Source organism: Cebidichthys violaceus, unplaced genomic scaffold, assembly GCF_023349555.1.
Source record: "Cebidichthys violaceus isolate CVI_PGR_0920_01 unplaced genomic scaffold, fCebVio1.0.p SCAF_5, whole genome shotgun sequence".
Classification (NCBI taxonomy): Eukaryota; Metazoa; Chordata; class Actinopteri; order Perciformes; family Stichaeidae; genus Cebidichthys; species Cebidichthys violaceus.
Genome location: NW_027176705.1, coordinates 1,685,342 through 1,807,237, shown reverse-complemented (window position 1 = coordinate 1,807,237; position 121,896 = coordinate 1,685,342). Strand labels below are relative to the sequence as shown.

General features: G+C 41.9%; 3 protein-coding genes across 11 annotated transcripts; all 3 read left to right on the top strand.

The window, feature by feature from the left end:
* The first annotated feature begins 205 nt into the window (after positions 1 to 205).
* aktip (akt interacting protein) lies at positions 206 to 7,088 on the top strand. Of its 2 annotated transcripts, none has more exons than XM_068730883.1 (10): positions 206 to 349; positions 1,104 to 1,228; positions 2,408 to 2,616; positions 2,780 to 2,844; positions 3,015 to 3,115; positions 3,450 to 3,538; positions 4,005 to 4,103; positions 5,099 to 5,206; positions 5,293 to 5,353; positions 5,515 to 7,088. In XM_068730883.1, the coding sequence occupies exons 2-10, from the start codon at positions 1,181 to 1,183 to the stop codon at positions 5,620 to 5,622; spliced, it is 888 nt and encodes a 295-aa protein (XP_068586984.1). In that variant the 5' UTR covers positions 206 to 349; positions 1,104 to 1,180; the 3' UTR covers positions 5,623 to 7,088. The 2 variants fall into 2 exon arrangements, with proteins under 2 accessions (XP_068586984.1, XP_068586983.1); XM_068730882.1 differs by having other exon boundaries at positions 2,405 to 2,616.
* An 899-nt stretch (positions 7,089 to 7,987) lies between these two features.
* Positions 7,988 to 74,665, top strand: chd9 (chromodomain helicase DNA binding protein 9). 7 transcript variants are annotated; one of them, XM_068730545.1, is made up of 39 exons: positions 7,988 to 8,073; positions 12,227 to 13,892; positions 32,467 to 32,873; positions 43,351 to 43,453; positions 45,714 to 45,860; positions 46,798 to 46,866; positions 47,071 to 47,126; positions 47,896 to 48,013; positions 48,344 to 48,430; positions 48,704 to 48,841; positions 49,681 to 49,802; positions 51,533 to 51,776; positions 54,425 to 54,601; positions 54,826 to 54,969; positions 56,434 to 56,689; positions 56,891 to 57,101; positions 58,773 to 58,968; positions 59,294 to 59,476; positions 60,529 to 60,717; positions 60,919 to 61,029; positions 61,218 to 61,417; positions 61,717 to 61,916; positions 62,059 to 62,218; positions 65,132 to 65,221; positions 65,828 to 65,931; positions 66,259 to 66,376; positions 66,479 to 66,536; positions 66,709 to 66,757; positions 66,987 to 67,242; positions 67,370 to 67,575; positions 68,269 to 69,141; positions 69,414 to 69,583; positions 69,849 to 70,028; positions 70,934 to 71,108; positions 71,486 to 71,634; positions 71,820 to 72,050; positions 72,302 to 72,451; positions 72,779 to 72,883; positions 73,309 to 74,665. In XM_068730545.1, the coding sequence occupies exons 2-39, from the start codon at positions 12,330 to 12,332 to the stop codon at positions 74,287 to 74,289; spliced, it is 8,976 nt and encodes a 2,991-aa protein (XP_068586646.1). In that variant the 5' UTR covers positions 7,988 to 8,073; positions 12,227 to 12,329; the 3' UTR covers positions 74,290 to 74,665. The 7 variants fall into 7 exon arrangements, with proteins under 7 accessions (XP_068586646.1, XP_068586645.1, XP_068586643.1 ...); XM_068730544.1 differs by having other exon boundaries at positions 70,931 to 71,108; XM_068730542.1 differs by having other exon boundaries at positions 69,849 to 70,079.
* A 3,502-nt stretch (positions 74,666 to 78,167) lies between these two features.
* LOC137887825 (retinoblastoma-like protein 2) lies at positions 78,168 to 90,880 on the top strand. Of its 2 annotated transcripts, none has more exons than XM_068731052.1 (14): positions 78,168 to 78,323; positions 85,453 to 85,577; positions 85,993 to 86,099; positions 86,496 to 86,599; positions 86,794 to 86,931; positions 87,260 to 87,424; positions 87,635 to 87,704; positions 87,844 to 87,893; positions 88,124 to 88,300; positions 88,582 to 88,653; positions 88,744 to 88,801; positions 89,124 to 89,284; positions 89,435 to 89,599; positions 89,766 to 90,880. In XM_068731052.1, exons 2-14 carry the CDS (start codon positions 85,453 to 85,455, stop codon positions 90,018 to 90,020), a joined length of 1,647 nt encoding a protein of 548 aa, XP_068587153.1. In that variant the 5' UTR covers positions 78,168 to 78,323; the 3' UTR covers positions 90,021 to 90,880. The 2 variants fall into 2 exon arrangements, with proteins under 2 accessions (XP_068587153.1, XP_068587152.1); XM_068731051.1 differs by having other exon boundaries at positions 87,814 to 87,893.
* Positions 90,881 to 121,896: the final 31,016 nt, after the last annotated feature.

Sequence of the window (121,896 nt, the reverse complement as noted above, 5' to 3'; positions counted from 1 at the left end):
AAAGACAAAATAGAGCAACTGCGCTTACGTTTTGATTGACAGCAAACCGTGGTTCCATCGGGTAGTTTTCCCCTGTCACGTGATGGAAGAACCAGCGAATCAAATATGAGACGTTTATTCTGTAGACCAATAAGAATCCGTAGCCGTGCACCGAAACGCCCCCTTACTATGTTAGATTGAACTCTGGTTTCTGTGTCTGTCAAATTATTTAGCTAGCCGATGTTAGCCAGTTAGCCGGTATGACACTTAAAGTAATGACGAGCAGCTGAGCAGTTTCAGCGAAAATTACGCCGGGACACACGTTAACATCTCTGTTAAAAGGGTCTTTTACAGCTCTCTGGCAAATACGGTGAGTTACATCACTACGCTTTTTTCTCGCAAGGGTTAAAATTTAAGGAATAACGTTAGTCAATTTGTTGGCAACGCTAAAGGTAGCATTGCAAGCTAATGCTATATATATATATATATTGTTAACCTCAAATGAGTTCAGGAAACGGGAGTGACAACGTCAGTGTGTGGATATTAACTCGTCGTAGGCTTTGTACGAGTATTTAGTTAGATTTTAAGCTGTAAATTGACGCTAAGTTAGTTAGTTTTACGTCAACCATCTAATGTAGGTGTATTGGGTTTGCTAACGTAACGTTAGCACTGTTATGGCGAATGATACGATAACTCGATATCCTGTCAGAAATGCCACGATATTAATAGCATATTTCATTGCAGTTTTAACACGGGTCTCTTGTGTTGCCACCCTACGACAACCGACATCAGTTAGCCAGCTACACAACCGACTTTTCAATCGTCGATGGTAGTAAAACTGCTAGCATACTTCATGAAACAGCCAAGTTAGCACAAAGCTAAGCTATCTCAAACAAGACTCACATCTTCACTGAGTCAACGTTATTCATATATATGATAGTTGTTGACCCTTCTCATATTTTACTCCATCAGCACTTATAAATATTGCTTTAGTGTTGGCTAGATGACATGAGATCAGTATGAAGTACTAGATTGTGTGTTTACAAGTTGTTTGTGTGCATTCGACCTGATCTACAACAGCAGTCACTTGTTTCAAGTGTCTTTTTTTTCTCCCCCCATCACAGTAGCGGATGGCCCGGACAGCACTTGTCGTGGGACCGACATAGAGAGAGGGACACCATTCTGAACCTCTGAATGAGTAATGAACTTAAACCCCTTCTGGAGCATGTCTGCCAATACGAGTCGAAAGGTGAAGTTAAACACATTGAACTATAATGTGTTACATCATGTTAATATGACGGGCTAGACATTGAACTTATTTTACATTTTTATAAACATGGTAGCTATGAAAGTATGCATCATACTTTCACTATCCAAATAAAACCCAGTTTATTTTATATTGATAAATATGTATTGATCATATGCTGACAATGTTGTTGTCCCCGAGAACACATCAACATGGACTACCGGAGCCAGGGGATCGAACCGCCAGTCCTCTGATGGAAGGACGACTCTGCTCTACCACTATATATATATCAGTGTCAACAACACTCTGCACATATGAAGATTTCTAGACAACAATCATTTGATATTTGAGAGAGCTGGTTCATTTTCAGTTTACTTTATTTAGTTAATAGTGTTTCTTTTGAGCAACCTTGTATTTGTTAGATGTCTTCGTCTGCGCCTGTTTCCCCTTGTATTTAATTGGCTGCTTTCTTCAAATCAAATATAAATGAGTGAAAACTGTATTTTGTTGACTAGAACCAGCTCTCTCTCAGATTACCAGGACGCATTACTTGCGTCAGTGGTTTAGTACAGTAAGCTAGTGCCAGACTGAAGGTACCTTTTTTTTTTTTTAGCATGCTGGTGAAACCCGGGTGAGGAATGGAGGAGGTGTGACGTGACTTCTTTTTTTTCCTGCCTAGTCAAAGGAACATTTCAAACATGACGTCTGACATGGTCACATCTCACTTCAATGAATGTAGAGGCTAAATCTGTTGCATCAGCACACTATTCACTGCAAACATTCCTGGCATACTGGTTGTAATCATCATCATCATCAGCGTTTTTTGTGGCTTCCTGATGCTGTTGGCTCGACGTGAACGGTGACACTGTACTGTAACTACTCGTATCATTCTGAACAGCATCAGTAAGAGACAGTGATAGCTCTACTTTGAAGTGCTTGCTCTCGTTTAGACATTGCTTCCTGATGAGCTGCAAACTAGACCAGATGGTCAGTGTGACCTGAGATGCTGGTCACAGCACATGGTTAACTGGTCCACTGCCTAATGGCTCAAACGATATCCTTCCCTAATCTGCCTCTAAAGATTTTCATTCTGCCTGCTTTTTCACATAGTGGGATTTTTTTATTTATTTTTTTACAGCTGATGTGTTAACATTTTATTATATTTCTCACACAAAACAGCAGAGACCTGACGGAGAGGAACAGAGTGGGCACGGTGAGCAGAGATCCAGCCCAGCCCGACTGCCCTTTGGCAAAAAGCAGCTTCCACCCATTCCTAAGAATGCAGCCCCCATTACCAAGCCTGCGTCAATGGGCACCCCAGCCCAGTCAGCCAATGGCACACACGCGTCATATGGTCCCTTTTACCTGGAGTACTCTCTGCTGGCTGAGTTGTAAGTATTGGACCACAGCACTTGCTTTTAGGACACATGGGCAAAGTCTGTATTAAATTGGGTTCAAAAGATCTCTTCAGTTTGATACCCAAGAAGAAAATAAATTCCATGCATGTTTCTCTTGCTTTTGTATTGATCTGACTTCTTGTCATGTGACCTGCAGCACACTAGTGATTAAGCAGAAACTCCCTGGAATTTATGTCCAGCCATCCTACAAGTCGGCACTAAGTAAGGACCTTCTTTTTGAAGTTCATGCCTTTTTTCATATTTCCACTAATAATATGTGGCTCATTTAAAACTAAGCGTTCTGTTTATTGACAGTGGTTGTTTCTGCATGATTGATGCCTGTGTTGATGGCAGTAAAGATTCTGAAATACCATGTGTCTCCCACTGTTTAGTGTGGTTTGGGGTCATATTCATCAGACATGGCTTGTACCAGGATGGAGTCTTCAAGTTCACGGTGTATATTCCAGATAACTATCCAGATGGAGAGTGTCCTGTAAGTGTATTGTACTTATTCTTTGTTGTTTACAAAAATATATATATTTTCTAGCAGGAAAGGGGTTATTTTGTGCATCCAATCATATAGTGTTTGTGTGAATGGTGATGATTTTTTTCAGGTCGGCAAAAGTTTAGAAAAACAAAACTTTTCATTTGTCATTTGGAAATGTATTCAGTCATACTAAAACTGTTAAACTAATAAAACTAGAGCTCTTGACGGTCATAACAAGTGACAGTTGACCAGTGATATTGGAAACAACGCTTCGTGTTCCAGAACATTCATTAATAATTGTCCATCCAATCCACCATCTGTTCCTCCTGCTTGGTTTCAGAAACTAGTCTTTGACATCCCAGTCTTCCATCCTCTTGTTGACCCTGTGTCTGGAGAGCTTGATGTCAGAAGAGCTTTCACCAAATGGAGGTATGCTCTCTGCTTTTACACATTTGCAATTAACTCCAGTTTTTTTTTTTTTTCTTCAAACATGAATATTTCAGTGAAAACTAAATTATTAGTTTTGTGTACTAAATGCCAACTCGCCACTTCCTCCCCGCTGAGCCAGTCCAGCTTGGTCAGTGCTTCTCTTAAATAGTTTACTCAGCTGGACATCGTCTGCAAAGTCTTCTATTTTTTTAATTTTTTTTTTTTTAAGTAGAACAAAATTGTAGAAACAAATTTAGGATGATGTTCAAATGGGTGTCAGAACAGATCTTGAAATATTCCCTTATTTCATATTTTAACACGAGGTTATGAATGTAACTACAATTCTATGATAGTAGGGTGTTTACTTTTATTGGAGCATATCTTTTCTCACATCAAAAAGGGTATCAAGTGATGTCATGCACCCATATTAATGATGATGTCAACTCCTTGTATTGTGTTCTTGTAGACGGAACCACAACCACATTTGGCAAGTCTTGATGTACGCACGTACAATCTTCTACAAGATCAACACCACGGAACCACTCAACCCAGAAGCGGCTGTGCTGTGAGTGTCCGAGCCTCCTTTCACTTGTTTTTATCCTAATGTAAGAAATTAACTTTTAAAAAGCAGCATGCTTAATCTCTAATGCCGCTTGATGTAGCCGAAGAATATTTAATATTTTTTAATATTTTCATGTTTTTCTGAAATGGCATTTTAAAAGCCATTTTACAATCGGAACACAAAAATGAATTAACAAGCCTTTAATGAACTGACCAGAAGTTATTTAACGGTTGACTAAAATAAAGCAGAATTGTATGCAATGAAGTTCTGACTAGAGAGCTTTATTGCATTATATTGCAAGTATTACATTGAAGCAAGTTGTTAATCACAACATGGAGCATAGCTATGAACTTGTTTTGCTTTCCTGCTTCCTCTCAAGACCTTTTGACTTGTCGTAGCCGGTTAAGAACAGGTGAATCAAATTGTATTGATGATGGCTCATCATGGCTAATCAAGTGTCCCCAGTGAGCCATGCCAACACCAGGACCTTCAAACTAGCTCACCTAAATGGGGTGCTGTCGTTGCTATTGTTCTAAACAAAACGTCTTCTGTGAAATAAACTAACATGCCAGTTTATTAGCTACACCTAGCTTAAATGAATGCAGTCTAATACAATAGATCATACCTCCATGAAGGTTATAATCATCAAACTGTTTTAGAGAAGTTGTGATTCAACTGTACAGCCCTGTACAGTGTGATGCTGTTGCATTGTAGTATATAGAGTTTTTTCTGTTATTTAGCCATTGATTAACCAGATATTTTGAATATTGTGTACAGGCATTTAGCATGACATTCTAAAAATATAATCTCTAATAACAAGGGATCTCCAGTCTTCATTTGTCTGCTGCAGCTTTGCACGTGTCGCTCTGTCTTTTCTTGGCAGTTCATATTGCAGAGCCACATGGCAACAAATATGTTTGGATTTGCTTTTGGCTTTAGTTATAACCCATGTGTCATAAAGCATTCCCTTTTTTTTTTTTTTTTTTCTTAAATTTCAGATATGAGAAGGATGTGCAGTTGTTCAAAAGCAAAGTGGTAGATAGTGTGAAATTATGCAACAGTCATCTTTTTGACCAGCCCAAGATGGATGATCCGTACGCAATAAGGTTGGTAAACAGTCTCCATTTTTAACATTCTGCAACAAGAAACTCACCCTGTAAAGCTCACGCTGTGGCTCTTATCCATTTGACAGTTTTTCTCCATGGAACCCAGCTGTTCACGAGGAAGCAAAAGAGCGGATGTTCACATACAAAGTAGGTTTAAAAAAAGATCTAGAGTGAACTGTCTCCGATTGTATATGAGCAAGACTTAAAACCCAAAGGTTTTGGGTTAAGCTACAGTATGAGCTACAAGTCTTTTGATTGGTTAGAGCTGTTCCAGTTGTGTAACTGCTAATTTGCCTTTGTTGCTCCAGAGACGGCCTGAGGACCCCCACAAGGGAACACAGGTGTCCGGGCTGTCTTGGGTGAAGCCTGGATCGACGCAGCCCTTCAGCAAAGACGACGGTCCTCCCCAGAGCTGAGCCTGCACCGTCCATGCAGCCGCCACTAGAGGGAGGCCCACACTGCGGCTACATCGGCTCGCCTCAGCTGGTCATGTGAACTGGATCCTTGAAACAGTCGGGAGAACGTCACATTAAATCTCCACATTATTGCTTGGCTTTAAAAGCTTTGTAGATATCTCCTCGAACAGCTTTAGAATAAGGAATCAAAGTTTTGTATTCTATGTAAAGCGACGATGACAAATGGATGTCCCAGCAACCTCATTTTAGGCTGTGATGCAATCAAAGAGCTTTGTCAATTAGATTTTCAGAACCGTGCACATCCTGGGGCTAGGTGATCCAACATACTGTCCCAAAAAGGAGCTGAAAAGTATGAGCGAAGCATTCATACGGTAAGTATAGTGGACTACATGATCTCTACCACTTATTGAAATTGGCTCAGGACTGTTTTATTTGTCAGACTTGGAATGTTGTAAGTCACAGATGTGTGAATGAAACCTCATGAGCACCCCCTCCCCCCCCCCTCATTTACCAATTCAATTGAAATGTTTTATATTTGTTTCCTATTTGATAATGATTTATTCTTAATCCCACTATAAACTAGTCTTACATAGTTCCTTTTTTAATATATATATATATATATATATATATATATATATATATATATATATATATATATATATATATATATATATATATATTAAAAAAGCAGAACGGGCAGAGTGGTTTTAAATGACGCTAAATATCTAAACTCATGCATTTTATTTTGTCTGGTTTTAAATGATTTTGAATGTTTTCTGTACCTTTTGGCTGTTGGTTATTAAAGGTCTGGGTTGTAAATAATGGATGCTGTGCTAAGCTTTGACTTTAAGACAACTGTGTGCGTTGATGCTTGGATTTTCTAAGTTGATTTCTTTGGTTTGCAAATGTTACTTAAGCTTCCTTTATAGATCATTTTTGTCAAAAGTTAGTCATTGCAGAATTCCCACATAAGTCTGAAGGAAAATCAGAAATGTATTTTGATAAGGTTTAGTTATCAACTAGTTTTGTCCAGTTACAAGAATACACCTTTTCCATTGCGCCAGATAAATGTTGTGTTTTATGTAATGTCTTCATCTATAAAGGGCTCTGGCTTAATTGTTAGTAATAATGCCCAGACACATTCAATATGCAAATATTGTAAAACTAAGGGTGTGGGATGAGAATGGTATTTTATAAATGTGTGGGAACCCCAGAAGGAAATGACTGTATCAGAATAGCAGATATGGTGCTGAAACCCATTGAATCTATTTATAGCTGCTGTGAAAGGCAAGGACGTGAACGTTTCGCTGTACTTCACACACTGACATTTGGGCTTTCGACCTTCAAACGTGTGAGTTTCAGTGTGTTCCATACGGACCCATTCTCCTGCTCCGGTTTGTGAAAGGCGTTAATGACATGAGGTTTAAATGCATTTCTTTGAAATCAATAAACTGATTTAAAAATTGTTTTTGTGTGTGTGTGTGTGTGTGTGTGTGTGTGTGTGTGTGTGTGTGTGTGTGTGTGTGTGTGTGTGTGTGTGTGTGTGTGTGTGTGTGTGTGTGTGTGTGTGTGTGTGTGTGTGTGTGTGTGTGTGTGTGTGTGTGTGTGTGTGTGTGTGTGTAGGCACGGCACATTAGTACTTGATCTACATGAGTGATGTTTTCACTTGTAAACATTTGTACAATAGGAGGGGTCACTAGCGTCACATGTTCCAGTTGGGCTACCTATGACAACTGCACAAAGTACTGTTGAATGATAGGCACGAGAGGATATTCTGTTCTACTTTATGAATATTGAATTGATCTTGCGAAATTATTGGAGTCACTGGCAAAACCAGGACATTTCTATGAAATTAAAAATGTCACGAATTCTAGTAAGTCAATATGGGCGCACTACTTATTGAGGACCAGTAGCCTACAAGTCCAATATTCCAGATTGGAGAAGACTTCGGGCAGTTTTTAGCCCAGTCAGCCACCAGAGGTCAACATGTACCCACAGTGGAGAGCAGCGCTCCCACCCATGTCATCTGTGCGGTGTGGAGAGACTCCGGTGCATGTGCGAAAGTGAAACCTCTCCGGATTGGCTCTGGCTTGTGCGCGGCCATCTTATGCACTCTGTCAACATGGGGACTTTACGCACGAAACCACGATTTAATCAACCGCTTGCCGGAGCCGATTGAGTGCGGCACCGCACCAAAAGCACTTGCGCCTCGCGAACCGCTTCTTAATTTTGCGCGGAAAGGTGCAATTGAGCCAAATTGTCGGCGCTCCAATCAGAGAGGAGCTTACTAATATGCAAATGCGGCGTTATCACGGTCACGTCAGCAGCAGCAGTAGAGCCGCTGCGCCGTGGTCGCCAGCAGGAGTACAACTAACAACACAGTCACAAGTTCGCCCGAAAAACACTCTTTGTACATCGACGTCTGGAGTTAAACTTTGGCGTTCGTTTCAGGTAAGGAATCACACTTCTTCGTGTGGTTTTTTGAGAGGTGTTTCGGACTCGAGAGGTTCCGTTTCATTCAGTGCGAGGAGCTGTCAAAATCGCGTACGGTCAGTGGGGCTTGCCTCAGCTGTCTGATGACACACCGCCTCGCTGAGTGGGTATCTTTCACCGGTGGAAATAAGAACATGACCAGTCAAACTTGTCCGTAGCAGTTTTTCCGCGAGTTTGCAGTTGAAATGGCGAAAGTCGTAGTACTTTTGTCACAGTTTTGCAGGCTAAAATGAAAAATGCGCGTGGCTTCAAAGTAGCGTTCTTGGTCGCGGTGGTCCTGAACTGACAGCGACCAGCCCGGGCTTAGTCAGCACCGCACTTAATTAAATGTGGACCCGGTAACTGTTAGCGGGGGGAAATAAGTCGACAGTTTTATTAGAAATTAAAACAAAAAAAGTCCGTCGAGGGGTAACACACTAGTTGTATTATCACGGACACCATCACTGTCGACCTCTTCATCCATCTCCGGCCTCCTCCCCCCAACCCCCTCCTCCTCCGCGTTGAAGCGTCACGACACCTTTTTGAATCCTGTGGTTTTCCTAAAGTGGAGGTTTTTTGGGAGCACGTGTGACCGACTCAACGGGCCGCGGCTACCCAATTTGAATCCAGAATCAAATGCCCCTCCACGTGAATTAAATTTTCGCTTCCACTTAGCGAGGCAATTTGTGCTTTTTTTTTTTACACATTGTCGCCTCGCCGGCTTATCAAACAAACCGCGTTCACGAGAGCTGGAGCCATTGCTAGCGGGCTGAAGATGAAGAGGATGCTGGGACTTCAGAGGTGAGCCCCGCTGTCTGTTCTAATGAGAACACGACTTCTTAACAAACTTAGCGAAGCTTCGGGAACAAACGCGACGAACGCGTCGCCGACAGTCAACTTACCGTTACAGGCTGCACGTTAAAACATTCAACGTGCTTTGGAATTATATGCGCTTTCGGTCGCAGCAACATTTGAACGTTGCGCTACTTTGTTTCCAAACGCATTGCTCTCTTCGGGTAATATCGCCTCACTTTTGATGTTTTTGCAACAAGTTGTTGTTTTGATGTTGTTTGACTGAGGTGCGCAGAAATGGCCAGATTCAATGGCGACCTCGAGGAAGTTATGTACACGGAGTTCTTGTTGATATTAGGCATGGGTTGCACGTGCCTGGATGGTGCTTACGACGTCATGATTATGAAGGAAACAGCTGGAAGGCGATTTAGGTTTAGGGGATTGGGTTTCTGTCTCGTGGCCAGATTGGGGGGGGGGGTGTTTTAAAGGTTAGCAGTGGCTCGGCTAGCAGGCTCAGGAACATGCTGCATGGTACATGAGAAAGATGATATGAAGTGTATACTTTACAACAGATTACTGATGTGAAGCCATCTTGAATGGACTGCTTAATTTGCCTCAGCTTTCAACTTGGTTTTCACTGTCTCTGACTTACTTTGAATGTCTCCAACAAGATGATAGGCTGTGTTGGAAATCATTTAAAATAAAACACTAATTAGTAACATTTTCAACACATGTTTTTTTTCTGTGTTCATTAAATAAAAGGACACAAGCACACTTCTACTTCCACTACATTGTCTTGTGTTTGGCACAGACTCATTGGTGTCACCCCAAATGATTAATGCACATCTTAAATAAGTATCATTATTGTCAGAAACCCAAGTACACAGAGAAAGAAAATCATTTTGATACATTAAAACCTCTTTTAGAGGGTGAGAGATGGTGTAATTATCACTTCTTTTTCATCTTAAACTGCTGCAATGTGGCAATTAAGCACATTTTCTTCATTCACTATTGTCTTTCTTCTCAGACAGTAATTTCACATGCCTCGTGTTTCACTTGATGTGAGACGATGAGTATGTTGTATATTAAGAGTTACGCATCCAAAGATGCTTTCAAAAATATCCAAGATGCTTAAAAAAAACGAACCACTGGGAATGTCTCATATCGGGACATCACATGATTACCCAAATGAACAGGATGGTAAACCACAGGAGTGCAATTAAAGTTGGAGGCACAACCCAAATGGACAGGAATGGCCTAGTGCTTCTGTGAACAGATTTTTATTGGGACTTGTTGACGGTGGTCGGTGTGGGGAAAGTGATGATACAAGTGTCTGGTGGTACGACAGCGAGCCGTGTGACATTACACCTCAACAAAATCACCTTTTAACAACATAGCCTAAATATTGAAAGATTGCCAATTAGACTCACATTTATGTTAGACCTCAGGCTTGTGGCTTCGGTTTGTCAAGAGAATTCTGACAATATTTGTGTTTTCAAATGATCACCAGGCAATATTGTCTGTTGCCTGGTGATGTGCTTTGGGATTTAAGAAAGTTTAGCCCCTTTTTATTTATGAATTTGCGATTGTGAGCACGATGTCCACCATTGCAGTGTAATGTATACTCATTACTCGCTTTCAGACTATGTCACATTTAGTGATTTATTTGACCTTTTGATTACACATGTCATGTGTGGTATTTGAGCCTGTCACAGTTGGTTATGTCATAGTTAACGCCCAGTGTATTTAACAGAATGGTATACTGAAAACCCCACTTTCCCATATGGTTAACCACTTCTCAGCCCGACTGTCATTGGACATACATGTTGGCTAATTAAACGATAAGTATCTCCACAAGTTAGACAGAGACACTGGAGAAATGGCCACGCTTGTTTGTGCTTTTTGTGTGCCTGCCCGTGTGCTCAGCATATAATGACTGACCTGGGTAGGCTTCCGTCATCTTCCGCTGTTCTGTGGTTGCAAAACACTGACTCGCTCACACACACACACTCACACGCTCTAAGCACCTCATCTGCCTCTGTCCCTAGCTGTTGAAATTCTATCAGCTGTTTGCACCTCCCACACATTCTGCAGTAGCAGGGCAGGCGGCTTCGTTGGTTGTGGTGTGTGTGTGTGTGTGTGTGTGTGTGTGTGTGTGTGTGTGTGTGTGTGTGTGTGTGTGTGTGTGTGTGTGTGTGTGTGTGTGTGTGTGTGTGTGTGTGTGTGTGTGTGTGTGTGAGAGAGAGGGATAGGGGAGGGGGTCCGTGAAGAGGCACCTGCCGGTGGCTGCAGCAGCTGCTTTGCTACACACATGAAAGGCGTTTTACCCCAGACCCCTTTGACCGAGCCATTACCTGCCTTTTGAAAGCTTTTTTTTTTTTTTTTTTTTTTTTTTTTGACACTGAGTGGGCATTCATCCAATACTACTAGCCTATAAGCATGTATTACTGGTGATGAAATGGATGATAAAAGTAGATCAGGTGGGGAGTGTGTGTGTGTGTGGGGGGGGGGGTTCTACTGGATTATTGTAATGAGTATCTTGTAGTTTGCAATATGTGATCTGTTTATCTGGACCAGGGGTTTCCAACAAGTAGCTCGTAAGATACCAGTCGCTTGCTACCCGTTTCTGAGGGGCAAGTTCATAAATTTGATAGCACAAAGTCACTTTGTAAACCTGTTGAAATTGATATCCAATCAAATTCACAGACCTGACTCCTTCTGACACAAAATCATTGTTTGCCAATCAGTCAATTAAACAAGTTGCACTTCTTTCAAGTTTGGCTACATCAGTGACGTCGTATGGTGATGTTAGCAGACTAGCAAGCGCTCACCAGATTTTACAATGATATTGAAATATACTATTTTCATGAAGTAATTTGTCACGAACGTGAACTTTTTATGGGACTTCATGGCTGGTAGCGGTAATCTACGAGCAGAGAAAGTAAAAGAGCTGGAAAAAAAAGCCTTAAGACGACGGCCTCTGTTTACCAAACTGTTGAAGAAGTCCAAGGCAGCAACAGTGGCTTTAGTGGTGCTTACACACAAAGAAGCCCTTCGCCTCTGACAGGACTGTAATGGAGGTGATGACTGTGGAGTCTGAAACGTTAATTAAGGACCCAAAAAGTAAGACAGAAATTCTATCTGGTATTGGAAATGTACAACGAAGTGCGATGAGTAGCTCTCAGCCACTTTCATTATATCAAATTACCTCTGAGAGGAAAATAGGCTGGAGACCCCTGATCTAGACCATATATTAACTGAGCAAACACACACAGTCTTCATCTTCTCATACTAATGTTTCGTTTGATTTTTTTTTTTCCTCCCCTCTGTTTTTGGAAAGGGACACAATAAAATGGACATGCTGTAGCTCACAGTGAGGCTCATTGGGACCAGCTTGGATCCAGTGGAGTTCCAAAGGTTCCCGTTACCCTCTGGGCTCTGCCATGGACTTCTTTAATGACCCGAACCTCTTTGTTGGAGGACTGGATGGGCTGGACGAGGATGGCTTCGTGTCAGCACCATCGCTTGTGGATGAGCTAAACCTCACTGCTGATTTTGAGCCCCTCCAGGTGGAGCCTCTAGTCCCAGGGAAGCACCAAGACATGATGCCACCAGTTACTACTCAACAAGCCATGCCTTCTTACAGTCAGCAGATGGGTCACTACATTGGCATCAAGGCACAGACTCCTATGGGGCAGCCATTTTCTGGTCCTGGGGGCCCAGGTGGTGGAGGAGGAGGAGGAGGTGGCGGCATGATTGCAGACCAGCATGGCCAATACCATAATGCTGCAATGAGCCAAGTACCTCAATCCAATGGACTGTTCTGTGACAGTAGCAGTCCAATGTGGAGCAACCAAGACCAGAACGGGAACATGTACCACCCCTTATCTCAACAGCAGCTTTGTCATCAGCAACAGCAGCAGCAGCAACTGCACAACCAGCAACTTCATGTCAGACAACAACAAACACAGCAGCAACAACACCACCCGTGTCACCAACAACAACAACAGGAGCAGCAGCACAGAATGCAGCAGCAACAGCAGCTGCAACAACAGCAACGACATCAGCAACAGCTGTTAAACCAGCGCCAGCACCAACAAATGAACACACAGACTATGTCTCTGCAGCAGCAGCATCACAATTTCTCCTTTCCTCCTCAGAGCCAACAGCAAGTTCACCATACCCGGCAGCAGGTTCAGCTCCAACTAACTGTGGGAGGACCAAGGTTCCATTCTGGGGCTATGCCAAGTAAGTCTTATTTGGATAGTCAAAACGCTCCACTGAGTGGGACTTGCTTGCAGCCACAGCAGCAGCAAGCCAGCTACCAGTTGACAAGGGGAGGTCAAGCCTTCTCTGGATCCGGATCGGAAGACCCAAACCTGCCCTTCCCCATGCATTCTTCATCAATGGTTCACTCCCTGCCCACATGCTCTGTCGGCTCTGCCACCGCTTACCAAGCGGCTCAGTACCCTGCCTATCCCGGAGAGCCAGAAATACCCAGCCTCAGTCAGCAGTCCACAGCCTCAGTGTCTATGCCCAACACCACCACCGCACCCCTCACTTCTGCAGTGCCTGAGCTCTCAGGGACAGTATGTCAGTTTCCATCCACAGCAGTTATGAGGAACCCGGTGAGCCAGGCAGATGAATGTGCTTTCCGGGCCCTACGTTGCTCTGGAGAACCCCATGGAAACAAGTCATCTGAGATGTTTGGTGAGTCAATGAACTGCTTCCCCAGCCTGGCCAGCCAGCTGCCCTCTGAGCAGCCTCAGAGCTGCGGGGCCATGAACACTAATGGATACCAAGCATTGGGAGATCTCCTGCCATCAAAGGCTCAGGATGGAGACTTGGAGGGCCTGGAGCCTCCTGACCTCCTGCCTGACCTATTGCCCCAGCTGGAGGCTGCTCTCAGCCAGCAGGATGAATCCAACTGTTCCTGGGTCCATTCCAGCCAGGAGAGGGGACATGAGCACAGAAAACCACCACCTGTTGAGTACAAGCAAGAAAAGGTAATACAATGTTACAAACTTAAGTATTTGTTTCCTTTTTTTTCATTAATTTGTCTGTTTTTAAGCACATGAAAGGCGGTACATTTTAGCCATACTGTAGCAGAGCAACCCCCTGAATGTAATATGCTTTTTGTCCTTGTCTAATTTATATCCATACTATGTACTCCGTCCTGTACCCCAATTTATTGTCACTATAAATGAATGAGGGGTATTTGAGCAGGGTGTAGGTTGATAAGTTGAAATTAATTAGAAAACATACTAATGGAGAACATTTCATTGCTGACACAGTGAATTTATTCTTCCCAGTGTGGCATGGCTCAGAATCCAGCCACTCGTGTAATGTTTAACTAACTATCCCAGTTAGAACATGTGCCTGTCTAGAAACCTGCAATCAGTGGTGGAGAGGGGGAAGGTGGAGAGGCAGTACCCAGGGCCATCTGAAAGCCTTCTGAAAATGATAATGGTCTGTCCGGCATGGTCCGTCTATCTGCCCAGTGCGCCGACAGCAGGTCAGGCCTGATTAGGCTAAGAGTGGCAGGAGTGTCTTCAGGACTTAGCTGTAAGCATACTTAGGGCTATATCAAGATGTGGGTCAGGGCAAGTCACAGGCACTTGCACACTGCCTCCATGGAGTGTGGGGGAGGTTGCACACTGTTGTGTGTGTGTGTGTGTGTGTGTGTGTGTGTGTGTGTGTGTGTGTGTGTGTGTGTGTGTGTGTGTGTGTGTGTGTGTGTGTGTGTGTGTGCGCACATGTGATTGAGCGGGCGGCAAGAAAAAAAACGAGTGTGGCGGAGGAGAGTGGTTAGCACTTGAGGGGGGGAGGGGGGAGTTTGGGAGATGGAGAGAGCACTAGCTCATGGAAAAAGGAGAGCGTAGGAAAGAAAGGAAAGAGACAGAGAGGAAGAGCACAAGAGGGAGAGGAGAAGCAGAGGGGGAGGCTGGGAGAATGCATTAGCTGCCTGTAACAGGCTTCAGGCGGTTCCTGGACCTCAGTTGGTTAGTAACTTAGCAGCATCCCCACTGCCTCTTGGCCAACGAGTGACACATGACCAGCAGCAAAAGCAACAGCTGTTTCATAATGGTTTGCACACTAAAAAATGAACTTCAGCACATCCATGTATTCCTTTTTGATCATATTTTTATTACAAAAACATCTGTGGTACTAACAACTAAACAGATTTTGTTGAGTGCAACAGATTGTCTCAAAATAGCAACATGCACATGTGGAAAATTCACACGTTTTTAATAAGAGCACTTGTGTTTTCCATGGCCCACCGCTGACAGTGCTGAGTCTTTGTCATTGCCACTGATGACACAAAGAAATGTTGTTTAGCATTATCTTACAAACCCTAGCTTTTCTGTATCTGCACTTCCTTTAGTGTAGTAACCGCATGAATGATTACCGTTTTACAGTGGCAGTTTGAGTGAGTCATATAAATCTCTCTAAACAGTGTCCTGTTACTGACAGCAGACCCATTATGCACCCCCAGACTTCTGAAACCAAACCTATGCCTATGAGCCAAAACACGACCTGTGTGTTGAGTACTGCCTCTGCCATCCCCCAGCAGGCAGCAGGTGACAACAAACCGGGTGGCCTGTGTGTGAGTGAGCCCTGGTTAGGCAGACCGTTTGCCCATCTGCAGAGGTCCTTGATTGAAATGAGGCCATGAACCACAGCCTCTCCCTGTCTGTGTCAACATACAGCCCCGTGTCAATGCTTGCAGGCTGACTGTGCTATTCATGTGCACCGATGTGTGAAGAGCCTGCTGATAGTGTGTTTGCTGAACAGGCAAGGCATCAGGGGCTAGCTGCCCAGTCTTCACTCCCCCGCAGTGAAAGGGGCTAATTAGGTTTTCCAATGGTTGTAATGGTCAGCTGCAGCTGTGATTAGCACCTGGGATTCAAGATTGAATAGTTGTCCCATGTTGCCAAATTCTAAAGTTAAATTGAGTTTGCTTTATGCCCTGTTGCAATGGATCTAAATTGAAATGAACAGATGTGTGTAGCACTCTAGCCTGTCCCATGAATCATTTCAACATTATTTATGGACTGCAAGGGGCTTCGTCTGAGGAGGTACTTCAAGCTTAAGCCTCAGTTATACTTCCAAATAGATGTGGACACCACGAACGCGTAGTAGTTTATATTGTTCCCTTGGAGGACGAGGTCCACACATTCACAATAGATTGCTACACTACCACTTGTAGCATAGTGGTCCTGCAATCTTGCTTTGCCCGGTCACAACAAATTAGCAGTATGCGGACATCTGCAGAGAGCCTACATGTACACCTTTGTGATGACAACATTTAACTCACATGGACCCTAGTCGCCCCTTGCAGATGTGGAAAGTATAATTTCTGCTTTACAGCATTGTCACTCTAGTGAGACTCTTCTGAGCTGGATGCTGGTTTGCGATGCTTATGTGTACTCGTGTGAGTCAGCAGTCTTTATGCTGTATGTAGTCAGGACCTCAAGACTGCAACCTGTGAGCTCTCCGTCAGTGTGTATACTTGTAAATAATTGTGAGATGTAATATGTCTACGTTGAAATAGCAATGTCACAAATCAGTGTCTGGGACTGCTTTGTGGCGGTATTGGATGAACAGGGTTTTCACTATGTGGATGCAGCCCCATGCTTGTGATGTGCCCAGAGTGTAGGAAAATAACAACGTGCATGCCTAAAGCCTTTGGCAATGAAAGCAGATGACACAAATGTGATGTCATTTGGGGCTGATTGCCTGTTGCACCACTGCAATTTGATTGGCTATTTGCCATGAACTGTTGGCATCATTGGCTTGTAATTGCCATATTTTTTTAAGAAAATATCAACTGTGGCACAAATTTGAAAGCCTGTCTTTTGAAGAACAACTTGATATTTTGACAGTATTGGCAAGTACGCAGGTCTATACAGCGATCCAATATCTCGTTATCGTATAATTTATCAGCTCATTTACGCTACGCAGGAACTACCACACGGGTCACTCGCTACCTGATCTATACATCCTGCCCAATCGGTACTGCACATGTGCAAATAATACACACCTCGTGCACCCTCTTTTTTTCACAAATCTTTGTTGAAATCGCCAGGACGGGAGCTAGTTAATGTTAGCTGTTAGCGGCCTTTGGGCAGCACAGACCTGCTTGACTGGATAACAGAGCTTCCAGCTGTTATTTGGAGGTTCCATTGAGTTACATTATATGTTCGAGGTCCATTGAGTAAATGAGTTTTGGGCAACGGTCTTCAAATGTAATACTATACAATTGTGTTTATGGCAAGGAACTCAAATACAGTTGTACGAAAGAGATGTTTTCACAGTAAAGTAAAAAGGGTATTAAAGAGGGAATTATGACCTTTTTTATCACTATTACAACTGTCTCAGACACAACGTTTAACCATGACTTTGCTCACAAGCTACAAAACCAGCCTGAAATTGAAGAAAATCTGAGACACTTGCATGAGAGTGGATGGAGCACATCCGTAGAGTTTTCGGATTTACAGATTTAATGTATCGTACTAGAGTATTACATATCGCATTTTTCTTTCCATACCACCCTACCCTATCATTACTACCCTATCATTACTAACCTATCATCATTCAAGGATACACTTGTAAAATGTTGCACAGTAGTTGTTGGAGAGCTTGATCATTGTCTTGAATTTTGTACAAGTTAAATGTCTAATTTGTGCATTTCTTTTGGGGATTTTAACTTTGGACATTCAGTTGTGGTTGATTGTCTGAGATATCTGTGTCTTCCTTATTTAGTGTTCTTGATCACAATCCTAATGTCTTCATTTTTATTTGATAGAGCTATTTATAGGTACAAATTAAAATAATCCCCAAAGACAAAAAATAAACTGGTTTTAAAGATTTATGGGGCAACAGCAGCACATTGAAATCACCCCTTCCAGGCGTACTCAAACTGAACGAGGATGTTATCCACCCTGGTATCAGTCACGCTTTTTGGTACCTAAGGAGCTATCGTGTTAATTTAAACTGACATAGGACACTGTGGTTCTTGTGCACACAAGAAACCAGGTTCATAGGAGACATAAGTTAGCACAATAAACCGGAGAATGTTGACGTGAACTGCAACCTGGTTACTCTAAAATCAGTGTAATATGCAGCTGGCCTACAGTTAAATTGAATGACCATATTTTTGGAACACATGATATTGGCATATTTTAATTTAATTAATTTGATGCTGCAGATAAATAGAAAAAAACAGACTCGACCTGTAACAATTATGTTTTCAGTTATTACGTTTTCTACGTCATGTTATCACATAGCCAGGTACATTTGTACCACTATTCTCTTTTCATGATACACGTACTCTTAATGATTTGCCCTGCTATTACACAACTGTACGTTTTAATCAGACCCAAGGCTTCTGCTATAGGGGTACAAAGGGCTCCCTTGCTGAGATGGAAGTGGAGACTGATGGAGACTGATGGCCTGGGCTGCTGTAGCCACTACAGGCCCCCGGCAGTGACACCGAGCAGGTGTCTTCTCCCTGCCTGCCTGTATTGCTGATTTAGATTTATTATCTGACTGGGTATCGCTGCTCACCCCGCTCTACCCGGCCTACTGGTCCCTGAGCTGTATTGCGAGTAAGCAGCAACTTCAGATATCTGTGTGCGCTCGCAAGCAGGGTTAGCACGTTTATGTGTGCAACGCTAGCTTTGTTGCTTGCTGACATCTCTGAGGTTTATATAACTCCGAGCCAACCAGACTGGACAGCCAATGCCATAATCAGCCCTGAGACTTGACACCATGCGTCACCCCAGCCCTCACCCCACATGAGCCACACACACACACACACACACACACACACACACACACACACACACACACACACACACACACACACCACTGGGAAACCTGCTGCTTCTGGGACCACATGGTGATAGGCTGTGTCATTCACACACTTTCCCTGAACACCTCCCCCAACATCCATCCATACAGATCTCTCTCTCTTGCTCGCTCGCCTTCTCTCTCTTTCTTTCTTTCTTTCTTTCTTTCTTTCTTTCTTTCTTTCTTTCTTTCTTTCTTTCTCTCTCTCTCTCTCTCTCTCTCTCTCTCTCTCTCTCTCTCTCTCTCTCTCTCTCTCTCTCTCTCTCTCTCTCTCTCTCTCTCTCTCTCGCCTTCTCTCTCTCTCTCTCTCGCCTTCTCTCTCTCTCTCGCCTTCTCTCTCTCTCTCGCCTTCTCTCTCTCTCTCTCTCTCGCCTTCTCTCTCTCTCGCCTTCTCTCTCTCTCTCTCTCTCTCTCGCCTTCTCTCTCTCTCTCTCTCTCGCCTTCTCTCTCTCTCTCTCTCGCCTTCTCTCTCTCTCTCTCTTGCCTTCTCTCTCTCTCTCTCTCACCTCTCTCTCTCTCTCTCTCTCTCTCTCTCTCTCTCTCTCTCTCTCTCACCTTCTCTCTCTCTCTCTCGCTCGCTCGCTCGCCTTCTTTCTCTCTCGCTCGCCTTCTCTCTCTCTCTCTCGCTCGCCTTCTCTCTCTCTCTCTCGCCTGCTTTCTCTCTCTCTCTCTCTCTCTCGCCTGCTCTCTCTCTCTCTCACACCAGCATCCGGCCTCATCCGCCTGTCTGTTTGGAGGCCTGCCAGATAAGGGCGGGGGATAACTAGGGGTCAGAGGTAAAGAGGAAGTCAGGCGGTCTTTGCTGTGGGCAGGAAAGGGAGGGCTCAGTGGAGGAGGAGGTGGTGGCGGGGGAGGAGCTGGGAGAAGAGAGGGAGGAGGGAGTTGTACTTGGATTGAGTGTGTCAGCAGCATGTGGGAACGTTGCCAGCTCAAACTGTCAGTAGGTCTGAATTTAAAGTATAGTCTTTTTACTCTGCTTTTCTATCCTTCCTTCTCTCTTGCCTCTTTCTCTTGGGATTAAGTGGCTTTGAATATTTTTCTGTGGTGAAGGGTGGGTGAGCTATTGCTCAGGGTCAGATGTGGATTTTTTTTTACTAAAATGCAAGGCTTTTTTGTTGTGACATGAGACAATCTCCTTGTACTCGTGTTAACCTTCGACTAACAGAGAGGGGGAAGCTGGGTGGTTAGACTACCAGTGTCTCTAGGAATAAAGAGAACAAGACGGCATGAAACTCATTGAATCTCAGTGTAATGTGCAACACAGGAAATTAGAAAAGGCATGAAGCAGTAATGACCCCTTTGCCCTTGTGTTTACAACTGAAACAGTAGTTGATGTCTTGTGGTAGAAAGGAGGGATTGTTGGTATAAAACACGTAAAGTAAAGCTTGAATAAAGCCAGCTCAAGTAGAGCTAGTTGGAGTTGGTGTGCTGCAACACGTTTGTCCCGCTGCTCCACTCGATACGTGGTTTTCTTTACCACAATTTGACTTAATGCAAGTCACATTGTCCGCCGAGACGTCAGTTGGCTAACTGGTTACTGATTTGTAAGTTAAGCAAACAGGTTTGTGTCAGGAAGTCATTTGCTAGTTGCCATGGACGCCTATGTTGCAAGTCCAGTCTTTTGTTTATTGAGCGTTATGCGTGTATTTTACAACACTTTGAAAGAAAGTTCACTGTTGAAAGCGGTATGTCGTCTGTTGTGAGTCAAGCTACAGTACCATCATACTGGCAAAAAAGGTACATTTAAATGAACAAAGACGAAAAAACTGTAATGGTAGTTCATGAAGAGTGTTCTATTCATCTTTCTTCTTGTTTGCGTCATAGCACTTTGCTAAAAGTGTTTTTAATCATGAGAAATAAGCGTCATACAGCAGTCATGTGACAGTAAAGGCCTTCTTGGTATTCCTCATGTTACTCTGCAAGCTTCCTTGACTTAGAGGAGGAAATGTTGCTAGAGTCCTATACCCATAAGCATGTCTGTAGTTCTTATAGCCTTCACTTTGCTAAGTGGGAAATTATTCATAAAAATCAAAGAGTTGGATGTTTTTTTTGTAATGGCAGTTTCATATAGTTATTTTACATAGTACCCTCAGTGATGGAGTACTTATATTAGGTTTCAAAATTGAACGGCTTCAGATTTTTATTATTTGTCATCCTTTTTCAACCAATGTTTACCAAATTAATGAGTTGAACTAAGGGTGTACATATATATTGATCCCTGTTAGGAAACAAATACAAAATTATAATATAGAAATCCAACACAATAGATCCAAACCAAGCTATCTTCAAAATGTGCCCTGTGTAAAGGTGTTATCTGTTAAATGTCTGAAAAATGTGAGGAACTCTCAGACAAAATTAGTAACTGCCAGTAAAAATAACACTTATTTAATGTACAACTAAAATTTAGAAATGTTACTGTATCAAATCTGAGTTTATTTGAAATGGCATCAAATTGGATTTTTTTTGGTCTGTTCTGTTCGTTGTTTTGTTCTGTTCGTTTCTCTGTGAAACCTTTTTTTTATTTTTTTTTAAACCCTTTTTTGGCATGTATTTGGCGAGCATGTATTGTATGTGCACCCTTCTGTACAATCTCGGAGCTGCTCCATGATGTTCATATATCATTGTGTGACATATTTACTGATGTATAGATCTACTTATTACCTGGTTCTCCATTTCAAACTAAATGTAAACAGGAAACACAACATTCCTAAAACACAGTTTTAGCTATTTCTTCTTATTTCTTCTTCTATAACATTCTGCTCATGTAAATGGAGTAGAGGTGATCCTGTTCAGTATATTTGGTGGGATGAAGCCTGTGTGGCTGCTCTCTAACATTCCAGTGGAGATTCACTCCACGGACACCGGCCTCACGCTGAGCGAGAGGTAGAAATCAGAGCAGGAAAAAAATAAAACCCTTACTTCATCATATCCTGAAGGCTGCAGGTGGAACGCTTTTTGTGTGTGTGTGTGTGTGTGTGTGTGTGTGTGTGTGTGTGTGTGTGTGTGTGTGTGTGTGTGTGTGTGTGTGTGTGTGTGTGTGTGTGTGTGTGTGTGTGTGTGTGTGTGTGTGTGTGTGTTCCTTTTTGTGCAGGCAGTGGCCCTGCTCTGCCTTTGCACCGCTTCAATAATGAAGGAGTTGTAAAGGTCTGGCAGTAAGCCCCTTGCTGAATTTCCCCTCCACCTCTTTCCTCCCCTCGGTCTCTCTCGCTCTTTTTCTCTCTCTCGCTCCCTCTCTCTCTCTCTCTTTTTTCTCTCTCTCTCTCTCTCTCTCTCACATCCTAAGGGACCTCCTCTCAGCTCCACTCGTCAGTTTGCACCGATGTTCCCATTAATGAATGGCATCATCCGGCTTGCTTGTTTTGCACAGTTCAGCTTCACTTCACTGCCTGGTGTCTGACCTGCTGTGCCGTCTCTGATTCAGAGAGCACCACGCCATTACTCGGAACAACGACGGTTACAAAAACGGCCTTAAAGAAGACGCTTCCCAATTTAGTTGGTGACGCATCATGTAAAGTACACAAAAACCATGAAGTGTTCAATATGCAAAAGACATTTAAACTCTGCGGTAGATGAATCATATCGCATCTGCAAAATTGTCACTACTTTGGAGGGAACCTGTGCTGCTTTCAAGTCCATGTTACTGGTTACTGGGGGAAGATTGTCAATCAAATGCTGGTTAATAAGTAATCTTGTGATTAGTTTAGATAGAGGAGACCCCATATGTAGTTCAAAGCCTTATTTAGTTGTTTTTACAACATCAATCTTCTATCCATAGGGTTGACCATTGTTCTATTGGTTATGATAACATTGTTTGTAGCGGTACGGTCATTTTAGCAGACGCTTTTATCCAAAGCGACTTACAATTCAGTATCTATCTACACACTGTAGACGCAGCTACGGGAGACATTTTGGGGTTAAGTGTCTTGCTCAAGGACACATTGACATGAGACTAGCAGAGCAGGAGCCTGGAGAGCAGGAGCCTGGAATCGAACTGCCGACCCTCTGATTGAAAGGCTGCCCTGCTCTCCACTTAGCCACGGTCACCCCAGCAGTAGCCACCCCAGCAGTAGCCAAGTAATTGCTGAGATCTGGGAAGCAGGCGCCGTCCATCAGTTTATAGTCAGTTTATAGGCCTGACTTCCTGGTTCACCTTTGACCTGCTGTATGTGCTGTACTTTAGTACTGACAGTCTTCCTTCACAAGGACGGGCTATTAACTATTTAGGCTGAGGTCACTTTTGGTTTTACCTTTTTATATTAGGTGGTTTAGATAATCAAGCTGAAATGTTGGCTTTTTTTACAACCTGTTTGTAAAACACAATGTAACAAATGAATACATGGAAATAAATGTACTGAATCGTTCGTTATTAAAATAATGGTGTCTGTTACCAGATCGGCCCATTGTTGCTGATACCTGATCCATTTATTTGAGTCAGTATCTCTCTGATATCAGTATCGGTGCTTCTCTAGAATTAACCTTGTTTGCAAGACCTTTTCTAAAAGGCCGGAGCATATATTCCAATAAATCCTCTGTGGGAGGAAATGACACGCAACTACTGATGTTTTTTAGTAAATGTTTACTTTGCAAGGATAGTATGTGAAATAGAAGTGTGGAAATTTCTCGATTTATAAGCTGAATCGCGACGTGAACGACTGCTTCGATACAGTGCTGCTCTTGCCACCGATACTGGGTGGTTTGATTTAACGATGTTTGGCTGAAAAACATGTGCATGCAGGCTGAAATTCAACCATGTTGTTGTTAACCCTGTCGGGAGATGCAGTGACTAAACCAAGTAGGTATAGAAGAGCTACGAGTAAGGAAAAGCCTGCTAGCTGTCTGAGCTGATACATGAAAAGCTTATTTTCATAGATTACAACACATTTGTAATATGCTGCAAAAGGATTTATCTTTTGTTTTTGTAATGTTTATGCACTGAGGTGGGTCAAGACTGTTGTAGTCTTATTTTTGAAAGCACTTTCTAAATAAAAAGTGAGACGGGAGAATCGTAATCACGACGCCCGTGAAGATTCCCACCTCTAACAGGTTACCTTACCGCAGCCATAACTACCTGTAAAAGGTGTACTCGTGTTTTATTTAACACAAAAGAGACTTTCATTTAGAGTGGTGACCTAGGTTTAAACAGGAAAGGATCCACAAGGATGGCACTGCTGGCAAGTCGGCCACTAGTTGTGAAGGGTGTCCCTCGGTGGATGGATGGCTTCTTGCTTTCACTCTGGCTCATGCTCAGTAGCGTGTGCCCAAAGTGCTATCCCTTAAAATACCATCTTAAATCTTGCTGAGCGACTGAGCTCACACTTACAAGAGATACAAGAAGGGCTGATGCCCTAGTTGGAATCACTGCCTGCTCTTCTCAGTCATTGGGCCTGATGACACGAAGTCAAGCTTAGGCTGTACTCTGTGTTCTGCACTACTCTCAAACCCAAGTCAAAGCTGGGTCTTTTTTTCTGTTTTTCCTGGGATTAGTAAGAAAATGAGCAACACAAGAAGCCACAACTTGTTTTTTTTGTTTTTTTCACTTTTAAAACTTCCTGAGAGCTGATGGCAGACGTCTCCTCTCTTTGCCATTCATTCCTAACCCTTCTCCTTGCAGCCCCCCCCCCCCCCCCAGTGGTCAATTCTGCCCTAGCAAGATAACGAGGCACAACATGCTGCACTTGTTAACACTTCACATGGATCTGTCTGCACTCCTAAACGTCTTTATTAGCTATATAGGAATGGCTGCCTGTGCTGAACTTGATTAAATAAGGGAGTCAATTAGTGGACTGCATAATAGCTAGCTAATAGGTTGTCTTTGTTAAAGCCTGTTGGATTGGAGTTGATTGGGAGTGTAGCAGGGCTGTAGTTTTGAGACACGGCGCTGGATCGCTTGGTTAATTGTATCCAGTGCACTAATTGCTTTATTTGCACAGAATTAACTTGGTCTAAAGACTGTGTGTGTGTGTGTGTGTGTGTGTGTGTGTGTGTGTGTGTGTGTGTGTGTGAGAGTGAGAAAGGAACGAGGGAAAGAAACGGGGTGTTTGCATCACATCTGTTTGTCTAGGTACAAAATGCTGCCTAGGACCATGGTCTTTGTGATCATGGTCCTTTGAGCTTTACGTGTGTGTTTACTATAAATAAGTCAGACAGACACACTCTGCTGGCAGTGTTGTATCCTCTGAGGTTATTGCAGTTGTCAGACTTGAGCTTTGCTTACTTCTTCTTTTTACATTCTGGGCTTATTGCGTGGTTAACCCCGAGGATGCAGCAATCACAATATATCGTACTGTATTTTAACTCAAAATAAGCTGAGGAATCTTAAATGACGTCACGGATATTATGTAACTGTTAGGTGTTTCACACTCCTTCTCAAAACTAAATTTGGAAGTTTAAATTGAGCGTGTCTAGTTTGCAATCAATAACTAATTTGAATTGGTTATTGTAGCCAAGCAAGTACACGACAGCATCACCGGTATGTGTTCATGTCCCTTGATTGGTAAAGTGTGTGTAGGAAGGTGAATGAGGTACCTGCTTCAAAGCTTTGTTTCTGTAGGAATCTGAAGCCAGACGTTGCTTAAAAAAACAACACACATCCTCACACAACTGACAAAGATGAATACATTTAAAGAAGTATTATAATGTAGTTGTTTTTCTTACAATGATACTGCGACTGAAGTTTTTGTTTTGTGAGTTTATACTTTCTTGTTTCTCCCCAGGTAGTTCTTTTATCTGGCTCGTGAGGCTTTCTGGTCACAGTGGAGCAAACCAGACGGTAGTAATAACGCTCCGCTAGCCTTTCAGCAGCTTCTCTAGAGGGCACAACGCTCGGCCCAGCTACTGCTGCTCTTGGCCCCGAATAAAGGATCATTAATGCGTGGTGCTGTATTTAATTGGTTGAGGAAACATTGCTGTGCATCACGTCTCCTTTAATTTATCAACCCTGCCGCTGTCTCACACTTGAGCGTGGCCGCAAACTGGCCTTTAGCGGGGCCTAATCTTTTTTGCACCTAGACATAACAGTGCCATCTATTTATCATTAACGAAGCCAAAGGTATGAGATCTGGTGTTGGGTGAGACAAGGCATTCTTAGTAAACGGGCAACAGCAGTGAGAAACATACTCCTGAGGTGTGAAAAGTGAGGCAATCAGGCATTGTTTGTTTATGTTATCTATGATATTTTGTGGTAAAGGTGTAGAAGAGGGCACAGATTTTTAATGATTTGACATCCAACACCTGAGAGTCTGCTGCAACACAGCCTAGCATTCACTAATTAACAGCTCATTAGCAAAATCTGAAAAACTGTGCATGAACGCTGCATTCTGGGAGCCAAAAATATATACTATAAAAAAATAAAAAAATCACTATGAATACTATATACTCACACACACCTTTCAGGAGTCTGCACTCTTTTGTTATGAAGATTGATCAAAATGGCTCCCAGAATGCAGCATTCATGTGCAATCTTACAGATAAGAAAAATGTCTTGGCTAATCAGCCGTTACTTTGTGAATGCCACGCTGTGCTGCAGCTGACTCTCAAGTGCTGGATGTCAAACCACCACAGATGAGTTGTGAACCTGTGAGAGACGCTGTCTGATGGATGTGAGAGATCCGATCAATAGTGCGTCACTATTGTGTTGGCAAGGGCCGTTTCTATTTCAATTGTTGATTAATGGATTAATTAAATCAATCTGTGACAGTTTTGATGATCAATTATGAACATGTGGATTTTCATGCATCTCTTTAATATAATTTTAAATGAAAATGTTTTTGATTATTGGTCTTAGATCAAAGAAAGTAAGCAGACCTTGACTCTAACTTCTGGTTACCTTTTTTAAAATGTTTTGACATTTTGCACTTAATGGAAAATCAGAGGTGTTGGCTAAACAATTTGAGCTAAAATGTTATCGGCTTAAAAGAAAATGACAGTATGTGTGATTTTGTGTGGATTTGATGGCTTGCTCAAGGACACTACGGCAGGATTATTAGCCAGTGCAAGCAGCATTATGTAGCCCAAACCTACTTGTGTTTTAAAGCAGAAATAAGCAATAACCAGACATGTGAATTGTCGACAGCATAATAAGTGCATAATGGATCAAAAGGCCTGTTTTTTTTTTTTTTTGTCATTCAGTGCACCGTGGATAATGTTACTATTAACACTGAGTGACATTACATTCCAGTTGGCGATGGTTTTCCTCTCTGTGTGTGAGAGTATAGCAGCACGCTGTAGACTCTGAAGCACCGGTGGGTGCTAGCCATCTTGTCATTTTCACTTCATTGCTAGCTCTCAGCCCTCATTTCCCTAATGGTGAGTTAGGTTAGTGGAGACTCTCACGGTGGCACAGGCGAGAAATGAGCGCAGTGGCGGCGCACTAATACAGGCTCTTTGATGAGGAAGTAATGGAGTGTTCAGAGACAGACACCTGTGCCACTGCTCTCTCTCTCTCTCTCTCTCTCTCTCTCTCTCTCTCTCTCTCTCTCTCTCTCTCTCTCTCTCTCTCTCTCTCTCTCTCTCTCTCCACACACACTTTTTTTTTCCACTCGTTTCCTTTCAGCAGCTCCCCTCCCCTTCCTCTACTCCCCTCCCTCATCTGTACTAAAGGAAGCCACTCCCCCTCTCACGGAGCTGCCAGCCTTGTTTGCATATTAACTGTTTAGTGGCCGAGGAGCAGTGGCTTCACGCCATGTGACCGTTGAAGCGTGTGTTGACTGTTATTTCTCTTTTCGTCTCTCTTTGCTTTTCGTTTTTGACACCTGTACACAGGCAAACCTTTTCAGTTGACGACAAATGTTTTGTCACCACTAACAGCCACTTATTTCTGCGTTTTAGGTGAAATGTGATTCAGACTTCATGTCAGTTTTCCACCTTTTCAGTGGAAAAGCCATTCTGCTGTGTTGGAGGTGCAAGAGGTTGAATAGATGCGTAGGCAGTTGCTGTAATGCAAGACGCGGTTATGTCGTCCGTTCATGACAGTTTAGAGAGATTTTTATTATTATTTTCCATCTGTGCTCAGCGGTATTTGAGTTAACACCCATTGCACTGTTTGATGTGTTAGTAGTCAAAGCTAACCCCCCGGTGCTGTGCCCTGGGGGGCATTATCTGACAGTGGATTTGTTTAGCTTGGATAGGACACTATTGCTCAGCTTTCGGCAAGTGTGTGGTCTGATGTAAAGTCCAAACTCCAAGGCCTGGCATGGCAGCTGGATTTGATGGCTGCTGCTGCTGCTGCAAACACTTGGAAATGACAGCCATTTGTTTTTGCACACACAGCAGTCCCCTCCGTCTCTAAAGGAGATATAAAGCTGTAAAACCACAGAGATATAACAAGAGAACTTCCACTGTTATACCAGTGTGTCATCTCACCGATCTTATAGCCTCCCCCCTCTCTACACACACATTGACTCACACATACACATTTTGAATAAGGCTGTCCACACCATTCCAGTTGGTCAGTTGCATATAACTTTATTTAGGTTCAACATGCAATGTAAAGCCATATTGTGTTGCTTGCCCACATATTTCACACCATACTTTAATAAAATCACAACAAAGTAGTGTAGTTTGCTATCGGCTGAGGGGGATCAGAATGCAACAATATCAGAGTCAGAGAAAAATAATACAAAATATTTGTATTGGATAACTTGACTTGATGTCTTGAGTCAATAGCCTAGTAACCTTAACCTGTTTGGAGATTTGTAGATGGTGTTTCAAAGGCGTGATGTCAACAGGCAGACCTCTTCCTAGCTCCAGGTATGCCGGTAGTCCTGGTAGCACTGGGCAGCTCACATGTCTCAATGCGTGCAGCTGCATGGAGAAGGAACAGGGTGTTGGCCGGGACAGACGCCTGTTCAGCTGATTCCGCACAGTAAATAAAGATTTAAAAGCTGACAGGGTTATATGTCAGAAACTCAGGCCTGACCCAGTAGTGCTGTGTGCACTGTACCTGGCTTCGGGCCAGCCGTGTGTCTCTGCATAATTCCCAACACCATGTGCCTGCCGGTGCACATGGCCCCTGCATCACGCCGTCAGGAGTCCCCTGAAAGGCTGGCTTGCTCCTCCTAGATCTGCTCTGGCAGCTCAGGAAGAGCTGCATGTCTTGGACACTTCCCAGTTTCCCCTCTTGGAATTTTTTTTTCTTTTTTTTTTCTTTTTCTTTTTTTTTCTTTTTCTTCGAGTCATAGCAGGGTGACCAGGCCTTGACCTCACCAGTGCTTGACGTCACCACTGGAGACGCAGTGCAGTGTAGGCTGCTTGTTCCTGGTTTGGTTGGGGAGTATTATGTCTGCTTTATATTGTGTTAATTTCTTAATGGTTGCAATTGTGTGTGCAGTTTGTATTAAGAATGCATTTTCGTCCTCTGGGGGAATTTGTTCCTTCTGTTTGTTCATCTAGAGTTTCTGTGTGCTGTTCCATAAATAAATCAGCGTGTCATTGGCAGTAACCTACATGGGGACTAAAAAAGCCACAATGTTGACAATCTGTGGTGTGGGCGAAATCCAGTACTTTGGGGGTTAAGTTGTGAAAGTTAATGTAATAACTGCTAGCACCATCTGCTGGCCTACTTCCTTACAAAGAGAGAGAGAGGGAGCGTGTGAGTGAGCGAGCGCGAGAGAGAGCGAAAAACGAGTCTGGGTTTTAACGACATCTCTAATATTCATGCTGATGCATTTTGCTGCTTTGTGCTTTCATTTTCCGCCGCTCTGCCTGCCAGAGTCTCGAGCCCACCATACACGCCCCAGCCAGGGAGAGGTGAGGGCAGCGAGGGAGAACGAGGAAAAAGACAAGTGGGGGGGAAAGAAGGAGGAAGAAACAACCGGCCAAACAAGCAAGCAAGCTGACACAAAAGCCCTTTTGTGCGTAATAAAAGGAGTAACCTACCTTATCCTGGCCGGTGAAGGACACGAGAGGCGCAAAAAGGGAAACGGCAAAGCGGAAAGAGCAAGACACAACGAGAAATAAGAGGGACAAGGGCTCAGGGAGGCATAGAGAGCGCGTACGAAAGGCAGGCGGAAAGAGGAATCAATGAGAGGGGAGGAGAGAGGAGCCAGGGGAAGGCAACTCTGACACACACGCACGGTGAGAGAGTGTGAGGGAGACTTGGGTGAAGCCGGACGACGGCGAAGCAGCACGCAGCAGCAGAATGAGAGCTTCCTGGACTGCCACGCACCTCCTCTACCGCCCACAGCGCTGCTCCCTCATCACCCTGTGAAGAGACAAACGAGGGTGAGAGAGAGAGAGAGAGTGAGAGAGAGAGAGCTCCCATGCGCTCCTCTTGAGCCCTGCCCGCTGGGGGAGGAGGAGACGAACGGCTCCAGAGCTCTCGCACTGCCTGAGGAGAAGAAGAGCTGACCGGGGAGGAGGAGGGGAGGCAAACTAGGAGAGAGAGGGAGGGGAGGGGGGGACTCGCAGCTCAAGGAAGAGTGAGAGAGAGAAAAACGACTGTTGAAAGGGGAAGAGTGTGTGTTTGTGAGAGAAAGCGTGAGCGAGCAACGGAGAGAGTAAAAACCCGGCGAAAGGGCAAGGCTTTTGTCAGCCGGTTGGAGAGGGGGAGGAAAGAGGAAGAAAAAAACCCAACCATGTCTACAGTGAAGAGGCCAAGAGGAAGGGTAAGTGAGCTGCTCTGAGAGCTGGGAGGGAGGAGGGACGGGGGGGGGGGGGGGGAGGAGGAGGAGGAGGGGCCGGCAGGAACTGAACAACCTCCTCTGCTACTGGCTCATGCTGCACTGCCGCCATCTTGAACTCATTGCTGCTTTATTTTTCTCCCCTCCATGCTCATTTGCGTTACTGTGCCAGACCTTATCAAGGCACACTGGCTTTACAGTGCTGTCTGTTCCCCACCCCCACTTCCTATTCTATTCATTCCATACGTCTCTTTCCCACCGTCTCTCCGAGCTGCCCTGCGCTGTAGTTTGTGTACAGTGTGTGTGATGTGTGATGTGTGTGTGTGTGTGTGTGTGTGTGTGTGTGTGTGTGTGTGTGTGTGTGTGTGTGTGTGTGTGTGTGTGTGTGTGTGTGTGTGTGTGTGTGTGTATGCGTATGCGTGTCCTCCATAAGTTGAACCTGTCACTCACCAGAGAGCACACTACATGTGGAAGCAAGGGGGGGTGAGAGCGAGGGGGAAGCTGGCCGGCCTAAATGGAGCTTACTCTAGCTTTTTTCATGGGCTGTAATGGTCCCCGCCGATTTCATGGGACTACGTGCTGCTAGAGAGATTGAAATCACTGCAGTGCTGGCAGGCTGTAATTTCAGTTATTTATAGATGTATTACACAGCTGCAGTGCTCCCAGTTTTGGTGCATTTTTATCTTTTCTCTCTCTCTACGTCTCTCTCTCTCTGTCTCCGTCTCTCTGATGGAAGCCTGTTTTCCTATATTTTCTTCCTATTGCTGCTTCTTTCATGTGCCCTCATGTTCTTCCGCTCTTGAGTATTACTTTCAAGCCCTCCCCCCTCCTTTTTTTTTTTTTTTTTACCATTAACTTGAATGAGAACATTCCAGCATGATCCAGTAAATTTCTTCCTAATAGCCTCGGCAGCGTTGCACACGTGAAAATCATAATGCAGCTCTTGTGTGTGTGTGTGTGTGTGTGTGTGTGTGTGTTTTCTGCCCTTCCTTCCAAATGAAATGCTAGTTATTCAACTCCCTCCCCCCACTTTGTTGGCGAGGTTCAGGCTAATTCTCTTTATTTAGCTAGCAGTGAGAAGAAAAAAAAAAGCAGCCGCGCCTGGGCCATGTAGACATACGCACATTTTTAGATTAGGTCATCCATTTATGGGTTTCCTCCGCTGGGCTCAAGGCCTATCACAAGGCGCTTATGTAGGCATAACCGCGATCACACCATCCATTATTCACATATTATCAGTGTTTACGCTACCTTTCTGAATAGCATACTCCACCCAACTCAATTTCATTTGTATCGGGCTCGGAGAGTTTTCACCTCGCATGTTTTCTCCTCCACCTGATCTGACTGACTTCTTGGGAGAAGCACTGGCCCATCTCGTGCTGAAGGTGTGCTGGTAGAATTACATAGGAGGCTGGGAGTTGGAAGTGAGCATCATGTAGAGCGAGACGGGTCCAACCCCCCTACAACCAGCACATGAGATGGGGCCAGCAACGAGCTCTATGTCTGAGAGGTTCACACAGTTGTTTTTCTCAATGAGCGATAGTTGCACCACTTCCTGTAAAGCTTTGCTTGTATTACTCACCTATTAGCTGAGCTGTGTGACTCTATAATGGCCTCATTCATTCATACACATCGGCCATAAAGAGCAACCTCATTGTCCACGGCTTTTATTCTACTATCATTACTTGTTGTATGTTACAAAATATTAAGACATGTTTACTTTATGAGGCAAATATGTTATTTGTGATATTGGGCTATATAAACAATATTGACTTGACTTATTTGGTACCTCTATATGTGGAGAAATGGAAGAAAAAGGATTAGGTGGTTGAAGACTTGTACCTGCACATGAGTGAGTTTGGTCTTTTTTGTGAGAGACTTTGCTGAACCTTGTCTTTGTGCTACATCAGCTTCAGTCACTCAGCCGTGCTTCAGAGGTCAGGAGTCAACTTCATAGCTCTTTGTGCCACTCGTTCCTACTATAGCACATATAGCTCGGCATCTGAGTTTGTGTCGTCTACAATAGATGACATCATGTCTGTAATATTTACCTCAAAGATGATCATAATTCTAAAAACCTTTTTTAATTCTCTCCCTCTTTCCTCAGCCTCGGAAGAACGCTAATGGTCCCGGTAGCCAGGTACGGGTCCTCAGTCCCCCAGTGAAGAGCAGCTCATCGTCCTCCTCCTCTTCCTCATCGTCTTCATCCTCATCCAGCTCCTCATCGGAGAAGAGGACGCCACGGAGGACACACCATCAGATGGAGGCAGCTACACCGGACAAGCAGGAGAAGGCCAATAGGATAATATCGGAGGCTATTGCTAAGGCCCGGCAGCGCGGGGAAAAGAACATCCCCAGAGTGATGAGTCCGGAGAGTTTCCCCAGCTCTTCCTCGCAGCACAAGCACCGTAAACGCGAGCACAAAGGAAATGGCAAGGCACGGCTGAGAGAGAAGGCCTGTAGGAAGGCCTGTATTGTACCCTCCTCCAAGCCCAATAGGAAGGCAAAGATCGGGTATGTAGACACAGCCGTCAATACACTGAATGCACTGTCACTTATAAAAATAATCCTGTCAGTAGAGGGATGATCAGGTCCTACCCAAATTTGCATTTGTAGAATTTCCTTTTACACAGCCTAAACTACTGCAGCAATGGATGAGCCCGAATGAACACGTGACAAATTCCACAGCAGTAGGTAAACACAACGCTTGCTCTGATTTTAGGGGGAAATTACTAACAAAACAAATCCTGATTCTAAAGACCTGAGGGGACATAAGACGTTATGACGTTGGTCTTTTTAAATGTTTATCTTAAGACGCCAAATTTGCTGCTGTTCATTTATATCTGGCAAGCTGCTGGATTGCTAAGCCATCTCTCTCCACATCATCTATTGATGGCACCATAAATAACATTTGAACTACACTATTAATATAAAAATCAATGTCTTTCAGAGTACAAGTTGGACCCTGTTGGGGTTGAGCTGAGAATCTAAGCAATGCTACTTAGTAATTAAATCAGATTGTTAGGAGGTTGCTCATATTAAACAATGCATACATTTCACTATGTTTGGATTGATCACTCGCACCTGCTGCCTGTGCTGTTAGTGCCTATTCTTTTACTGATTCAACCTGCTTGTGTTCCGGCTGATTTTAGCTGGTACGTGGTTTTACTAGCGTGCTTTTTTTCTGCCTGTGTTTGCCAAGATGGAAGCTCAAAGTTCAACAGAATTTACAGCACGCCATAACAATAAACCAGGCTCAGTCATCAGCATAGGCATGGGAGGAGCAAACAAAGGCTGCATTTACATGTGAGACAGTGCTGCCGAGTATATTCAGAAAAGTAGCGCTGATGTATAGATACCGTGATCTGCCTCCCATCCCCCTGTTTAACTGCTATAAGCAGTGTGTAGCTACAAGCCACACCCAGCACAAGCTATTGAAATATCAGCTGGTGCAGATGTGAGGGGAAGGCAGCGAGCTGAAGGAAGAAGGGGGGAATGTTTGGACACGGTAATGTCAGATTGCGCTGCTGAAAGTGACTGACAATGGTCAACAATGATATCTGGCTGGCAGCTATGTTGATTAATAATTAGATGAGCTAGGCGGAGGGAGAAAAGCTGTTGCAGACAATGGATTTTGCGTGTGTGATAATAGGAAGTTGTGGCAGCGCTGATGTTTAAGAAGATGGTGAGATGATGGAGGAATCGCTTCTTGAAATTTCAGCTTCAGTTGGCTGTACATGCCGAGTGTTGCCGACTCTGACCTCTTAGCTATTTGTTGCTCTGGTGGCATCACTGAACACGCTCAGTTTTTATCATAAAGTAAAAGCTCTGTTTGATTATGTCATTTAACTTTGAGACAAAACACTGTCGAGTTCAGGTAGCTTAACTCATCCTAAATCCTAAATCCTAACCACCTTGCAGTCATGCAGACGAAGCTCAGCTTTTAATCAAATGCAGTCCAACACTTAGTCTTGAAGGGCAGCTGATCACCGCTTTCTGTCATTCAAATGTGTTACCTATAACGGCCCTTGTTGTTACAAGGTAACGAGCTGTGTAACCCATTTTTATTACGCGTGACCATACTCGGCCTACGTGCAGGAAAAGCATCAGATTAGGGTGCATGCAACATAACTGCTTATGAAGCCAAATATTGTCTCAACCTTTATACAGTGTTCATTACGTCATGCTTTTCAGCCATTTTGAAATGTCAAATTCCTATTCTTCTTATTTCTGGTCTGGTCAGATGACAGACTAGTTTATAATCTCACAGAATCGTTTACATACACATGACCTCATATACATGTCTGATAGCTTTGTTTTAATTTGTTAATTTTCTACAGTCAAATGTTCTCTGTCCTGTTGCAATTTATTATCCTCTTTTGAGCGTAATGAAATCGAAAGCATTCAAACATGCCATTTATGCTGTACTTTCAGTGTGTTGATTGTTATATGCTCACAGTTATAGATACTCCTCCTTGAAACAATATAGAATAGGTCTTGCATGTAGTGAAATTGGTTAAGACCACTTTACAAGGCTTTTAAAGCTACCTCCAGAAAACAGGGCAGGTATGCACATTATCTTGTCTGACCCCTTTTGACAAAATCAATAGGGACACATCTGAATGTGACCCTGTAGTTTGTCTGAATTCTGTGATGCTGTGACTTCACATTCAGTGGTTTCATATGTGTGAAGCGGAGTCTTTTCAAAGTCCTTTAAGATGTGGCTGCACTGATCGTTTACAGTTGTAGCAGCGACCCTGAGCCCCCCTCCCTTTGTTTTAATTGAGAAAAGTAGTTCAGACGTATGGGTCCTTGGTGCAAATGTGGCACTGACGTATAACTCTGTATATGAGAAGAGGCTTGTGGGAGTGTGTGAATATTTCGTCCGAGGTGTAAAGATTCATAGCTGGTAAATGCTCGTAGTAGAGCTTTTCTAAAGAGCAAAAAAAAATACACATACAGAACTGGAATGTCCTTTTCCTCTTCTTATTAGAAATGATCCGTTATACAAACATGAAGATGATGAACTTATCTTATCTCTATGAAAACGTAGCTACCAGGTGCCCGATCGTAAGCCAGCGTCCAAGATGAACCTTTCAAAAAATGCGGACACAGCGCAGTAACATAACGAGGTGAAACGCCAAGTGGACAAAGCTTGTTCCAAGAGTGAAGAGGGAATCCTGGGTTGGCTTTCAACCGCTGGCGAGCATCTCAACCCTCGTTGAGCCGGGGAGGAGGCGCCAACTTTGAAAGTTGTGTTCACAAGCTGCAACCGAGAATACTCATTCTGCCTTTAAAGGATAATAACGCATCCAGCCGAGACGTTTCGCTGAGGCAGGCAGGTCCGCTTGAATCATGAGAAGACGGAGAGTGATCAGTCACTGTAATGTAAACAAGAGAACTAAAACATAAAGACTTCCGTATTGGCCTGAACACCAGATGACTTGATTATACTTTGTTTCTACAACACTAACTTTTGGGCTTTAGTCGAACAAAGTAGGCAGATGTAAAGTTTGTAGCATCAATAAAATGTGTTGTGGCTTTTTAGACGCATAAAGAAAACCGATGTAAGACACGAGGCAGACGGGAGGAAGCTTGCGAGCCTAGCGGGACAATCAATCAGGCCGTAACATAACACTAGTGTTAACGGGTGTAACGAGTAACAGTGTTGCGGTAGATCACTCCAGTCTAAAATGGAACAGGTGCCGTGAATTTGTAAAGAATTTTACAAGAGTGGCTGTGAGTGTGCTGCAAAGGGTTATGTTTCAAACTCTACCTCGGACTTCTTGTTCTCTGTACCTGTCAAAGCCTTCTAACTTCAGCACTGAAGTCCGGGAGTGGAGACAAGTCGCTGATACTTTCAGTGCACATATTCTTTTGGGACTGCCTTGTACCCGTCTGTATTTGGTTTGAACCACCAAATTATAGTGAGGCCGGTGTTTGCTCATCTGCACAGGTGAGGTCGGGATGTGTGTCTATACACAGCGACATTGGAGGGTAGTTGTTTTGAGAGATTCATACTGGAGGAGAGTCCTGATCGTATGCATGCACCACCCAGGATCTCCCCATGAAATATGAATGCTTCATGGCTGCAGAACGTACTGGCCTCCTGCTAAAGTCATTACTTCAGCCTCTGCTCTGTGTTCAGAAAGCTTCAGGTAACGGAGTCGTGTGTGTGTAGTTGGTGTGCAGTGTGTATGAGACTCTTTAAGCAGGGAATGGGGACTGATAGTAGACCGTCACCCTAATTGTAAGAGCCTGTTTCTCTGAGACTGCTGTCATTACTACCTGAGTTTCTACTAGAATCCTCAATTCCATTTAATTGCTAGTAAGTGCCTTCTGGATCACTTTTCTAGTTTACTCTACCAGCCGCTTGGCAAGCAGGTTGGAGGGGGGGGGTCATATCATCACATGGAAAATAAGTCTGACTGATGAGAACCATAAATGAAAGCAGCTGATTGAAATATGGATGCACCAGCCGCTGTGGCAGGTGGACTATCAACATGACACATATCCAAGAGGAATGTGGCTTTTGAAGGGCTTTAACATCAAGTAGGGCTCCTGATCGGAGGCTGTTTGAGGAAAATACAAGTTTCCTTTACCAAAGTCTCAACGGATAACTAATAAAAGTCAGCTACTGTGGAATTGAAACTGCTCTAAATGGGATTTCTTTTTTGTTAATAACGTTCTCTCTCTCATTTAATCTGTGCTGGACCTTTTTTTTTTTAATCAAAGCTTCAACATAGACTGTAAGATCCCCAAATCCTTAAAACAAATCGGAACATATCAACATAGAAGCTCCTGTGCTTTGCTGTCGGATGGGGACAAAACCCTAGAGAATCACTAATCACCTAGTAAACAATTTGTTATTCATTCATTTACAGTATTTGTTTCAGAAGTGGTTATATTCTTTTATACATAAAAGACATTTTGACAACGCTCCCATTTTAAATTGAATGGCCTCTTTTTTTCATTGAAAGACTGAAATTCATCATGTTGCACATGTATCTATGGCACTAAAGAGTTATTGCAAATATCTCCTCAGCTTTTTGGGAAGGTGACCACAGGGCCTGCATCTCTGCATCTAACTCTCTTTCAGTAGAGATACTGCTGTACATTTTTATTTTTTAACATTTCAGCATTTTATTTAATTTTTTTAATTAAATAGATTTTAGATTTTGTCTCCTGTAACAGTTACATATGTGTATCAAACTATTTACTAAATCTACCCTTGGCCGAGGGTTATTTAACAGGCCAGGCTTGAATGATCACAGTGCTGTCCGTGCTGGAATTTGCTTCTCCAGGCAGCCTACCTGCTGAAAAATAAGCTCCTATAATCATCAGATGAAAGCACTTTGCCGCTCATTCCCCTTTTTTGTTTCTCCCTCCCCCCCTCCTCTTTCGCATTTTTTTTCTTCCTAATATAAATTTGGTTCTTCCAGCTTGCTCAAAGCCTTGCATACGTTTCCCGTGAGCGGGCATGTTCTAAATATGCTGATACAACAAAGCAGCTGGATAGCAGGGAAATATCAAACAAAATGGTGCTTGTGAGATCAATTACATGATAGAAAATGGAGGTTTAAGTGTAGCGTATATGCAGCAGCATATAGCCGTTCATATTTCACAGCTTGCCTGCTAGCCGTCTAATCTGTTTTCCCTTCACTTTTTCATTAGGAAGAGCTAAAGCTGTTTTTTTTAATTGAGTGTTTTCCTGGTTAATCCCTCACAGGGTGCATATGTGTGCATGTTCATGTGTGCTTGTGTGTGATATACAATGTCTGTGTTGTTAGTCCTTGAGTTGAACGTCGTTATGAGTATACACGTTCTTGTTGGTGTGTGTGTGTGTGTGTGTGTGTGTGTGTGTGTGTGTGTGTGTGTGTGTGTGTGTGTGTGTGTGTGTGTGTGTGTGTGTGTGTGTGTGTGTGTGTGTGTGTGTGTGTGTGTGTGTGTGTGTGTGTGTGTGTGTGTGTGTGTGCGTTGCGCATTTTTTATAATGTTTGCTGATTAAAGCAGAAATCCCCTGTGTGGCCATGTGCACTGTGCTGATACAGTATTTGTCTTTTGAGAGGCTTGATGGTGCTGTTACTACCGCTTCCAGTTGTGTGCTCTAACGCACTGAAATTATAGCCCTCCATTCATAAGAAGGGGGGATTTCCTGTTGAGGACCAGCACTACTGTCTCAATAAGCCCCTCAGGATGAGAAACACACACACACACACACACACACACACACACACACACACACACACACACACACACACACACACACACACACACACACACACACACACACACACAATCAGAATTTCTGAGGTAGACTCACTTAAAGGCGAGGAAGGTCTCTGAGATGCTGCCACGTTGTCTTCTTGGTCTGCATAGCACTATCATACTTTGATTTATATTAAAATTAAAATCCTCTCACACACACATACACACTCCCAGTGGCGGCATGCCAAGTAGGACAGGACAACACTGGGGGGACAAAGCATGGAGGTTATTTGGCACAATAGGAGGATGGGAGCCAAGCAAGCCCCCGACAGCAACTAGCCCATCACTCTGAGGAAGAAGCTAGCTGCAGCCTATCATCGGGGATCGCTCTGAAATGTCAGATCAGGGGCAGCTGTAGTCTAATTAGAGATGCAAGATTATGTCTGGAGGATGGCCTCTTTAAATCCTGGTGGGGAGGCAAATAAATCACTTTCCTCTCCACCAGTAAACAAATATTAAGGGCAGCCAGCACCATCCAGGTGGAAGTGCATGTTTATGAAACACGGTGGTGGTGAATAGGATGGACTAAAGACCCCCATGATTGACAGTGATTTGTGTCTGTGTCAGGACAATAATTCAAATAATGGCATGTAAAATATTGTACAGAAAATGAACATACAAATGGATTTCAAAGTGAAATGTTTGTTTCATTTTTGGTATCAATATATGAAACATAAATCAAGGGCAGCTTCCCACACATGCCGGAGTGCTGTCACCATCTCCTTGTGTCGTTTACTGTTTTAATTATAGAGAAGGAATGTCATTGCTTCCTAAAGTAATTATCACACAACAACTATAGACAGACTTTTTCATAAAGGTTTACATTTTGATTATCCAAATACTAAGCAAAAAAAAAAATCCAGATAACTAAACTGTATATTTCATACCTCTTTTTTTTCCCATTATAAATGAAGGTTTTTATACCATGTTTATTCTAACACCGTCTCTGCATTGCTTTCTCTAACAACAAATGCTCGGCCGGTGACAATTATATTCCTTTTGTATTGTTATTCTTTTACAAAAGCAAAGCTCCCTGCAAAATGCTTCTGCATTTACTAATGTGCCTTGATGTACCACAACCAGTTTTTAAAGCAAGGCTTGCATAAAATATCCAGCCTGTTGAGAAGACCGGGTTGAATATACTCCACACTCCAGAATCAGCCTTGGGTGTATACTGTACTTGGTATGTGAACATAGTTTTTAAACTGACAGTTACAGTTAGATAGTGTGAGAGTGAGGTTTCATGTGTTCATTTGGTTGACCACGAGTTCTGTCTTAACTGCATGTTTAGGACTGGTTCTCTATTACTTTGTCAGAGGGTTAGGACTGTAAGACTCAAGCTTGTTTGATTTCATTTTCAGTTTGTCATATCGGCAGCATTCTGCAATATATGAAATATATGAACTCTGGTTATTATGTCAAGTTCTCCATTGCATTTCTTAAGCTTGTTGGAGTGTTAGCCTTCTAACCGTCACTTAGCGATCCTTCTCTTATAATTCAAGGTAAGCTGGTAGGGCTTCTATGGAATTGTAACTGCCTGTGCAAAAGCTCTATAGCCAGTTCTTCACATCAAGGAGACTTGACTCTGACCCCGAAGAGTAGAACTGACTGCTTTCAGTCCTCTTTTTCTGAGTGCGATGTTAATTCAGACGTCCTTCCTGTCATTTGAGAAAATATATTTCACCTTGTGGCGAGGCTTTCTAGGCAAAGGGAGCGTGTGCATTAGCATTAGCCGCTAGTAAAGCCCTGGGTGGTCCTGTGTATCCGCCACAGCAGGGTTGAAGTGTGTGTGTGTGTGTGTGTGTGTGTGTGTGTGTGTGTGTGGGGAAAATCTAAATTCTCTGTCTCCAGCTCTTTAATATGATTATTTTCTGTTTTCTTTACTCTGTGACTGTAAACTGGTAATGTTTAATTGTAGACAAAACAAAACTTTTGAGGATGTCATCTTGGGCTTTGGGAAACACTGACATTTTCCACCATTTTCTCACATTTTATAGACCAAACACATAATTGATTACTTGAGAAAATAGTCGTCAGATTAATCTGAAAATGGATATAAGCGTTAATTGCAGCCCTGGCTTGCATACTGTACAGTACATGGCAGTACCCAGGAGCCACCTCGCCATCCACGTTCTGTCTGTTTTGGCTCAATCGATGATTTCACAGCCCTCAAGTATCTCGTTTCACAGTTGAGGTTTTCCATATGTGGATCAGAGAGATGCTTGGGCCCTGTTACATGCTTTTAGCTGCCGGGTGATGTGACACTGGTATTCTGCTCGGCCCGTGTCCCACTCAGCTTTGATGGGGTGGACGAAGAACAACGCTTCTTTTTCCTCCAATTCTTCTAGGTGGCACAGCTGGTTATTTTTTTTTCATTGTGTCACTCTGACTTGGCACATTTCTTAACCATTCACAGTGTCAGTGGACATGTGCTGGTGTTGTTTTTCACAGGAAGTGACATCACCATGAACATTGCCGCCCACATTGCCAAATGCACTCCCAAGGGCATGTTGCATGGCAACCATAAAGTGTCATTGTCAAAAGGATTTGTGAAATGTAATATCATCTAGAGGGGGCAGGGACGGCTGGAAGAATCTGCTGTTTTTCTACTTTACACATATAAGAATAGGTGTGTTTGAGTGTTTGTCTCTGTTCTACTCACAGTTCATACTTACCTCATTTAGTACATAGATCAGGGTTAGGTACTGCAAACTCAAACTGCCTTAAAGTCTCCATCTCTTGCCAATTTACACCACAGTCAGATGAGTTGACAAGCGATGTTAAAGTAGGACAAATGCTGTAATTCAAAAATATTGTATTTGTTTTGTTTACAGCTCATTGTTCTGTATTACTTAAAATGCAGTTTAGTGGATGTCCATTGTGTTATTGTGGTGATTACTTGTTGTTCCTTCACACAGTATGAAGAAATGTAATAGAAAGATAAAGATAGAATAAAAGAACATCTCAGTCAAATGTCTTTGACATGTGCAGATGTCACCAGATGGTGACGGTCTATGATGGAGGGTAAACCATGATGCTACTGCAAGCAGCACTATCAGAAACAGAATTAGGAAGTCTGTGGACATGCTGCCACTACTTCTAAATACATGGAATCAATAAAAAATCTAATATGCTGTCTTAACAGGTTGGCTTCCTGTTCCTTACAGGACCTCCTCCTGTCTAGTGGGGCCGCTTGGTGTCCAAAGAACTGACTTGCTGTCCAACAGAATGAATGTTGCTAACAATTCAAGATATTGGCAAGCATGGGAATCTTTTGTTCACACTCGATACGAGTCCCTGATGTAATCTGGTATGAACGAGCCCTGCTGGGACGTCCTTCTCACTAGAGACATACCTGCTCATGCAACAGATTTTGAGTGTGTGCAGCACAGAGCGCGTTTGCCTTTCGAAGTGAGGTTTTGCGGCTTTATAATGTTTATGAAAACGCGTTTTGAGAGTGAGAGAGTGAAGACGCCGTTGCGTGTCGGTGTGATAGCAGTGTTTTTATTCCCCATCACACCAAGCCCGAGTTTTGGCGCCTGTGGCTTCCAAGAGATAATACATGTGGAGAGGCGCAAGATAGGAAGTGTGTGCATATGTGGTGAGAGAATGTATGGGGAAAGGTCACAGAAATAATATGCGACTGTGTGTGGAAGAGAGCGTTGAGGATGAAGCACTGGCAAAAAGTAGAAGCGTGCGTCTATTCATTGTACAATCTGCTGCTGTCTGGGCTCCTGATATTATCACATGCCAGCAGTCTGTCTCGGTACTACAATTGTACATTAAGCCATGGTGAGAATTGCATCACTCACAAACTAGCAATTTTAGCTTAAAGGGGAACATATTTGCCTAATTATGATCGAATGATATTGGTCTGAATCCGTAGACAAGGTGGGAGCAGTGAATTCCTTTCTCCATAAACTCGGGCAGCAGCTGCCGTTGTGAGGATGTTAATACATGTGAGCATTTCCTACCGTACTTCAGCTGGTCCAGCACATGGGAGAAGTTTTCCTTGCTGCCCGGAATGTTCTCAGGTTAATACAACAAACCTACTTTCTGGCAGAAAGCCCTTCAGGCAAATGTGTGCGCTTTTCCCTGAGCCGTTATTGTATGTATGTCAGGGTCACAAATTGCATGCTGACAGCCGTGCAGTGAGAGATTCTTAAAGAATATAGGCTACCCCTGCATGTATTGTTTATGGACTGCAGTGCTGCAGATGCAAATCTATGAATTCTTTTCTTTCACTCCGTCTTGCATACTGGTGCAAACCTGCAGGGGGCTATGCACGTGCAGCCTGCAATGAAATGGATTTATTTTGTTCAATCTTCAACATGCTGCTTATTAGTTTGTCTGCCATGCTGTCGTTTTAACGTCTGTATGACGACACTTATAATCCATTAAAGACAGTCCTTCACCCAAGCAGTTGAAGATATTTTTTTTGTCAGATTCATTTCAGAAATTTTGATATGAACACTGCCGCCATTTGTGAGATTCTTAAACGCATTTTAAATGTAGCTAGATTTGAATTATACATGGAATTGGTTTGATTACAGAGATCAAACACCTAAAGACTGCCTGTGCAGATGAGCTCGTGTCACCGCTGGGCATTGTCATGATAAAATACTCCTATTAACAACATTTAACATTACTGTATGAACATGGTTTCATTACTTCAGCTATCATCTCATCAGTCGTATTCATGGTGTGCTTTTCCTCCCCACAGTAAAATTGTGATCAAGATTGGGAAGAAGAAGAAGCGAAAGCCGGAGTCTTCAGAGGAGTCCGATGATGACCCCCCCCCTCGACACACTGCTAAAGACGACTCTGTAAGATCCAGCATTTGCACACACTCACAAACCGATCTATATATCTATATCTCTACAATACAAGTCGCAATCATTGTAACTGGGGCTGTAATGCTTAGGAATACTCTGTGTATTTCATCCCACTTAATCATATTACAATATCAGTCCTAAACTGTGAGACAACACTCTTCAGTGACTTGCCTTCATTTGACTGTTTCACCTCCCCGCCTTATTCAGATGAGGTTGTGATGTTAATGCATGTGGTGTCAAACCTCTGCTGAAAGAAAACGTATGGAAATTCATGATCTTTTTCCGTTGCCGTTGGCATTGAGTGAAGTGATGTCCTCGGTCTGTCTGTTGACGCGCCTGCTGAGCCCAGAGGAAGGCTTCACAGATTGGGCTTGAGCCTTGGTGGATTGACTCTGTGGTTCAGGCGGGGGTCATTCAGTGGGTGGCTATCTCAAGTACACATGCTTATCTGTGCTGATGACGGAGATATGATGGTGCTTTGACCTAGATAATGCTGAGTTGATGATGTCTCCAACAATAGCACCCTGATGTGCGCACACCTAAATTTAACAGTTTTTCATTTAAAAGGAAACGCAGTTGCCACAGCCGCCGGTGAAATTAAAATCCTCCAGGGATGTCATGTTTGTTTGATAACATAACACTTAGCTAAATTAAGTGAACACATAGTTGTTATTTAAAATCCAGATTCCATTTTCCACTAAACACAAGGTACCGCTGTGGGAAAATTAGTGGTTGCTCACCTGAGGTTGAGATTTTTCAAGGTACAAACAAAGTAGGGGGAGGGGGGGGGGGGTGTCCAACACATCCTCATGAAATGTACGCTGGCTATGTGATCTGATCAATGTAACCGTATAAGTAGGTATCTTTTCCATCCATCCATTATCCCAACCATTCACCCTCACATTCATACCTACGGGCAATTTAGAGTCATCAAGTAACCTACGGTCCAGGTCTTGGTAGGGAGCCAGAGAAACCACGCTGCTCTGGGGATAACATGCAAACCCCACACAGAAGGGCCACCCAGCCCGGGATCGAACCCGGCCTCTCTTGATGTGAGGCGACAGTGCTAGCTACCGTGCAGCCTGGAGTTTACCTTCTTCTTTTACCTTTGGTCACAACAGATACCTGCCGTGTTAAGAGTGGCATGTCTGAATGAGTGGGGATGACAACACATGACTTTGTATCCTCCTCCGCCCCACCACCACCTCCTCCGTCTTTCCTTTTTTTCCTCCTATCCGGACTATTGCCTATGATATAATTACTCTCATTAAATGCCGCCCATGGCCTTGATGAATACAGTCTGATGACTCATTTAGGATGATCCTGTGGAAGAAGTCAAAGTACCATGGCTGACGGCTAGGAAAGAAAAAGCATGGCCACCTCAGGGGTGCGGTACTATAGTCGTGACAGGTTTGACTCTGCAGCTTCTGGTCAGCTCGGGTTTGGGGATGTGAGGGTATATCTCCACGGGGATGTTATACTCCACACTTAATTAGCTTTGGCTCAGTGGCATTTATTCCTAATTAACTACATATTACCATCAGGAGGGGCTCATGTATTGATGCAGGATACAGCAGCCCACGCATATGATAATTATAAAGGCTTGACGGGAAGAATTAGAAAGAAGCTGGATTTTAAAGCACTATGGTTTTGTGTGTGGGGGTTTTCAGTGGATAATGTTTTTTCAGAATTTCTTTCTTATTTCATTTAAATTGAATACATATATGATTAAATATATGAATAGCTAGAGTTCTCTGTTGAAAACCTGCGTGAGTAAATGTTGGATCCATAGTAACCACGATGTCTGGCCATTGTTGCAAACTCAGAGGCTAGATAATAAATAAGTCATGACTCATGATTGAAGGAACCGTGTGGTTTACCGCGGAGCACCTCTGTGACTGCATTGATATACACATGTGAAATAGTGATGTTCATGCTTTTTATGATATACAGTAAGACTGTACTAGTTAACAAACACACACGGAGGATATCGTTGCGTAAGTGGCCAGTAAGCATGAGTGTACTGTACATATGCAAGATATTCACTGGTTCTAGCGCTGTGAACATCTGCTCAGTCCAGATCAAACCTGCCCCACCTTCACATGTATTAAGTAGAGTCATTTAGGACATGTCAGATTACTGATAAAAGAACAAGTTTAATTTCTGCGGTGATATTGATGTATGAAGTAGCTGATCAAGATCAGTTGAATTTATTGTCAATGTGGTTTTTTTTCCTCCTTGGCTTTCCTAGAAGAGGCGATCCAATCGGCAGGTGAAGAGAAAGAAATACGCTGAAGAGCTGGAGGCCAGGTTGTCGGATGACGAGGTTAAGGTTATTGTCAAAGCCAAGAAAGCCAACACTGCAGCTTCCAAACAGCCTGCTGTTCAACTCTTTGTCGTAAGTAGTTCTGCCTACAACCCCCCAGTTGCTTAGAAGTAGAGTTTAAATGTAAAAAAACATGAAAAATAGACTTCCATTGCTGATGAATCATTAATTCTATTCAAAGTATTTGTTGGCTAACAAACAATCCATGCAAAGAATGTGTTTCTGGCAATGATGCACTAAATATTGTTGAAAAGAACTTACTTGTATACTGGAAAAACAAGAACACACTTGGTGAAAGAGCAACATGCTCAGTGAAGTTCAGCGCAGCACAGCTTGTTCTCTTCAGCAACACATTGTGACGTACAAACCAGGACCCCTGCAGTATGCCAGTACAAACAGAAGAAGAAGGACAATGCAGATTCAGTGCTCGTTTAAAAATTTACAGAACAGCAGAGAAAGCAGGATGGGATTATTGTGACGATGGCTCTGCTGAAAAACACTTTTCTACAAATATATTGTCCAAAAGTTCCACCCTGCTTTTCCTCGTCTAAATCAGTGATACATTTTGAGTTGCTCTGCCGGAGTAGCGAACTCTATCCCCTCACTCAGTTTTATTTATGTACAATCCGTTCGACTTCTGACAGCCTCTAACCATAGGTCTTCTATTCAGATAAGGAACAAAAATAACGGGGGGAGAAAGAGTAGACACCTCAGGAAGAGCACAACTGTGTGCAGACGATGCAGTATTTATTTGCATTGTTATTATTGCACACTGTGGTGTGTGTGTGTGTGTGTGTGTGTGTGTGTGTGTGTGTGTGTGTGTGTGTGTGTGTGTGTGTGTGTGTGTGTGTGTGTGTGTGTGTGTGTGTGTGTGTGTGTGTGTGTGTGTGTGTGTGTGTGTGTGTGTTTTTTATTCTGAAGTGTCCTGAGGCTTATGCAAATAATTTCTGCCCGGGGGAACTATGAAGTAACACTTGACATTAAATGTTTCATGTCTGCTGCATTGTAGGAGAATCCCAGTGAAGAGGATGCTGCAGTTGTGGACAAAATCATGTCTTCTCGTATCATCAAGAAGGAGGTAGGGATTTTCTGCCTTTTCTTTCCCTGCTTTTTAGTGATTTTTGTTGGATATTTATAAATTATTTTTTACTTTTTGTTGTATATTTGATCAATCTAAATTGACTTTATGATATGGCATAATACAGCTACTAGCCAAGTGAAAGAAGAGATGGAAGTTGGTCTGTAATTGTATATTGGTTTCTTATTTTAAACCTCTCTACAGGTCTCTCCAGGAGTGGTGGTCGAAGGAGAGGAGTTTTTTGTAAAATACAAAAACTAGTAAGTTCACTTGCAGTTTGTTTGAATTAGCAACAGTTTTTATGAATAACACTATCAACCATAACAGAAATATTCAAAAATAATGTGTGATTATTTGTGTGTATTATACTTGTATAATAATCCCTGTATATTTGTGTGATCTGTTCATAGATTATTGTTATTATTATTATTATTACTATTGTGTTTCCTAAATTATAACACACATTTTTAAAAACTAAACTGAAGGCATTGCGAAAGGATGCTGAATACGAACTATATGATTACATATTGATCGTCCATGACGACACAAGCGTCTCAGGCATCCTGCTTTCAGGATTGCCATGTAAATGTTGCAACAGTAATTACATTTCTCTTGTGTGAACTCAGGAGCATTATCAAAAAGTCTATTGAACATTAGGTTTGCCACCACGGCCTCCCAGAGAAATCATTTCTTTTCACTTGACGGATAGTCTGTCATCAACCAGATTGCATTCATTAAGTTTTCATCCAAATGATGAAAAGGATTGAAAAATTAATGTCACACACAAAATTTGATATACCAAACATAATGGAGGAAATCAGCGACTTTCTAAAAGGCATTTCAGTAAAACACCCTGTGACCACATCTGCAGTCTGTGATCACACCTAATGGCCTCAGCGGTTCCCCCAGATGCTGTTTAGAGGGTGTTTTTCAGGGTTTCTCACCTTAGCCTGAATGTGTGTGTGTGTGTGTGCGTGTGTGTGTGTGTGTGTGTGTGTGTGTGTGTGTGCGTGTGCGTGCGGGTATCAGCTCCTACCTACACTGTGAGTGGGCCACGGAGCAGCAGCTGGTGAAGGACAAGAGGATTCAGCAGAAGATCAAACGTTTCAAGATGAAACAAGCACAGAGGGCGCTCTTCTTTGCAGATGTAAGGCTGTGTGGCTGTGTTTTTGTCTGTGGACATTCTGTGTAGTGTGTACTGTCTTTATTATGCGAACAATCATATTTTGGAATTTGTTATGAGCAGGTGTGTGTTTAGTGTACATGGATATGAATGTTAGTTGTGTGTGTGTGGATGTTTCATTTACTTTTTGTGTCTTGCCTGTGTGGGCAGACACATCTGTGTGCATATATTTGAATCTCTTGGCTCGCTCGCTCGATGCGGTAGTGATACTTGTCTCAGATTCCAGATGGTGAGTGGGCATTTAGGTTTATTCTCTCTTTCTTTCCCTCTTGTCCTTCTTTGTGTCTCTCTCAGATGGAAGAAGACCCCTTTAACCCGGACTATGTAGAGGTAGACAGAGTGCTGGAGGTGTCGTATTGTGAGGACAAAGACACGGGAGAGGTAAAGCGACTCCTCTTCCGTTTATTAATCATATCTGTGAGTAGCATGTGTGTGTTTTATTTGTGCCTACGTGGCTGAACATGCTTTACTCTTTTTAAGGTTTTTGTGGGATTTTTTTCTCACTATATTTTCCACTCTAGTGATGTCTTTGTATCTCAGAAGGGCCCAAGGCCATCCTAACGGGCTTCCTCGCAGCCTTTGTTAATATGATAAAAGCAGAGCTTGGCCTCGCTCTAGTCTTTTGCAGCGCTAATTCTCCTCCGGCTGCTGCAGGAGGTGGTGTACTACCTGGTGAAGTGGTGCTCTCTGCCTTATGAGGACAGCACCTGGGAGCTAAAGGATGACGTCGATCAGACCAAGATTGAAGAGTTTGAGCTGCTGCAGGCAGTCAAGCCAGACTCGCGCAGAGTGGTAAGCTATGCCCACCGACATTCCTTACTCTATCGCTCTCATACTGAACACATGTATGTATTTTTTTTTATTTTTATTTTTTATTTTTATTTTTTTTTTGATGCTGGTATTTTGAATGGCTAATAAGGGGGTTTTTCAAATTCTAATCAATTTAGTGATGCAGATTTGTTGCAGTGGAATCTTTGACAATGTATTTACACTGCACCGACCGAACATATGTATTGTGAGATTAATGTGAATGATGTTTCTGCTGTAAAAATAAAATAAAGCAACATTTTACATTTGTTTTTATCAGAAGATATTCACTAGTTAAGATTAAAGCTAAAACTTGAAGGGGATGGTAAAAACAGTACCATGTTGTTTTTAGCTACAAATCATAGATTATGCCCCATGAAGCAAAAAACATGGTTGTTTTTATAGTATATTAGTGTAACACAGATTAGTCATGTGATTTGTACTGTCTTGGATAGCTTTAATTCAACAGTCCCTTCAGGATTGTTTTTTCAGTTTATATTTACTCTCGTCATACTCACCTCCTTGTCCACTAGAAAGAGTGTACAATACTGGGAAAGAGTGTTTCCCAGTATTGAAACAAATGCATACATGCTTGCGGCCATGCACATACAATAAAACCGGAGTCCCTACCACACCACTGTTTATGTTTCCCTCTTTGCCTTACCTTTTAAAAAACATCAGAGATGAAGCAACTCAGCGAGTGCTGTCACTTCTCCTAAGATTGCCCCTTGTCTATCATTGCGCTCATTCAACATCTAAAATGTAAATGCGGAATCGATTTCAAAACGCTCATTTTATCTCTCCATTTACAATCTGTCACTTAGGATCGGCCCCCAGCCAATCTGTGGAAGAAGAGGGAACAGTCGAGGGAATACATGAATGGCAACAGCCTCAGGGACTACCAGCTAGAAGGGGTCAACTGGCTCCTCTTCAACTGGTACAACAGGTCAGTTTCTTGTATATGCAAACATGCACACACATACAGCCTGTTAGCACTGCATGGCATTTTTTGGAATTAACAGGAATAACATAGAAATATACAAGGGTTATCTGCTCAAGCTCCAGATAGAAGCAAACCTTTTACCTTATCGTAAACCGACATTTGCCATGTGTTGAGGTATAATCACTAACAGGGAAAGGTACTTTACATTTTTTACAGGAAAGAATGAATGGAAGAAGACCAAATACAACTCATCAATTAGTGCTAAATCAAGCATGGTAACAGCTAGCTAGCAAAAACTAGGAGAAGTTGTTAACAAGTTATAAAACTACTATCTGCTGCTTTACTGAGATATCATAAAACAATATGAAATATATTCACTCCAGTAATATAATCAAAATGTCTCTGAAAACATGTAATGCTCTGGCTCAGTGTGGGAGAATACACTGTGATGGGAGAGCACACTATGCATGCAGGAGGTTGTTATATTACGCTATATATTAAATTGCTATTTTATGGAATGCTGGCAAATTACCTGATGGAAGAGTGCACTGCTGAACATAGTGCATGGTTATTAATCAGTAGAATAGTTTTTTAACTAAACCATACCATTAGACCTGGTACCTCACATCATACTGAAATTGCACAAAAAATTCCAAAAGCCCCGAGCTTAACTTGACTTGGAAAGTTTCTCGACCATTTGAAACTCTAAACACAACTTCTGCACACTTTTCAAAGGAATAGACAAATAGTAGATTTAGGATATACCTCACACCTCAAGCAAAATGGCAACTCTTTTTTGTTTGCTTGTAAACTCTCATTAATTCTATGCCGATATTAAAAACTACAGTGGACTTGTTGATTCTGAGGTTTTTACTTAGGTATTCTGTATTCAAGAGGAATCCTCTGGGTGCTTTGGGACCACGGATAATGAATACTATTCTTTTCCTGTTGGGTGGACCATGCTGTGATTTGGCTGTTTTCACATTATTTGGTTGGGCCTGCAAGGAGAGTCAGATTTCCTGTCAAGGTGCACACTGCTGCAAGAAAAATTACTCTTCTTCGCACACAATCACAAAAGAAGTGCTGCACATTACATCTGGAGTATGAAGTGTCAGTCGGCTTGCATTAACCTAGGGAAGCGGCTTTCTGTGTGAGCATGCAGGAGTTTGTGTATGCCTACGCAGAGAGATTCATCAAGAGTAGAGAGCTGCTTAAGAGGCCAGTGGGAATATCTGCACGTTGCAATTAGCATCAAGACATAATACCCCCACCCACTGGACAGCTGAATAAATGGTTTGCTGGAGTGCACCACGCAGCAGAGGCAGTTGCATTTGCCATTATATTGTGTCTCATCTCTTCGGGGCTGTTATTACTGCTGATGATGTCGTTTTCTCCTCTCTTATTTGCTGTTTATTCTTTTAGTATCATGGGATTTTTGCGTTTTCCTTGTTTTTCTCTATCTTTGCCACCCACTTTTTCTTTTTTTATTATCCCACAACACATTTCTTTTGTTTACTTTGAAACGTTACAAGGGTTACAAGCATCACAAATGATCACGCTGAATATATGCTGTGGAGAAATAACATCTCATTCAGCAACATAGTCAGACTTAAAAAAAACCACATCCCATACTGTATGGAGAACACCAGGGATATGATATAGTTTTCACACAGGTGTCACCGATTGTGTCTCCACTTCTTCCTCTTCTAACTCTGGTTATTTCCACCCGGCAGACGGAACTGCATCCTGGCAGACGAGATGGGCCTCGGAAAGACCATCCAGTCCATCACATTCCTGGAGGAGATCCTTCGAGTGGGCATTAAAGGGCCATTCCTCATCATTGCTCCGCTCTCCACTATTGCCAACTGGGAGCGCGAGTTCCATACTTGGACCAATCTCAATGTCATCGTCTACCATGGAAGCATGGTCAGCAGGCAGATGCTCCAACAATATGAGATGTATTTCAGGGATGCACAGGTAAATGGACAGAGATCGTTTTGCCTTTTACTTTTACAGTACATGTTTACGATTGGGCTGTTAATGCTTGTATTACATAAGTATAAATACAAGTTAGAAAAAGATAAATTAAAATATATTGGTGGCATAAATACATACATTGTGGGCCCACAACAAAATTAGCACAGGACCTATTGCACAGTTGTAGTGCAGCACATAGACGATATATATCATTCTCATTCATTATATCAATTTCAAGGAGCTGTAAAAAGTTGCCATGATTGAAAGTCTAAAGCCCTGCTAGTAGACCGTAGAGAAGGCACTTTTTAAAATGCATTATACATTTCTTGTTAGATGCAGACTTATTCTACACATTATATACATTTTAGGTTTACAGATGTAGTTCCAGCAGTGCAACTATTGCAGTTTTAAGAGAGAACAATGCTTTCCTTCATGTTGTCTGTGTGTTTTGTCACCACAGTAATTGTTTTGGCCTGAGAGAAGCCATGAATCAGTCACAGATACCCAGCCGAGCATTCGGCTTGCCTCACATATCTACCAGAATTGGAATAGTGAGGATTGAGAGGCCTTTTAGTTCATCCTGACATACCTAATGGTCCCATTTTAAAAACAGATGAGCAGAACGCAGCATCGCTGTGCTTACCTTCAAACTGGAAAGCAGTGATTTACTTTGATTAAAATAATCACAGGGCTGCTTTTTAGAGAACAGCAGCGCTGTGTCAGCAACATGAAGTCCTGAGAGTAATCTAATAATATGTTGGAAAACAGGAAGCCTGCCCTGTATACAGCGATAGGAGTTGTTTATTAAAAAGCAAGGCAGAACGTGATTGCCATGTTTAACACACAGGCTACATACACCGAAAGGAGGAAAGAAAAGAGGAAAGCAGGCAGCAAGGAACGATGGTGGATATCTCAGGAACATGTTTCTGTAAGCGAAAAGGTCTGTGTCCAAAAAATGGCTAAAATTTTATTTTTTTCATTCATGTCAAAATGTTGCAAATCTACAAAATCTGTACACTTAAATAGCGCTACGGATTTGACATAATTTTCTGAAGCTCGTAGTTTCTCACTGGTTTGGGTGAGAGAACATTTTTACGAACAAGTGGTTCATAGTACTAACGTGGCATATAACAGGATTCAAAGGAGGGCACGTGCCCAACAGTAAGTAGGCTGCTGGGTAGTTAGTGAGCCTTGAGAAGAGGCTTTCTGTGGTTGGCAGGCCATGTGATGTGTCACAACAGGCAGTTAGAAGCTCTTAGTATTCAGACGAACCGTAGGAGGAATTAAAGCGAACGAGAGCAGAACAGAGCGAAGCCGCCACCAGGCTGTCTCCCAGGCAGCCTGTGATGTCATAGCAGCCCCCAAGGGGAGCTCTCTGTCAGCGCTGCTCAGGCATATCAGAGAGAGAGAGAGAGAGGCTCCTCTACAGCAGTCTGTTGGCTGCCTGGCGGTGTGGGGGGGTTATCGGATAACTGAGTATCCCTCGAGGACTGTTGTCAAGGCAATGGATACAAATGGAGAGGCGGGGTGAAGAAAAGCCTCCAAAGACAGACAAATAAACAAACGACATAAACCACACATACAGGTGTGCACATGAGGAAAATCTGTGATGTGTAATGACAATTTTGCGATGGCGATAAGACTTGCGATGAATAAACATTGTGCATATTAGCTACATATATCCTTTGACAGCCAAGTTGTCTTTGAATACAGAACTGGATGATAATTTAATGTTTTAAATGCATCTAATGTTTCTAGAGCAGCAACAGTAATGTTTACTACAAAGTAATGAATGTCTCACTGGAAACGCATCTGAAATGTCAATAGAATAAATAATATTCCTGACGTCAAAATACTGAGTGAAGTTCAGAACGAACGAAGGACATCAGTCAATATCAGCGGCTCCTCCTGTCCTCTGTCCTGCTGATGTGAGTCACTGATGTGAGTCACTGCCTGCTCGTACCGCTGGTTGAAGAAAGAGGGACTATTTTACTCTCAGCCAGCAGCTAAGGGTACAAGAATTTGGCATATTTTAAGATACATGGCAAACTAAGCTAAACGGTTAGAATACATACAGACAGCTTATGTTTTGACTTGTGTAGCCGAGGGTTGTGTTGTGCCTGTACTTTATGAAGGTAATAAAATACTGACACGGCCTCGACACAGAGCAGGAGAGAGGCTTCAGTGTTCATCCTGTTTCAGACGGCGTCTTTTGCGATGTGTTTTATGTTCATATCGCGATGACGATGAAAATACAATTTATCGGTCAGCACTTGTACTCGTGTCCTGGTTATATTGTAGATGGTTCCACAACCAAGAGGTGTCTTTTTAGATTGTCTGCAAAATCTTCAAATATAATAAGCAGCCATGTGTTTGCTGTCAACAACATAAGGCTGCAAATTAGTAGTTTTCTAATATTAACAGTTACATACTCATTACATTCTCTCAGAAAACAGCTTTTTTTTAATGACGGTACACATTCTTATTGAAATTCATAGCACAACGCAAATTAAATATGTTTTTACACACCTCCACAGACACAATTTCCTGTGTATAGAAACAGGAATGTCATCAATATTTGTTTTATAAATGCTTCATAAACCAGTATGCCAGTTTGTCTAACATCTCCTCACCTTCTTTGTCTTCAGGGCCGTGTGATGCGAGGTTGCTACAAGTTCCAGGCCGTCATCACCACGTTTGAGATGATCCTGGGAGGCTGTCCCGAACTCAACGCCATCGAGTGGCGCTGCGTTATCATCGATGAGGCCCACCGCCTCAAGAACAAGAACTGCAAGCTGCTAGAGGGCTTCAAGCTCATGAACCTGGTACAAAAACCATCAACTTCCAGAGATAAAAATAAAAGAAAAACCTAATTTTCAATGTGTGCATTATTAAACCTGCACTTTCTAGTTCAAACACTATTTCCACCTTTTTTGATGTAAGTGCAACCCTCAAAACGTTGTGTGTAGTTCCTGTCGTCCTCTACAGTGTGTTGTCTAATGATCAAATGAGACTGAGACGTTCTCTTTTCGTGCGTGGTCTCTTTCAGGAGCACAAGGTCCTGCTAACGGGTACTCCTCTCCAGAACACAGTGGAGGAGCTCTTCAGCCTGCTCCACTTCCTGGAGCCAGCACGTTTCCCCTCAGAAAACACCTTCATGCAGGAATTTGGAGACCTGAAGACTGAGGAGCAGGTGAGCCGGCGGATACATAGAGACGATGGCCTGACATTTATAGGTTTTGTGAATATTCAGTATTGATAATAGAAGTCAGAAATCCACATGTCACACAATCATGTCAGACAATGTTGTCTGAGCTTCTGGTGCTTCTGGTTAATAAATGTAAAAATAAAAAAAAAACATGATTTTTAGTGTAAAAACTACAGTTTCACAACCCACATTGTTGCTCAGATACAGTATTAAGATCCTATTGGTACAGATGGAACACTTTAATTGGGGCTTTTTCTAACTAGGCCACAGCGACATTTTGTACAACACACACGCACACACGCACACACACACACACACACACACACGCACACACGCACACACGCACACACAACATATGGTGGATAACGATAACAGATAATGGGGTATTATGCTACTCATTGTTACGCTATGTATCAACACATTTGCTCACAAGAAAAGCATGTTTTACCTTTCCTTCTTCATAGCGCTGTTTGGCATTTCATTTTTAGGCAGAAGCACTGAAGAGATGCTTGAGAAAGGACCATTAAAACATGTTTTGAAGAGTAGTACTCATGCTGAAAGTTAAAGTATTGGGAACAGCTAGTACTCAACATGCGGTACTAAATCTAGAAGCTCTTTGTGCCAGTGGGGATATTACATCCTTTTCATAGTAAAAGTTGGTGAGAGTACATTTTCGACAAATGTCATAACTGATGTTAGATGAGGGCCTGTATGTGTAATAAAAAAATGCCGGTAGTTGTAAAAGCTGCAACGCTTTACTGTTGACACAAACTCATGATTTGCGAAACGTGTTTCTGCATCAATTGAAAAAGATGAAATCTGAACACTGGTTTTAAAACTTAATATATTCATATAAAATATGACATTCTACATAACCCTACTGCCATATGTACAAAAATCAGAGTGTGACATCATTAGATTTGTATATAGAATAGTATTGATGGGTTTATTTCGATGAGTGGTGTCTCCTACTTTGATGGACAGACAGATTTTATGTACAAGTAGATAATGTGTTGTTAAAGTTGTCTCTAAATGGAAATAATAACCGGGCAACTACTGTTGAGTTGAACCTTGTGCTAGCTAACATTAGTACAGTCATTATCAATGAAATGGATGTTGTGTATTTTTAATGGTTCTTTGCATCTGCGTCCACTACAGTCATGAAACACACATGAAGTGGAAATAGAAATTCGAAAGGAAACGTAAATGCTTCTTCTGATGTTGCATTGCAGTCAAATACATATTATTGAAAATTATTCTCAATTTGGTAATGGAAAAGTCACTGGAGCATGCAAGCATTTCCGTAATGATGTGTATGCCACTGCTGTTTCGGTTTTAATCAGGACCAGCACAAACGCAGCACGTCTAACCCCATACCTGTGTAGCATGGAACATCCCACAGTTTCTGAATGAGATACGATAAGTCTCTTCTCATCTTTGGGCCCACAGGTTCAGAAGCTTCAGGGTATCCTGAAGCCCATGATGCTGCGTCGGCTGAAGGAGGACGTGGAGAAGAAGTTGGCTCCTAAAGAGGAAACCATCATCGAGGTTGAGCTGACCAACATTCAGAAGAAATACTACCGCGCCATCATAGAGAGGAACTTCTCTTTCCTGGCTAAAGGAGCTGGCCAGGCAAATATGCCCAACCTGGTCAACACCATGATGGAGCTGAGAAAGTGCTGCAACCACCCCTACCTCATCAAAGGTAAGCTGGCGCCTTTTTAAAGGATTATAATTTAGGTAAAAGTAGACATTCAGACCAGAAGGCATTTTTCTTCTTCTGAAGATTCTGAAGTTGTTTTTCATGTACTTAAAAATGAGTGGACATTGCATATTAATGGAAATAAAGATCTGGTAGAAAAAGCATGACAGACTTGCTGATGTAGTCATGTCTTTGCCATGTCAGGAGCAGAGGAGAAGATCCTAGAGGACTTCAGGGAGGTGTATAGCCCCACTGCAATGGACTTTCACCTGCAAGCTATGGTGCAGTCTGCCGGGAAGCTGGTCCTTATTGACAAACTGCTGCCCAAGATGAAGGCCGGAGGGCACAGGGTGCTCATCTTCTCCCAGATGGTGCGCTGCCTCGACATCTTGGAAGACTACCTCATTCAGAGAAGGTAATGGTGACAGATGATGAAGGATTTGTTGTCCTTGGGGGGGGGAAAAAAAAACTTTTCGTTACATACATTTTTTTCATTCTTGCCCATATAAAACTTTTAATTGTTAATTTAGTGCTGCTGCTCCAAATTGTAAAGTCACTTGTATCATCTGGCTTTATTAGATCCGTTGTGATTCAAAGAAAAGCAAATCTGTGGCACAGTTTACTGGGAACATTCAGTAGCTGCTACACATGTTGTAAAGGATGCTCTGACTCCTATCACTGCAAATGGTTAGGGTCAGAATGTCTATTGTGGTGTGTCCTAGCATGCAATACATAACAGCCAATTGTTATTGAGAGTAGTTGGCAGCAGAAGCATTAGTGATTAGAGGTATGGAGCCTGGTGTTTCATCACATCAATTAAGTCAAAACAACACATCCATCCATCTATTTCTGCATCCATTTATCCTGTTTGGGCCAAAAGGTGCTGTAGCATTTGCTCCTATGGGGACATTGGAATATTTTTTTTCTCTCTGTGCAAAATGTATGATTTGTTAGGTCTGTAATTAGAGTGAAAGAAAAGAAGAAAAAGCAAGCCCTTGTTGAGAACAGGAGAAACTGATAAAGATGATGGACAATGATTTGGACTGATGTCATGGGCCTAAAGCTCCTAAATACAAATACAACCAACATTGCTTTGAGAATCAAAGAGCTCCCACTCTGTGTGTGTGTGTGTGTGTGTGTGTGTGTGTGTGTGTGTGTGTGTGTGTGTGTGTGTGTGTGTGTGTGTGTGTGTGTGTGTGTGTGTGTGTGTGTGTGTGTGTGTGTGTGTGTGTGTGGTTCTATCTGTGTCTTAGCTAATGCCCAAAAGTCCCATAAAAAGCTGAAATGGAGTGAGTGGTCAGGTAAAATATAGCAGGACTATCATAGGGAAAGGTTAACAACCAGCCATAAGGGTTTGAATTTAATGGCATTTAGGGATTTGATTATTACATATAAGAGTTTTCTGGTTTATAGTTCTCTTTATTTTATTTTCACAACTTTTATGTTTCATATACCTGACTTTTTTTGGGTCTCTGTATATACTTTTGTTGCTCTCATGTTTCTCTCTCTCTCTCTCCCTCGCTCTCCCCCCACCAGCAGCTGGAGCAAACCCTAAACTATTGTAAACATGTGAGGTGCTGTGCAGTACAGGCCTCAGACAGGGTTCAGCAGCAGGTTATAGAAACCCTCGGGGCTCCACTATATTTAGACGAGCAGGGTTTTCTGTGAGGTTTCTCCTGACTGGAAGTGGTTTGCCCTGGGGGTCGGATTGTGGGAAGGGATGAGAATGGACACGAGGATGAAAGAACATGTAACAGCACCTTGTAGAAATAGTTTTATTTATTGATTTGGGATACAGTTTCCAGGTGCAGAAGGGAAGCAAAATGAAAGTAAGGTTTTGGGTAAATATAAAACCCAGTCCATAAGTTATATGGTAAAAATGTGTTATTAAAAGCTAATTTCACTCAATCAAACTCTACAGGAAAACTTGTCTTGGTGTTTGGTGCATACAGAACACAATATAAGGAAATTCAAATACAGGCTACAGTAACAAAAAGAAGTTCACAGTGAAGATATGCAGAACAAGCCATGTATTCAATCAGTTATTGCAATGCATACCTCATGGATCACTCTTTTTGTGTTGCAGGTACTTGTATGAACGAATAGATGGACGTGTTCGTGGGAACTTGCGGCAGGCAGCTATCGACCGCTTCAGTAAGCCCGACTCGGAACGCTTTGTTTTCCTTCTGTGCACACGAGCTGGTGGCCTGGGAATCAACCTCACAGCAGCAGACACCTGCATCATCTTCGACTCGGACTGGAACCCGCAGAACGACCTGCAGGTACGACACAACCGCACACAGAGACTCACTGAGCAGTAGGTGCAGCGTAGTGCTGTAGTAGATTTGTCCCATTAATGTGCAGGCATTCGAGAATTTTTGGCATTCTAACAGTTATCTATTGTGTGACATCTGTTCATGTAAAGAACTACCGGCAAGTCTCATCACCACAAAAAGAGACACTGTGTCCACATGCAAATTTCACTCAGTAATTAAAATTACCATCATTTAGGATCAAATGACATTAATGCCAAACTAAAGATGTCATCACAAAATCTCCTTTTCGTATGTTCAGTGCATTTACTCTGTTTCTTTCTGCCCTTCACAGGCCCAGGCGCGCTGCCATCGTATCGGTCAGAACAAGGCAGTGAAGGTGTACCGTCTGATCACCAGGAACTCGTACGAGCGAGAGATGTTTGATCGCGCCAGCCTCAAGCTGGGCCTGGACAAAGCAGTGCTGCAGAGCATGAGTGGCCGAGATAACAGCCTGGGTGGAGGCGCCGGGGGAGGGGTGAGTTTGAGAATTGTCCAAATGGTCTGGAATCAAAAAGGGGAATTAAATCATTTAGTAATGTAAATTATGTTCAGTTCATTTTCAGAGAGGTGCTTGTTGTCAGACAGTGCGTGTGATGAAAGGGATCAATTTCACAACATGATCTTGGCTAGACATTTGTTTTTTGTTTTTTTTTCCAGTTCAACTATCTCGTCATCACATAACAAGGAAGAAGCCTGGTGTGGCACTGTTCTAATCATAGAGCTTGTTTACACTTTTTCATTGTCATTCTTTTTGTTATCATCTTAATGCACCTCTACCGTACCCACTAAACTTATGTAAAAATGTTTTTTATTCATCGTTTGTTTACTCTTCACAGCTTATTCTCCTGCTACTTAGTTTAGCGTCACATTAAATAACTTCTTAAAATCTTAAAAAAACACTTTGAAGTGAAATTTGGAAGTGGGTAGAGCGGGTTATCCTTTAAGTTTCTTATCCCCACTAACTCAGACTTTCCTCTAACCATCGTGTGAGAATGAGTGCTGTTATAAAAATAAAGGACTAAATATTTCTTCCAATAGTCTCCTTAACAATTACAGTCAACAATTACTGATATCAGTCTTGAATGATGCCAAGCAAAGAAAATAGAACTGTTCACAAACCCTAAAACTTGGAGCTCACTCCTAAAAATTAGTGAAATTTAGTGAGTGTAACCGATCCTATTAGAGTCTAATCTCGTTGTGAGGGAGTGTGTCAACAGTGTTTGAAGTGTGTAGGTGGGTGTTTTGCTACAGTTGCTGTCCTCTGAGAATTAGCAGAAGGAAAAGGAGGTTGAGCTATTAGCAGGTCTCTACATCTGGTCTGACTGAACATATTTGCATACAAAAAATCTGCAGGGGTTAGATACAGGGCTGCTGATATTATAATAATCCATCATGTTTGTTGTGTAATTAACAGAATTTTTTGAGAATTGAAAGGTTTTGCAGGTATCGTGTAATATTACGTTCCATACCGTTTCATTATATCGTTTCTTGACCCTAAATGTTGCTCTCCTTCTCCGTGCCTCTCAGGCAGCGCAGCAGCAGCAGCTGTCTAAGAAGGAGATTGAGGATCTTTTGCGACGTGGTGCATACGGGGCCATCATGGATGACGAGGACGAAGGGGCCAAATTCTGTGAGGAGGATATTGATCAGATCCTCCAGCGCAGGACAAAGACCATCACCATCGAGTCTGAGGGACGAGGATCCACTTTTGCTAAGGTGAATGAAATGGATAATATGGCTGCTCTAACACTAAGCGAATCTTGAAACGTTTTTACCCAGTCCCCGTGGAATTAGGGACGGCTACATTTTACAGATCACTGGTTGCCGTTGGTTTTTGACCTGGGGCAGCTTTTGACTCGCCATACAGGGAATGTCAATATGATTCTGTTTTGATATCATATTCATGTCTGCTTTCAGGCCAGTTTTGTGGCGTCCGGAAACCGCACAGACATCTCTCTGGATGACCCCAACTTCTGGGACAAATGGGCCCAAAAGGCTGACATCGATATGGATATGGCAAACGGCAGAGTATGTACTTCACCGCAAATAATAAACTATACAGAGGATAATTAGGACCTTTCTCATAAAGATATGTTGCATCTAATAAAGACATAATGGCTTGACATCCAGTGGGGCTGCAGCCTTCTTTTATCTGTGCTATAGACCTTGAAAGCCCTTTGCTGAAATGTTGTCCGCCCTCCATTCCCTCACTACAGAACAGCTTGGTGATCGACACTCCTCGTGTCAGAAAGCAGACGAGGCCGTTCAGTGCCACCAAGGATGAGTTGGCAGAGCTTTCAGAGGGCAACAGCGACAGTGACGACACCAAACCCAAGCTCAGGCGAAACCACGACCGCCTCAACAGCTATGGACGCACAGAGTGCTTCAGAGTAGAGAAGAACCTGCTTGTTTATGGGTAAGACTTTTGAAATTGTTTCAGCCATTATAGTAACTGTGCTGATACTGTTCATAGATACGACTCAACTGGTGTTTTTAAACAGAATTCTGACAATGTGTGATTAATTTTTGTTTTCTGTATCGGTCATTTGTTTTGATTTTGTCCCAGTATCGCTCACTATAACTGGCATTAGTTACAAAGAAATGAACATCATTACTATAATGGCAAAGCCAAGTAGATGTTGAATTTCACAATAAAAGTGTCCTCAAAGTAGTATAGCTTGTCAAGTGATTTTGCTTGTGCCCCTTGTCTTCCAGGTGGGGTCGTTGGAAGGATATCCTCAATCACGGGCGTTTCAAGAAGCAGCTGACGGAGAGGGATGTGGAGTCCATTTGCAGGGCCCTGCTGTCTTACTGCCTGGTCCATTACCGTGGAGATGACAAAATCAAAAGCTTCATGTGGGACCTGATCGCTCCGACTGAGGACGGACGCACCAAGGAGCTGCAGAATCACCTGGGTGAGTCTCAGGACTTCTAACCTACATTTAGCTGGCCTTATCACAGCAGACAGTGGCGCATGGAGATATTGGACTGAGTGAGATTTGGGAAAGTATTTCATAACCTGTACCTGTATGACTCAACCTCCTCTTGTTCCGATAGGTTTGTCTGCTCCAGTGCCTCGTGGCAGAAAGGGTAAGAAGATGAAAATCCAGTCCAGCTCCTTTGACATCCACAAAGCTGAGTGGCTGAGGAAACACAACCCAGAGCACATGCTTCAGGACGACGGCTACAAGAAACACCTCAAACATCACTGCAACAAGTAAGTGTTTCCTTATTCAATGATTTAATATTAACAAAAATCACTGTCACATAAATCCAGTTCAGTTTTCTTCGAGTAAGACACTAAATTAGACTGTAGTCCAACATCACCGACTGTTTATAAGAAAGCAGAAGTAGTAACCGCAAAAGATAGATATTCTTGTCTATATAAAATGGTGTCACTAGATGGGAGAGATGGTTGTAATATCGTATAGTCGTGCATTTATCAGTGCACATGGTGAGTAGTCTATGGTTGCTTTATTTAATGTCTTGTGGGTTGAGGGTGTGTGTGTTTGAATACACTCCCTTTCATGCTGTTATAGCAACTGGCAGGTGGTCATTATTGTCTTCTAGCACCAGATTTTATCAGATTACTTTTAATAAAATGAAGCCGTAGTGTTAGAAAACACAGTTTGCACATGGCTCAAGTTTTAACTGGGGCACCTCAAAGCCACAGTAATTAGGAGGCACTAAAATGTGTATTGGAGCCGACAGTAGACTGATTCATTAACAGTCGTGCTTCTCATCGAGACCAGCTGACTGATACGATTCTTAATGAGACTTCAGCCGAGCTAATGGCCGTCATAGATCTCTCTTATTTACAGACGGAGGGAAAAAGATGGCTGCTATCAAAACATGGGCCACTGAGATATAAAGCCAAATAGATGGCTGCCTCGTTTTCAAAAGGGGGGGTTTGTGTCTGTAGGGCTTTGGACGCCGAGCGCCGCAGCTTCCATAGAAAGTTCTCTATTGTTTCCTGGTCCAGTTGTGCTGAATCCAGGGATTGTCTGATATGTGACACGCCAGGCAAATGGGGACACGCAGTCAGCAGGGTTTGCTGACTTCTGCATTTTCCCTTCAAGGACCTGGAATGTGACTGGTGGGGGGGGGGGTTCACTGCCTTCCTTAACAGGACCATAAATGTAAGACTTTTACACAGGAATGGAAACTATAAGAAGTAGTGACAAATGATTCTGACAGTTTCCAAGTGCGACAGATCGACATCTGATCACCATGGATCATCACGTTGTGAATGTTCTTGTTCCTCGAGGTAGTTTGTGTGGGCTTTTTACTGAATCTAAAATATCCTTTACTGCATACTGTAGTAAAGATGTGAAACTGTGAGGATTAAATCTGCTTTGACATGGAGGACACGGTTTTAAGAAGACATAAAGAACATAAAGATTTCATGGTGTTGGTGTGTTTTGAATCAGAATTGCGTCTGTGACTCAGTAATCTCCCGTCGTTACGCTGGCTTTTGATGTATTGTTTTTCTGTGAACGGACCATGAGGGATTCTTTTCATGCCACTCATGTCATGCATACTTGGCTTATTTGCTTCTAAAAGACTGTGTACGACTGTGCGAGATCCTCTGCTGCCTCTCAGAGTGAACCACATCACACACACACACGCGCACACACACACACACACACACACACACACTCGCAGACTAACAAAGGCTTGGAAGGAGAGTGATGAAGGGCTGTGCTGACAGGCAGAGGAAGCAGCAGCTGCTCCTGGGCGCGTCCAGTCACACAGGAGGATGGAGGGTGGAGGAGGAAAAGGGAGGAAGTTCAAGTCTTTGATTTACCAGAGCTACAAGTCCAGACCGGTCACCGCAGACATCCATCACTCCGGCAGACAGACAGACCTGGGAGCCCTGCAGTTTTTCCTTGTCCTGTCAGTGCATCAGGGAAGGATTCAGGGCTCATTTATAACAATATTTAGCTGAATTACAGCATAAAAAAGATGGAATGCCTGGCATGCTATATATCAGAGCGGCAGTCTACAACTCTCACAGTGCTCTTAAAAAAGAGCAGCGCTGTAGAGAAGTTTTGGTAGGAGAAGAGGCCACAGGTTTACATGATGGGATAGTGATTTTCTTTTTTTTTAAGTGGCTGCAAATACAAAGTAGTAGAACATATAAAAGTGTATCTGGAGATGTTACTTCACTCTCCATGTTCTTAGTCTTATTTAGGAACAACTGTTACGACACTAGTAGTCATAGTAGGTTTCGGGGCTTCTTTCAGAAAAGCTGGCTATGCCAATTTGGATTATTCTAAATTTCCCTGCTCATTTGGCAAAGTCAGTGGAGAATACAGTATCCTCTGAGATGTAACCATTCTGTGAAGAGTAATTGTAGGAAGCTAATAACTCCACATTAATAGCAATGCCCCACAGAGATTTTTACACTTGTGCCAGAAATCCTCAAAACCACAGCTTTACAGGATGAGATATCAAATAGTTTTGTGTTCATTGCACAGAACGCTTTCTACATTAAGCAAAAATCTCAAGGCATACTAGACGTTACAGCCTGGCACACCAGCGCACCACAGTTCCCACCACTTCACTGCGTCTTCGCTCAAAGCCTGCTGGCTCTGATGTGTGATCATGCATCACAGAGCTAATGTCTCCCCTGTGAGTCAGCCTCTCGCTACCTTGTCAGCCTCGACTTCCCAGCCTTCATCTACTGCCAGAGCACGACCGCACGACGCCTGGAGAGAGACCGTTGTCTGTTCATTCAGTCCGCGGGGCCTGGCTGCGGAGCTGCCCATGACTCCCTATGTGGTCCATACACGAGTGTCAACTTCAGTGAAACTATAATTCAACAACTTAATTGATGAGGCCTGTTGTGTATACCTGCTCTGTGGAAGGCCTATACAGCTACTGATTTATAGCAGTAAAAATCCTACAGTACAGGTGTATGTGTTCAACATAAATTCAGTAGAGTGTATGCTGTTTGTGTGAAATGATGGGACAATGGACTATGCGGGGCAGTTTTAGGATTAAATTGTCACACATTTCACTCGTTTGCATTGTGTTCAACAAGTTGCTGCGCGTGTGTTGGTTCTGCTCGCTCAGCGTTTGTGCGCGGTCAGGGCTTTGTTGTGACCAGTGGGTTTTCTCTGTGCAGGGTGCTGCTCAGGGTCAGAATGCTCTACTACCTGAAACAAGAGGTGATAGGAAGCCAGGCCCAGACGGTGCTAGACGGCGTTGACTTCAGGTGAGCAGACGTTACCTTACCTCACATACGCTTGCTGCCCTATGTTTTTATCATTGTTTGCTTTTTTTTTTAAGAGACTCTTGAAACACAATCACTTGATTTAACAAATGTAATACAGTAGATGGTACCCAACACTGCCTAGTGTGGTTGTAGGATTCCAGACCTGCTCAGATAATGGAATAGTTTGGTAAGATGGATTCATGGTCATTAGCATATGGTATCAACCTGTTGAAGGACGAAACGACTGATCAGCTAAATGAATAAGACGGTTGCAGAGCTCCATCTGCTGGTGAAAGATGGAGCGTTTTTATTTTTGTTTGCTTTTACACAGCGATGTTGAAAATGTTTCATAAAAACAGCTGTTAACAAGAAAATCACCATAGAAAGTTAAAAGAAGCTTTTATTGTTTCACAATTCAGATTTGTTGTTTCACAATAAAAGCACTCCATGGGAAGCAATGTGTTGGACCTTCTGAACAGTTATTAGTGTTATAAAACCAAATTAAGATCGCAAATGTGAGCAGATTAATATGGTCAGTAAATGGATCTAATCAATAAAGATTCCCCCACATGTTATTTGTCTAAATGTCCTCCTCCTCCTCTTTAGTGAGATAAAGATCTGGGTGCCGGACCCTGACCATTCAGAGCTGCCAGCTTTGTGGTGGGACGCCATCTGTGACAAGTGTCTGCTGCTGGGTGTCTATAAGCACGGTGAGAACCTTTACTTTTTTAAAATAAGGTAATCCAAATGAGAAATGTGTGCCCTTGAGTTGAAGTTAGTCTCGACTCTACTCTAAAAGCATATGTGGTCACTTTACAGAAGGGGGGAAAGTCAGTACTTGATATAAAATAAGTAACTATATAACACATATTTAAAGTTTTTCAAAGACCAATTGTTTTAAAAAGGGAAAAAAAGTTAACTTATAATTGTTGGCTTCACTGTGGGAAATCCTCCAGCTTGTGTATATTGCCTGGTCACTATCTAAGAGTTTCCATGCGTTGCCCCATTGCTAACTTTCTTTGTATTTGCTCTCCCAGGTTATGAGAAGTACAACACAGTCCGTGCAGACCCGACCCTGTGCTTCCTAGAGCGAGTGGGACGACCAGATGAGAAAGCCATCGCTGCCGAACAGAGAGGCAACGATTTCATGGATGGGTCAGTACTAACATTATGTGGTTCTTAAATTTAGATATTTTAAAAATGAAATGTGTCGGCTTAGTTGTCAACTGTATAGCTGACATTTATTCTTGTGTACAGGGATGTGGATGACCCAGAGTACAAGCCTGCTCCAGCTCTGCTGAAGGACGATATGGAGGTAAGGCCACGTGAACCATGTTGATCCTATGATAAAGCATATTAGTCTGACTAGTTGATGGAATTATCCCCCCTGTGTATGTAAGCTCATTTGTGATTTATGATTAAACATACCACAGTCTGGTCTGAGTACGTTTTGTCCTGCCATAAACACACACTGTCTTCTCATGCAGGATGATGCCTCTTCTCCTGGAGACTTGGTTGTCACTGACAATGCCGGAGGTGAGTATTAGATGCTTGTAATCCACAGTGGATTATCTTTACTATGATTATTTTAAATACAGGCTTCCCACAGATGGCAGAAATCTGAAAAGTTAGGATTTTAAAGTTAGGATGAAAATGACACGTGCGCGACATGCTTCCTACAAAAATTAAAAACATACATGGAAATAATGTCATGCAGATTTTGGGAATTTGAACGTTCTTTGTGCTGTATATTATTCTGATCCAGATGCAGTCCCAGTGACAGGAGGTGAAACTTCCTACTGGCCATCCCCCTCGGTGCTGACAGCCAGGCTGAGGCGACTGATCACGGCCTCTCAGCGCTACACCAAGAGCCGGCAGATCCTCCAGATCCACCAAATCCACCAGACTCAGACTCCGTCTCCGTCGACCATGATACTGTCTGCTCCACTGTGTCCGCTGCCCCCCTCGCTCAACGACACCCTCAACCCCAAGATGGTTGCTAAGATTGAACGACAGCAAAGGTCAGAACACGGAGCCGGTCACTGTTTGGCTGAGACATAAAATGAATCTTGGAGGTTTTGATCAGTGAGAAAGAACATCAAAGATTAGATTGTTACTACAGGGTGCTTTTTTTCCCACTTTCCCCAGATGGACCAGACGAGAAGAGGCCGACTTCTACCGTGTGGTCTCCACTTTTGGTGTTGTTTTCGACCCGAACCCTGGCCGGTTCGACTGGACCAAGTTCAGGGCCATGGCTCGGCTGCACAAAAAGACTGACGAGAGCCTGCAGAAATACCTGTGTGCTTTTACCGCCATGTGCCGAAGGGTGTGCCGCCTGCCACCCAAAGAGGGAGGTCAGAAATCTACTTGCTTATTACCACACATAGACAGACACACACACACACACACACACACACACACACACACACACACACACACACACACACACACACACACACACACACACACACACGTCGTTAATTGTACACCTTACACTAAGTGAGGAAGTGTGGAAACTCAGACGACCACATCTCTGTTGTTTTTTGACTTAAAGCAGTCAGTCACAGAAACTGTTACCGCGCTATACCCTATGATCATAACAAGCAATTATGTTCGTCAAATTGCTTAACATTTTTTAGTAACAAATTAATTGATGGATGAAATGAAAATAAGTAAGTATAATGTGTCGTGTATCTGTCGATCAATAGCTGGTCTCAGTGAAAATGCCATATTAGGATTTATTATATATTTATTCTTTATTGCACAATGCCCTGATGTGACATCTACAAGGCAATGTCAGTAACAGTGCTTACGGTTATTGCCGTATGACCTGCTCTCATTCGTGGTTTGATTTTGGAGAGAGGTCAGTGGCACCTTAATAAATAAGCTAGCTCAGCAGTATTGAGGCTGATAAGGTTAATCATTTGTAGAAAGACAAACAGTGTGATGTTTGGACTCCAGGCACAAACAGGTCTTTGGGTTGTATCGGTAGAGCAGCGTTTGTTTCCCCTCACTCTCTCTCTCTCTCGCCTTGTTCTTTGTTCCAGACTCTGCGGTGGATCCGTCTCTGACCATCCAGCCCATCACAGAGGAGCGAGCGTCTCGTACGCTCTACAGGGTAGAGTTGCTTCGCCAGGTGAGGGAACAGGTTCTCTGCCATCAGTTACTCTTTGAGCGCCTGCCGTTGTGCCAGATGAGCTCAGACCTGCCCGTCTGGTGGGAGGCTGGTAGCCATGACCGTGACCTGCTGATTGGAGCTGCCAAACACGGCGTCAGCCGCACAGATTACCACATTCTGAGAGACCCTGAGCTCAGCTTCATGGCTGTCCAACGCAACTACAGCCAAACAAAAGCTACACAGCAGCAATCGCACACATCCACCCCACTTCTACACCCTCAGTGCCAGGCCCCCAGCTCAGTGTTGACAGCCTCTCCGCTGCCTCCACCTGCCCAGAGAGAGACGGAGCCTAGTGGGGTTGTGCCCAAAGTGGAGCCAGCCTCAGAGGGGGAGGAGGGCCGGGAGAAGCAGGGGGAGAGTTGGAGCCCTCCTCCAGCACCGGCTACTCCCACAGGTCTGGAGGAGAAGCCATTGTCTGAAGCGAGGGATAAAGAGAGGCAGATGGTGGCGGCACGAACCAAACCACTCACACCCAACTCCTCTGAGAGGAAGCCTAAGAAGGCCAGCAAGAGGAGCCGCAGGGAGGCTAGGCGGGGCTCAGAGTCCGACTCAGGTGGCTCCACCTCAAGCTCTTCATCGCGCTCCTCTTCCTCCTCCTCATCCTCCTCTTCTTCCTCGTCACATTCCGGGTCCAGCTCCTCCTCCTCCTCATCGTCTTGCTCCTCTGGCTCTTCATCATCATCGTCGTCCTCATCATCTTCTGATGACAGTGAAAGTGAGGGAGAGGAAGGGAAGAAGAAATGTGAGTACCTCAAAGCCAAACTCTTTCTGATAATGTGTAGGTGACACTTATTTTGTTTGGAGCAAAGACAAATTTCACAAAACTACTGACCATCTAGATGGTGTAAATATAATATACCATGTATATGGTTTAATTTTTTTGCTCTAGACAGCCATACACCAATAGATTACACAAAGCATAAAACTGTGTCGCAGGAAGCCTGCACACTTTCTCTCTGACTCAGGTTTCAGTGTGTTTCTAATGTCTGTCTCTGTGTCCTGTGACATTCTCAGTGCCTGCAGCAACAAGCGTAAAGGGCTTCGATGAGGACAGTGTGGCGTCTCTGAGCACTACGCAGGATGAGACCCAAGACATCCATGCAGCCGAGAACGGCATCACCAACAACTCCTCACATCCTTTCCAGGGAGGAGGATACATGCTCGCTGCATCCTACTGGCCAAAGGTGAACTGCTCTTCATGTTTCACATCCAGTCACTGTGGTGATGCAGAGATGCACAACAACACTGCATGGCTTAAAAAGCATCAAATTAAGTATTCAGCTAAAAGGGGAATATTTAATCATTAAATATTTGTCGCTCTTTTTTTTAATGATCATAACTCATATATGTTACAAGTTTTTGTATTGATTTGTTTTAATGTGTTAATAAGGGAAATCAAACTGATTTCACAGAGTTTGAGTGTGCTGATTGTGTGTGCTGTTGATTTAGGATCGCGTGATCATCAACCGCCTGGACAGCATCTGCCAGGCGGTGCTGAAGGGCAAGTGGCCCGGAACACGTCGGGTCTACGAGCCTGGAGGTGCAGTGGCCTCCTTCTACACCACCAAGCTGCTGGACAACGCCAACAGCCTGTGCGAGGACCCCTCTGCCTCACCACAGGGGTCAAAGGTGACCAAGCATGTTGCAGAAAACAAGGAGTTCTCAGTAAAACTCAACGATGTATGTTGATTTCTCCCTTCCTCCCCTCCTCCCTCCGCTTCGCCCTAATCGTAGGACCCTACCACTTCCGCTGCCATGGCCGGTGCTAGCTGCCGTGTTCAGCATGTTTCACTGGTTTTCTTTCTTCTTTCCTTTGGGTATGATTAGTGGTTTTGACTGCCTGGCAGGAGGAGAGATTAATTTAATAGCAGCCTTCCTCTCTTTTCCCACACACTCAGTTTGAATTGGGCTCTGAGGCTGTGATTACATGAGCACAAATCACTCAGTCATGAGAATATAATAAGGTTCAGTTTGAAGCCTCTCTAGACTGAAGGGGTCTTGCTTATAATCTGATTGAAATGGAGACCTTGGCTGTGGGTGTTCTCTAATTTGCTTCAAGGCGACATGGCTATTAACTTTGCAGGCCTCTCACTTGCTTCTATTTATTCCTTGCTTTTGTGTTGCTTTTTGATTCTTTCCCAAAATTGTATGGTTTTTACCATGGCAGACCTTCAGACACCTGCTGTTTGTTACCTATAAACTCTTTTTATGCAGACAGCAGCTATCTCTTTGGCATGGCTTCCCACTACAGTTCAAACTGTGGATAGACTTTACCCACTGCCCTGCTAGCCACTACCCTCTGTGTGTTCATGTGTCCCAATACTACTAACAAGGAAATACCTGGAAATAATTGCTTTTATTGTAAGAAGTTTCTTTCAAATGAAATGATAATTTACTACACAAAATTAAAAAGACACCAGACACATTTGCTTTATGATCCTTAAAACACTGGATAGACAAACTCTCAAAACAGAAGACTATAAATCATCCAAGATGTATCCAACACCATGTTTGTCTGTGTGTGTGTATAGCAGGAGGGAAGTCTGAAGTTGACCTTCCAGAAGCAAGGTCTACCTCTGAAGAGGCCCCTGGAGTCGGAGGAGGGCCCCCAGGCCCAGCAGCAGTACCTGGCGCGGCTTCATGAGCTGCAGAGCGCCTCGGACACCGGCCTGGCTGACATCACCAAGCCTCAGTGCAGCTTCCAAACTGGTGTGTTTATTTAAAATACAGCCAAATACCATAAGACATGTGCATACAGAATGTGTTGAGCGAAATGGTTCGTCCTGGTTTCTTTACCACCACTAGATGGCAGCAAAGTATTGTTTTGTGTGACTTGGAAGACTGCATAGACACTAGCCATCTTCTTAAGCCACACATAGTTTACATAGTAGAAAAATGTATATATGTTCAGTCCGAAATATGTCATCTGACCTTTTCATAAAATACCGTACTGTAACTGGAGATGAAAGTCTTAAAAAGCTAATTTAAAGCAGAAGGAGAATGCATCTTAAGGCTTCATCATTTCACTTTTAATTAGGCAAAGGTTGACACAGTAGTTCACAGCTAACAAGTTGCTTCCTCTGCAGTGCCTCCAGGTCTTACTGGTCAGATGAGGCTGAACGGAGTACTGGATGGTCAGCCAGTGGTGAAGAGGCGGAGGGGGAGGAGGAAGAACGTGGAGGGGATGGACCTGCTCTTCATGAACAGGAGTAGAGTCCCTTCTGTTCCTGATCAGGTAAGCTGCTATCTTAGGAGTTTATGTGCCATAATGCAGGTTCATGGTACCACAGAGCTTCAAATAAGAAATGATGGCGATTTGTACATATTACAATGCATGTAATTGTTTGCCCCAGTGTGCTGTATGTGATGAATTGTAATGCAAATACTATAAATCACTATTTTGTGCTCATGTGTCTCCAGGTGCCTCCAGGGTGGGGCGGTATTGGCCAGGTGGGCATGGCTGTGGCCCCTGTGCCGGGCTTCAGCCAGAGCTCCAATCAGGTCCCCTCGGACACCGACAGCAGGGTCCCTGTCATCAACCTCAAAGATGGCACCAGGCTTGCTGGGGATGATGCTCCCAGGAGGAAAGATCTTGATCAGTGGCTACTAGAGCACCCTGGCTTTGTGGCAGACACAGGAGCTTTCATCCCTGTGAGTCCTTTTTTCTTCTTCTATAGCATACAAGGTTTGGGTGGCATTACAGGAAAGTTAACCAAAAAATATTTTTTTTTTTTTTGTTAGTTAAAGATTTGTTTATAGTTATATTGAATGTAAATCCATGGTCAGATAATATGCAGTTGTATGATATAAAAAGATATAAAACATGTTCACAGAGGGTTTAAATTAAGATGTCATGGAATAAATACGCTGTACTGAACATCAGGTTGACATTTTATGTCCAGGGTGTAAATAAGATGCAAATGCAGTTCCACTTCCAGGACGGGCGGCCCAAGCAGAAGAGGCACCGCTGCAGGAACCCCAACAAGATTGATGTGAACAGTCTGACCGGAGAGGAAAGGGTTCAGATCATCAACAGGAGAAATGCCCGCAAGGTGTGTTGTATGTGATTAATGTACGAGAACATACTCAAACACAACTTGATATCACAAACTATGTAATTAATGACCAATAATTTACCAAGCAAAAACTAGCTTGTAGCTCTGTGAATCATTTTGACAGACTGAATGCTGTAACTTTCACGTCTTACTATCAGATACTACTTATGCCTTTTAAACCAGGTTGACAGGAAGTGATATTTGAATGTTTGGTTGACTGTCGGAGAGCCCTTCCCTGACTTGGATGACTGCATGTTAGCTAAATGTAGAATATTAATCTGGCCTGTTGTGCACTTCGGTTCATGTCTGTAATCTTGCTTGTAGGTTGGTGGAGCCTTTGCTCCTCCTCTGAAGGAGCTGTGCCGGTTCCTTCAGGAGAACCCAGAGTACGGAGTCCCACCTGAATGGGCTGACGTGGTCAAACAGTCGGTGAGTCACAAAGTAACACATTCATCAGATCAAAACGGTTCCATCATGAAAGGCCATATAACCGTGTGGATATACAGCCAGTTGCCAGTTTAGTAGTTACTCCTAGCTAAAACTAATACAACTGCACAGCAACAAATCCTTTCATGAAGGCCATTCCGTGTTTTCAGGGAGGTGATTTTGAAGGCTGTAGGTTGTGGTGCTGTTGAATTATTGCAGGGCTGTTGTTTTGGACTTCATTAGTGTTAGCTAGTTGCAACTAATACACTAGCAATTAGTGTGTGTGTGTGTGTGTGTGTGTGTGTGTGTGTGTGTGTGTGTGTGTGTGTGTGTGTGTGTGTGTGTGTGTGTGTGTGTGTGTGTGTGTGTGTGTGTGTGTGTGTTAACCCCACTGCTAACCATGCATATACCTTCCATGTTGTCTCCAGGGTTACCTTCCAGAGAGCATGTTTGACAGAATCCTGACGGGACCCATTGTTCCTGAGGAGGTGAGCCGGCGTGGGCGTCGACCTAAGAATCCTCTGGCCAAGGCAACGGCTGCAGCTGCAGCTACAGCAGCAGCACCCAACCAAGCGGCCTCCGCCCTGGGCCTGAACCCGCTGCTGGCCAACGGCCTCCTCTCTGGGATGGACCTGACCAGCCTGCAGGCCTTCCAGCAAAACCTCCAGAGCTTACAGTCCCTGCAGCTCACCGCGGGCCTGATGGGGCTGCCGTCCGACGCTAGCAACATGGCTGCAAGTAACTTGGCTGCCATGTTTCCCATGATGCTGTCTGGTATGGCTGGATTGCCAAACCTGCTTGGCATGAGTAGCTTGCTTGGGAAGCCTGCTCAGGAGGGCACAGGAAGCTCTGAGGAGCAGACAAAGGGAACCGCCAGCGGTGTAACAGCAGAGCCGTCTGCCTCTAAGGCCCCCGCTCACACCTCAGACACCAAAGGAGAAAGGACAGAGGGGTCGATCACGACTCCTTCCTCCACTTCCAGCTCCTCTTCCTCTGCCACCGCCCCACAAAGTGCTTCAGCTGCCTCTGCAGCCTCCAGTCACCCACTGTCTCTTAACCCCTTGTTACTGTCCAGTATGCTTTACCCAGGGATGCTTCTCACTCCAGGCCTTAACCTTCCTGTGTCTGCCACACAGCCGCAGAGCTCAAACAGTGACCCCACCCTCCATCCTGCTCGTCCTCCTCCGCCGGCAGTCTCCCAGTCATCGGCGCAGGAGATAGAGCGGCTAGCGGCAGAGAGGGACGGAGACGAGGATGACGAGGCATTAGACGACGAAGAAGAAGACGACGAAGAGGACTCAGCAGAACAAAAGGAGAACAGTGGTCCTGAGGGTTCGGGGAAAGCTGAGTCGTCTTCATCAGAGTCTGGGGGCTCTTCTTCATCAGATGATTCAGACTCTAGTGATTAGGACTGAACCCATGAATATATAATTATAAATTTATTTATGTATCGCCTAGAAATGTATACATATATTCACATATATATGGATTTTCCAGCACTTATGTTACGATTTCTTTACATGTAAATACAAGAACTAACTAAAATGTTGTGTAATAAAGACTACAAAAACCTTACAAAAACAGGAAAAACTGACTTAAAAAGAACTGAAATAAAATTTCAGTGTTTGTTCACAAGGTACAGTCTTGTTTTGAGACATTTTGCATGTCAGACTTTAGTAGATTTCTGAACTCTGTGAACCACAATTGTGTACAATTGCAACAAAAAACGGCATTATTGTAATTATGTCAGGATTTAATTTTATTAAAAAAGTGAAACTACATCAACACGCTCGTTGAGCTGTACTATTAATATATTTTGATTGTTGGGGGCCGGGGGAACGACTCTTGACAGACACTTTGGTTTCTCTTGTAAATAGTCTGTACTTTTACAGGTTCGTTGACACTTATGCTTTGCAGATCATATGTTGGATATGTCAGCAATAACTTGGGCAGCTAATGAATGTCACTGAAGCTGTAGATTCACTGTCTGCCATGTTCCACGCCAGTGCACAAGTCACGCAGCCTCACTTACCCGTCACTTACCTTCATATCACGTTGAGTTCGTCTCTGCATCGGTTCACATCGGGTTTTTTTGGAAACGGAATAACCTGAAGCTCCCGCTTTATTATCGCTTTGATTAGGGGGGAAAAAATGTGAAAGCTTTCCTTTTTCAATCAAACACACAAACTTAAATCTGTCAAAATGGATCATAGTTAATTCCTCTGCTACTATTTTTCACATTGATATCTAATTTCAGAAACTCCTCATTTTCACCATAACCTTACAAACATGTCACAACATGTCCAAGGCGCACTTTAGCTACTCTCGGTTGGCATACACGTTCACTTGCACATCTGTTGATTTGGACTACAGCGTCAGAGTCTCATGAACTCCCTGAGCTGTGGGGATAGAAAACAACCTTTTACTGTGTGTGCCAAAAAACTGCCCTTTGACCCTTTTGAGGTCCTGACTTAGTTTAGTGGTCTCTATATAGAAGAGTCATTCAGGATTATTGACGACGTGGATATTCCTACTACAATCCCGGCATATTAAACTGCATCTTACCTCAGCTGTGCTAGATGGATTGGCTTCATTGTGCAGATGTGCATGGGTGTGTTTCCTTGCTGTCCATGTACGTAATGTCCCTGTCTCTGCTGGAACGTGTGTGTCAGAAGCCTTTTATTTTTTTCTTCTTTTTTACTGAGAGCTTCCACTGTGGTTTTTCTCTGGCTGGACTCAACTCACCTGGTGTCTCCTGCTTCCATAACGTTCCAGTCTGAATGTTGTGTATTTAGGAAGGGGGGGGGCCTTGCAAATCTGTGACCAGTAGAAAACTACTACTAATACCAGTGTTTTAGACCTTCAAAACATCTCTTAAGAAATTTGGGGGAAATTACAGTCCTTTGGATTCTGTGTTGCATGACCACCTGTCTACCAAAGTCTTGCACAACATACACGGCACAAGCACAAAATAGTTCAAAACCTTGCTAAGATTGTAGTAATTGAGTATTACATTTTACACAGAGTGCCAGACGAGTTCGCTTCAGGAAGGGCTCTAAAATAAATAGCAGCTTGTGTTGCTGGGCGTCTGCAGCGTGGCTGTGTGTATGTGTTTCACTTTGTCTCGACTCTGTTCTGCTGATGAATGGAGCTTCAGCTAGATGTAGAAGTGCCCTTATCCTGTTCCTCACGCTCTCATTCAACTTCTGTCTGACTAACAAACTGCTCAGATTTTGTGCGCAGTGTCCACGCTTGTGCATTTTGTTCACCGTCTCTGCAAACATCCACGTCCAGCTGTAACCGGGATACACGTAAACACTGGAGTTCGATCAAGCTGAAGTACCTTTTTTGTAATTTTTCTCTTTAGCACAGCAGTGCTCGCTTTAGGACTGCTGTTACACAGCGGACTGTTAGAAACACGTTTCAGAAATGATTTCTTTTGTTTGGACTGGGTACAGCGGATCCCCACTGAATAGTCTATTTGGTTCTGAAGTATTGCTGTAGCATTGTTCTGTAGTTGCTGAAACCATGAGCAGCCTCGCAGTCTGAACACAAAGACTGAAGACACTTTGATTTCTAATTTTGCTTTTAAGTGATTCCCTTGTATGCCTGTTTTTTATATATATATATATATATATATATATATATATATATATATATATATATATATATATATATATATATATATATATATATATATATATATAGACCTCGTCCTGGGTTTTTGCTTGCAATGCAATCACACTTTTTTTTTTCTATATTATTACTAACGGTACGAGTATTTTTCTATGTCTGAGCAATGAACTTAAACATGCCACTGTCATTTTGTATATCTGCACCTCTGCTGACTTTTAACTGGTAGTGCCCTTATGCAAACACCCAGCCATTGCTTCTTCTGCTGTAGGTGATTGGTCGAACGACTTTTGCTACTTTTTGTTGCTGTGCAGCGATGGGTTGAGGGATTGATGACCGTGCTGAGCCTCTTTAGGACACAAATGGGGGGGAAAAAGATGGTAGACATAAGATTGGACTTTTTTTTTTTGTTTGCTTTCATTTTGCTTGTCTTTTAATTTAGTTTCTAGGTTGTACTGTACAAGGACTCCCAAAGCGCTGCCAGTGCTAGAGAGGCAGTGTTGAATCTGCGTTAAACCCAAGTAAACGATGACCAATATGCAAGAGGAATGACAAAACTCACTACTGCTGTACAGGGAGGTTGTTTTTTTTCTTTTCGTATTCATACATGTAATCACTGAGATGACAAACCTAGCATCATTGGTTTTGTATTATGATTTCAAGCTTGATAATATCCTAATATCCTGGTCAGTCGTTGTCTTTTTTTTTTTTTTTTTTTTTCATTTTCATTGGACAGTTGTAATATTTGAAGTTGTGGTCTGTGTAGTCAAAATAATTCTTCATGTAGTGCAGGAAAATACGTCTTAAAAGTCATTTGTAATTTATTGGATTACTTTCTATGAAGTTCTATAGAGGAAATTTGAGGTTTAATTATTTTTATTAAACATATTCTTCTGACTATCACTTGAGTGTGCCTTTGCCTGTTGCTTTGTCTGGGGCCTTACTCAACAAATCATCAGCGTCCGCGACTTCATGGCACTTGTGCTCCTCACACGTTATTACTGTTTGGCTCCAATTTGTTTTCCACACTGCTGCACTCACAGCAGATTCAGGAGGAGGCAAACAAACACATTTTCTTGTGAGCCTGGAGTAAAGCGCTTAAGTTTTTCTATGCATACAACTCTCTAGTGACAGAAATCAAACTGTACTTGCTTATGTTGAGGTAACTGAACCCTAACTCCGCTTTTTCCATCCTACTCTTAAGTTGAAATTGTTTCTCTTTTTAATCAAAGTGCTATTCGCACAAAGGAGCCCTATAAGAGTTATCTCGGTGCTAAATGTAACTGTTGTAATCAATGCAACATTCAGTACACAAGTACTGCACAAAAGTTTTCGGGATGTTGCTGATCCACTGCATGTAGAAATACATAATTGGTTGATGTTCCCAACATTCTTTGTACATTATATTGGAAGTTAAACATTTTACAAATTCTCATAACCAACACCACATGCTTTAAAACAGTGTTCTGACCGGACATCAGAGCAGCATCTGTGTTACAGCACAGGGCTGACAGGTTTTCCTCTCTGCTGTAAGTCCTCCACTCCTCCTCTTGGTGGCGCTCCGTGGCCTGTGTGGGTTCCTTCTACAACTGTTCATTGCTTCTCATAGCAACCAGACCCAAGTGACAAGTCGGGGCTTGTCTGAGAGAGGCCAATGATATGAACTTCCTCAATAGAGCAGCAGGTTGACTTCTCTGAGCCATGCTGCACCAGTGCTCTGCTACCAGCCGGACATGAGAGACATGCAGGGGATTTAGATCAGAAGACCCTCAAGCTGGCTGACAACGACTCACAAGAGTGACAGACTCTGGTAAGTGACTTTGACCCTCTTTATGACTTCAGTCTTGTTCGTAAGTCAAAATGAGTTGACATGGCCGACATGTTGCATGGAAACTCAGCTGACAAGCAAATTGTTTCTCATCATCATACAGTTAGCCCAATAATGACTCTGCTCTCTGCTGCAGTCAGGACTTAATGCACTAACAATAAAGCATATGATAATAAAAAAACATGAATTCAGTTAGCTAGAGTGACATTTAAATGTTTAACGTGTCTGAAGTTAAAGTAAGGCCTATTTAAATCTAACGCCTGTCAGTGAAGAAAACAGGAAATGGGTGTAACCCATAAAACCTGGCAAGAGATCATGCTTTTCTCAGAGTGTAAATTGATTTCTGATTTATTACCGAGTTTCCAGAGAAATAAAAACACCAAACAAACATGTAGTGTCGGATGATATGGAAAGCTAGTTTCTTTCCTTATAATGCAAGTTGTTCTACATATTACACTACATATAACTACGGTTGAAATAAAAGAGTTCCTACATGAACTGTTCACAACAAGGTCTGGATTGTCTTGAGTAACTGGGTTATGATTTTTTTAAAAGAGACATTACAATATGTAGGCGCTTTGTGCTCCACCAGCCGAGTGCCAAATAGCCCCATTGAATTGGAGAGAAGGCGGACATTTCTACAGCCAGTACCTCCAAAAAATAAGGCAACTCGCACCAAAACTATCTAGATGAATAAATACGATTACGGGTCAAATGAAACATAAATAAGTGTTTTTTGATTTCGGGGTGAACTTTTTTTTTTTTTTTAAAGACAAAAGGCAGAATGTGGAAGATGATGACGCATGACAACAAAAGGCTTTTGTGAGTCCCATCCAAGTTTAAAACTGGCTATTTTCTGTTTGGCTCAGTCAAGTTCATCTGCTTTCTTTATTTCTTTCTTTCTTTCCTGTCAAAGAAGGATATCCAAAGATTAATTTACTAATCGGGGCATTTTTAATCATAATGAGATGGGCCTTGAGGTCTGCATTAATATAACAGTGTGTGATTTATATGAGTATCTACTTGTATGCATTAGGCCTACTGGTGCTTCCAAATGTCTGTCAATATGCATTAGTACTGGGTGCTGTCTTGCTACAGATATGTCTGGTTTTAAACCTGCAGCTGTGGAAAGTAGAGACAGATGACGTGGCATTATATTGTCTGCTTCTGTTGCGTCTGAGAATAAAGGAAATTAAGGGAACGTTTTTTGTCCATTAACTGAATGAGTGAATGCTCATTCAGAGGAAAGAAAGTCTTTGAGGCCTCTGCTCCGTCCACACAGAATAACCTACACTTTAGGAGGAAAGCAGCTGTTTAACTGGAGATGAATCTGTTGGCGATGGGGGATACTTTAGTGAAGACATATCTTTTACATAAATGCAAGTGGTTGTTCACTCTGTGCCTGCTGAATATTAGTGTTGTCTCTGTTAGTTTACACTCACAGAGACAATCCTGGCCTTAGAACAACAGCAAAAAAAAAAAAAAAAAATGAAGTGGAATGGGAGGATGTAGATTTTCTCTCTCCGTACCAAGGATCGAGTTGTTCACTCGATCTCTCTCAACGTGGTAACCTGGTCAAATTTAGACATCTATACAACAAATATGACCGCACTTATGGATCTCTCATGGTTGGCTAACATTACACGACTTTAGCCCCTCCCCCTGAGTTGCCACTCGCCGGCACTTTTTGGAGCGCCCACAAAAAAAAAAGGGTTGGGGTCGCATGCACCAGTAGGAACTTGTTGTACGTGTTGAATTTGCAACACGGACCAACGTTGTCGTTGCACTGAACAAACGTCAACAAACGCACGATCCCAAATTGCTCGGACCCAAGCAATGGGGCAGCACTGGTGCGTTGTCGATGTGTGAAGCGAGCTGGGCTACGAGCTGCTCGAGAAGCAGAAGAGTTGGAGAGAAATTGCAGATTCTCAACAGCAGGTGAGTGAAATCCATTGTTCTTTAGTCTAGTAGGAGTTTCTTTATCCAATGGTTATGACGAGAGCTATACTAACGCTGCATGATGCCTTTATAAACGTGTAAACGCAGTTCGAAACATACACATTGTATTCTGCAATGTGTAACAATTGACAATGCCTTTGTTTATTTTGTATTCATTTGTATTTGTCATAGGCACTGTAAGTTATACAGTCGACTAACATGCTTTGCGGGATACACAACAAACAGATTGTAAACATACCTGTTTTACTTTTTGTTGTTATTATTATTTTTGATTTGATACAGGCAAAACACACATAACAAACGCAACAATATGATGACATGACAATATAACCTATAAATATAAGTCATAGTTAAGTACAACATAACAAATACATAGTATAGTAACGTAAAGTCATAAAATATATCATAGTGTAGGTATGCCATAAAAAGTCATAGTAAACTATGCCATAAAAATACCATAGTATTTTACCCCCTAAAAACGTATAGTAAATGTCGTAAAAAATGATCATAGTATAGTGTGCTGACAAATATAGTGTAGCATGCCATAAAAGGTCATAGAATAGAATGCAATACAAATGTCATGAAAACTGTTACAGTAAAGTATGACACACAATGTCATAGTATAATATGCCATAAAAATGAAAAAAAGGTCATGAAAGTCTTGGTGTAGTAAAATTATGACATTTTATGTCTTAAAATAAGTCTTAAAAATGTCATAAGAAACACAGTCATCAAAATATAGTATGTTATGCCACAAAATGTAAAATATCATAGTGTAGCAAGCCATTAAAAAAGTCATAGTATAGTATGTCATAAACAGTCATAGTGTAGTATGTTATCAAAATGTCATAGATCTAGTTTGCAATCAGTCATCAACAGTTTTAGAACCACTATTGTAGTTGTTGTAGTAGTAGTAGTAGTAGTAGTAGTAGTAGTAGTAGTAGGCACACCTGTATGTGTAAATGCTCATGTTGTCCTATTCTTTTCTCCCCAGATGACAGCAGAGTTCCGGACCAAAATTGAAGACACTTCTTCCTCTTTTTCCAACGTCACGTTGTCACTTTATCCGACTTCTTTTATTGTATAAACTCAGAATGGGGCTCAACAACCCCATCTCAAGTTGACTCTCAGGTTATGGAATTTTCCCTAAAAAAATAAATGAAAAAAAAATCTATTTTTCTGTCCCATAACTCCTGCTTCAATGTGTCCGATACATTGGGATGGGGACACATGTCTCCTTTATTCTGCTCTGGTGCTCTGGATACTGGTTTCCTCTTATCGTTGAGGACTTGCCCTTTGACACCACCAACTGCTCTGCACAGTTAGAAATATTCTCTGTGTAAACCATTTCCTGGGTGTTAGACCTCAGAATTCATGGCACCATAAAATATTTGAACTCGCAGCCTCCGGTACTCAGACCAGTCCTCTATCACCCTGAGCAATTTTATCTGACACCGTTGACATGGTTTGGTAGCACATTTGACTTGCCTACTATTTGGGTGGTAGCCCTCAAAGTTCACTGCACCACATAAGAATCAAACCCACAATGTCCAGATTTGTAACCACTTTGAGCTATGCATTGGATGTTAGACCTCAAAATGAACTACACAACCCAAGGGTTGAACCCACAAGCTCCAGGTTACAAACCAGTCTCCTATCATCTTGAGCTACAGTTTGTAATCTGACACAGTTGGGCTTAGGTTCATAACGTATTTAACTTCCTCACGTTTGGTGTTGTAGCTTAAAATGTGCTGCACCTCATGAGGAAGGCAGGATTTGATACTTCAGTTTCATATCTGTGTTCTTGGATTGAGCCACTGACCTTTAAGGTCAGGACACTAACATAACAGCAAGATAGACTGATGCCTAAAAGTCTGAAGTGAAAGGATCCAATCCTGCTGTAGCCAACCAATCTTGAGATTCTTCATAAAAAATACTGAAAGAAATACTGTACAATGATATTTTTAACATTATTTTAACACCTAATATCTATTTAATTGATTGACTGATTCATTGATTTTAATGACATACTATTCTTTAATTTGTATGGCCCACTATACTGTGACATTTAAAAAAATGACTTTCTATGATATTCTATACTATGACTTTTTTATGATATACTGTACAATGACAATTTAATGACATCGTACATTAGCAATTATTCATTTTAATCTAACTGTCATGGCATTTGTATGACATACTGTAAGATTAACTTTCGTGACATACAATACTATTATACAAAACTATGACTTTTTCTGCCATTTTGATGGCATACTATACTATGCTTTTTTCATGATATTTGTATGACATTGTTTTATTACAACATTTAAATGGAATGCTGTACTATGGCATTTTTTGAGCTTTTTGATGACATAGTATCCCGTTACTTTTTAATACATACTAAACTATGCCATTTTATTACATACTATACTATGACATTTTTAAGACATTTTATACTATAACATATTTAATAACATAATACTATTACTTTTTTATGACATACTATAAAAATGTTTAGACATTTTTATGGTATACTATATAGTATGACTTATTTTTCTGCTTTTAGGGACATACAATACTATGGCATATTTCATGACACATTTTATGGCATAATATATTATGAACAATTTTGTTAAAAAAATTGACATACTATACTATGACTTTATTGCATACCATTCTATGACATTTTTATGGCACACTTAACTATGATGTTTTTATTGCATTTGCCTGTTCATGAACATGCATGCTTGATGCTTTTGCTAAGTGCTCTTTCACAGATGGCCTTTATTGCATCTGACAATAACAGTAGGAAAAGTATAATAAACGTATATATAAAACACCATGTTCTTTCAAAGAATAATCTTTCATTTTTGCCTTGCATAATAGGGTGAATTGATCGCTGAGTCGTTTGTTTATTTTCCCCAAATAACCAAAGACGTATGCATAAGTTAGCTGTTAGCTAGCTAGCAACGGATGCAGCAACCATGTGATTCTATTTGTTTGCGTGGCCATTCCTAATTCACAAAAAAAATTCACCTTTTTGTCCGTTTTCCTCCAGCCTCGTCTTTTACATTTCGTCCATCCCTTTTGAAGCAGGTTCATGGGGCAACTTTGCCTGCGGAGTTACAGACACAATAAATAATTTACAAAAAATTTAAAAAAAACTTTAATAAATGTGTTGCGATAAGGGGCACAGTGGTGGATTGACTGTCTTCCATTGAAATACCATGTTGCCTAAAAACAGCAATTCAACAAGGCCATTTTCAATGGCTAGATTACCTAGACATGTGACCCCGCCCATTAATTATGCCTTTGTGTATCGCCACGTGTCGTCTGCAGACACAGTACACTGAGGTCTGTCTAAGTCAGACAGAGAACAAACACACACAGCTGAACTGACATGGGTGAGTTAGAAGTGTTCCTCTCACAGAGAAGGAAAGAGTATTCAAAGAAAAAGAACCACCAGGCCTAAAACAAAGGAAAAGTTGAAGGGTGGTGTTATGGCCTATTTAGTGTGCCTAGCGGTACACAGGAAGTAACATAACAGGTGATAGAAAACCTTGGCAAAAAAGTTGAACAAAATGAGAGGATAAGGCAGCTGCAATCAGTTACATTTATTAACAGAGTATGGCTGAACAGAAACAAACCAACTAAAGTGGAAGCGTGGACCTCAGGGTCTCTAAGGCCAAAATAATAAACAAAACCCCCACGCTAACTAGAGAAGAAGAGTTCAGCTGGCCTACGGAAACAAACAGGAAAACAATACTGAGCTCCCTAACTAGCCACAAAAACAGGAGATAACAGGAACTACAAAATAAATGGCAGAGAACCCCTAGACAGCTTCCCCAACGTTAGACCACATAGTTCTGTAGTCAGGAACAATCAAAAGCCCAGGTACAGCAGTACCGATGCTCTCGGCGGCAGCAGCAGCGAACCAATAGCTCCAAAGGCCAAGAGAGAACAAAAGAGGAGAAACACGGGATCTGGGGGTTGATATTCAGCTCCACTGATTAATTGAGGACTCTTAGGTGTGGGTAATTCAGCGATCACCAAAGGGCGTGGCAGACCTGAAACACAAACAGCCCTGGGGCATAACAGGTGGTGTTGGAGGTGACTCATGGCCTCCAAATACCAATGATACTTTTTCACAACAGACAGCCTGGGACAACAGCTCCTTTAATGGAAGCTGACAAAGAACACAGCCAGTAAGCCTAAAATAATAATAATTTTCCAAGCGTTCTTACAGACACAAGTCTTCTCTGGCATCTAAAATATTTGTAATTTAACACTCAACTCAGCTCACCATCCTCTAAGCCTTTTGGACCCTAGACCAATTTGTAGGCCCTCAGCTCGAAAATAGCATATCCATACGATAGTGAGTGTAGCGTTGCAACTGTAAGGGCTATTTTAATACTTTTGGCACACGAGGCACACGACGGCAGCGCCAGCTTTGAATTCACACAGAGAGGGATGAGCTGAACAGATAGACAGTAAACATGAACAGATTATTTTTTTTTGTTGCTGCAGAACATCTCAAAGTAAGGAGCTGGATTGTGATGTGATCGATTATGCAGATTATGATGATGGCTTTGTTTTGTAAGTAAAACTGCGAGGCTGCGTCGTAGAGGAATGTGAAAAATATGGCTGCGACCGTCTGGTCGCTAGCGATCTCCTGAGCTAACGGGTAGCTTTGTCATATGTTGTGTTTGGAGTGTGTACAAACAGCTGAGATGACTTTGTAGCGCAGGAGCTGCAGTTTGAGCAGCTATGCGGCATCATCATATTCGTTACTGATGAGTGCAAGTTGTGAGTGGATTAATTATTGGATGCATGCGTTCCCCCCGCAGGTGGGGGCGCTCGGGGGCAAGACCAACAAAGTAATAAACTTTTCAATCTTAAAACAAAGTTGCCTGCTGCTAAAATGAATCAGTATAGTCTATGTTTGAGAACTTTTACTATCTGAGATGAACAGTAACACACCTACCAGCACCTTTAAAATTGACTCTATAATATTTAAATGCCATATTAATTTATTCGTACAACAATAGTGGTTAACACAGTTTTGGTCAGGTCGATCATTGATTGTACTGCACTATAACATTTGATGTGCCCTGATTGTCTCTCTGTGTTTCTAATGTTCTTCCTCGTTAAGATGCCCATTCCTGCTCCGACTCTCGTCTTCTGTGTGAGTGCGGAGGCCACCATGGCAGCCGGCCCTCAGGGTAACCACGGACAGCCGAGGTTTGGCCCCAGGGACCGTCTGATCGCTATGTTCAGGTTAGCACTACGGTGTCAAGTAGTTTAACAAAGCAAACAATAAAGATGTTTGATCTGATCTGAGTTACAGTAAACCACACCAAATAATTCATCAGTGTGACAGAGAGAATGCTGTCTGTGTAATAGTGCTGCAATATCACTCCACATATCTCTTACATGCATGTAAAGTATTGACAATTACCATGAATATCACAAGGGCTACTTACTGTATTTGACATGTAGTGTATTGGTAAAAACAGCACACAGCTTTGCATTGAGACAGAGGACTTGTTTCACTATGTGTGAACATTATGTTAAGTTGAGTAGATCTCTGTATACTATAACCTTGTGTGGCCTTTTATTTACTTTTCAGATGTTTTCCAACCAACAATTCCCCGTTTATCTAACCACTATGTTACTATACTAACTGATTTAGGGCCTGCTCCAGAGATCCAACCGAGGCGATCAAAACAAGACTGAGATGTTTGCTGCACACATTTCTGCAACACCACAGGGACAATGCAGGAAATGAGAACACCAACGGTACACTAACATATCTTAGGATCCTAAAATAATGGGACGAGGGGATGTGATAGTAACTTGAACGTTTGGGATGTGTGCCAGATGAAGGCTTTCATTTGAATTTAAAGGAACACTGTTACCTTACTTTAAATATCTCTGAAGGACAGATGATTATGGCCTTCAAAGTGTTACTGGTTTATAGCCTGGAATTTTTATCACCTTTTAAATATTCACTGTTTCTATCAGAAGCAATGTCTCTTTGAGCACAGCAGGGAACCACTGTCTGCTCACCCACAGTATTTTAAATCCCTACATGATGAGAGAGCTGGCTGTGTTTACATGATCGGTATCATTTTCTAGAATTAAGCTCTTGTTGTTGATAGATGTCACATATAATAGATGTGATATTGTTCACAGATTTGGCAGCAGCGTGCTGCCGTGAAGCCGGGCTCTGGTATTACAGGGTCCTGGAGAACCTCATCAGTCAAGAAAGGAATAGGTGGGGAATCAGTGACGTCTCGGTGAGTCTACCGCCCCCCTGTGACCACAAGTGGAGCTGGTGTCTGACAAACACTAGGGCCTCAGCGGGAACAGTCACAGAATTTGTTATACTACAAGTTTATGTCCTCTAAAAATGAAAGTTCTGATCGCTTTATTTTCTTACATTTTTGTTTTGCTTGTGATGCGTGACGTGTTTGTCGTGTTTATCTTGCAGGCCATCCTGGAGAAGGAGCTTTTCCAGTGCTGTCTGGTGGCCTGCTGTCTGGAGATTACCATATCCTCAAACCGTCTATCGTATGACTTCCCTCTGCTCCCTCAGATCTTGAAACTGGCACCGTACGACTTCCTGAAGGTGTGTCTCCACATTCATGACTATTCAATGAAAAATGCATGTCAATGGTATAAGATAATGTACAGCGACAGGATTTTGCAAATAGCTGTTGTCATAGGTAATTAGTAACATTAGTTACTGTACTACAAGCTTGTACTTTGCATTGCGTATAGATGTCAATTCAGTGTTTGTTACTTTAAAACAGACACTTCTAAGAATAAGCATCACAGCAGAAAGTCTGTTTACATTCCTTCATAGTTTCCTATCTGGTTTGAGATTTTAAACAAAGCGGCATCCCCTCCACATCTAACTTTGTGGATACATCCGTCTGGTTTTCCTAATCTGACAGGTGATCGAGCTGGTGCTGCGGGCTGAAGTGGGCCTGCCTCGCGCTGTGTTCAGACACCTTGCTCAAGTGGAAGAGAAAGTTCTGGAGAGCTTGGCCTGGACCAGCGACTCACCACTGTGGGAAGAAATCGAAGCCAACGAGAGTCATCTGCCTACCTGCCAACAGGTTGGCAATAACACACCAGAACACTTTACCTGGAACCAGGAGTTATCCAGGATTTAATACTGGGAACAATTTCTGAGTTAGACTAAGTTAGAGATATGATTAAAATGCTTCTTTCTACTGGTCGAATGATGGACCTTTATCAAAACATCAGAAGCAGAAGAAGTTTCCTCACACATACATGGCTTTAATGAGGGCTTTGTGTAATCGCAGGTGATGCTTCCTACACAACTTGAAGACCCCAAGAGAACAGACTTTCATCCCGAGAGAAACCAACCAGGAGGTATAGTAAATGCAGTGGATTAAAGATCACATTATTGTATTTCAAATGCATTTAATGCATTCCTCAATTGCAAACATGCTACATTGTTCTTATTATGGATTGAGTTTAGGATCCACTGACCAACAGCGTTCCCCTTCAGCTGTAAACAGGCCTCTGAGAAGCAACTCCCTCCACCTGTTTGCTCGCAAGGTCAGTTCATCTACCACACCATAACATTCTCCTAGAGTGCGATGATAATTGGGCTTACAATTACAATCACAATGTCACAATGTAATGTGGGAATGTAATAATTTCCCAGGGGAGGTTGTTTGTAATATTTGGAGATGATGATGTTTAGTGAGATCATTACATTACATTACATTACATTACATTACAGTCATTTAGCAGACGCTAAGGTCATGTTTTCTTCTTTGCTTTAGGTTTACAGCTTGATGGGCAAGCGTCTGAGGGAGCTGTGTTCCACGCTGGGCATTTCTGATGAGCTGCGGCTGAAGATCTGGACCTGTTTCGAGTACTCTCTGGTGTACTGTACTGACTTCATGGCTGACCATCACCTGGACCAACTGCTTATGTGTGCCATCTACATCATAGCTAAGGTGGGCCTTGATAGATCAGAGTTGTCTCAGCGCTTCTTACGGTTGTTTGATTTGGTAAACATGCTGGCCTGGTATATATGCAAGGATGTCTGTGTCAAGGGGATATTATTACTACAGATTAGTAAGTTTTTAAAAGTACTGTTACTACTTTACACTTTAAATGTGTCTGTCTGTTGTAGTCTGTTGTCCTCATCCAGTTAATAAACCTGAATTTGAATATATTTTTTTTAGGAAATGCACTTGTTTCAATCAATTATTAAGTTATGGCATTGCTTTTACAGATTACCAAGCTGGAAATACCTTTCAAACGCATAATGAAGTGCTACAAGTCTCAGCCACTTGTCAACAAAAGCGTAAGTTTTAGATTATATTTTAGAACATATTTTGTGTTTTAGACAATTATTAGTTCAATAGTTATGAATACAGACATTTTCTGTTCTCAGGTCTGCAAAAATGTGCTGATATCCGGAAGAGGCATCAAGGAAGACGGACAAGGAAACGGTAAGAAACTATTTAGTAAGAATATATGTAAAAACAACAAAACAACAAAAAACGAATGAATGAATGAGTGTGAAAGGTTGATGTGGGATTGTATGATACAGTGTAGTGTACTGTAATACAAGCTGATTTACACAGATTAAGAAATACATATCAACATACACCACACATATTCATAGTACAATTACTTTATAATGTATAAAAAAGATCCAACAAATAAAGTTACCAACATAACTCACAATATAATACCTGCAGTATTGGATATCAGTAATGTAAGAGGAGACAATGTACTGTAATACCACATTTATAACATTGCTGATTACAGCTAAAGAAGACCACAGCGTCAGTATCCTGACACCCAACACGCCATCAACACATTATCCAGGACCTTGTCAGGAGAAGAGGGGGAATCTTATTCACTTTTACAACCAAGTCTACACACCAAGGATGCAGCACTTTGCCAAACAGTTTGCCACAACATCTGGAGTAAGTGAAGAATTTCAAGTCTATACATGAATAAGAACTGAGATAAGAGGGTCACCAAAAAAAAAAAAAGAAGCCCATTAATGGATATGTAAAACGTTGTAATATACTGTATCACTTCATCTTTTAACATGCTGTGTCACTCTCGTAAAGGGGGACACTCCTCCTTTGTCTCCATATCCCCGACAGTGGAAAGCATCTCCTCGCAGACAGCGGCTGTCCAGCAGCCACGCCATCTACATTTCACCACTTGCCACAGACACCACTTCCCCCTGCACACCCGGACTCTGCTACGTTTTCAACTCAAGCCCCCCAGAGGTCTGTGGATATAGTTTTACCATAATTCTATTTTGGCACAGTGTAGATAGTATATATTGCGTTTACATTAACATAAGGTAAAGCTTTTTAGCAGAACTCAATTATTGAGTTTGTCATGATTAAGTGAGTTAAATATTGCTTCAAATATCCTTTTCTGTTTCTACAGTGTCTGCGTCAGATCAACAACATGATCAGGACGGGCCGGTCACCCAGCAGGCGATGCTATGGGGGGTTGGATAGAGGGGAGGAGGACAAGGGAGAAGGGGAGGAGGCGGAAGACGGTCCTTCAGTGAAGAGGCTTCGTTTGGCTGGCCAGTCAGCCTGGCAGAGGCGTCTAAGCAATGTGGTGAATGGTCGCGTCACAAGAAGGGACCGGGACCGGGACCAACCATCTCCAGTTACAAGGCCTAACCTGCACTAGAGCAGAGATGAGCAAGTAGTCTCCCTCTGCTCCTGACAATGTCAGGTGTTAGAGAAATACAGAGCAGATTTGTCTTCCTTCCCTGTTTCTGACACACACTGTCCTCAAAAAGAGCACTTAACCCCTTCGCTAAGTGGCCAACGGTAGAAGATTGTGGTCATCCTGAGCAGCTCCCTGGTGGAGGTGTATGATGTTGTAAAAATTTGAAGTAGGGCAGCGCTGAAAAGTGCTCAGTTGATTTTCCTTGGATGAATAAAATCAGACTGATAGCTGCAGTTAAAACTGTAGGAGGAACTTGCCTGCCCCTTACAGCATTATGGGGACAAGCATATGTCAGGCTTCCCCAGTGTGCGCGGCCTAATGAATACTTGATTTGATTCTAACTGGCTAGATTCTGATTAAGTGAGGGATGATACTAAGAGTTCAGTGCAAGACACTTTAAAGCAGTTTTCTATGTGTTTTTATCTTTTAACCCTTTTTTAACATATTTTGAATTTTTTAAAATTAAGCTATGTTGAGACTGTTGAAGACATGATGAAACATGTTTTTTTTTTCAATTCTTTGCAAGAATGAAGAAAAGTGCAAAAGTGACAGCATGAAACTTTATTCTATGATACTTGAAGATTAGAGTCAGATTTGAGAAACTAAAAACATGAATGATAATGCTTTCATCAGCTGCAGCCATTACTGACTGCAACCTTAATATCATGGATGAATCAATAGGATATTGATTCATCCATGATATGAGTTTTCCATTTGACACTCACTGAGAACTCATTCTACAGTGAAGTATTAAACATCTCCAAAGTTTTAAATGGTAAATGAAGATACATGTAACAATAAACCGATTTAATTGACAACATGTCTCATATTTGCTCCTCTTTATAATATTGTTCCTCTTCAAATAAATCATTCTCTTTATTCTTTGATAACATGATCATAGCAAAAACTGTTTGGATTCTGTTGAATTCCCACTTTAAGCAGTATCTCTGGTTTACACTCACACTGCTGTGCTTCATTGTTTAGAAAGTTAATGAGAAGCAACCAGGAAAACAGTTTTTACTTGGCAGAACAGTGCTACCTAATGGCAAAATAGCAAATGCAAACTCACATAATTTACAGTATAGACCGTAAATGGTATTCAGTTATCTGACTCACACTCCACCTTCATACCAAGCTGTGTATCAGCTAAACTAAAGCTCTACAGTAGTTTTAGACTCCTAAGATCTAGTAGACCTGTAAATAAAGCTGACTGGTGATAAACACAATTCATAAATACCTCTGACTGAATTAATTCAGAAACTCCCAGAACATCCATTGTTGGTAACCATGGCTCCCCTGCAAATGACACACTTCCCCTTCAGTGTTTATCAGTAACCATGTTGTGTCATGCTACAGAGTTAATTCTCAACCAATGTTGCTTAGGAGGTAATAACAAAAAGGCAGGGTGGCCGGCAGACAGCGGCTCGTAAATTAAAACCAACATACAGTTAGGTTGCCCAAACTCAACAGGAAGTATTGAGGTTGCCATGGAGAACAAAGGCACCTGCGCCCACAACACTTTCACAGGTCTTAAGGTTATGACCAGTGTTTTAACACTCTATACGCCTCTGGACTCCTCAGCTGAACAGCGCACTGTAGACTCTTAGATTTCGCCAAATCATGGGTTGCAACACGAGCCGGGGCACCACAGTGGTGGACCCTTCTGAAGAGCCGGAGGAGAGGCCGAAGACAGCCACGTCCACAGAGGAGGCTTCTACTGAAGAAACCAACGGAGGCACAGACAAAGACGAGGATGGAAAAACAGAGAGTTCCAGCTGAGTGCCATCTTCACAACTCAATCTAAGCTCTTCTCAAAGTAAGAAATATGATAAATTCTCTGAAAGCAATCCCCCCCCCCCCCCCCCCACTGCTTCCTTTTTATAAAATCTCCAATATTATTCATAATCTACATGAAAAATGTTTTCCATTTACTTATCAGCTGACTATGACCTTTCGTTGTTTTCAATTCTATCAATGGAACAAGATAATAGTACCTCACCATAAAGCCAGCAATTTATGACCATCGCATTGGGGTCACTTTGATACAATCACCTCTATAACTTGACCGCCGTGTCTCTCTGAGGCTATTTGACATGACAGATGGGCTGTGTGGTGACTGAGATGGGCTTTATGTGTCTGTGACGCTGTGTGTACAGATTGGCCTGTCCGGGGTGAAGGAGGGCCTGTCGGCAGGAGGAGGCGACGATGCACTGTCCATCAACCTGTGTGTCATCTGGACCAGCCACACACACACACACACACACACACACACACACACACACACACACACACACACACACACACACACACACTTCAAAAAAGATCCAGCTCTCATGTTCATATTGCAGAACCTCTTTTGAGATAAATACACTGATTCAAATACTACGTTGTGTTGTTGTGTACCTGTGTTGCCTTTATATTCTTTTCTAGGCCTCCTTTAGATCTTTTTTAAAGCCCCCCACGGCGTACTTGCATCGCCTTTGTTTGTCTTCACAGTCTCTATATGTTCATTCTCCTCTCCTCCTCCACTGCAGCGCTCACACACCTCTGGTCAGGGCTGATAGTTACAACACACTCTTTCAAACGCTTCCAATTCTGCTGCAGGCTAAAGCAGCAACCCTTTAAGATAGTCAGCTTATGTTTCAGCTGTGGATACCTTGCAGCTCTTCGACTCGATAGTGCGCTTTGCATATCAGAGACAGTGAGTGCTTTACACAGCAAATAATGAAATGCTGCCAAGAGTTGGGTTACAAAAATGTTCAAGCACTCTCCAGTCCACCAGGGGGCATGGAGAAACACTGAAGGAGTTCTCTCTGCCACCACCAGGGAGCAGAAGTGATCTTTCCAGATCACTATGAGACATCAGAGGCTGGCTCCATTTGCTGAAGACAGTTAATCTGAAATATAGGTTGTAAGTTTATTACCAGCTAGTGAATGGAGCTGGAATGGAATAGCCATTTTACAAAGCCATATCAAAAATACCCATCTCAGAGGCAGCGGGAAATTACATGAAAATATTACCATTATACAAATGGAAAGTATGATTGAATAATGTGCTGCAGAAGATAAATGAAAAGCACTTTGTTGGAAAACGTGGTACTAAATAGGTTTTTAATTTCAGTAGAGGGATAAAAGAAGCACATTTTTACCCCATTTCATTGACAATTGATTAGTGGTTCCACATCTGCAGATAGAGAGGAGGCCTTATCGTCTCATTATCAGTTAATTAATATGCATGCACACATGCCAATTATCTTTCCTCTGCCATTTAGCCAAAATGAGACATTGATGTTTTAATGGTGCCGGAATGGATAACTCCTCTGTTGCTTTAAAGACAAGGCAGGCACATTGATTGACATAGCCGGGAAATGTTAAGAGGGACAATTGAATTAAGAGCAACCTGAAACACTTGATTATTATATTAATACTTCTCCCCTACCAGGTGCTGTAATCCTGTAATGTGTTTTTTTTTTTTTATTAGACTCTCTACAAAAAGGTACAAAAAGGGCAACACATGGGACGGTGGTGTGTGTGTGTGTGTGTGTGTGTATATATATATATATATTATTATTATTTATTTGAAGGACATGCAGAATAGCAAGCTATTACATTTTTCCACTGTGCCATGACTATTAAAAAGAACCCAAGGCCACACCAAGTGAAGCAAACCCAAGATGAAAGTTATATTAATCATTATTCGGTTTACTGTACTGTGTGCACTGGATTTATGTGCATGAGTCACAGGCCAGTGTTATGTGCCAGTGAAATAAGCAATATTATGGAGGGAAGCACTATTGACATTTTTCATTTCTGCATAAATGCTCATGGTTGCACATTAAGCCCGAGGCTGTTTTTTTTCTTTTATCAGTGCTTTGAGTTCAATGCCATATAATGTTGGGGATGATTATTTCGATACAAAAAGAAAGGTTCTCCTGGCTTAAACCACACCTATAGGGTCCATGATGTTTCCAAACATAAAACATCACAGAGGACAAACTCGTGCCACTGGAGGCAGTTGCTCACAGGATTGTGCCAAAAAAAAGAGAGCAAACAGAAAATGAGCAGGGTAACTAAAAAAACCTCTCTGGGGTGTAATCTCCTTACTCAGTAATGGACCATTTATATGATATCTATAATGGGCTGCCACAAATATTCACAAGTAGTGGTATTATTTTTAGCCAGCCTTCTTTAAAGATGTGTTCTTCACAGGGTATCTTTTGTGAATATATGATCAGAGGCACGACAGCCCCGGTCTTTAATCTTACACTGGCCTTGAAGAATGTCACTGATTCCAACCACCCCACCCTCCTCCTCCGCCACTACCCCCACCATCACCACAACTGCAGGCTACAGACACCATACTATTCACACTGCGGTGCAGCAACACATCTCTGGTTGTTTAGAGGGCTATGGGTTTCTTTATTTTGAGTTTTAAAAAAACTAAAAACATCAGCTATTCATACAAACTTATCCTGAAGTGTCACAAAGGCCTCTGAAGTGCTGGTTCATAAACAGTTGATTGAACACGAATAGCAAAGGCTCTCTCAGTTTGAAATTTGTTTTGTTGACCTCTCTGGAAGACACTGGGTTTCAATGTCAGGGCAATTTGTACATAGACATCATGTCTCTGTTCTGAGATGATCTGCAGGCTGAGTGATTTTGTTGTAGTAGCCAAGTAATATGATTTTGGTTTTCTGGCAGAACAATTTTGCATGACATACCTGTTTACTGGGGATGACCTTTTGTTTTTCTGCAGGATTAATTATCCTCTTCAGCCATGAAACAGAAAAAAGACACTAAGTAAGGCTTAGCAGAGTCTAATAGCATACTGGACCGCCTGATCAACGTAATGTCATCATGATCATATCCAGTAAGTAATGATAGAGGACACTGATTTGAAATAAATACTGTAGTTTCAAGACAAAACCCACAGGTTACCCCTAATTGACCTCCTGCGTTTCAGCAACAAGGAAATGTTGTGAATTGATGCTATCTTTACTGATGCTCATTATATAGAGTTTTGGTGATATTTTAAGAAAAGTGTAAACTCAATTATATGCTGTAAATTATTTTGAGTTTGGTTTTAATTTGAGGGGGAAACACATTTGAATATAATGCAGTCCAGTACAACATCATCACTTACTATCACCTCAACACTAAAACACCTCTATGAGAGTCTTAAAAAACATTATAGGCATCATAAAAGTATACGTTATGGCAGAGCCGTTGTATTGGACTGCATACACACAGCATAGACTGTACAGGTGTAGCCAATAAACATTGTTGCTCTGAGAGGCTGTTCACAAATGAGCAGCAATCTGATTGGACTAAACCCAGCAGGCTTGTCTGAGTGTTTGACTGCAGTACCAACACATCTGCTTTGTGGCTGATATAGCGGGGGGGAGGGGGGGGGTTGGGGGGCACTGCCACTGCTCCGCATATCACACACTGCCTCTACAGCAGTGACCGGCTGCAAGCCCATGCGTGATGCAGCCTCCGGAGGCGTCCACTCAGCCCTTTCGGTCCAAGCCCCCCCCGTGAGTTGCATCGGAAAGCAATACGGTTTTCATCATTTATCAATTCATGTTCATAATATTTGATGTTCATTATAATAAGATGAAGTTGGGCACAACAGCTAACTTGGTGAACACAACAGATGAGCGATTAGTCTGAACGATGCACAGTGTCTGCTGTTCTGTGAAACCCCTCATGCGTTCAACTTCATCCATTCATCTTAAACCATTTGAATTATGTGTTTTCTGCTTCATTCACTCAGTGTCTCCCTGCTGAGGAAGAGACAGTCTTCATCTAATTTGAAGAGAAAAAGTGTCACACAAGAAACACTGGTTTGTTATGTAGTCCGTTAGACTCGGTTTTTAGTGGACAGTAAACAATAGCAACTCCACAAAGTGTTCTGAGTAGTTTTCTGATTTGGGGAGCTGCTTAATGGAGCACACATCCAAAAAGGTAATCTTCTTGAACTATGTGGAAAATGTCCCTGGAGCAAAACTGCTCACAATCCATCTACCCATTGCTTCCAAAAAAATTCACTCAAAGTCGACCGCAAATGAATACAGGGACTGAAATATCTTACCATTAAGTTTTTTGTCAAATGTCATAGCAATGAAAATTCTGTAGGACACTGCAAATAGATTATGAATGAGTGGAAAACTCTATAAAGTCCTGAAGGCAAATAAGATTTAGCTGAAGATAAAGGTCAGGGCGCTGGAGGAGAGATACAGGGAGGCATGTGGACAAGGATGACTTGATTATCCTGGAAGGGAGCACAAAGAGACGTGTCCTTTTGCAACAGGGTTAGAAGAAATGCCATCCTCTAATAACAGGAGCAATAGTACCAGCTGTAAATGATTGAAAATTCATATTAATAAAAAGTAATAAATGATGTAAGAGTTGTGATGCTGTGAAGTAAACCCCACTCATATGGGAACTTTGTCAACTTAAACAAATGTTTCTTTAAATTTTAGATTTACAGCTGAGGAGTCAATCCAGTTTGCAATGTTGCTTTATCTAATAAGTACCAAAGAGAAAGGAGAGTGACTCAGTGATCCGCCAAGTCATTACTGTGTGTATAACTCATTGCAGTAAAATACAAGAGCTTAGTGGCTGCTGAAAGCCTTCAGTATGACTGTGTGTTAATGTGTACACGCATGGGTGTGTGCTTGCGTGCATGGTGCGTACATGTAGAGTAACGTGTATCAAAGAAAATGGGGAAAAATAGGAAATTGTACTCTAAATGTCATTCATTCAGCTCAGATGTCGGGGTGACCTTCAGCAGAATCGGCTCTTCCTATTGTGAACGTGGACGAGTGGGCTCTGTAAAATATCAAATTTGATAAGAAAAAAAGTTGGTGTGCAAGCAAACGTGTGATGGAAGCACTGTATGGTCAGTATGGGTCCAGACGTGACTCTCTGTTATCGACATGGAAGGGTATTGTGTATTATAGGTGTTGTTGCTTTGTTTTGTTCTTTAGATAACCTTTGTGAACACAGAGACAATCCATCCACTACACACACTCTTTTTTTGATTGGGTGGGATGTTTCAACTGGAACGATGGAGCTCACTTAGCTCAAAACCAAGCAACATAAAGTGAAAGAGGTTAATGTATGGTAACATTTAAAAGTCTTTGCCATCTTGAACTTGCTTGAATCATACATTCGCTAAACAGCTGTTGTTAAATCATAGCTGAGCAACTGTAATGGAATGGATTTAACAGTGTTACCTGCTCTAATGTAAGTCTGCATGCAGGGCTGAGCTAAATATTAATATTATATCGACATCGTCAAATGGGACTAGATATTGTTTTCGATTTTGGATATCGTAATAAAGCATAAGTGTTGTCTTTTACTGGTTTTAAAAGGCAGCATAACAGTAAAGCCATGTCATTTTCTGAATTTACTAGGCTGATCTAGATGATATTTAATTTGCCTTTACCTGTCATTATATCCACATTTGTCACAAATTCCCCTTCATATTAGTTTGTTTTCATCCTGTCTGCTTGTTTAATTAACTCTCCTGTCAATTCAGATCCTACCATTCACACCCAATCACCTCTCATTCCCCTCACCTGGTCCTCCACACCCCATCTCACCTGCAGCCCATTCCCTCATTAGCCCTCACTATTTAGGTCTCCTCACTTGCACTTGTTCCCTGCCAGATTGTCTTGTGTGCTATTGCCAAAGCTATGCCGCATATGATTAGCTAACTACATTGTTTTGTTGGGTTATGGGTACTACATCAAAGTTCAGAGTAACTAATGGGACTCTGTCCTAGTTTAAGGAAGTTGACATTTCAGCCATGCCAGCAAAAAACTCTTTACCCAAGATAGTTGTGTATGTGCACTCTGTCAACATGTCATTTTTAAATGTGCCCTAAAAACAGATTCACTTGATATTACTATGAATTTTGATTGATTTTGCTGCCATTGTTATAATTGCATGTGCATAAGTAACATAGTAGCCGAGCGCGACAGGCGTAACAACAGTAAATAAGGGGGCGAGGCTTAGCGAAAGGTCACTTGCTTCCTGTTGATTGTTTTGAAGGTACGTTGAACGTCCTTCAGCCACAGAGCCCTGCGCTCTACTGACATTTCTTTGAGCAGCAATGAGTCCAACATCATCTCTTAGACCTTTGAGGATACATACAGAATAATATATATTATGTACACCAGACATTAAAATGAACATGAAGCAAATGTTCATACACAATGTACGTACTTCTCATTATAGTTTGTTTTTGGGCTTGGTGTGTTCACTAGAAAAAGAAATCCATTAAAATAGGAAAGGCTTATTATCACAACAATTTTCCCCAACAGTTTGCTGGAGCCTTTGTGTTCACCATGACAACAGGCCTAATACCCCTGAACATTACTAAGCCATCTGTACAAGGCTTGCTTAACGCACATCAAATAACAATAATAGCCTGCTAATGGCATTATTGCCCGCTGTGTCATCATGCCATAGTCCTGCATGCCTCGAGGGAAAAGAGACAAATCTGTTCTATTGTTCCAAGTTAAAAATCTCATGGAAAAAATATTAAGGATTTTTAATAAATAACATTTGTTTACCTTACTGTGTTTCTGCATGTTTTAGTTTGAATTTGATCATTATGACTAGAGCAAAACACTCTAAGGCCATAAGCTGAATGGTTGCCTTTTAGCCCGCATGTTTGTTTGTCTGCAGATTGTTGATAACAAGCTCTCCTCAATCCCTGATTGGGCCATGAAGAATGTGACCTCATCTCTGGGAAAAATAATTAGGACGGCCATCCCGAGCATACTGAGAAGCCCCATCAGTCCCAGAAGCAACACTGCACAAAGACAGTCCTCTGTTCTTGACGCTAGCTCCGCCTTGATATTTCTGTCTCGGCTCTGGTTAAATAATCTTAATGCGGGTGCTAAAGACTGTAGAGCCAAGTTTGTGGCCTGTAAAAGGGCAGCTGCAATTAAAGTAAGATTAGCCAGAAGACGGGTTCCATACTGAATGCAAAGGCTGATTACAGGTTTCATAGAAATAAAGGCTACATGTCTGGCTCGATCTCTTTTCAGCTCAGAAAAATGTGTGTCATTGTTGCAGGAGGCTATTAGTGTCCAATCATAAATAAATACGACAAGTTGTGTTATAAAGAATGTAACTAGGGTCAGGAGAGCATTTGCTTTGAATTCCATATGATATCATAGATAGCTATGAGCTAAGACATCCATCATTACGTTGCAGATATCATTAATGGATAATAATGAGATATGTGCCACTGATGTTTTGCATATAGTGCCATTATGTCACATAATTACTGCCTGCGTTGTGTCTCCTTTAGGCCTATTTTAGTTATTAAATATTCATATGAAAACCAACCCTTGAGAACAGGCCATTACTAAAACATCTTTGATGTGCTTGTGCAGTTGAACAATTTGCTTAGCGTGTAAACATAGGAAAAGGTTTCTGTTATGACAAATGATTGGCACACAGAAAGGGCATATTTGATGTTGCCTGCTTTCATCTTGTGCCCATTTCATGATGAAATATACATCTCTGCCTTTTTTGCATACAAGCCAAATTAATCCTAATGGTCATTTGGAGGCTAGGCTACTCTTTTAATTAGCTGGAAAGCCTTTAGCCAAACTACTCTCATCCTTTACCATCCTTCATTCTCTACATGCGAGCTGTTAGGGGAGCCTGTTGTAAATGGTGTAATTGCCAAGGTCTTCAAAGCTATCCTCTATGAGGCTGCGACACTGATAGGCTGTGTGCTTGGAAAAGTACATGTGTGCGTCTGTGCCCGTGTGTGTATAAGCTGTCTGTTTACATGTGCATCTGTGTCTATGTGTATATCTGTATGTATAGAAGTACTTGTATGTTATTGCTAACATTTATGTTTCCACCAAACCATCAGGTTCCAATACACAGTGGTGACTGATGATATAATTACTTTAATGTTTAATGGCCAGTTTAAGGATTTAATCAGGCCTTTGGGCAGACCTGGCTGTGTATGGATTTGTGTATGACAATTGTTTGTGTTACTGTGTTTTCTCGGTTTCTGAATGTACACCAATTGTTCACTCCAGTGACTGCTAAGTCTTTGTGTGCATTGCACCCATTGATGTGCCCTGTGTGTGCATAAAGTCCCTCTCTGCATGCATGTGTATATATGTAGCATCTGTTCATTGTTGGCTGAATAGAGCAGTGTGTCAGCGCTCAGGTGCAGCTGCTCTTGTCTCCTGTTGCTATGATCTTTGAGCTGAGAGGCATTATTAGCAGCCTGCAGCTCTCATAGCCTTTTCCACTCTAATTACATACCCATCATTAAAATGCTAATTCATACTGTTAAAGGGGCAATTAGAAGGGTAATTAAAAAGGCTTTGTTCCACCAGTCTACCTGCGTGAACAGTCTGACCATTGCTGGTCCTCTTTTGATCTTTACTATTTCCATAAAGCCTGAGGTCTAATCCTCTTATCCAGGTTCAACTGGGTGTCACTGGCTACTGGTGCAGGCAGCTTTGGAGGTTAACAGATTACAATGTAAAGGACTCAAAACACAAAGCATTTGATCTGAATACAGTTACTGAAATAAAAAAGCATTGACTGACTGCACAAAATCAAAAGGAATCACATTTACATTTTGTTTTTGATTTTGTACAGACTGAGAATATACACAATGCAAGCACATCTAAAATTATGGAATGAACATGCAAGTGATTTTACAGATTTTTACTTGCTATAATATAATCTAAATCAGGTCTGAGTCAATTATTCCAAGCACATTTGAATGTAATCTTCCCCATGCTAAAGGAGGTGAGTGAATGGATGACAAGCATCCTATTTCAATCTCTATACTGAGTGGCGTTACAGCCTATTTCAGACTGAAATTAATCACATTTATAAAACTAAACCAAACCTGCAAAACAAAGATCAAACAACTAAACAAAAACTTTTTTTTTTGGATCCTGTTACAAAGAGCAACAAATAATTTCTGGGACGTGGGCTTTTTATAAAACTCAAATGAGTCATCTAGGAAATCATTTTATCCATCTGTACCATTCAGTGCCAAAAATATCGGATTCAAACTGGAGCACAAACATTTTGGACGGAGTTGTTTTTCTGGCAAAAGGGAGTGAAACTAACTGTGGCACACACCAATGCAAATAATTATTGCTACGTTGTATATAATGAAATCAGACAATGATAGCTTTAAACCTTTTCCGAATCCTATACACTCTGTATGTTTTCATGGGATATCAAACAAAGGGCTCTGGTGAATAAGTGGTGTGGTGTTTATCTATTATAAAGCAGGTCGGTGCAGATACAGCCAGTGTTAATGAAAGTTAGCACAGATGGAATCCTCTAAAAATGAAAAATGATGGATTCGCTCCAGCTTGCTGATGCTGCGGGCCCTATTTGGTTTCAGGGCTGGTGAAGTGTCAGTGGTTTAATTTTATAGTGCGTAGTTTTCCCTGATTTCCCTCCGGAACGGAGTGCTGCTGGAGAATGCGGAACATCTGCCGCCACTCAGAAAGCGATACATATAAAAACCATCATTCCTATCAGTGCTAGTTGCAACCGAGTCATGTAAGAGAGCCAAGCACACATTACAATAGCTGCCTTTTCCCCCTGTCTCATGTTGGCTCCTGGGGATTGGCAGTCAGAAACCTATTAAATTATCCTGTGTTTCTACAGCATTTGTAGCATTTCAAATATGAGCCCTGCGGCAATGGTGGCTGAAGGTACGGTATCAAACACCATGAAGAAACATCCCTCCATCTTTGTGGGAGCATACAAATGTTTAAATATTATGACAGGGTTAACATTGCTAAATGTACCCTCCTTCTTGAGATCATAAATAAGAATCAAAATTTCATTTAACAAGAAAAATAAATCCCTCATCCCAGAGAGAGCCCTGATTCAGTTATATAATATGATTGTTAAATGGAAAAAATGTGAAACTTTGACTACTTCCAAAGCTGTTTAATCCACTTTAAAAAAGGATAACTATAACCTATTATGTAGGAAGAAACTCAGTTTAATATTCCGTCTTCACATTTACTTCCATTTAACCATATCTCAAAAGTTAATACATTGTTTTAGTTAGTTTGTTTCCTCTTACATATAAAAGTCAATGTGACTGATAAGATAAGCTGCAGATGTTTTTCAATATGAAGGCTGAACATAATTTGTAGGAGATAAAACTGCCTTGTCCTTGAAAAAACATACTTGTCTAGTCTTCACAATAATAACTGCTTCCATTTTGATTCCATAAACAACTTAAATCATGTATTTTCTGTTGTTGTGCTGCTTTATTGCACCGTGATTGTATTTCTTGATAGGTCTGTTTGCTTCTTTATTTGTTATCTGTCTGGTTTCACTGAGGGTATGTAGTTCTGCTCGGGAGCAGAACTTAAATCACTTAGTCTGTCATGTCTGCTGTCATTTCTGGCAAATCAGACGGAGGTGCCTGCAAGTCATTAGATGAGAATGAAGCAATAGACTGTGAAATGTAATGTATACAGAGAGGCAAACAAACAATGACCTTAACAATGGAACCAGAATGAAAATGGAGTTTAGCGCGACTGTGTGAAACATCTTTTCTGGTAAACACTTATCTATGCCCGGGGAATGATTACCAAAATATCATGTGGCGGTTACTTGCTTCCGTTTTACTTCAGTGGGACACAAACTATTTGAGAGAGAATATACTTTAATCATTTTAGAGGCACTAAGGATGATAATTACATAAATAGTAATCATCTTTAAGAGTGATATTTCAGTTTAAGTTCTATGTGGAAAATAGGGTTTTACCTGTTTCAACAGAGACCAAAAACAGAGCTAAAAGAGAGTAAATAGTGGACTTACATCCACCAGGTGGCAACCAGACCACCAGGTGTTTCGTTGTATCGAGTGATCGTGTTAACTGGTGACTTTCAGCAGAATGCGTCCGTGGTTGCTCTTAATAACTAGTAAACAGATGAGTATATATTTAAAATAGCTTAAACGGCTTTCACAAGGAAACCTACATGTTATGTTTGTATTTTTAACAGCTGCCATCACGATGAGCAACCACGGAAGAGAGTCACCGGCTGACACTTTCACTCAATAAACCGAAGCACCAGCGGCGTCTATGGCGGCAAGCTATTAAACGAGTTGACTACTGCTACTTGACTGATAAAGAATGCTTGTGTTTGAAGCGCCCATTTTAAAAACTCAATAAACTCAAAACTCTGAGTCTATGTCATGGTATTAAACTTTCTGTTCAGAGTTGTAAGCATCTGGTGGCTTGTAATTTCTTGTTGGTGCTATGTTACACGCTAAGTATGTGGCCACTAAATATTGGACAACTTGCTAATATATTCTACCCACTCACTAATAGCACACATATCTGTTTAGGCTGCGTTTGCTAGTTAATAATACCCTTGCATAGCTTAACAAGCTATTGCACTCGGCCGTACTTCCGTTGCCAAACTGCATGCGCACACCTGCATACGTCATCATTGTTCACAAACCGTTAAAGGGGCTATTAAGCCGAGCTTTAACAAAGACATTCCAGTGGAGAGCTGACTCAATCTAGAACCAGTAATTATACTGTAAAGATGACGGGGTCAATCTGTTTACATGGCTAAATAAGAAATGAATTTAACAACAAAAATGTCTTTGTCCTTTTAATAGTCGATTGTATGCAGGCATGTCTTGGTCGATAACAAATAAATATAAACTAAATTAAAGCAGTAGAACATTAAAAGCAGTGAGTAAACAATGCGCTTCTTTTTGCCCAAAGAGCAGCTGCTTCTGGGACATGTTTGCATAAATAATACTCCAATCTCTCTCTGCCAGAGCCCTCTTTTATTTTCTTGTCTTCTTCTGTACTGTCAGTTTGTTTTTTTAGTAACCTTTATACCTCCCTTGAAGCATGCCCATGAGCTTGTCTGTTTGTCTGATCATCAATTTCATGTTTTTTTTTCAGCAAGGTCTGTTGTTTGGCTCGTTGTACAGCTGGACCTCATGTCTGACTCATACCTAGCCAAACACTGTGCCCTGTGGAATCATGGGATATTTGAGACAATGTTGCCATACTCGATAGTGCCCCCCCCCCCCCCTCTCTGGCTCTTGGTTCTGGACAAATGTGATCTGGACCAAATCTTCCCCACTTGTTAAAAAAATAGGCTCTATTGGAGGTCCAGAGATGCGTTTGCAAATGTCAAATTGGTCATGGTGCAGATTGGGAGATGAAAAGACAAAACAAATAGACAGCTGTTTCCAATTATGGTTTTACTAGGCGCTGATGGGCCAGTAATTACAGGATTAGAAATGTGTAACTGCACACAGCTTTGGGTGCTGCGCTCCAAGTTTGGAGAGGCAGAGAGGCTAGTGCAGGCCAAAGCCAGAACAGCTCAAACAGTAATGTTTACACATTACAGCAGCAAAGGCCTTGTACGTCACTCATTGTGTCAGTTGGCCAAAGATCTGCTGAGGCTGTGGCCGTGACATTTGAGTGTTGTTCTCTCTCTGTGAGGGTTGTAATCTTAAGCCTTAAAGTCTTTCCGCTCCATGGCCAATGCAGCTAAAACCATGAAACTGCTTTCAGTGCACCTTGATTGTTTTTAAGAATATATCTAATTCAATCACTAGATAGAACTATGGGCATCTCAGTGAAAATGTAATCAATGAATAGTTATCATGTTGTTCCTAAAACGCTTTGAATCAAGGACTATATAAATGATAACAATACATTTGAGAGCAAACTCCTTGACACTGTAAATGTATATTGATGAATTTCTGTATATCAGAATTTACATACTGAACACTCTGGGTCAGATGTAAAAGGTAGATAATGAATAATTCAATATGTCTGGGTCTTTATATATTGTACACGTGTTTATACCCCTTCAAGTAACACAGTGCATCACAGATGTGATGTATCATTACATCATTACATGTTTGGGTCTATGACACCTAGCCTTAACCAAATGTTTTAGTAGCCCAACTCTAACCAATACTGCAAACACAAAATTCAAAAACATTGTCATTGAAGGTAATGTTGGAATTTGCATAATGGGCATACAGCAGTGTTACAATGTCATGTTTTGGATACGCTTATAATATAGTGACTAATTGCAAATATGTTTTACCAAAATGGAACATGGCCTAAAACTATGTTTGAGTCTGAGTTGGTTGCCTGACAATTTCAGAGTGATGACAAGACTCGAACACTGGTTGCCAAGAAATACAGTAGTGACTGCATAAGTCCCCATAAACCCACATCTTGTTGTTTTTCTGTTTGTGTACAGATAATCTCATTTTGTATAATATGAGAAGTAGAGGCAGGCTTGCTGTGTCCCACTGTTCCAGTCTTTATGCTAAGCTTAACTAACTACCTGCAGGCTCCAACAGAAATGCACAGACATGAGAGTGGAATATATTTTAAGTATTCCTTAAAAAAAAAAAAACACTTCAGCTTAACACTAACACTCACACCTAATACATCTGGGCACCACTGCTATGCTATGTTTCACTTGTTTCTCTGTGCACCCCTTTCTCTCTATTACCTCCTTTAATTTACTTTTCTCAAAATCTAACAAAAGACAATGCAACATGCAACAAAGACCCAACCCACTGTATAACAAAGACTGAAAATACAGACCATGTCAATGTGTAAAAAAATAACTAAAGCTTCATTCCATTAAATCCAAGTAAGCCAAATCAGAGCTGTGGCGACAGGGAGGGCATCATAATGCAGTCACAGACTGGGAGCTTTAAACCTGACACAAGTTTTTCCCTGCGGTCCTTATGGAGAAGAGGAATGGCTGGAGCTGTGGACAGGCCAGCCTGAGGTGTCTTAATAAATTGTAGACATAAGGGACGGAGATGTCTGTAGGGCTCTTTTGTCGTAATGGGGGCTGCAGAGACGCTGGCCTGTGTTAGCAGTGGTAGCTCTGGAGTCGTTTGACTACCCAGTGTCATATAAAGTTAACAATGGCGGTGCAAGACACGGGTAGGGAGCCCAATTGTCACTGATGATGTCACTGTGTAATGTTACTACTGGTATGAGTGATTTTCAAAAATGGACTGAGCTATGAAAGAGGATGACCAACATATAGTACTTGTTGAGCAAACCTTAACCCAATCAGCACTTAGTACGTCAAAAGAAAACACTAAAATCAGCTACTATTTTGACAATCGATTATCATTTGTGCCATTTTTCAAGCAAAAATGGAATTTGCTGGTTTCAACCAAAGTGTGAAGATTTTATGTTTTTCTTTGACATCTTTGATTGGATACTGAATGTCTTTGGGTTTTGATTACATTTCAGAGTAATAAAAATACATCTATTCATTGGAAAAATAATTTTCAACTGAATCCATAATGGAAATTGTCATTTGTTGCAGACCCAAATACTAATTACTTATATATCTGCAAACTGTGCGTGCAGGTGCAGAACAGGTGTATGATTGCTTGTGTATGTGTGGCGGTAAGCTCGTGTTAATATGCAATATTAATATTTGTATACTTACATTTGCAGTTATGCTTGTGTTGTGTTTAGGTGTACATGGATTTTTAGTGTGTATTCATATGAACCTGCTGAGAATACAAACGTTGATGAAAACATTTCTAAGCTGTTGAGTATCAAACATTTTCTACTGTCAAAAACTGTCCTTTTTATATTAATAACCCAAGAAACCTCCATTATAAAAGTAACATTATGAAAGCATATCCAACTGTCTAAGATCATCAATATGCGGATAAGCATAATTTTGACAATCATGTCAGATAGCTCACCACGTGTCCATGTGCATATACACGGTGCTGTTTCTACATTTCATTATGTGTACTCAGGATTTCATGTGTCCATATGTGCAGTACAGTTTATATGTGTGGTGCAGTCCGTGTCCCTGCTTACACAGGCAGTGAGCAGACAAGATGTTGACAGTGAAGACACAAACAGATCTCGAGCCTTCTGAAGGCCCAAGGCTGATCTCCGTGGCCCCCGGGATCATTCTCCATGTTGTCCCCGTGTATCACGTCAGGGAAAGTCTTGCTTTGTGCCACAGCTCAGCCTCCCTCCGAAGGAAGAGCTGCTGGGGAGCATATGTTGTATGTGACACATGGTCGCACTGACACACTTGTGCATGGCCATGCATTTATACAAACAGCAAGCCCCTATCTCCCTAACCACACACACACACACACACACACACACACACACACACACACACACACACACACACACACACACACACTTTCTCTCTAAACCACCTGGAAATAACCACACACATACTTGCATTCATGCACACCAACATTAAATACACGGTTATTAATAACCTATACGCACACCCACATAGACCAGACACTAACTTACTCCCATCAAGATCTCCAGTTTAACAAATCATGATTTCCCCAGCAGCGCGCATTTTCCCAGCCACCCTCCACTGCAGAGGCAACAATACCATAGCAACCAGCTGGATTACATCCAGCATAATATGTATTAGATTTGATGGAGTCAAAGCGCTGCCCACAATCTAATTAAAGCTAATGTGTTTGTGTTGTGTGCAGCTGATTACAGTCTCGATGGACTGGAGAAGGGCTAACGCGGACATGATGAGGCCAGCGTTTTGGCCGCTCAGACGTTCCCCGTAATTGAGGCCGATGAGTTAGCTTGCTCCGATTGGTTGGCTTTTGGTTCTTCTTGAAAAACAGACGTTATAAAGGCCTGTGTCCACCAGGCGTGCTTTGGATCCAGTGTTTGACATGCATATGTTGGAGCCGACATGGGGTCATTTTGTTCAGCTGCTCTGTGTCCACCAGGCGTGGATGTGGCATGACAGCCAGACTGGAGCCTCACGGCAATCTCTGCTGTTCTTTGTCCAATTCTGGTTTAGTTATTTTCTGGGTACATGTAAGCCTATTCTGGCATTAAAGTGTTGTGTTACAGTATGTACAGAATATATTGACAAGGACAAAGATGAATGTATTATAGGCTTGGCCAATTTGACGGGATTATCGTTCAACACGATATTGGTTGGGCGCAATAATGGTCCTCGCATGTCCGTGATAACAGATCAATATTCAATTATGCAAATCCTGTGATGACATTTTTTTTTTTGCACTAGCATATATTCAGTCTCTCTCTTTCTCTTTTGCTCTTGCTTTGTCTATGCTTCACTGCATTGTTGTAGCCTAACAAAAAAAGGAACAACATGCCAGCATATGTCTGATTTTATCTCATAGTAGTTATATAATTGTAATTTATGGTGCCATCAGATTGCTGCTAGACTGCCTCGTTAAGACATGTGCGTTCCTTAGAGTAAACGGTTCATGACATGACCTCATTGAAAAATTTAGTTTTGTATAGTAAAAGTACTGAAAAAAAGCAACATACAGGAGGAAAGGCAGCATTACTTTGTGCAACTGTGCTATAATAAGAAAATTAGAAGTAAAAAAGTAGAAGAATAAGGAGATGCTGGTGGCTGGAACATGCAGACAATACGGTCTGTGTATTTTGCAGAAATGTTCAGTTTTATCATAGCAGTATAAAAACTACAGTTTCAGCACAACATGTAAATTACTACACCAGCATAGGGCTGGGCGATATGGCCAAAATCATTTAATTTCATATTGTTTCATATCTGCATAAAGATATACTGTATATCACAATATAGCATGTTTTCTGGTAATAGAAAAAAATAAACAGTTTATATGAAATAACCAGAAGTTTTTTGTATACTGTTTTTTGTATACTGTATACAGAGTATTTTCTCATTTAATTAGAGCAACAATTCTGGACTAAAATCGGGCTGAATACATTCAGTGACTGACCGGCTTTAGTCTGCTCTGACAGTAGTAATATCTAAATATCAACTTTCAAATCTGGGAAATTGTGACGGACATGTTTGGACATTTTTTTGACTAAGACTGAGAAAACAATCTGCATATCATCAGCATTGTCTCTTCTGTAGCCACAAATGAATTCACAAAGACACCTTATCCTTGTATTAGTGGTATTGTGTCCTGATTGAAGCCAACAGTTTTAGAACCAACTTATGAATATGTAGATATCATATATTGTTATGGAACCATTCATACAAAATGTAAATGTGCGTTTGTAGATTGTGGAGACGCAACTGATTTATTTAGATGTTTAAATGTGTTTTTCAAACCGCAATGTATTTCTACTTCAATTCATATTTTAGAAAAATGTGCATCACCTTAAGAGACGTACAGTATATCATCTCCACAGTGTAAACATGATAACTCATGCTGTGACACTCTGAGATTTTCATATCATGATGAAGCAGAGTCAATCTGCAGCAGAGTGCAGTATTGGATAGAGTCACACACTCCTCTCAGCCTTGTAAAGTACAGAGTGGCTCTTGCAAGGTAACCATCTTTCTTGGCCGTCCGTCTCATTCACTTGTAAAACATAGCTATACTTTATAGGCTTGTTACTGCCACAGGGTTACTCTTTTATTTATTAGCCTGTCCACAGTGAATGGATGTGTTTCTGTCTGTGATGTGAACCTCTTGAAGTGAGCCTGACTGCTGTGTTGCTTCTATCGGGGTTGGACAGGAATGCTAATGCTATCAGACAATCAGTCCCCTGCCTGTGGGTGGATAAGACCTGTGTGTTTGGGTGTGTGTCTGTGTGTTTGCATCCATGTAAAAGGAATTTGATCAAGACTCGTAAATTGTTCCCTTATGCGTTCTTGCCCGTTAAATAGTCACTTAACAGATACAGAAAAGAAGCACAGGTTGTATTTTTGACCCAGAGCTGATATTCCATCTTTACACTTAACTGATCAAACTGTTTCACTGATTCAACTGTTTGAATATTTTAGCTACATCCTTCCAGAGGGCTTTTGGGGGTTGGGGTTGGGGCATTGCCTGCCACGTATGGTGACTTGATGCATCTTGGACCGCTGAGCCTCAGTGCATTGAACTCCGAGATAAATGATAAAAGGGAGCTAATCTTCAATGGCATGCCATCATAGCTCATTTCCATAGCAGCCTCTCTCATTGTAGCAGGATCAAATCTGAGCTGGCACAGAACAGTTGTTTCCATTTGATATGCCCCTCTGCCCACTGCACCATAATGGCTGCACTGCAATAAGGATATACTTTTTGATTGCCAGTGAATATCCTGCAGCGATTCAATGCTTTTCCCTTCCGACGGTGAGTGCAGAGCCCATTCTGTTCCTGCAGTTGAGTTCATCTCGATTTGGACAGGGAGGCAGAGGATGGAGGGGAGAAGAAAAGGGAAGAGATTTTAGTGCACTCTCTGTTCTCTGCGATAATGAATGCTTTGTCAGGGAGAATCCATCAACGGTCACTGTGGGGGGAGGAAATGTCAGGGAAAGTTATGGTTTGTTGGCTTTTAACCCACGTGGCCCAGCCCGCAAAGTAATTGAAGTACAGAAAATGTCATGTTGTTGCACTTCATCTATTTGTATAGCTGTCTCACAGGATAAATAGAAATATTGCTGTGGCAACACGACGAACAACAAGCGTAGTGTCTGTTTAGAGCTGCAAAGTGTGGGTGGAAGGTTGATGTACCGTACAATACACCACATCTCACATACCCGATGTTGCACGAAGAGAATCTATCGATTCTTGTTCTTTTACTAGTTGTGCGCTTTTTATGCTCTTTCAGAAATAGCTTATTCTTCTTTTGTCAATTTGATATTGCAGAGACCTGAGTGAAAAATCAGGGCTTAATTACTGCAGCCTTGTTGAACGCAGTTGGCATCTGCGTGATACGGACAGGAAAGGAATGAGTAGCTCACAAGGCATGAAAGAAGGAAATCTGTGTATGCCGTGAGCACACCCTCTCCAAGGTGTTCCTCAAAGGAACGACATGATGCTAAAACAGATAATCTTTCTTGCAGGGCGAGTTACAATTATTGTCTCAGAAAAACATTTCCTCGCAGGCATTCTATCTTTCAACTGTAAAATGTAACACTGCCTGACTGAATGCAGTATTTAGTATAACTACATATAAATAATCAATTTTGGAAAGGATATTACCAAGCATTTAACTCATAGTAAAATAGCTAGAGGATATTGCAAATTAACTACTTATTTAAGATTTGCCAGTTTAAATATATTCACCTTGATCTTCACCCAACAGTGTACCCATCCATGTCTAACTGAAAGCCAGTGGAAGATGGGGCGGAGACATTGCAGCCAGTTATAATTGGAGAGGGCCTGTCTGTCTCTGTTGTTTAGTGATCCATGGATGGACCCTTTCCTCCAGTTAGAGGTAGCAGGGCTTGAATGACACCTCCACGTTAGTGAAGGCTGCACAACCTCAAACTGATCAGCCTCTTTAACTGTTGAAGCATGGCTTCTTGTGTAGCCTTCCCCACTTCCAGCCTGCCTCATTCCAAATCTGAGGCCAGAAATAACTGTCAGTGTTGGTCCAACTAGGTTCCTGGAATCCATCGTCGAGGGGCCGACATTCTTTATGTGAGTAATGGGAGAATGTGTGTGGCTTTATCTCCCATCCATCCCGGGTATTGTTTGACTACCCTGCCTCAACAATGTAAACGCTCTGAGTCAGAGTTCACCAAGGTCATGTGTGGTATTTATTGACCCAGAGAAAAGAGGAGAACAAACTAGGAGAAATATTTTTTTAGTGGTTTTAAATTGAGGAAAACTGAAACAAACAACTGCTTTTTCTCTCAAGAAAAAGGCCTGTCATAGGAATCACATGATCACAGCTCTGAGCAGCTGATGTGTTTTGATTCTGGCACTGTATGTTAAGCAGTGCACAATGATTTGACTCAAATGTTATGATTGGAAGGATGGAAAAAAATCTGCAATCTTCAGTAATTGTTCCCCAGAATGAAATTGATTCACACCCATCCGAGCATGAAATAACATTGGCAGATGACACTGCTGTTACTGTGCCTGAAACACAACACGATTCTAATAGGAATAATCAGCACCTTCGTGCAGAGCAGAGACACACACACACACACACATCCATACCTTTAGGTGATTAGTTGATGCAAACTGTCTAACCAGGTAGGGCTGTTAAAACATGAATTAATCCCTAAATGGAGCTTAAAGAAAAACGTGCTAAAAGTATAATTTCACAACTTTCCAAATCTGTCTTAAAACAATATTTACATACCCATATGTATACGGAACAGTGATTGGTCGCTTTTGTCATTTCCCCTTTCCATAGTAGCTGTAAAAATATCTCTTTATGGATCAATTTCAATGTAAGAGATGATGGAAAAAATCCACAGTCCTTGTTCTGAGCAAAAACGCATTCTAAAGTTCAACTGAAGCTACTATTAGGCTTCAGCAGTCTCTTTTAGCCAAATCAAGTGGGTATCTTATGAAGTTACAGTCTTTTTATTACCCAATTCCCACTGTGTTTTCCTGGACAATGTTCCCTTGCTAAGCTGAAAGATAGTAACACAAAGAGGGAATTTTGTAATAAAAAACTGCAATATTGGAAAACACCCTCTCTATTTGGCCAACTCAGACCGTCAAAGACTTTGGCTAAAGTGTAGAATGCATTTTTGCACAGAATGAGGATTTTCTCCCCCATCTCATACGAATCCAGTTAAGAATGGACCTCTTTATGGTCAGCATGGACAGTAGGAACAACAGTGACTGAATACTGTGTCAATGTACATATGAGCGTGAGTTTTGAATGAACACATACTTGTAAACCTATCCTTTTATAACTTTTAAAAAATGATCATGAACTTAAATATTGTCTTGGGACGGGTTCACACTGGATACGGAAGTGTTTTCTTATGTCAAATGTTATGTGAGCAGTAGTCTGGCCGTTCACACTTAAGGCACATTCCCCCACTCAACAAACGTTTCCAGTTATTAAACTTGACCTGGTCTTTGTTTATTTTGCGCAGAGTACAGTCGGCTTGAGCTTATATACCATCAGTGGCTTCCCACAGTGTCACAATACAGCAAATAATGATTTACGGTCAGTATTACAAGGTAAATGCTAGAATGGATCGTCCGGAGGGACAAATGGTTAAGGTTAGGATAGCCTATTGGTCATGTAATAGGAAGGGCATTGGAGGTGCATGCGCAGAATCGGGGAGGCATCCCTTCTCACCATCCAATCTAACATCAACAATATATAAAAAAGTTACTCAATAGAGCTCTAATGTGTGCAATGTGTCACAAGATGGCTCATGTGGATGAGGGACAAGCATGTTTCAAATTGTAACACTCTATGTACTTTGTCTATACTTACAATCCAACGTGACGCTAAACAGGCTTTTCAGCTAGCACATAACTGTTTACCAAATTTGTACTGAATAATGCAGAAGCAATGTATTTACAAGTGGACAAGTTGTACAGAAAAGAAATGGATGGATGTAGTAGCCTAAAGCTAACACACTGAAGCTAGGAGCACTACTCATTCTAATGCGCGTCATGAATACTTACAGCATTGACACTTTTACCCACGAATGTCCCCTTTTTCGACTTATGGCCATTGCATTGAGAAATTGTGCTGCTGAGTTTGGCTGAGGGTGGTCAGTACCTACAGTACATGAGTTCTAAACACTGCTGCACAGCATTGTTAGCCCAGTGGCTCTCTGGAGTAAACAGACTGACCTGATTCTGATGCCCTGCCTCTGGCCATTCAGTCTAGAATCATTGAGCACAGCTCTTCTCATGTACAGACAGGCACTACATGGACTTGGTATTTAGCTGGCCACTCCCCCTCCATTTTTCTTCCATTCGACCAACTGCCTCAGCAAAGATAAATGTTTTTTGGAACGAGATACTGCAAGTTGGTGTATATTAAGCAAGCAGAGATTACTATACCACTTCAGTAAAAATCAATAGCTCCGATGACTTAGAAAAAAAGAAAGGCGAGCCAGGCATTAAACAAATAGACCCACAGAGATATCCATTTGACTACACGGTTTTGTTCTAACTAACTGAAGGTGGCTGCCACCCTGATGTTAACATTTTCTTTGGAATATTATTTTAATTGCATTTTTGCTTTATTCAATGTGAAAAGATAGTTGATGACCTCCAACAAAAATATGAGCTGGATTCCAACAGCAAAAGAACTACTGAAGTGTAACTCATTGAATAGTCTCATATACGTAAAATACAGACAGTAATGAAAGGAAGCCAGGACCCATGTCAACACCAAAATCTCATCGTGCACGAGAAACAAAGAGACTCCACGTGTTTGTATTGTAGCACAGAGTATCTTGGAGATTTTACTTGACAGAGTTATATGAATAGAAAAACAGTGTTATTGTTTATACAGCAGGAACTCGTACGGATACCTTAACAACTAAATATTAGGACCTTTCCAAACTAGAGTTACTGCCTTGCGGTTGTATCCATCCGCCTATTAGACATTTGTGTGAAATTGTAACAATTAACATCTCAATTCTTCAGTTAAGTATGTGTATTGTGAGGTCATAGTGACCTTGATTTTTAACCATCAAAAGCTGAATTAGTTCATCCTTCAGTCCTGGTGGACGTTTATGCCAAATTTGAAGAAATTATCTCAAGGTATTCCCGGGATATTGCAAGAATGCACCAAAAAAAAGGACGGACAACCTGAAAACATAATGCCCCGGCCACGGCCAAAATGGTTTTATGGCTTGGAAGCATAAAACCATTTGTATGAGTGTTACATTACTCTGCCATCTCTATCGTACAGCATGGTCAGGTTTAGACGACTAGAGACCCTTGGATGAGGGTACACAGAGATCGTGGGTCGGGAAAGATTATGCCATGTTTATGACATCAAATCATATATATATATATAATAATACATATATATCAATATATATATATATATATATATATATATATATATATATATACACACACTTGTAGTCATGCAACATAAAAAAAAATGCAACCAGTTGTTTCAACATTTCTAACAAACATTGAATGCTGTGATTTCTCTGGTAAGTGCAGTCTTCATACATACTAAAATTGCAGTAGTAGTTAACTTAGTTAGTGACTAGTTAAATAGTATATTGTCCCAATATAAAATGAGCCCATTACCAGGGTCTACCCATTAATCTACACAGAGCCAAATGATGCACTTACATTCAGTGAAAATAATCATTTAAAGATCTCCTCTATTTGAATCGTATTGACTTGGTTAATGTGCACACAGTGAGATACACCATATCTCGATCACCCTGTCATCAGAATAGGCTCAGTCCCACCAGCAGTCAGTGCACAGTCTCCATTGTCTCTCCTGGAAATTAGTGGGAGATGGAATTAAAGTACAAGGTTAATTAAGAAAGAGCTTAAATCACAGCTGCTAATCACTGCAACTCGCATACTGAGAGCAGTATCTAGAGTCTTTCTTGTTGAGAGCGAGGAATGTAGCTGCGGTTCCGCAGAAAAGTGCTGGCAACAATAGGTGAGAGGCTCATTAAACTGCTGACATTACCTTAATTCTCTCTCCATAATCACAAGACACGGCAATGAAGTGAGAGAGACGTTTCCCACTCAAAGTTACTCTTCATAGTTAAATTAGAGGTCACGATGTGTGATGATTATGCATCGGCACTGCTGTGTGGAGCAGGGTGAGCGCATGGGCATGATCAGGCAGATCTCCAATCGAGATGTGTGTAATTTATTTAGTCATATGAATTCATATACGTGAAAGGATTTCACTCTCCATGAATACCGTATGTTTGTGCTTCTTTTTGTTTCTCTGCAAACTCCCTGACCTCATGTTTAAGGCAAATAAATATATGGATTTGATATGACATGTTTACAGTAAGGCAAAATGACCTTTGTAGGTACAATGAAAGCAAGTCACATGCGATAAAACAATGTATCTCTACTGGTCCAAGTGGCTTAATGCGACCCATAAAATAGGCCCCTTAAAATATATAACACTAATATATCTATTATAATTATTCTGCTTATGCTACTAGTCCATGTATGATGTCTACTGGCACTTAGTGTGTTTGTGTAAGACACCTAACTTTCTCTTGGCTGAGCAAATTGCCCCTCACCTCATCTGGATCTCGTTGTTGCCAGTTTTCAGGAAAAGACGTCATGCTGCAGCCATACGCAGGTGGGAAACGAGGAATGCTTGGGAACAAAACCTGGCGCTTCATTCCCCTCTGTTCACAAGACTGGTCGGGTTGGGCTGTACCAGCTGCTCGAGAAACCCCCAGTGTGGGAAAGTCTCTCCTCGGCTAATGGAAGACAAACACCTCGGAGAGCGGTAGAGATAGCATGAAAACGATTAAAGCGTGACCCAGATTCTGTTGTGTCTCTGGCCTTTCACTGCAGTTGACATACAGGAGGGGACCTTGCTTATGAAAACACTGAAGAAACACTAGATGCTAATGAAGACAAACAACCTTGCCCCAAGGTGCAGCTGGCACAGGCTTGACATGATGAGAGAAGAAAAGTGCTCATCAATAGACCCATTATATTAAAACTATGTTAAGTTAAGAAAATGCAAATCCTGAAAATTGCCAATGCTCAAAAACTTTAAAAGAAATCCTGTCATATACTGAAGTGAACAAGCAGCCTCAAAGATGCCTTTTTCTGTTATGAATGTGATGGGAGGGCAGCACTTGACAACATTATTCAGTTCTCAAGCTATCGTGAACTTTTTGTGACATCTCAGTGGTTGACATTTACTTCCCACAGAAAAGCTTTAAATCACCTTGTACTTTTACTCATAACGATACAATTTCTTTAAAAGGCTTTTATGGCATTTATATGTATGCATTAGTGTCTTAAAATGACACTGCCTCAAATAAAACATGCTAATTCAAAAAGTCGACACCAGAACCATATTTTATTTTGTGTTTCAACCTGTTTGCCGTTGTTATGTTGGCTGAATCTGATCCTATTTATGTCTTCAGCAATTACAGCCCCGTGCTTGCGGAGCTCTTTTTGTCTCTGTCAGTATCCATTTGTCTTTGGACAGATACAAAGCAAAAATATACCTTTTTTCCGAACTCTCCGCTTTAATATCCAAGCTTTTACTCCAGCTGAGCTCTCAACAGTTGAAAACTCCTAATTGACTTGTAGTTGAGTGCTAATAGACCAATAAGGCAATGTTTGTTTATTGCATTTTGTGCACCTTTGTGCATCTCACTTTTTCACTGTTGAGAGAGGTGAAACGGAGAGAGAGTAAAACGTAAAAGGAGCAAAAGCCCCTTGATGTTTGCTAGTGCTGGAGCAGTGTGTGATGGGACTCTATGGAGAGACGCTCACATCCCAGCGGGGGAGTCAACCCCCGCCTTTAGTCGCAAACCTGCCCCTGTACTCTGGTGGGTTAACATCAATGAAAGGCATGAATGATACACGGCTGATCAGGCTTTCTGCTGTGTGGACAGTTGAGCCCTAAGCCCTGCTGCTAAAGCGTACAATGTAGCATGTAGCATGTAGCATCAAAACAGAGATAAGGAGTCCTTACTCCTTTATCGTCATCCCCATGCAACCCTCCTCCTCTGGAATATATTCCTCTAGGGATCATCTTTTCTTTTTAAATACTCATCTCTTTAAAGATGTCAGCCCCTCCCCTTTGATTCCTATCTCACCCATATCTGTTACTTCTATTTGGTTTTGATTTTTTTTTTAACCCTTTCTTTATGATCTTTGTATGGTCTTAGGAATACTACAAAAGCCTCTTGGCTTTGAAGAAAAGCATTTGATGCGTGCATATGCATGTAATGTAAGTGATCTTAGAGATGAAGCCTGCTGGACTCATTTTAAGTTCTCCTAGAAAACTGTGTAAGCTAAATACTGATAATGTGGAGGTAAATTGGACTCATAGCAGTACACTGGCAGAGGATTCTCAATCATGAGGGATTCATTTAGAAAATATTCCAGCAGTCCAGCAAAGAATCTAGGATCCCATTCCACTGTGTTCCTAACAGCCCCTGATGCCATACGTGCCTGGAATGAACAATAGTGTATGTCTGCGGGTGGCCAGTAGGGGGCACTGATATAATACAAGACCCTGCCAATCTGTTATGCCTGGCTGGCCCACAGAGATGTTTGCAGTAATTTAGTTCCACTGCCAATATATAAATAGGAATTCTGCTGTTAGCACAAAAGAGCGGGGGGGAAAAACATACTGCCGAATGAATGTGAATTGCTCCCCTGCTCCCATTTCAACATCAAAGTAATCAAGGAAAACAAGCTTTTTTAATCGAAAGTATGCAATTAGAATAAAGCAGAACTGTCCTGGCTGTGCACATTGCCAGAATGAAGAGATTAAATGGGTGAAGAGAGAGGGGAAGCACAATCAGTGTAGCAGCAGCCTTCGGACTGCAGTCAGAACAGATAATGTAACACCTTTCATTTCTGTCCTATACTGTTACGCCAAAGACTGACTCGATTCTGGGAGATTCAAGGGCAGAGACAACGCCAGTCATTAGCCAGTAGAGTGAGCACTTTGTAGAAACAGCTACTAATACAAATATGCTTTTGTTATACTTAGTTACAACACTAAGACACCTGAGATTTTTCTAATTTTACTGCCTGCTTACTGAGTTACCGCTGCACTTCTACTCCATCGCCAAGAGGAATTACACAGGAAAAAAATAACAATATATGTTACAAGGAATTGTCAAGAGACTATGGTAAATTGTCTGTTACAATATATAACACATTTGTTTATGGAGCACCTTGTACACCCCCCACATACAAACACACACACACACACACACACACACACACACACACACACACACACACACACACACACACACACACAAACAGACACAAACTCGACACAGCTATCTATAGGCACGCCCCATGCTGCCCTATCCTATGCAGTGTCAAAACAATGATAAACATTTGGCTGCTATAGGAGTGCTCTGGAAACCAGCCAAGCTGAATGGGCTGTTTTGTTTCACTGAACAATAGCTCTGCTAAAAGTGCTTAACAGCTGTGCTATGCTCTGGGTTCCCCACGGACCAAAAACAACATACTAGGAAGTGTATCTTTGTGCAGTTGTTCATTTCTTATCCAACTGGGAGCTACGGTGTATTTAATGACTTTCAAAATGTAGTAATCATTTCTTTTGGACAAAAATTGCCATTTAAAGTCTTTTGTGTCAAGACTATCAATTAGCATCTGAAATTCTTGCCACTTTTTAAGATTTTTGCTTGTAGAATATTCACAGTAATACTTGTGACTGCTTTTTCCAAGACTTATACAGTATTTTGGAATCAAGCACTTTTTTTTTCCTGTCTGTAAGCAATGCTTATCTGATGGCTCTATACACTGAGAGAATTGTTCCCTTTCAGTCTCCATTCCTGTGTCTCTACCTGTATTACCTCAGAACTATATCTGTGTTGCACCCACGAATCACACCGGCCGTCAAAATAGAGTTTTATTCTGCAAGAATTTATAAAAATAAAAGGAACGATCAGCTGGTCTTCGGGGGCTTTACTGATGTCAATGGCCAACTGAAGAATGCAACAAGTCCACAGCTTAGCGTACCTATGGTAGCTCTTGTAACTTTTACTTAAATCAGAAATGAATTGAATCAGGGGTATCTGTAAAGATACAAAATAAAGAGCATACTGTATATACAATAATAACATAGCTTCGTGAGTTGCATACACATAAATACCCTGAATGCCACAGATATAAGAAGTAGAAGTACAAGATACACCACCACTGTTGTTTTTATTGTTTTATTTTGAACCTGCCTCTGTCCTCACTCCCTCATCCTGGATAGCTGAACACATTAACTTCAGGTAGATCAGTCGCTGAGGCATCACTGTGTACAGGTCAACTTCACTCTCCACAGGCATGGACCTACCAGCTGTCATTTTAGATCGATTTCTCCCTGAAGCCCAGTGTAATAAACACTTGAGAGAGTCTCAGGTTTGGTGATGTGTGAGTTGTAATGAGGCTCTGTCACATGACTGACAAGTAATGTCCCCGTCTCTTCTTTTGTCATTCAGATGATCCCTGTGGAAACCATGTCCATCTTCTGGTCTGCATAGCAGTCATTACTGTTAAAGTACTCTCTCCATGTATAGCCAAACAGTGAGTCACTCTGAGAATTAAAAAGTATTACATTCACAAGGTAATACCAGAGTTTTTGGCGGTGTATGCAGATTACCTGCTGCTCTGGCCATCAAGTTATTTCAAGCTACGCAAAGTGTTTTTGTTTATCTAATGCCATTCATATTGTGTACAGAAGCAGTAGAGCAACTTCCACCGACTTGGGAACAGCCCATGCTAGAAAGTTTATCATGGTAAATATAATATCTTAATTTTGTTAAGTGTCTGTTTTTTTGGTTAAGTGTCTTTTTTTGTTGCCTTTTCTTTGTGGCTGAGTTTTGTGTTTTCATCTCAGCGGGCACATTATTTTATGCTGTGTTTACTGTCAATCACCTGACACCCACGGGAAGAAATGGAAGTCTCTGCCAGAAAATAATACCTCAAACAATAACAATAATACAACTTCAACATGTCACCTTGCAAACTTGTCACATTCATGTCTTCTTATTTAGACTGTTTTTGTTCAGCGAGACAGCACTTAATTTCCAGCACAGAGTAAAGTTTGTCTTTAAAAGTAACAAAAAATGAGCAAATGTGGCATGCATTGCAAAATGGGAAACAGAAACTAGATAAAGACAGTTCAGCAAATAGGGTTTGACTCTAGGTGACACCACGATTGTCTTTTTATTATTCTATATGTGGCAGTGTAGCAAACACGATGGTTGGAGCTGTATGTCATCACGTCATTTGCTTACACATATCTTGTGTGTCCACTCATATGCAGTCACACACGCTCATTCACACAAATCCACGTAATTCATATCTGTATCTGGTCTAGTACTTGGTCCGTAGTTGGGGGTCCAACCTTCAGCCCCCTTACCCCCCTCCTTTCTATGGTAAAAATCCCCCCATGCCCACTTCATTTAGAAACCTTAAACAAGGAGCCACACTAATTGTAATTAATTTGACTGGCTTAATTAGCTTTATAGCTCTGTATGTTTAAAACATTACATCATGAACTGCTTTGTTAGGCTTCCATGCACCCTGGTTTAAAGCTACAGGACACTCCAATGTTAAATGTCCCCAAATATTAGTGTTGGTAGTCTTAGCATCAACTCAAAGTAATCAATCCTTCGTCAAGACTTCACAGATGTTTCTTTACCTCGCTTTTTGTTTCCTTTGTTCCACAGCTTGTGATTTCTAGGTCATATGTGGACATTTTCTAAATATTGACTACTACTGTATCTAGACTGGGCATTGGCTTTAATGTGTGATTGACACATACGTTCATTATTTTGTTAGACTTGAAAGAATGGCAAAGTGCTGACAAAGCTGTAGTGTTGAGTGGTGCAGTAAGAGTGAAATTTTGTTGAAAGTGAGCTCATCACAAGAGAAACTGTGGCACTGCTGATCAGTGTCCTTTTTCAGCAGGAAATACAACAATGTTTGGATGCTCGGGGGACATAAAATCCAAGTGTAAGTCAGTTTAAACTGATCTGCTCCTTGGCTATTATTATATATAGCTCTATGGTCATTAAATTACCGGCTTACAACACAGTTTATTTAAAATGTGCACATGTATTGGTACACAGAATAAATGTCTGACCTTATGTTGTTGGGAATAGCGTAAGTCTTCTGACTGCCCTTCAAGAAGTTTGGGGTTAACACAGATTAAGAATAGTACAGATTGAGTGATAACAGTAAATGATGAATAGTTTTGCAATGCTATTAGTTTTTTGTTATTTCTTGAAATTGTATTCTTTGCAGTGTATATAACATGTATACCTGTATGGTAATACATTTAAAATATCTTTATCTTAATTTGATTTTAGCAGTCAATCTACATCACGAGACTGTATGCATCTAC

What these genes read in the sequence shown, in the direction of transcription:
- LOC137887825 (XM_068731051.1), top strand. Translation starts at nt 85,453, where the DNA reads ATGCCCATTCCTGCTCCGACTCTCGTCTTCTGTGTGAGTGCGGAGGCC. An exon ending in TCCACCTGTTTGCTCGCAAG is followed by an intron (nt 87,894 to 88,123) that starts GTCAGTTCATCT and finishes TCTTTGCTTTAG; the next exon opens with GTTTACAGCTTGATGGGCAA. An exon ending in CCATCTACATCATAGCTAAG is followed by an intron (nt 88,301 to 88,581) that starts GTGGGCCTTGAT and finishes TTGCTTTTACAG; the next exon opens with ATTACCAAGCTGGAAATACC.
- chd9 (XM_068730541.1), top strand. Translation starts at nt 12,330, where the DNA reads ATGGACTTCTTTAATGACCCGAACCTCTTTGTTGGAGGACTGGATGGG. An exon ending in GGGCGCTCTTCTTTGCAGAT is followed by an intron (nt 48,014 to 48,343) that starts GTAAGGCTGTGT and finishes TGTCTCTCTCAG; the next exon opens with ATGGAAGAAGACCCCTTTAA. An exon ending in CCACCCCTACCTCATCAAAG is followed by an intron (nt 56,690 to 56,890) that starts GTAAGCTGGCGC and finishes TTGCCATGTCAG; the next exon opens with GAGCAGAGGAGAAGATCCTA.
- aktip (XM_068730882.1), top strand. Translation starts at nt 1,181, where the DNA reads ATGAACTTAAACCCCTTCTGGAGCATGTCTGCCAATACGAGTCGAAAG. An exon ending in ATCCAGATGGAGAGTGTCCT is followed by an intron (nt 3,116 to 3,449) that starts GTAAGTGTATTG and finishes GCTTGGTTTCAG; the next exon opens with AAACTAGTCTTTGACATCCC. An exon ending in AGAGCTTTCACCAAATGGAG is followed by an intron (nt 3,539 to 4,004) that starts GTATGCTCTCTG and finishes GTGTTCTTGTAG; the next exon opens with ACGGAACCACAACCACATTT.